General features: G+C 36.4%; 1 protein-coding gene across 3 annotated transcripts; it reads left to right on the top strand.

The window, feature by feature from the left end:
* Positions 1-51,153: 51,153 nt before the first annotated feature.
* NETO1 (neuropilin and tolloid like 1) lies at positions 51,154-112,628 on the top strand (the record flags this gene model as incomplete). Of its 3 annotated transcripts, none has more annotated exons than XM_082282829.1 (10): positions 51,154-51,181; positions 54,781-54,834; positions 56,388-56,525; positions 64,505-64,753; positions 84,447-84,496; positions 84,580-84,729; positions 96,067-96,295; positions 107,209-107,322; positions 109,555-110,113; positions 112,544-112,628. In XM_082282829.1, the coding sequence occupies 10 exons, from the start codon at positions 51,154-51,156 to the stop codon at positions 112,626-112,628; spliced, it is 1,656 nt and encodes a 551-aa protein (XP_082138955.1). The 3 variants fall into 3 exon arrangements, with proteins under 3 accessions (XP_082138955.1, XP_082138956.1, XP_082138957.1); XM_082282830.1 differs by having other exon boundaries at positions 84,447-84,488; positions 84,602-84,729; XM_082282831.1 differs by lacking the exon at positions 112,544-112,628 and adding an exon at positions 111,234-111,294 and having other exon boundaries at positions 84,447-84,488; positions 84,602-84,729.
* Positions 112,629-144,179: the final 31,551 nt, after the last annotated feature.

Here is a 144,179-nt window from a genome sequence, read left to right on the forward strand (position 1 = left end):
TGCCAGGTTATTAAAAATGATGATTAATAATAATATGCATATTCCTTAATTTAGAAGATATAACACTAAAATATACATGCACTGAAAAATTAATCTTTGTATCTACAAGAAAGCAAATTAACAACAAAGCCTAAACTCTAATCACACAGGTGAATTACTGGAAAATTGGAACACCTGATCTTGACTCCTGTGTGTCTTGTAAGATCTCAACACTGCAATTAGACACAAATGCTCATACATTTTCAAAGTAGCTAAACTGACTTAATGTCTGTCTTTCCTTGTCACATAATGAAGACAATAGCACCTTTTTCAGAGTTATTGGCTGCAATTAATTCTTAATTCAAATTAAGTTTTAATATCATTGCCTATATAGAAGGACTTGATAAAATTTTCAGGAAAATTCTTCAACATATGTGTATGGATATACTGGTAATCCCTTTTCTCAATGTATTCATTATATTAAGCACAACCAGCCAATTTAAAGTTCTGGACATAAGGAAAGCCCAGAATAAGAGCCAACATAGCTTTCAGAAGAGCTGTGATAATATTGAGTGGCAATGTGTTAAGATTCAGGCAATGTGTTAAGATACATTCCTTGGTCACCAAGTATGAAAAATCCCACCAAAAAATACTGACACAGGTGTATTGAGAGCTGGCTGCCACCCTTTATCTCCAAATGATGCAAATAAAGTGCATAATGTTTGCTAAAGGCTATTTGGCTAACTACAACTTTTCCCAAAATTTCCTGAAATAAAGTGCATCTTACTTGGCTGATCTACAGCACACCTTCCCTTCTGATTGATCTCCTTGCAAGTTCATGGAAAACTTTAAGTAACTGAACACTGTTTGCAGCTGCATTGATCAATATCTGATCAATTCTCTGCCCTGGTGTTTCTGTAACAGTATCCCATAGAGACTGGCTGTCACAGAAGTCCACAGGGCTCACCCTTCTTGCAGTACTTCAGTGGGATGTCACCCTTGGTAGAGTGGAAGACATAAGGAAAAGAAAATTATGGAGTTATGACCCTTAAATTGTGAAATTGATTCCAAAGAATGAGATGAAAAACATATAGATAAGAGAAGGTGCACCCACCTCTGAAACTGATCCAAAAAAACCCCTTTGATGATCCCTTGGAAGAAACTTCCAAGTTCCCTAAGGAGGCATGAGTAACACTTCTCACTACTAATCACTTCTCACTGCTAAACACTTCTCACTGCTAAGAGCCAGAGGACGGATTTGTGGGGCCTCTCAAAATAATCGTCCCCTCACCTGGGCACTTGCATTTGCTTAATTTGAAAAAAAATTAGGTGAAGAATGAGATGACAGCTTTTTTTTGTTTGTTTGGGGCTCTTATTTTTGTTTGTTTTTTGTTTCTTATTCCATTTGGGTTTTGTTTTTGTTTTTGTTTTTTTTTTGGTGGGTTTTTTTGATTGGTTGGTTGGGGTTTTGGTTTTGTTTGCTTGGTTTTTTGGGTTTTTTGGTTTTAATGGTGAAGGAAGAGCTAGGAATTCAGCCTCTGCTCTAATATTATGCAGAATAGTGCTCAATATTGGTTTTTTTGGCTTAATGTTCTAAAGCCCCTAGTCAAAGAGCCATTTTAAAATTTGTATTCCAGCCCAAGAATCTGGCAAACAAAGTGCTGGCAGAGCAGCACTAACTTGTAGGCCCCCATGTCTTTTATTACATATTGTCTCCACTCTGCTGGAATCTTTTAGAGGCAATCCATTAACTGTAATGTATTAACATCACACCTTCCTAGTTAGACTTTTATGTGTTAATTCATAATAAGGTTATGGTGTATTGGTTTTCTAATTTTAAAGACAGATTAAATGGTTTGCCCTTAGTTAATTACTTTGGATTCCACTAAGGATTGACAACTTTGTTTTAATACAGGTATTTTCTTGAAAACAAGACTTGTTTTGTATTTTTGTGGTATGGATCTGATCTGATGAAGACAGACCAATCATTATAAACCCAGGATCATTGAACAGTCCTTAATATACACCACAAGAACAACACCTAGCTATAGATGACTCGAGCACGTGTTAAATGTCCATTCCTAATTCTTGAATTTTATAGTTTAAATACTAATAGTGACAACTATCTTCATTGCTATATAGGCATCCTCTGCCATAAAAATAGTTAGTCTTGCAAAATAAGTTTTAGTACTAAACTTTTTCTCAATTTCTCTCCCTTTACCACCACTCACTCTCTTGTAGAGGGAATGCAGCTGATGGCCATTTTGGGCAGAGAAGCTCTTTCAAATAGGAAGTTTTGCACATGATTAAAAATTCACAAATACAACTGTCTCTTGAAATCGTGCAAAGTTGAAATACAGCTAAAAAAGTAAAAAGAAACCTATTTTTAAATGAATGTCTTACTCCTAATATAAATAATATAACTTTGAAATACCATGCAACAACTCTCTGAAAAACTTCCTCTTTTGTTACCCATAGAGAACATAAGTAACTGCTAAATTTAACATATCTGACAGATAAAGCACAGGTTTTAAACAAAAACCCTGTATTGGAGTTCATAGACAAAAGGCCAGAGTGGAGATTGGGAATACAGGAAGTTCTTCAAGATTTCAGCTGACACTTTATATTAAGCCAGATCAAGAGTAAGAGCAAGAATCCTTGATAAAGAATATCATAGTTTTGCAATTGTAAGCAGCCTTATTTGGGATTATATATTCATTGCCTTAGATGTATCTAATAAAAAACAAGGTGCTTCCTTAAACAGGACAATCAACTTGTAAAGTGTTTGTGGACCTAAGTAGGACAACTTGGGGGACAGGGGGAGGGGGAGGACAAGAAACAAAAAGCCCTCACAGAACCACCACAACAAAAAAGAGCAACAGTGAGACAAAGAGCTGTGCAGACACAAAGCCAGAGAACAAGGAGCAAGAGGATGTGCTCCAGGCTCTAGAGCAGAGATTCTCATGCAGCCCCTGGAGAATACCATGGTCAAGCAGATTGTCTACCTGCAGCCCATGGAGAAGCCCATCTCACAGTAGGTGCATATTCCCTGAAAGAAACTGCAGCCCGTAAAGAAGACATGCCGGAGCTGGATTATCCTAAAGGACAGCAGCACGTGGAAAACATCCAGCATGGGGTAGGGGAAAAGTCTAGAGGAGGAAGAAGCATCATAGAGAAGCTGTTATGGACCAACCACAGCTCTCATTCCCCACCCTGTGCTGCTCAGAGGGAAAAGGTAGAGGAGTAGAGAAGCTGGAAGTGAAGGAGAGAAGTGGAACCTGGGTAGAAAGATGGAGAGGTGAAGGAGGTTTAGGTTTGTTTTGCTTTTTTTTTTTCCAATTTTTAGCTCTGATATTTTTTAAGCACACACAACTATGTGCAAAGGTAATTTTCAAACCCATTTGATAAGCATCACTGTTAAAGGAAGCAGAGTGGCAGCAAACTGTTTTGCTGTTCTTCATTACAAAATTCAGTGTGCTGACACCATTCTATTGTCGTATAGGAGGCTAATGTGTTTTTCATTCTGCATTCTCCAGATCAATGATTAGGTTAGAAAGAGTGGGATGCTGTGGCTCTGCTCATCATGTGAAGTTTGTCCCACAGAACAACCTATATTCAGCTCATTTCTTTTAAGTTAGAAGATATGATGTTGAATGGCCAAAGATAGACAACAGATCACTGAAAATCATGCTCAGTATCACCAGTTAGGGATCAAAATTTGCTAGAACCAAACATTAAACAATATTTTCAGTGTAGGCAGGTCCTGTTGTTAATTTATATGCATGCATCTCAAACACAAAACCAGGACCAGCTTGCAAGGTTATAATGAAATCCTTTGGTAAACTCACGTCATCTTCTTCCCTAACTTCCAGTTATAAAGCCATGCTCTAGGAAAAAAAATAAAACAGGGCAGCATTGCAACTGAGAGACAAGTGTCAGAAAAGGATCACAGTCCAAATATGGGGGAATGGACTTTCCATTGAAAATTGTGTCTTCTGACTTCAGGAACCAAGGCCATATGGGGCTGATACAACTTCAGAACTTGCTCTATTTGTATTGTTTTTATGTTTTCCTACAAAAGCGAGTAATGTTGCTCATCTTTTCAGCCTATCTTGCTTCTAAGTAGTCAAGAAACTTAAAATTTCCTTGGTTTGAGAATGTGATTCTGAGATCAGGATATGATTCTGAGATCATTTGTGTGGCTTGTTAAACTATTGTAAAGGGAGATTTCCATCTTGAATACATTTAGTAACAAAGCTTCTCTTAAATGCACTTGGACTACTGCTGTTGATTTTAATGCATGTATCAGCAGGTCACATTTGGCTTATGGTCAAGGTTATTCTTTACTGTAACTTTTATTCTTGTACAGTCCTTTTTAAGGGCAGGGAACAGAAAGCTGACTTTAATCCAAAGTAAATATATACTTTTGATATTCATCTGTTCTTACTCAGCCCACCTAGTTATAATGTTTTGAAAATGCTCACAGTACAATTTACTGCTTTCTTGTCATTAAGCTTAGAATCATTCATTTTTTAGCTTCTGTATAACTGAGAAACAGCCATTTTAGAGAATTTATTTGGTACTTCTCTCAGATTTCTGTGACAATGATTCTGCATAATTTCTAAACTCTGCCTCTTCCCCCAGTTGAAGAACAAGTCCCTTTTTGGAAAGCATAGTGGTCAGAGACTACCTGATTGCACATAACTATAGAAGCAGTAAATTTCTCCTCAAATAGGCACAGTGAAATTCAGACAAATGTATTAAAAGTGTTGAGTCAAAAGCAAATAATGAAAATAAAGTGAAACCTAAAAAAAAATGCAAATATGCTCAGAATGTATTTTGCACTGCTACACTCTAAGACATGCACTAAGATGACATAAATGACAGGAGTTGTACAGCCATACCAAAAGTATTAGAAAGATTTGGTTTATTTTTATAAGGCGTACTAAAACCTTAATTAAATAAGGGCAATCTGACATTCTAAATATCCCTTCCAAAATATCCTTTATTTTTAATTTGCTTTTGCAGAAAATCACACCCCTCCTCCACAAACTCAAAGCAAACCTAAAAGTGTAATTTTTCATTTTCTGTTATTACTCTCTGCATTGCATGAGTTACTCATCCAATAAATTCAATTTAAAAATAAAATATTGATGTTTAAGGAAGTGTCATGAAAAAGACTTATGTGTTTTGAATTTTGAAAATAAACAACTCCTGGTACTTTTGTTAAAACACAATCTGCAACTCTTAAAAAATGTGAAGTGAAAGATTACAGAAAAAAAAAATTCTGTCAGGAATGGGGGAGAAAATGTTTGTTTGCTTTTGTATTCAATCACTGCAACTAATTTCAGCCATCTGTCTAGTTGCTGTCTTAGAATTTGTGACCACTTAATATCAACATAATTATCATCCCCTGAAATCTGACATTTCTTCATGATACTGTAGCTGTATCATACACTTTTTTAAGCTTTTTAATCTAAAGAAAGACTTACCGTTCCTGTTTATAAGCCATGTATCTAGAGTTTTGGCCATTCTCAACATGTTACAACAACATATACTAAAAATACTAAAAATGTAAACTTTAAATGATGTAATAGAAGTAGATGAACAGATTAATGACTAGTAAAGTTTGGAAGTCTTTTTAGCTATTAATTCTTTCAAAGCCAATAATATACTCTAGAGAACATGTGTTAAGGAATATGTGCACCCCGCAGAATCAAAGAAATGCGAGGCAAAACACTTGGCAAGCAAGCTCCTGCCTGCAACCGCAGGCAGTGCAAGGCTGGACCTGGCCTCCAGAGAGTCAGTAACCCTTATGACATCCTCAGTACACCTAATTTCTACAGGAGTGTGGGCACCACTTGGAAATAACACACATGCCTTGCTAATTGGGCATTCCTCTACCACTAAATTTGGGCTTTTTGTGCTACCTGGAGTTATTGATCTGGGTTATGAAGGTGAAACACAAATTATGGTATGGACTCCAATGCCACTCTGCTTTATACCTGCAGGTCAACAAATAGCACGACTTACTCCTTTTTCTAACAAAACCCCTAGTGGTCAGGGTAAATGTGGCACAAGTGGCTTTGGCAGCACAGGTCAGACACAAATTTCCTGGACAAGCTCCCTTACAATGGTTCAGCCAACTCAGGTATGCAGTATAGATGGCAAAAAATTTAAAAGGCTTGATACTGGAGCTGATGTCGCTGTCATTAAAAGCAGTGAGTGGCCTAGTGATTGGCCCATGATCAGCCCCACATCGACCCTAACTGGGGTGGGAGGAATGCAGCACCCTAGACAAAGTGCTCAGCTTCGCCTTGTCCTTGGCCCTGAAGGGCAAACTGCCTGGATTGTTCCATTTATTGCTGCTATACCATGTACATTATGGGGAAGAGATGTTCTGGGACAATTTGGAATCACCATACAAATAGACTCAGCTTCACTGAAAAACCTTTTTCATAGGGGCCATTGATCAGCCATTCCAAAATCAAATATTGGACATATGTAAACTCACATGGCAGACGGAAGACCCTGTATTGGTCGACCAATGGCCCCTACAAAAGGAACAGCTACGGAACTTATAACACCTTGTAGAAGAGCAATTGTTTTCAGGCCATATTTGTGCATCTTCTAGCCCTTGGAACACCCCTATATTCTGTATACCTCAGAAAAATGGCAACTTGAAATACATTCATGTATCTGTTGACAGCTAGTCTCATTTCCTAATGGCAACTGCCCACACTGGAGAGAAGTCCTGTGATACTATCCAAAGCTTACCTGCTTTACCACTCTGGGCCTTCCCAACACTATTAAAATGGACAATGGACCTGCCTACACCTCGGAAGGAGTTCATAACTTCTTGCAGCAGTGGGGTGTTTCACACAATACAGACATTCCTCACTCTCCCATAGGGCAGGCTATTGTCGAGCGTGCCCACAGAACATTAAAGACCATGCTTGAAAAAGAAAAGGAGGGGGAGTTGGGGTGCCCTCACAACAGATCAGCTAAAGCCCTGTATGTCCTCAAATTTTTAAATCAAGATGAGATTGGATAAACTGCATGTGAGAGACAGTACTCCTTTGACACGAAGGCTCGTCGAAGACCTCCAGTAATGGTGAAGGACTTACTAACTGGGCAATGGAAAGGACCCCTGGACTTACTAACTTGTGAAAAGGGTTATGCGCCTGCATCTCCACAGGCCACCATGTGGAGTGGGTTCCATCACAGTGTGTGCAACCTTTTGTTGCACCATCCTGATTCCATGTGTGTATAGTTGTTATGTTATAGGCATATGTTACAGTTTTTGAGAAGTTGTTACAGTTATTACTACTGTTACTGTTATTAATGTCTTAGGAGTTGTTTAGGTTTTTCTTAGTAGGTTTTCGCTGCTTAAACAAAAGAAGGGGGAGATGTGGAATATGGGGTTGTATTTGTTAAAGGGGTTGAGGCTTACGCTCACCAGAAGGCCCTGTGGGAAAGGCCCAGCTGCGGGCGGGATGGATGGAAGTTGGGTGAGGGGTGAGAGGCAGTTGCGGGTGAGGAGAGAGGCGGTTGAGTGACAGTTGCCAGTGAGACTGTGATTGGCTGGAGCAGTGCATGGACAGCATATGAGCAGCAAGCTGATTGGGTGATGGGACGCGTGGACAGCGGCACTGCAGCTGTGCCAGCCAATGGGTGCCCTCCTGCTGTTAAATTCAGTTTGGTTTCAGTTGTGTTCGGTTGAGATTAAGGGAATAAAGAGGGAATGATTTCTGACAATAAACGGATCTCCTTTGGACATACAAGGGAGTCTGTCGGCTTTGTTCCCCACTGCTACACATTACAGATACTGTCTGGTTGGAATTTTAAAATATTTGTGTTATTTTAAAGTATCATTCTCCAATGGGAAGGGGCATAAGACGAAGATAAAAGTGGTTTTATTTGCAGTATGAATTAAAAGGAGTTAACTGTAAATCTGGTCAGTTGACTGTGCTTATTTCATTGCTTATTTAAATATAACTTTTTTCAACAAGGATTGCATGAGATTTCATCCCATGTACCCATAAGATATGCTATCAAGCATGATACGGGACTGTCCCTTTTTCACTTGGGTGCTAGTGCTCAGAAGAACATAGCTTCTGGTTAGGACATTTTTTCCTAAATATAAGTGCAAAGGGATGACTAAACTTCACTATTCTTTCATCCAGAAAAAGATTATTTTCTTGATGAGGGAAAAAAAAAAATGAACAATTTAAAGGTGGTTCAGTTTGGCAAAGAAAATAGAAGCTATCTGCTGTCTCTGTGAAATGAGAGAGTGCCAGCTCAAGTTGTTCATTAAAACAGAGGAAAAATGGGAGGGAAAGTAGATCTTGGTTTCATTCAGCTGTTAAGCGGATATCCCTAGCAAGCAACGCCTATTAAATGGCCAAGCTTGACAAGCCTGCTTGAGAGAAATCCTTTCCACAGTTTCTCTGCGAAGCCAGCTACATTTGTGGTTCTCTGTCTTTCATTCAAGTTTTTTCAAACAATTTTCTGTCAGTGTCAGTGAATTACACCTTTCAGCAGTGTTGTGAGACACTGGAAGTTCTGTATCTTTGTTTTATGGCTTGAGGTATAAAAGTTTAAAGCCTTAATCCATAAAAAACTTTCACTGTCTGATGTAACAGTTAAATGGAATTTGGAAGCACAAATCCAAAACACAGGTCCTCAACTCTTCCTTCATCTACAGTCTAATGCTGGTGATGCCAAAACCGTATTAATGTATCAAATTAATTTCCTGGGGAGAAGGAAGATATTATACCTAAATTAATAAGCATTAAGATGCTTTAATACTTAACTGAAATAAAAACACTAAGCAACTGGAGCAGGGATGGGACGACGGGTTTCTTTCTTCTCAGATAAGTACATAGTGAAACATACATAATGAAACAGGGTAGTTTTCTTTTTCTCAAATTTTTTTGTCCAGTGAACTTGCAGTTCTCCTTTGCAAAGTTACATCTTCAAAAATAGAAATAAACAGAGATTCCTACTACCATGTGATCAAATCTTTCTCCAGGAAAATACAAGAGAAAAGAACCCGATTCCAACATCTGTAGTGGAGTGTTCTGAGTTATGCACTTACATCTCTTCCTAAAACATAATTTAAAGACGGAATATGAAGACAGGGGATGCTACAAAAGGGAAAAAAAAAGGGAAAAAAAAAGGAGTATCAGATGGAAAGAGGACAGGACAGGGGAAGGAAAGACTGGGCTGAGGTGTCCATAATGCCATATGCTAATAAATTGAGAACTTTATTGCAATTAAATGGTTATACTGCTGCTTATTCTTCAAATGTATTGGTTACATCTGTAAAGTATGGCTTTGCACAGCATTGCAAATTCCACCATAACATGTGTAAAAATATTAAGACTAAGAAAATCCCACTGATGTCTAGACCAATGTTTTTTGGATGCATTTTTCATCTTTATAAAATACTACCAAATAATACCACTAAAATTCTACTATAAATAATACTATGAAGTAATAATATAATGCTATGGGGTATTATAGTAGGTAAAAATGACCATTAATTCTTCATCAAAATTCTGGAAAAGAAATTCTTTATTTCACAAATGAAAATAAAATTCTACTTTTCTTATTGGCTATTCTCTGGCCATCTTCCAAGAATTTACACTTTTTCCCATGAAACTGATGACTCAGTATGTTTTCAATGCTTCTGATTCTGTTAATAACATCTAGGCTGGAATTTACAAAGGAATCACAAGTCATGAATTAAGAATAATGCACAACTTAGCTCCTTCTGCTTCTACTGAACAAATGAATACTCTTTCTCAGAATAGCTTCGAAAAAATGAAGTGTTCACGTGTTGTAAGAGAAGAAATAAATATATGAAGTACAATTCCTTTTATATGTAGTTAAACATATTTAAACAAATTTTCCATTTCCTTTTGCAAAATCAGCATGACTTCTAACATTAATAAGAAATTTAGTGTATTTTCTGTGGCATTTGCAATTTTTTTTTCCTCATTCTATTCCAGGTTGTATTCATTTTAATGATTTGGTTGCTGATTTTTCTCTATACTATAAACTTATTTTTAAGGTTGGTTTTATTTTGTCCAGTGAAAGTAAAGATTCCTATACTGTATTTGTAGAGAATTATTTGCAGTCTAAAGGAATTACTCCCACAGTAGCTCATAGTTCTTGGGTGAATAATACCTTGTGCTCTTTGGTTTGCATGTTCGCTATCACCTTGCACGTCAAGTTTTTAAGAAGAGGATATAGCACTAATTTTAACAACATGAGATTTAAACTGCTAATTATTGGTATAAATAAAATATTTTATATAATATTAACTGTGGAAATAATAAAGCAAATTCAGTATTGATGTGTTCAGTTCAAGACTAACCTTCATGTATAGTCTTGCACTAGCTCTGCACCTTCTTTCCTTTACTTATTATTTGCATGTTCTTTTCTCCTTTGTTGTCATCATATTTGTTTCCTTGCTTCTCTCTCTTGCTTTGGGTCCCTCTTGCCACTTCTCGTTTTTTCACAGGTATTATCCTTTCCAGCTGTCAATAAATTCTTCGAATAAATTTTGTCTTTCAGAGAACTTGCTGTTTCATATCACTAAAAAAAAGGGTAGATATAAATAGAAACAAATGTTTCAGTTCATGTAGTTTTATTGCTTCTAAGAAACATTGAACAAACTGGCTTTTGTAATCTTAAACTGTACTGAACTAAATACTTTCCAAACTTTCCAGTGCTTTGGATACAACCTTCGGTCTGAATTGAGTTTCACTTTTGCTGTAAGAAGAGTTGGTTTTGAGTACAGATTCCATTGTACATCTTGGTCAGGATCACCGATGTATCCCTCAGATTGCACAGCAAGTTCTAGTTATGCTAGATCAATCACACATTTGCTTTGTATCATGCAGTGAAATAATTCAGTGTGTTTGGGATGTATTCAATTCACTCTTTATGTGCAGCAGTGTTCTGTGTTTGTGCTGTGCTCATTTCCCAGAACTGTATTTGAGCTGTAGCCCAGGCAAAGAGAAATTCACTAGATCACTGCTAAAAGAGGCAGGCCTGTGCTGATTTTTGCACATATAATACTTCTTTCTCTCTTCCCCCTTACCACCACTCACCAATATGCAAGATTTACAGTAATTTTGAAAAAGGTAGTAGAATTATTAGTTTAGGCTTTGTCTGAAAATTACAGCCATCACTTCGTCACTTCATCACTGGCCTCTTCCTCCCTGGAGTGGACTGGTGCAAGACTGATTTAGCCTAAAATAAACTTGAACAATTCTGCTATAGTAAATATTCAAACCAAAGCTATTCTTTCAACAGCTTCTTAAAACTTGATTTTATTCTGTGTTTTTCCTGTGATTCCTTTTGGCAGAAGAAAAAAAGGAAAAAAAAGAAAGAAAGTAAAAAATATGTCAGTCTGCAATTATTTATGTGCTCTGAGCTGATCTTCCCTCTGAGAAGTTTTGGATATGGGGAGGAAATTCTGTCCTCTACAATACAATTCTGTGCTTAGACTCCAGACAGCCAGTACTGATAATAAATCATTTTGGGGTTGTGCCTTCTCAGTGGTTAAGCAAACATGCCCAATTGACATTTTGACTAAAAATGCCATAAATATTAGGCCCTTGGAAAGTGGGAATACAGGGACCCCAAATAACTTCTCTGTGATCTCATAGCAATTATAAAAAAACCAATGGTAGAGTAGAAACAGATATTTTGGCTTACAGATCTCTGGCACTATTGCATCTCAGCCTAGAGGAGAGATCCTCTTATCTAAGATTCCATGTAGTCAAGTCTGAAAACAAATTCTGAGTCTTGCAGTGGCCAATGGAAGTCAGGTTAACATGACATTTAATTTGAATTTGAAGGCAACACGTATAATTACAGCAACACCTAAGTTCATGGTTGATAATCGCAGTAATAAAAAAGCTGCATAATACATTGAATGTTCAGTTGGTATAAAAACCTTCAAAACCCAGCAGTTTATGGCAGACCACTCAAAGAAAAATTTTGCTGAAGATTATTTTCATTCTGAAATTTAGCTTTTAGTCCCTGGCCATGTAACCTAGGTATTTTTCGGAAAACTGCACCTTTTCTGGAAAAATACAAAATAATTCCTAGAACTTATAATGGCTTTTAACTGGCAATTTAACAAGAATGCTTTTTCTAAGTAATTAATTCATAGATGAGACTACAGTCTAATCAGCTAGGTGATGAGTTCAAGACCCTGACTGACTTGTACAAATTTAGATCAGGCCTTTTCCCTCCAATATAGAAATAATTCTATTACCTGCTACTTGCAAAAGCACAGGGATGTATTTTCTGAGAATGTAAGAAGTACACTGCAGGTTCTATCAAAGCCCCATGTAAGCATCACCTCTGTCAATACCCCAGAAAAAAAATACAAATTGGTGCAAGTATGTAGTGATAGTCTCTACATAAATTCACAATAACCACTGAGCTGAATCCCAGGTGCTCCTTGGTGACAGAAGCAGAGTATTCCATGGTGTACATAAAAGGCCATGGATCCTCTTCTGTGAAACTGCCAAACCCCTTTAGTACTGCAAAAGTTTTGTGGCAAGGAGTTCCACAAGTCCTCTCTGCATGGTGTATGGGCATGTTTTCTTTAGTTCCTTTTGTACTTGCTAGTTTATTTGATGCCCTTTTGCTCTTGGACTGGAAAATATGGTGGAAAATATTTTCTTTCTCCTTCTCTTTATCAATTTTTTTTCTTTTTAAATCTGAGGAGCAGCCAGTTGGAGCACGAAATTAAGCAAGACATTAAAACTTAGGCTCTTCAGACTTCAGTAATGCTTTTAGTTTCTTGCATCTTATATCAGACTAGGATCAATTTGTTTGGAGTTACATAATTTTCAGTCTCATGTAATGTAAGAATTTAATACAGTTTAGGTAAATTTTCAAGCCCAAATTAAGAACTGAAAATATTGCTTTAAAATGGAAGTTTTAAAATGGGCTGCAATGTTTCTAGCACACAGTAAAAATATTGAGAAGGCAGTTTGCTTTTACTCTATAAATACATTTAACAAGTTTTCTAATGCTCCACTAGAAGTTTGGCATTTGAGTCAAATGGACATGATTAGAAAACATTTAGACAAAAAAGTGAAAGTGATGAAAGACCAACATGAGTTGATTTGAATGAAGGTACTTTAAGCCACCCTTAACTACCTAACCTTTTAACCAGTGCTTTTCTAATTATGATTTGGGGAAAATATATTTAGGCAGATGGTGTCATTACCTGAAGATGTAAATCTTCATAAAAGTACTAATGAAGCCTGACATTTTCCTACAAGGTTAGGGCAATGTTATATTGCTGTTTGTCCACTTCTGCAAAGCAAAATGCATTTAAGAAGAATTTTCTGAACACTAGAAACCACTTAATTGAGATTACCCAGAGAATGACTCATCATTGTGATTATCAATCTCTTCGGGTCTGCAGTCATGTAGCAACAGCAGCAACTTTTTTCTAGACCAATGGAGCTTTAAAAACTGTAGCTACAATTTGGTTGCTTTTTGCTTTCTGTCAGTCCTTGACATGATTTGCAGCTTTGCAAGAGTTTACTCAGAGCACTTGTGAGCATCATGTTTTGGAAGTATTTAGGAAATAGCACATCAAGAGGCTTATTTTGCAGGAACTCTAAAGAAGATAATGAAAAAGCTTGCTCTGTGTTTGGTAGGAAAGATGACATTTTGACCAGTGCATAAGGGACATTTGCTGCACAGGGTTGATATCATATCTTGACTTCTACTGGCAATTAAGCTAATTTTGTAGTAAGAAGTCTCATTGAAGGCCAGATGGTGACATTATTATGTTTCTAGATAATGATAGGTAACGGTAGGTAAGGTGGGAGGACAAGATCTCTTTCCCTCACTTTAACATCCCATGCCTTGTTTTGATTCCAGTCAGAAAACACTGAGCATCACCTGACTGCAACTTTGATTTTATCTTTACTTGTGAACTATGCTGTACAGGTTAACTTAAGTTTACATTCTACTTTTTACTGTATTTTCTGCATCATTTTCTGGACCTTTAATGCAACTTTTATTGAACCAATATATTCCAAAGCTGCCACTCCATGTAACTTTCTATGCCCTTTCTTTCTCTTATGGTAGATTTCTTTATATTAGCCAGTAAAATGCAATATTTTGATAGAGCAACACTGGCTGTAGAATTTTTTTTTTTGGGTTTACATATTTTAAATTGTTGGCAATCTATATGCAATAAAAGAGACCAGTAAAAAAGGACTACAGAAGAAGATACATCAAGAACAGATTGAAATATGTTTTATACATTTACAGTTATTTAAGTTGTCAGTTGTTAACAGTGTTTTGCAAGGTGCAGTAATCTTGTCTTGGAAGAAATTTATTTATTTATATCACTAAGGTTTCAAAATATCCTTATATACCTAGAAACTAAAAATATTTAAACTGTAATCTGAGCTACTGATATGAATCTGTCACAGTGGATGCAAATTATGATTCTATGAATTGTAACGGTGAGCCAGTTTCTGTCTTATTCAAGCTTCTGTCTCATTAGCCTCAGGCTAATATTAAAACCAAGATCTAAGTCCATTTGAACTACGTAAAAAATACTACTTTTCTCCCTTTATTGCCTCTCCTTTCTTTTGAATGTATCCTGTTTTTATACTTTCTAAAATTTTACATAATTTATTGCTATTTTTTCCTTTATGGAAATTATTAGTCTTATCATCACTTTATGTTTTGGAATTTTTTGTTTATCAGCCTGCAAAACATCTTTCATTGAATAGCTGTCCAGCTTTTTTGGTGGGAGTTTTCCTATCTTCTAGCAGATCTAATATCTACCATGAAAAATGGGTCTGACCACAGAATTTGTACATGTCATGGTATGGTCGCCAATTTATGACCACGGCTCATTTCTCTTTAGATGTAATCCATCTTCCCATTTGTAACTGACTTCACATGTTTCTCTATTTTCATCTGTTTGACATTATTTGCTGTTATAAATGCCCATTTCTTCTGTTATCAGCGTATAATCAGGTTCATTTTCTCTGGTGGCACTTGCTGAAAAATATTTTGGTATTCTCACTCCATAATCATTTATATTCAAGTTGTTCAAACAGTCAAAGTAATCTTCTCAGTAGTACTGTGGCAAGAAATGTGTCACCATTTTGCAATGCCTGTGTGCTGTCTGCCCTGTCTTGAAACTTTTCTTCTTGGTTCCTGTTCTGGAGTCTGTGCTGATCCGTTTACCCATTGCTTTTCCGATCCCATATTGCTCCTCCCCGTGTTCCCCTGCCCTTAGCCCTGGCCACTCCCTCGGGCTCTCCCTATTGGTTCCTGTACCCCAACTCCACCCATGTACCACCCCTGAGCCCCTGACAAAATCCCCGTGTAGCCGGATCAGGAGGTCTCTGTGCCTCTGGGGATCGCTGGTAAAGATCCTCTTAAACCCTTATGGAGAGACCTTTCTCACCTTCTTCACCATCACTGTGTTGTAGAGTTGATAGCTTGCCAGAGCAAGAGTGCTGAGCCATCCAAGAAGGACTGCGGGAGGACAGAATGTCTGCCCTGCCCTAAGCAGCTCTGCTGAGCTCTCAGGGAAAGCTGTAGCTTGCTAAACTAAACTTAGCACTACAACAGGAGTCCATCTTTTAAGCGCTGAGATTCTCATTGAGAGCTGTACTACAAAAGTAGATCAATAAATAGGACAGTACGTTTTCCCCCCAAGAAAATCTTGAACAGCTTGATCCACTTTTTCCTTTGCTGCCAGCCAGGATGGCACAGGACATGATTCTGTCTGCATCATTACTCCTGTCTTCACCATCTGAGTATAGAATCATAGAATGTTTTGGGTTTGAAAGGACCTTAAATATCATTTAGTTCCAAATCCCCTACCATGAGTAAGGATACTTTTTACTAGACCAGGTTGCTCAGAGATCCATCCAGCCTGACATTGTATAGTTCCAGGAATGGGGCATCCAGAACTTCTCTAAGCATCCTGTTTCAGTGTCTCACCACCTGCACAGTAAAAAATTTCTTCTTAAAATTTAATCTCAATCTATACTCTTTCACCATGTTTGAAGCCATTCCCCCTTGTCCTGTCACTACATGCTTTTGTAAACAGTCTCTCTATCTTTCTTGTCTGTTCCTGTCAGGTACTGGAAGCTCTCAATTAGGTGATCCTGAAGCCTTCTCTTCTCCAGTATGAACAATCCTAACTATTTCACCCCTTCCTTTTAGTAGAGGTGTTTCATTCCTCTAATTGGTGGCCCTTCTCTGGACTCACTATAACAGGCTTTCCTGTTTTTCCTGTGCTGGGTGCCCCAGAGCAGGATGCAGCACTCCAGGTGGAGTGTCACTAGAGTGGAGTAGAGGAGCAGAATCACTTCTCTTCATCTCCTGGCCACGCTTCTTTTGATAGGAAACATAAAATCTGAAAGGAACTTGGATCTCACTACCACTAATTTTCTGGTCTTCATTTATCCTTAACATATATATATCTAATTTCGGAAAAGGAGCCAAACATCTGTGAAAGTTTTCAGCATTAATGTTTTAAGTATATCTCCCTAGATCTCACTATAAAGTTTTTCTTCTTAGAAACACGTACTAGTTTGAAAACAAATCAGTGGGAGGCACCAAGTCAGAATAACAATCTAATGGGGAAATTAAAGAAAAGGAAAAAAATAAAAGTAACACTGGTTCAAACTGACAGAGTCAAGATACAACCTGAGTCCCTGTTAGGCAGGGTGGTGGTACCAGTCTGGTAGAATGGTGGCTGCAGTCCTCTGAAGTAGTGATCCTGTAAAAAAGGGTCTGCTCTTCCTCAGAAGGTCCAGTGGTGGCTGTCCTCTGGAAATCCAGTGGAAGAGTTCTCCTTGGTGTTCAGAATCTCAGCTGATATCCAGGATAGGATGCTTGGTTCCTCCCGCTGGGTGGAGCATCTCACAATGGGGTAATGAGTCATGAGGCCAGGTGTTGATTGGGCTCATTAACAGATGATAGTCCAGAGGGAGTTATCTCTGAGTCATGCGGCAGGACAATGATGGGCCATTAACAGCAAGATGGTCTGGGGGGAGGAGGCAAGGAAACGCTGCCCCACCTGATTTCAACGGCTCATGAGGATGGTAATGGAATACACTGCAACCCAGGACAAAACAGAAAGGATTTGCTGATAAACTTGTTCTTAGAGAGGTTTTTTTCAGCCTATTTATCTTGTGGGTACTGTTGACATTATGTAATAATAAGCTTTAGAATTTATTTTTGGGTTCTTATCACTACTGCATTTTGAGCTGCAGCATTTAAGCAGTGTTATAACAGACAAGTAGAATTTTCCTATACTTGAAGTTTGAAGTATGTCCCTGACATTTTTGTGGCAATTCAACAGTGTTCTGATTTTTTCAGTAGTGGGCATAGAGGGGGGGAAATGAAAGGGGTTTTTTTATTTTTTTGTTGTTGAAACACAATTTTAGAACACTTGGGTGATTGGTCTTGTGTGCTACTGGGTTTCATAGGAAACTTTGTTATTCATGACATATGTTCCATATAATGATATAACAATTTTGAATAACTTAAACTTTTAGGATTCTGGTTCCCAGACTCACATTGGAAAAATTAAGCTTTTCAATAGCTTTATATCATAGAATGTCAAGTGTACAACTCTCTTTCAGCACCTCTTGCTGTATGTACAACCCTCTTCCTGTATGGCCATTGAATACAGCAAATTGTGTGCATGACATCGTATGATTTTCTCATATGGGGGTTGTTGATGTCTCTGTGGTATCCTTTCCCACATGTAAGTGATAATGTTGGATAATGATGGTTTGGTGTGCTCTTATGACTGTTCTCTCAGCAAGGTAATGTGTTCCTTTTTCAGCACAGGCCACAGACACTCCGACATGTAATATAACAAGGCATAAAAACAAGGTTTCATCTCAAATTATCTTTATTTTTCTCTAATAATTTATTGAGATAGAAGGCTTTTAAAATTGCCTTAATTTTAATAATGAATAATGGATGGTGTAATTACACAGAAATAGCATTTAATTATGTTTTTTTTCTTTGCACAATATGATGTATTAGCTACAGCTATTGAAGCCCATTAAACTGCAATAGACAATAGCATTCACAGTGTTCTTGGTCATGCCAGAAACCTTTTTTACCATTCTATACTGTTTGACATTACTTTGTTATGTTTGAGTGACTGCAATAAAATATGAACTCTGTTGTAGCTAAAATTACAAATTAAAAACTAATTAATATTTGAAATAAATCTTTCTTCACAGCGCTAGCATTGTTCCTGAATGATAGCACATTAGACTCTTTCAGTATAACTTTCTAGTTTATTGAACTACAAGGAATAATTATTTATTAATGGAAAAGCATACATAATGTTAAACAAATTTAGCTAATTCTGCTCAAGCGCACAAACCACCCATTATCCCAAATTAACACAATCCTTGAAAAGTGTATAAGATTGAAAACAGTTAAAGAAAACTGAAAATATGATTCTGTAAATGAAGGACTCACCATTCACAGTGACAGGTAACAGATTTGGAAAATGAAAAGGATGTTTTGAAGAGGGAACAACAGTATGGATGAGGAATTTGTTGGATGGTCAAATCCAGAGGGTAGCGGTCAATATCTCAATGGCCAGATGAAGATCAGTGCTGAGGGATATCCCTCATGGGTTGGTATTGGAACCAATAGTGTTGAATGTCTTCATCAATGTCCTAAACAGAGGGATAGAGTGCACCCTCAGCAAGTTTGCAGATGACACCAGGTGAGTGGTGGTGTTGACACACCTGAGAAATGCAATACCATCCTGAGGATAAATTCAAGAATTAATCCCATGTGAACCTCATGAGGTTCAATGACGCCAAGTGTAAGTGCTGCACCTGGGTCAGTGCAACCCCTGGTATCAATACGGGCTGGAGGATGAAGGCACTGAGGGCAACCCTGCTGAGAAAGATTTGGGGATGCTGGTAGATGAGAGGCTGGACATGAGCTGGCAATGTGCACTTGCAGCCCAGAAGGGCTGCATCAAAAGAAGCGTGACAGCAGGTCAAGGAAAGTCATTCTGCCCCTCTACTCTGCTCTCATGGAGCTCCACTTGGAGTATTGTGCACAGGTCTGTGGCCCTCAATGTATTGGACAGAGTCCAGAGAAGGGCCATAAAAATAATGAGAGTCATGGAACAGATCTCCTGTGAGGAAAGGCTGAGAGAGTTGAGGTTGTTCAGCCTGGAGAGGAAAAGGCTTCAGGGAGACCTGATTGAGGTGTTGAAATACATAGAGGGGTCCTTATAAGAATGATGGGGAGAAACTTTTTAGCAACACCTGTTGCAACAGGAAAAGGGATCATGTTTTCAAACTGAAGGAGGGTAGATTAGATTAGATTAGATTAGATTTTAAAAAGTTTTTTACAATGAGGGTGGTGAAACACTGGAACAATTTGCCCAGAGATGGTAGATAACTAATTTCTGAGAATATTCAAGGTCAGGCTGGAGGCAGCCCTGAGGCACCCTGATCTAGTTGAAGATGCTGCTGGTCATGGTAGGGAGGACTGGACTAGCTGACCTTTAAAGATCCCTTCCAACCCAAGTTATTCTATGATTCTGTTTCTATGGTTTAAAGTAAAAGAATGAGTAGAGAAACTTCTTATATTGGTAAATAAGAATTCATTCACTCATATCAGTGAAAGAGCTGAAGGACTGATAAAAAAATCCCAACATTCCAGTGAACTGAGGACCTGAAATATCAAAAATGGCAAAACTTTACAAAGTCAATGCTAATAAAGTGCTGTGAGTAATACTCTTCGCTGTCTGCCTGAGAGAATCTGATTTGATTTCTGCATTTGTTTTTCTTCCTTATCAGGCCACCAGGATTCCAGCCAACATCCCCTCTTGCTAAAACAAGCCTATGTCTTTGGATGTTGTCCAGACTTTGCTGAAAGCATAGTGACTGCTTTATTTTTCCATATGGTTGTCGCCCCTTCAGTATTTAACCTATACTTGGTAAAACACATTTGAGTACCTGAGTGTAAGAAGAGCTGCTTAGGAATCAAACTATTCCCTTTAGGCTACTTGTGGGAGAAGATGCTAGAAAGAGAGGTATAATTCCAGGGTATGAATACTCAATCAAATTCACTCCAGGAAATCACAACCTGACTTTAATGCGAGCAGGAAAAGTCAAGTCTCCTTAATGAACCTTAAGATACCAATTGTGAGGTTGCTGTCAGAATACTGTGTACCCTGCAGTTGAGCTAGTTTGCCAAGCTTTATTGTGAGTTCAAATTAGGTAATTAACCACTACAGTGCAAGTAAGATCTTACTTTCCTTAGTCCCTCATCTCACTCTGCTTCTTTGAGACCCCGATGTTGTAATCCCAGCCCAGAGAAACATTCTTTGTACTTAACTCCATCCTGTGCAGTGGAGGTCAGATGAAGAACAATTATTTATGTGAGTAGAGTACAGAAAGGTTTAAATATCTCATTTGAGAAGCAGCTGCTCAAACTGGGCTGAAAAAGCATAGAAATATTTAAATGTGATTATTTAAATATGTGAAACATCCTCACACAGAGGTAGATGAGCTGGTTTAGAGAAAATCTTTGCAAGTTCTTGGAGCCTTACCGAGTAGCTTAACCTCCTTAAAGATGAGCCATCTTCTTGAAGTGAAATAAAGCAGTGACTACAAATATGCAGGAGTCTGAAGTATTTCAGCTATACTATTGCAGCCTTCATTTACATGTACCAAACTCTTTCAATATGCTGCAATAAGAATTACTAAACTGAACTCTAACTTGATTAGAATAGCAGTCAAGTTTTAATCTAATTTCTATTTGAAATGTGTAATTATCTTGGAATCTAATCTTGAGATTAGGTAATGGCAGACTGAAGTCTTTCATTTGCCACTTGATTTTTTGTCTGTGCATACCACAGCAGTGCTGGGGGTAGAAAAGACTGTTTAGTAGGAAATGGCATTTTTGCTGATATGAAGCAGTAGTTTAGACCTGTTGCCTCTAGCAATGCATGAAAATGTCTGCAGAACCACTGTTCTCCAATGTTGTGCTGAGGATACGTAGGTTGAAGAAGGATAAGAATTGCCTCAATTTCCACAAATTCTGAATTAAGTGATTTTTTTTTTTTTAACTTCAATATGTTTTCCTTGAGAAATAATGGTTTAAATGACTATGATAGTTGTACTTGCTGGTTAATTTTAAGAAAAGAAACCACCACACTCTAAAAAGCCCAGGAGAATCTCTCATCTGATTATCTTTTCATTTAAGAGCAACAAACCAAAGTCACTTGTACAAATTTTTGGCAGTGATATCGGGTAAGATCATTAGGAGCTTTAAAATCCCAATGAATTCTTGAGGATTGGAAAGCTGCCAATGTGACTTTCCGAACTCACAAGCCTAATGCAGGTTATGTAAGACAAGCAACAAACAGAAGACTAGATAATTCCAACTATTTGACACAATTTACTCATACACTATTTGACTGTACTGTATAAGTCAGTTAGTGTCTGGGATGCATTTGGTATGCTGCAGGTGCTTCAGTGCTAAACCACAACCTTCAAGTAATGACAGATATGATGCAATCTGGGATGCAGCAGCTATTTATGAGTAATAATACTGCATAGGAAAAGCAATTGTTTTTCTGGGCCCATCAGGCTGGCTTTGATTAGAGAAACACAGCAGAAATATTCAATTAAACAGTTCTTTCAGAAAAATGGCCTGTGCATCTTATTCTTTGAGTATTTCCAGTGTGTAACTGGACTTGTATAATTTCCTGTCACACTTCCCTGTCATTCAACTCCTGTTGAGTTTTAGCTTTTGTCTTGCTTTCTTTAAATATTTTTCATTTGCAGACTTTTTAACAAGCTGAATTAATGTGTCATCCCAATCATTGCTGAGTGAATAACACAGCCACACCACAAGGACCACAGCAGAAGGTAAGGAGACTGAACTAGTAGCTGTTGCAGGGATCTACATCAGTTTAGTTAAATTAGTCTTGTCTATATAGTGTGTAGGTGTCTTTCAATTTTGTGTATTTTTATAAGCAGCGAATGAGATGGCTTGTTATATTTAAGATGTAGCAATGGCGACATAAAAGTATCCTCTCATCAAACTTTCACTACATGCCTGGATTGCATTTCCTGTAAGATGGGAAGTTCTTTTCTAAGGCTCTGAGGCATGACTGACCTTAGGAGTCCAGACTCCTAGTCCAGACACTGCAGTTGCTTTCAGGCACAATAAACAGTCCTTTGTCAGACCCTGCTTGCCAGGTCACTTGGGAAAATATTTGAAAGCAGAAGTCCAGGGCAATCATACTTCAGCAATTTCTCTTAGTGGGACTTGTGAGTCTATGAGGAACCTGTCATCTTTTCAGATGTTTTTTACATATTTAACTCACATCTTAAGTGTCTTGGTTATAGGAAGATTTCGGGTCCGAGAGGAAAAAAAAGACTAAGATCTTTCTCTCTTATATTTATCACATTTCTTGTTAAATGTTAACTTGAGCTAACAAAAAGAAGCTGACATTTGGGCTGTGTGATCCATCATAGTAGTTTGTCCCTCCTTTGAAAATGTCCTTATTAGGGGAAATGGAAAAGAACATGGATATTCTTCCTTCACCTTGGGGTGACATACCTCCAGGTTAGAACTCCATTTATTGGCAGGCTGGCACTGATCTTGCCTGCTTAACTTTGAAACCAAAGACATAAGTTTGTAGGAGTGCATGCTTTCAACAAGTTTTACAAATAATTGACTGATTTCCTTCCCACCTGGAATGAGTAACTAATGTGTGCTAGAATTAGAGGAATGAGCAGAAGTGTGAGTGCATCACTGCATATTTGCAAGGGGAGCTTCATTTCTTGAACTACTTAATTCTTTTGTCAGTCTCTCAGATTTGTTTTGTCCTTAGTATTTACCTTCTCACAGCTGTTCTACTCATAACTGTGATAATATTGCAATAATCTCTGTGGAGAAGTCTGATTTTTCCAAGATAGAAGAAAGCAGCTGTCAAAGTGGAAAGAGCTCCCATTTCTGGCATTCAAAAAAAAAAAAAAAAAAAATTCTCTGCCAGTTAGAATGGGTATTCCTTCCTGAGACAGAATTTTCAATAATATGTGCACATAACTTGTTTATTTCCCAAATAATATCTTTATCAAAATCATATGAATTGTGGAAACATTTAGATATGTTTTGTTCAGCTGTGCTAGCTTTGTTGAGTGTGACAGGGTGGAGGATGTTAATTTTAGTAGAGATCAGCTGATGTACATTGTTATTCCTGGAGAAATTTGGTCATGTGCCCAAGTCCTTTCAAAGTATGAAGCATGATAAGTGATGGTAGAAAACCTCTTATTCTTTGTGATTTTGTGACAGTATATCTATTCTTTTGCTTCACTGTAGCATGAGTCTTCCTAATATTTTTCTGATTCCTTCACTTTTCTGTCTTCTCAGTCAGAAATAAAATTAAACATTAACAAAGTATTTATGTGTAGCCTATAAGTCCCCCCCATAATCAACTTATAAGGACCACAGTCTTGTTCAAAGCACTGTAAAATATATATATAGCATTGCACATATGGGATGGGTAGAACGAACTGAAGTTTCTCACTTTTGCTTCTCTTTTAATTTAAAAATGCCAACTAGAACTCAGGTTTTTGGGCACCAATTGTTCATACCCTTTTCTAGCCAATATGGTATAAAATTTAATAGCATTTCTTTTCATTTTTCAGGTACCAAAAGGCTCAGTTACTTGTAGCAGGGCAAAGTAGTAACTTAGAGTGAATCCTTTAGACAGGAGTATATCCTAAATGGACGTCAAACTTGGAGATTCGATGTCTTACTGTGAAAATGTGCCAACACCTTTCTCTGAAAACTTTGTTTAGTACAAAGTCCAAAATTCCTTTGTTTAACATAAAATTAAAAAAAGAAAGAAAGGAAAAAACAAAACACAACAAAAAAGAAAGCCGTCCTTCCTTAAACCTTTTAGACACAGCTCTCTGTCATGAGATTCATTTACTGCTAAAATTGGAATAACTTTGTGCCTGAACAGGTACCCAGGATGCTCTTTCTCTCAAATGGTCTCTGTAGAGTCCTTAACTGTAGATCAATGTTTCTGAATTTTTGTAAAGGCTTTAAAGGGAGTACTGAAAGGAGTTTCTCTGTTCCTAGATATAGTAATGTGCTGTTATATTTTGAGGGATTTTGCAAAACAGTTTCCTTACTGTTTACCTGAAGGACCTGTTGGGCATAACTTGATATACCTCATTCTTTCCAGGCTGTTCATACTATTAGACACAGATAAAATCCTCAAAGTCTTTGTAAACATGAAAAGAACTTCCAGTGCTAGAAAAAGTGCTGGAGAGAGCAAGGTGGGCAGATACAGGTCACCTAAAAATGAAGGGATTCCTAATAATGACTGAAAAATGTTACGTAATCAGAGTAAGTGTTCTTTTTATTTAATGCCATATATGATGTGCTTTCTTGCACTCCTATTGTGTATGAGATTTTTGTTTAAAGTGTCATCCTAATTTTTTTTCATGTCTGATAATTTCAAGCAAGCCTGAACAAAGTGAATGGGACAAAACACTTATTTTAGATTTTTCCAGAATTCCAAAAATCCTTTTGCTCCTAATTCCTAGTTCGTTCACAGTCCTATCAAACTGACTGTCAATAGATTTATTTTCTCTTCCCAGTCCCAAGGAATAAACTCTCATTCTTTTAATTTTCTTTGATGTCCTATGAACACTAGTATTCCAAAATATTATTCTAGTAACACCTTGCACCTGTTGTTATTGATTCAACAAACTGATTTTTTTACCCAGTTTATGTGGGAAATCCATAGATTGTACACTGCTAACTTTTGAAACCACACATATACCTTCAGGTTTACATTAACAACAGAAATCACTGACGAAGTTGTACAGAACTGAAAATGAAAACCTATGTTGATGCAGATTTTAAAGAATATTCTGTTTGTTGAATATGCAAAAGTTAATTTGAAGATTCATGCTCACTGATAGCACTGTGTAAACTTTGTCTGTGTACTTCCTGATTATTTGTACTAAATTTTAGAAATAAACATGTATGAAATCATGGTTACAACATCCTGTCTCTAATTTACAGTAGTTGGGATTTTGGGGAAGCATAGGTTTTGGGTTTTGGTGGGGGTTTTGTGGTTTTTGGGTTGTGTTGGGTTCATTTTATGGGTTTGGGATTGGTTTTTCTGGTTTTATTTTGTTGTGTTTTTTAATTTTTTTAATGTCTAAAATCTATCTGAACACAGATAAAGGCAGCTTCATATTTACAATGTGCCAGACTAGAAGTCTATAATCAGATCTTCCCAAATTTCAGTCTCTTGCACCCTTACAGCTCTGGGTGTGGACGTAACTACTTGTGCTGGTTTCTACAGTATTGGAATTTGTGAACTAGTAGAAATATTTAACTTGTTTTTCACTTGACTTTTCATCCCATTTCCTCTCTTTTCCCTCTACCTCTCACAGGGGAAATAGAAAGAAGGAAGTGTAAAAAACTAAAATCTTATATGCATTTTTGATAGGCTTTTGCACAGTTTAAACTTTTAGATGAGGAATGATCAGGATCCAGACCAGAAACCTACATCAAATGGGATTATAATGATGTGTAATATAATGTATAATGAAATATTACATTAAAAGCAAGAAGAAATATGGTAAAACTATTTATAATGTTATGAGCATGCAGTCTGCTTTGTGCTATGATACTCGCTACCAATCTCCAGTGAGTTTTTTAGGAAAAAAGGTGTTTTGCTCCTCGCAAGATTCGGGATTAACCGAGCAATACCATAATAAAGGAACAATACCCCGTGCTTGTTGCTAAGGGAGCAAGAGAAAAGCTTATGTGTCATGGTGTATTGTCACAGCTGAAATCTTCATAAAGTATTGTATTTGATCATTAAGAGAAATTATCTCTGAGATAAGCTCAGAGAAGTACAAAGTATTTGACTTGTGCTTTGAAGGCAAGCAGAAATAAGTCAGTTGGTGTTTGTTCATGCAGGAAGCTCAGTGCTGACACTTTTGTTCTGTATGACAAATACAGCTGCAGATATATGACCTTGATTTCCATAGTTCAACTCAAGAGCTTTTGAGCAAATTAAACTGCAATTAAAGGAGAACAAAATAAAGAAGTGTGGATCACCGCTCTCTGTCAAGTTATAGTGATTGATTTAAATAACCACTAACACTGCTTCATTTCCACTGATTCAGTAAGATTTCTGGATATGCAACACACAGGTATGCTCACACACAAGAAGGTGGCTTAGCTACTTGTCAAATTGTTTAAGCCAGTGGTTATCAAGGGATTTGATCAAACATAAAGAAGAAATCTCATTAGTTACATCAGAAAAACAGATACACACAGGGATGACTAAAATGGAAACGGTTTTGTCAGAGATTTTAGGGAGGAAAAAAACATCGCAATTAGATTTATTTACTGTTTAAATGTGTCACTAAAAGTCTGGACAGTTAAATCCAATACAGCAATGGGTTCCTAAATTTCTTTTTTCGTTAGGATCAGACAATAAACTTATCAAGATTTTTCTTCTTAAAGACCTTTAGAGAGACAAAAGGTGTAGTCTGTAAATAAGAGGTTCCAGTTATTCTTCTGCACCCTTGTATTGCCTGAGGCTATTGTCCTTCTGTCATCAACTGGTTTAATAACCCATTGACCATTTTATTATAGCCTTTGTCCAGAAAAACACTTTCCTGGCTGCTAGCATGCTAGCATGTTTCCAGAATGACACAGAAATATATCAGAAACAAGTAATAAAGGCCTCACCATGTTTGAGATATTTACTTGCAAAAGTGGTATCTGCCAGGAATACCCAACCTATTAAGAGTGAGACATTCAGTCATTTCAATACAGAAATCAAGTCCATTTTTAGTCAAATCAATTTTAAATCAAACTGTTTTTTCTTTTCAGTTTTGAGTTTCACTTAGATCTTGGCAGTCCCTCTCTAAATGAAACCAACTTTCACCATGAATTGGTGGTTAACTGGTGAAATAAATCAAGAAGAAAAAATAAAAAAATAAAGTCAAATCAGTTCTTCATCTGGTTCAGTGTCACACAAAGCTAGACATGAGTTGCTAGGCTGAAGAAAAGACATCTCTTAAAGAGATGGTGATATCTCATTCTTTCTAATGTTTTAATGAAGTTTTGCACTAGTTCTTCTTGCTTTTCTCTGGCGAGTTTTCCTCTTTGGTTTTTTTGTTGCACTCCCAACAATCACTTCAAACTGCAGACTCTTCAAAACCATCCACTTACTACATTAGGACACTATTTTTCTCAACATTTTCAGTGTCAAATGTATGCCTGCCCTGTCTACCCATTACCAAAGACCAGACTATTTTCTCATGGATTAAAAAGTTCAAAGCTATAGCACTGCTAACAATATCTGATCAAGAAACAAGAGAAAGTCACAAGTAGAAGGAGAGAAAAGATGCACTGTGAAGAATGAAACTCAGTGGGTTTCAGCGTAGTTCAAAACCTCAGAAGTGGAAATCAGATCCAGAAGTAGCTTAAATCTCATCCTTAAGTTAAATCGTCTAAAGTTGGCATTTTCATATTAAAAGCTGTAGGATAATTAAAATTACATTTTGAAAATTGGGGGCAAATTAAATTTTGACCCACTAGTCACACATTATCTGAGTGAAATATCAGGGCACCTTGCCTCAATCCTTGCATGTCCCTACTTGACAAACCTAAAACATGACATGTCAGTAACTTACTGTGGCTATTGGTTGGCTATTGGTCAGTAACTTACTTGGCTAACCATGCAGGATGTCCTAGATCACTATCTTTATCAAGAGAAACAATTCCAGGATCTCTTAATATCCTTTCTACACTTATATAGTCTATGTAAAATTATTTTTGATTTTTTTTGATCGTTCATGTAGCTGTGCAATCATAAATATTGTATTTCAAATTATGGAATATATATACTTAATTTAAGCTGTTTTTTAAAATTTCACTACATGCAAGTGAATCCGATATAATAAGAGCTAGACTAACTGCACTAAAGACCTTTGCAAAAGCAGTTTTAAAATAAAAACCCTCTTGCCCTTCTCAGTGAGTGACTCTACTGCTTTGTAGGGCAGCAGTCAAAGATGGGTTGGCAATGAAAACTTCCCACGTGTGAAGGAAACTTCAAGTACTGTTATGCAGATCATCATTTAGGAGCTACTCATATCTGAACAGATGGTGAAATCTATTCAAATGAGTATGTAAACATATTTTCAAAGATCACAGCACCCTAAATAAGAGTGCTAGAATTTATTTATCTTGAACAGTTTTTGATGTCTTAAAATAAGACAGAGATAAGATTACTGAGACAAAGATTTGTCAGTGATAAATGCCATTTTAGATGTCAAAATACAAAATTTAGATCTTTAAAATCTTTTCATAGCTACAGATGTTCCAGAATTACTGAAGTACCAACTTTTAATGCCAAAAAGATCTTTACAAGACAGTATTTCTGAAATTCGTCATATTTCTATCTGACAAAATTTGATGATGGTTTGATGCTATCACATTTTATCTCATTAAGGACTGTGCAGGTTCAAACTAATGATCATAGAGAGAGCTGAAAACCTTATGGCTTTGATGAAATCTCCTATATGTGTTAACAAGAGGTTGCATTTAGGATATTAATTTATACAGAGTGAATGACAACTCATTTTCATGGAGTTTGAGTGGCCATTAAGCATTTTAAAGAATGGCATCATTGCTCAGATTTAGCTATCTATATAATGAAAAGAATGCAAATCTTGTTATTTTCACTGAGATCTATTGTTACTCTTGAATAGCAAAGCAAGGATACTTCTTGCAGATAACTGTCTTGTTAGTTGCTCTTGCTGAATTATAACTTTTTGTTTTAACTAGTATACCAAGATGTTTGAATCAGAAATGATGCCATTTATGGTGCAAATGCATTATTTAAAGCCTCAAAGCCACTAAGTATTTTGTCTAACAAATAAGGAGTCCATTCAGTCTCTTCACTGACTGAATTACCAGAGTGCCCCCAAGAAGAAACCAAGGACCAGCTTTTATATGTATTTTGCAAAAACCATTTTGAATCATGCACAATCCTTTTGTGTGACACTAACACTTGGAACAGACAACTTAGTCATTGTGAAAATCTTTTGAAGTATAAATGACTAACAGCTCTTTTCATCTTCTCCATGATTTCAGTTTTACCTGAAATGTGTAGTTAACAGGAGCAAAGAGTATCCTTAAGGCCATCTTGTCATATTCTTTTCAGCTCTCACTGAACCAAGATTTCCCATTTCAATTCAGAACATCTTTTTCTATTCCATGTGCTTTTTTTCCCTTCTACTCTGCAGTTGCAAGTACAAAAATTTAAAAAGAAGTTGGCCTAGTGTTTGCATATGGAGAGACAATGCTAGACAGAGAAAATCACTTCCAGTTAATTCAGTTAAGTAATTTTTCCTCTTGGCACTGGTCTGCGTCTACCTGTGTCTAAAAGCAGTTTCCTTATGCAAAAGGAAATCAGACTTTCTGATGTGAATGGCAGACTTTATTTATGTGTGTATTTATGAATACACACACAGAGACATTTATATAAACAGATAGTAAACAGAAATCTTAGATTGAAGGAATAATTACAAATTTATCATGGACTATAAAAGACTGTTATTTGTATGGCAAGTTAAACAATTTACCTTTAAAATATGTTGTATAATAGTTGATTGGAAATAAAGGTAAGTAGAAAAAATATTTTTTTCCTATTATTCCAGTGTAATCAAGGTTTTTATCAAGCTATGCATTTTTACAGTTTCATTTGTCATAATAAATGTCTACTGCAGTCCTTTCTGTAGACAGAGGAGCTACCAGTGATCTTCTGTGTAACATAATAGTGATTGTCTGAGGTTAAGAAATCTCCTATTCAAATTATCAAGGATATATTGCAAAGGCTGAATAATTTTAGTGTTCTCGAAAAGTGCTAACAGCAAGCTGAGGGAATAAACCAAGAAGAACCCAAGAATTAATTGGTAGTATTTAAATAATATTAAAAAAGATAATGGCCATATTTGAAAGCATATTTTTCTACTCATTTCTTTCTAAGTTTCCCCAGCTTTCTTTTGCATCTGATAGGAAAAAAAAAAAAAAAGGCAAACCTCTCATATCTCATCTACCTGCTGTAGCTCTAGCAAGGTGTTATTGCAGCTCATCTGGTAACAGAAAAATATGAAAAAGCAAAAAGTATATATTAAAAAAAGAGCACTTTACTGCCTGATATTGTGGAGAATTTACACTGTGTATCATGTGACTATTCTACTAAAAAATCTTTCATTGTCATGTGTGACAGTTTGACAAGAAAATTATCAAAGTATTATTATGAAAAGAATAAATATAAAGAAATATTCTTTTTTAAAATAAAAGCCAGAGAAATTTAAATTTCAGTTTTATTTGCCTGTAATAATCAAGGTAGAGAAAGGCCACTGTAAGTTTACGCTCCTTGTCAAAGGCCTGAAGAGAAATAAGATCTACAACAACTAAAACACTGTCTTCTACAATATCTCTCTGTTAGATTTACATTTTATTGGTTTGATAAACCCCTTTCCTGAAATCAGATTGTGAAAAGATGTGGTGAGATCTTTGCAGCCAAAGGCTACCACTTTGCACTGAAATAAGCCTAATAATCTAGACCACAGAAGATGCAGATTCCTTGAGACAAATTCCTCACTTACTGTCGGTAAGAACTGAACCACAACATTAGTCATGGAAAGAGGAATATTTTTAGATGGCAAAACTACCATACAGTAGCTCATGTACAGCAGATGTTAAAGGAGTTCTGTTGTGTTTCAGCTCACCTTGTACAATATAATGAAATAATTTTTGCAATTACTGCAATGCAGTTGAAAATAGGATACTGAATTCTTACTGACTGAAAATCTGCTACAACAAAATGCATTGAAATTGCAGTGAAACTAAGCAATAAATCCAATGTATATTTGGGTAATTGAACTTTAAATGTTCATGGCAGATGATTTGTCTGGATATTAGAAACCTGTGTCACATATCTCTGGGACAATTTTTCTCATTCCTCTCTGCAATCAAGAAATTCCTGTCTGCCTACAATTTAAGGAATTGACTTGTCTGGCTTGTCTATTTAAGCATGGTCTCTGAAAAACCTTAATGTAAGGTTTATTCTTTCTGTAATATTTGATGGTTTATGAGTCATTTTTCAGGTGGCCAATCTGCATGCAATTGTTGGGAAGATACTAGTTCTGCTTTTCTAAAACCATACAGGAAAAATTTGGACATTCTAACTGGGAGACAGTAAGGTCATGAATATATTTGGAATTCTGAAGATGAGGTTGGTATGTCTAAAATATGTAAGATGTAAAAATTAGGAAAATGAGGTGAAGAAAGGCTTTATTGTAGTGCATTTTTTGTGTATTTTTTGTTCATGTAAGCACTTCATTCATTTACATCTCTTTACCTGTGATGTCAAGACCTGTTGGTAAGTTCAGAAATCCGTATTGTCACTGAAAAACTACTGGACATTGTCCTGGTCATAATCCCCATTCATTCTTCTAGTCTGTAATGGAACAGAGAAAGTAAGACAGCTCAGTAACTTCTATTAGTGCCTTAACACTAACACCTGCACAACCTTGTATCTTTCTGAAACTAGAAAAACTGCCATAAAATGTTAAACAACCTCTATGGATGTGTTCTTTTAGTAGGAGAATATCTACCTCTACCTTGAATTAATACTGATTTTCCCTTGAGAGTTCAGTTATCCAGCTGGTAAACACACAATGCTCTCCTTAGTTATTCCTCAGCTTAAATGTATAGAGATTCTTCCAAAGGGTATGTGATTCTTCAGAGGTTTGTGAAAACAGAGGAGCTGTTTTGGAGGATCAGAGAGAAGATAACTCTTAATGTATCCACCTGTTATTTCTCAAAGTGTTTCAAAATAGAACTGCATGCATGGGTAATAATTCTTATATGAGTGAAAATGGTGCACAGAGTACTGCAAGGTGGGTGTGCTGATATTGCCTGGTAGCTGGAGCTCCTGCAGGAAATTTTTGAGTTCAGATTTGCTCTGCTGTCATTTGCACATGTAAGATACTCTCCTAGTCTTAAGAACATATGATCATAAATGTTTTAGAAAATATTTGGGAATATGAGTAGAAGTAGATTATGTAGCTGTTTCTTGGATCCTAAAAAATTTCATTTATGTACTTTTACAATTCAGTGTACTGATTATATAAAATTGAAATTAATGTAAGTATAACGCCCTTCTGACAGTATCTATGGACTATTAAACCATATGAAAAAGAACTCTTGCTTTAATGCATTTGAAAGAAAAAAAGGTCTGGCTGTAAGTTTTAGAGGTCTTCTGAAAGCGTTTTGATAAAAATAGATCAGAGTGGAGAGTGAGACAAAAATGTGCTCAGAAAGAAGTAAGTGTGACCTCATCTTATGTCAGAACATTTTTGTTGTATTGCATTGTTTCCCTGTGTTGGTGAAAACATTATCACAGGCTGATTGCTCAAGGTCATGACCTGCAGATATAAGATATTTTGAGTGAGATATTTTCAGTGTAGACAAAAAACTGTTTTGAATCTCATCGTCCAAGTGAATATCCTAAACTTTACACTTAAAAGCACACACTTAAAGCGAACAGAGGTTTCTATTTTATTTTGAAACAAAAAATGAAAATAAATTGTAATAAGGATCAGATTATTATCTTCTGCTGTTCTATTTACAGATCTTGTAGCTTAAGGCAAGGATCTATATCAGCTTTACAGAGGATTACAGCAGTCACTTGGTAGTTCATAAGACACTGGAAACTCAAATGGTTGCTTATTTTTGACTTACAACAAGAAAAGGGCCAAGGACCTGCTGTTAATATCACTTTATCATTCATGTGACTGTTACTAGGCTGCCTTTATCAACACTCTAAGTGCCATTTACCCATGAACTGGTACTTGAACAGCTTGTATAGTGAATCTCTCAAAAATAAATCACTATCAAAGCTTTCCTATCCCCAGACATGTGACTATACCATTAGGAATATCTGTTTTCCTGCATGACCTTTTTCGATATATTCAGAACTGCCTTATTATTCTTGACACCACCAGCATTTGACACCATGTGAAAAACTCCAAAATGAATGTATGCAGGTGTAAATGCTAAATGAAATCTTGTCTGACTTTTCATTACCTTCAGAAGGAGCTATATTCTCTTTTTGCTATGACTGTCCTCTGGAAATAGTAGAATATCTGCTCAAGGGTATTTTTCAGAAAGGCATTTTCTGCACAGAGTATTTTTACATTATGGAATACCCTGCTGATTTTGAAACACTAATGTTATGTTAATTTATCTGACAATGTAAGACCCTCTTGTGACCACATGAACACTAGTCAAAACCCTAAATATATCTGATCATCTCATTTTTTCAAGCTACTAAAGATTGCAGAGATAAATTGTCACACATTGCTTTCCCCAAGGACAGTCAAAGGTAGGTGTCAAAGCAGAGAAGACTAATTAGTCACCTTCCACTACTTCAGGGTCTGAAGAACAGGTTTTTGTAGCTTGGATAAAGTGATCATCTACACTTTCTTAGGCAGATTGTCCCTCTCCATTTTCCCCACCCTGTACCATTTTTAAGGGAACCTATAAGTAAAAGACTGTGATACTGAAACCCTATTTTTGCAAAGTGCTTTGGGCATCATCAAATCTTTGTGTAATGCATTATTTTCTTCATGGAGTCAATTGGTCTTGGCTGTGTTTTGTTTAAGTGTGTAGTCTGCTATTTAAGTCTGTTTATCCTCACATCTACAGACATGTATTTTTTATCTTTTTAATGCATCAAGATTCTGCAACTTTAAAGCTTGAAGCCATCTTATACTTCTATGTGTTTAATGTGCATGTTTGGTAAATGATTGCCCATCCTCATTCAAACTTTCGTCTTATGATGTCTTTGAAATAGCTTAATGCTGCATTAATGCAGAAGATAAGTTCTTCATAGTTTCCAGTGCAGTGAGTTGGTTGCTCATTAATAGCTGTTTGGAATTTCACCCAGTGTAAGCCAGTCAAATTATTTTCTATAAACTATCTTGTCACATTTTGCACCAAACATTATTTATCTAGGCACAACTATTGCTCAAGTAAAACATTCACCATTTAATAAATTTTTTTAAATCTCACTGTACTCATGTAATTGATAACACACAACTACAATGCAGAGGCATAAATTCTTTTTTAAGTAGGTTTATTTTACCTGTTAAAGTCAGACAAATCTTCAAGCTCGGCCATTCAATTCAGATTGTCCACGTCCATACTAGACTTTGAGATGGGCATATGGGATGGGTATGTTAGATTTTCAAGAGAGAAGGGGCTTCCTTTTGTGCTGTAAGAGAATGAAAGAAAAGTTGTGACAGATGCTCCAGAAGGACTTCTGCTTACTCTGGAATATGGCCAAACCTTATTAAGTTCTTAAAAATGTTGGGTTCATCATGGAGCAAACACTCCCTTTCATCTTTGACATCTATAGAGCGCATAATAGAATATATTTATGAGCTGATGTCCTCATCATGCTTTTATTTTCATTTCCATTATGTTCCCTCTTCATTTAGTCAGTCATAAAAAATTAGAACATTTGCTCCCATCTGAACTGCAGTTTCCAAACCTAAAGTTGTTTAAAAGATGAATCTGGTAAGCCTGTAATTAAACACGGGGGAAAATATGAACATCAGTTATGGGTCCATGTTAAATCAAGAAAATAAAGGAAATTCTGACTGTGATTAAGGATGAGAGACTGACTTTGAAACCAAGAATTTAAAGAGTTGTGGGTTTTTTTCCCTATTGTACAGCTAAGAGTATTGGATTGTATGTTGTAGTTATAGCAAGATTTTGGGAATATCATTCATTCAATGCACTCAAAACACATGAAAATGCAGAATACATTGAAGACTAAGAAACAGCAAAACTTATGGATGATTTGCATTTCTTTCCTTTCATACATTAAATCATACCAAGCAAGTGAATGATTTCATTCTTCCTCTATTAAATATTGCAGTTTAATGTGGCATTATGAAAAAAAAAGAGACAAAAAATAAGCAAGCTCTATTTTACTTAGGATTATGAAACAGAGAAAGATTTGACTCAAGGCACAGCTTTTATTATATCTAAGCTGCTAACTTTTCTGTGAAGTTCTGTGAAATTAGTGTTGATCTGTTGGGTTTTGTGGGTTTTGTTTGGTTGGCTAAGGTTTCTTTTCTCTTCACAGCAGTATGTAGCACACCTGAGTTGTTGAATTAAAAGTTCCATCTCTGTATCGATGAAATTTAAACTGAGATTTTGCCTCTGGGAATGTAAGTGAATCAGATTAAATAACAGAGTGTATATGTCAAGCACTAGAGCTGTGTATCCCACTACAGGATTTTACTCAAATTGTAGAATAAGCACAGGCTGTGGGATGTTACTGGTGTACTGATTGTATGGAAGCCAGGATTTCCAGACTCTGCAGATACTCAGTGTTAAAACAGGGACTCCAGAAATCCCAGGAAGGGTGTTTGGCCAAGAGAAAAACTTGCTGATAACCCTGAAGTGGGAAGAACCTGAAAACTCCTGACTCCTCAGCTTATTTAAGCACATTCAAAGAAGACTAGAAGCCCTTGGGACTTAAGAAGACTGAGAGCTCTTGAGACTCCCAAGCATCTCAGGGAGCCATGAATATTGCAAGAGCTCTGTGATCACCAAGGTAGGAGAATGCTTGTCAAGACTCCCTTGAAGCTTAAGAATCTGAGTATCTTCAAGTCCTTTTGACCTGCTTGAGGGAGCACAGGGGAAAAAAGAATCTTTCAGGTCTTTCATATGGGTTAGTTTAACTAACAGACAGAGAAACAGTCAACTTTGAAAGAACCAGGATCACCCAATGGAAGTCCAGTACATACCAGTACTTGGTCAGTGACACATGATATGACCAGGTCCGGGTAAAAATTTCCTTCTTTTTAGGCTTATTGTAGAGATTGCACGCAAAGAGTATTTAGACATACCCTTTTTTTTTTTTTTTTTTAAACAGAACAGGAAAAGCATGCTAATAAGAAAATATTAAACAATTATGCATTATCAAACCAAGATCTTCTTCAATAACTTGTCCCTCACAATCATCAAGAGCACATTCTTAAAGTAAAAAAAAGGAGTCATACTCTAGATTTCCCAATTCACCCACTTCACATCACTAATAATTCTGTGGGCCTTCCATCTCAGGTCAGCAATCTCTCTCTAAACCTACAGAAGGTACTCCATTTCTCTCAACACACTTCCTGTATTTTGATCTGTATTTTTTTTTAATATTACTTTTTTGAAATGGGATGAACAGGACTGCACACAGCATGCAAGAACATGCATTCTAACAGAGCTCCTATTTGTTCTTTTTTTCTATTCCTGAGCATGGCTAACATTCATTTTACCTTTTTGACTGCTGAAAATTCTGTATGATATTTTCAAAGAGCTACCTGCAAAAATCTCAGGAGCTCTTTCACGTCATAATAAACCAGAATCTTTTATTGTGAGTATGTCACTGGGTGACATTTTAAAAATTAATTACCTTGTATTATTTCATTTGAGTTAATTTATCTTCCTTTTTTTTGGGGTGTTTAATTCAAATATTATAAGGACCTTTTGTAATATTTCACATTCAGCTTTGCCCCTTCTGCCTGATTTTATATTATTAGAGAGATATATTACATCATTGCTGCTATAATTTTCAGATTTATTTGTGAACATATTTGACAACAGAGACAAACCAAAAATGTCGCTCTGAGAAGTCCCTGTAGTTGTGAAAACTGACCATTAATTCCCATGTTTTCCTTCTTACCATGGTTGAATCTTCCCTTGTATTTCTGACGTCTCCGTTTATTAAGGAATTTTTGTTCAGAATATACTGAGAAGCCAAGAATACTTTATTAACCAAATTGCTTTTTATTTTCTAACAAATTTATTGCTGTCTTGGAGGACTCTTGTGGATGTGTCAGACACAGCTTTTCTCTACGAATGCAGTGTTGATTCTTTGTAGCACCAGTATTTATCCTCAGGTCACCTCTTGTTTCTACCATTTTGTCGACTGTGGATAGTAGTGCTGATCTATAGTTATCCAGATCATTATCCAGCTTTCTTTCACAAGCTGGAATTGCTACAGTCCCAATTTATTCTCCTAACACCAACTCCAGTTTAAGCAGTACTTTGAACTCACCCATAAAGAATAGCTCCAGAGAGGGAAAATCCTCACCTCCTTTGTAACGAAAACCAATAAATAGAATTAATCTTCTTTTTCTGATAAAACGTTAGTGTTCTCATATATTCTATTTATTTTCTGTATCTGCCTTATATATCTGATTTTTCAGGTTTTCATTAAACAATGAAGCAATGAAAGCTAAATGAACATATTCCCTTTTCCTCTACATCATGTATTTCTGATTTTGAAAGTAGTATGAAATCCAATATTAATCATATTACATTTTTCGTCTTGTAATTCAGAATGTGAATGTGACTTGTGGTGGATTATTTCGGGAAATGCAGTATTTCATTAAATGAAATGAGTGATACGATGATTTCATCCAGACCTACTGTGGAAATTAAACTACTGTTCAGTAGGACTTTTAAAACTGAAATAATTTATTTTGCAAGGGTAAAGACAACTTAGTGATGAATTTAGGTTCACTTTTTAAAGTGCATTTCAGAGAGCAGTTAAGGGCAGTATACATTTTGTAACAGATATAATGCAAAAAAAATCAGCACTCTGTAACTCAGAGTATTCTTGAATTAACTTTAAAATCATCTCAGAAATGGTATCACCTGTAATATCCCATCCCACAAACAGTGTAAGTAGTGTAACTTAGCTAAAACTAAAATGCCTTTCATAGACCGCTGAGAAATCACTTAAAGTATCCTACATAGAAGCTTGCAGAGGCAGTAGTTTGGCAAACTGTTCCTTTGCAGGTAATTTAGAGGGAAGAACTCTGAGTGTTAAACCTGCAGTTTATGATTTGGGATATCTCTGGTTTTGTACTTGCCTTTTGTGATCTCAGAGCCAAATAGTAGACTGATCATAATGTTAAAGTGCAAAATCTAGTTCCCTTAATGGAGGAGTAAGCTTCAACTGAGAAGCATCACTGCACCCAGAGCAATGTAAGCCCAAAGTCTCATGATGCTTAAACACACTCAGCTGGCCCATGTCATTTTGTCAGTATATGGTGGATTTGCATCCAGAAAGATTCAGGTGGAGTAGTAGCAACAAAAGGGTTACTGAAGCATGGAAAGAAATAGCCCATTGAGACTTTGTTATCTCCTTTACTAGAGAACTAAGGACTGTCTACATAAACATGTATCAGGAATGACAAATATATAGCTCATCTTGCCTTGTGCCAGAGAACTCAGTGACCTCTTAAAGGCCCTTTCATCTTTATCTTGCTACGATTCTATGAAGATTTGAAAATAAATACAATAAAAGCTTTGAGATGCAGTAAAGGAGCCATATAATGTTTTGAATAGATGACACCAATGATGTCTTCCTGGGAGTTTTGCCAGGTAAGTGATTTTAAACAACAGCTTTTCTGAACACTTATAGTACTGAATCCCTCAGTGTATTTTCATTGAATTTATTCTTAAATCCATGTAAAAAAATTAGGCACCTGAACAAAAGGGAGACAAATTTTGATCTTTAGGAATTGAGCAGTATGCTATAAATGTTAATAAATGTAAATACATCTCTAAAGAACATTTCTGTAATACAGATCTTTTCCTATTTGACCTCTTTCACTTTGGACTGCTTTGGAGATCATCTGATTAGTAGTATGTACATACAAATCCCAGAGAGTTTTATGAATCTCTCAAGCCTCTTAATACTGCCAGGGGAAAAATGATAGTTTTCTGTGGTGAAAGCCTCATTTTGGTATAAATTTTAAAGACAAAACCAAATGATAGTATTAATTGCTGCAATGTCATTTAGTTACGACAATATATGTGAAATTGAAAATTACCTTAAAAAGTACTTGAAAACATAAAATAATATACACTTAAAAGTTAAGTATGCTCTGTGTGACATTATTTTATATCCTAATAAATGTCTCTCATTTGTATAAAAATAATATAGACCTTAATTGATTTATCACAATATATTTTCTTCTAAAAAGAATTTTTTCCCACAAGAGCAAAGCAATAGCACCATCTAGAAGAAGACTACTTTCAGTTATATGTTAGTTCTTTCATATCTTTTTTCCTCCTTCCTTTGTACTGTCTGGAAGATAGCCCTTCTGTGTCTCTGTCTTCTAATTTGGTAAAATTGGTATAGACTTTTAATACTGTAATTATTTGCATGAAGTATCAAAAATTTAAATTAAATTAATATTCTTCTATATAAAGTAAGGTCTCTAAAAGCTTTTCAGGGAAAAAAATTCAGAAAGAAAAGGATTAATTAGCAGAGTTTTATTTCTTTATATTAGACTGAGAAATTATTCAACCATTCTTGAAATTTTACAAAGTATAAAGACAGAATCAGATACTTGGCAGAAAAAAAAGCTTACACAAATGGATAAAGCTTAGAAAAGTATGAGAATCCAAGAATGGACCCTAAAATCAAAAATGCTAAAAGACTTGAAATAAGCCTTGATTCTTGATACGTTTTCCAGGATTTTTTCTCATATTGATAATAGTGGACCAATATTAATATGCTATATGACAATAGTGCAGCTGAAAAAATTTTGTCTCATATAATACCACGATAATGCAGATAAAATTTTGTGCCACAAAAAAGGTGCTGACATAAAATTTTGTCTGTAGGCAAAGAACAGTTGCTCAAGTGTCCAGTGCATCAAAAGTTTCTTAAATTTAATCTGATGCTCTTGTAGGGGTGACAAATAATCTGCAATAATTTTTTTCTTTTTTTTCCTTCCTTTCTTAGCTAGATGATTAAACTTGTTGTCTGTGTCTTCCTCTGCAAAATTTGAATTGATCTTTTAGTTTCCCTGGGTCCTGGCCATAAAGTAGAAACTGAATTAGAAATTATAGGGAAAGTCAAGTATTTTAGAGAAGGAAGGACAAATGTAGTCTGTGTTCTTCTAATTCTTCTTGCACAAACTGGAATTTTCTCCACATGGGAAATGTTGTGGTGACAGGTATTTCATTACTGCAGTTCAACTATGAGGTGAGATAACCATCTAAGGCATAAGTAATAAGACAGATCTGTGTTGTGCAAAGAAGCTCTGTACATAGATACCAGAGCCAGCCCCAGGCAGTGCTGATACCATCATCTCACACAGCTTCCTGTTCGAGAGAATAAACCTTGATCTCATGGGTGCCTTGTAGCTCAAGCTTCTTCAGGCCATGGTGCTGACCCAGATGGAGATTTCTATTTGGCAGTGGGGGAATCAGTGCTAGTTTGGGACCAGCCATGCTGTGTGTGCTCTGTGGCACACTGCAGACAGACCTGCAGACTTTATCTGCTCCATGAGGAGAGAGGCCCACCAAGTATCTGAGATTATAAAGTTGTAGTAAAACCAAACTGCCTAAAATTCTTGTTTCACAGAATCACAGAATGATGAGGGTTGGAAGGGACCTCTGAAGGTCATCTAGTCCAACCCCACTGCTGGAGCAGGTTCACCTGCAGCACTTTGCACAGGATCACATCCAGGTAGGATTTGAATATCTCCACAGACAGAGACCTCATCACCTCTCTGGGCAGTCTGTTCCAGTGCTCTGAACAGTGCTTCTTCACATGTAAAGCGCCTTCTTTGTGTATAATTTAAAGTCTGGACAAGATGGAAGTTGTAAATTTGCAAAGCATAGAAAACACTTCACAGCTTCAAAAGAGAACCTCACATCTTCTGTGGACCTATAGGTGGCAATTGTCACAACTGCGCAGCTGAGGTCTGGCATCCTATGCAGTGCAGTTATGGTGCACTAGTTGATATTCCTACTCAGCACAGACTGGAAGAGAATCAATAAGAAAAATGGCAAAACATAGCCAACAAATATGGCATACAATCTTTTCTCCTTTTTTGAGTCAGCTTATAAAGAGCAGGAACAAGAGATATGCCTTTAACATATTTCAACTTGCATTTAAAATGTATTAAGTGTAAGTGATTTAGACTTTTTTTATTTCGTGTTCTAAGTACAAAGAATCAGGACATTAGTATTTAGTGTTCTTTTAATTAAAATAGCAGTTTACTCTAAGCCCTAGAATTAATTACTTTTTGAACTGCTTCTCTGCTCTGCTAATAATGTTTGACAGTTTTAAAATAGAATAGCTAAACTTGAGGCTATTCAGTTTAGTAGGCTGATGCAGAATGCACTGGGAAAGATGAACTGTAATTTAAAAAACTGTCATGTGCAAGAGCATACTATTCATTTAATGATGAAGACCTCTGTCAAAATTTGCATACACACACAGTGAATGAAAGGCCATTCAGAAGATTGAAACTGAAAGTAGTTTTAACATTATTGACTTAATGATACTAAATTTTGTCCTAGCTATGACTTTAAAAAGAGCCGATTATTTTTTCATGAGATCAGACCTTGGAAAGAAATAGTTTACCTTTCACAGGAAATGTGTGATAAAAATGTTGTGTTCAACATATTTTTCCTAACTATGAAGAAGTGTTACAGGGCTTAAATGACAGGACATGCATTTTAAACTAGAAACAGAGAAGTTTTCACCTTGTAACCACTTATTCATGTATAATAGTCAAAGAAGGATTCTATATTTGTAGTTACCTTCTTGGAAAAATTGACACTTTAGTTCATACTAACATATTGCCCCAAAGCATAATGCAATCATTTTGCCTTATTTAGAATATTTTAATGCCAGTTTCCTGAAAGCAAAATCCCATGTATACAGATTCCTAGGTCTGTCAGTATTTGTAATGAATCAATTCTACCTGAGAAAAGTCTTCATTATTATCCATTAATATCCAAGTATCTCCACTTGGACTATGACTACATGCCTTATATATGTACACTTTCCATTTCATGCCAACCTTCCCCTTTGTCCCCATCTCAAGATTAAGAAAAGGACAATACAATGAAAGTCTAAACTATGTGTTAATCTAGAAGTTAGTCTTTTAAAATAAGACTTGGTTTGGACTGATAAATGTGTATCCCACATCTTCAGTGAAATATTGTAGATTTACACCTGCTGATCAAGCCAGGCTTCTCCTTCTAATTCAGCATTCCCAAATAACTCTTCCCCTTCTGCTGTCATCTCAGTCTAGTTTGCAGGCCATCAGTTATTTACTTGTAGCTTTGCTGTGTGCACTACATGTGCAACTCATGTGCTAGATATTGCAAAGATGCTGACTTGGAAGTTAGAAAATTGCATGCAGCTTTCAAATTCTTTTTCCATGAGAGATTACAAATAAATGCCTTTTTTGAACCAGGTCTACAGTAATTTCATGGTGTCTTACAATAACTAATTTAACTCCAAAATGTATGACCTGCCACCACCTCTCTTACTCTCTCACAAGGATGAAATGTTTCGCAAGACAGCACAATTCATGCACTTCTTTCCATGGCACGATGTTATAAATATCACACTTAAATAATAAATATGACTCACCCTGCCTCCCTAGTGTAAAAAAGAGTATTTGTCTTAAATGGTAAATTGAGCCCTATTAACAATTCCCTGGAAAAATGCATTTAATTACAGTATTCCACTGGAACACTAATGAAATAAGAATTAGTTGAACTTTCCAATTAATTCTTCTAAGATTCCACACACACTATTATGTAAGAGAGGTGCTGCTTCGTCTTACTGAGATAATTTCTTTTGTCAGTACTGAAGAGAATATTTCAGGAAAGCATGCAAGTATCTATATAACTGAGTTGTACTTTCCCTTAGGTACTCTTCTTCATTCTTACAATGAAGAACAGGTTTATACAGTCCCTACATATGTCACATTATTTTTAAATACAGTTTTCACGTATGACCCCATTGAATATTTGGATTTATTTACCCTAAATACAGTTATAGAAAAAAGAGTGCAGTGAAAGCTGCAATGGAATGGCTCAAAGGTAAGTGCAGATGAATCATCTAATAGTAAACTAATAATTTTTAAATAATTTTTTATTCTTTAGTAATCATAGAAGTTTTATAAGGAGCCAGTTATCTATTTTAAAGCTAATTTTAGCTTCTGCCATTTCAGATTTTAAATTATGCAGATTCCTATGGTTTATCTTCCACTGTTGTCTTCAAATTCTTAACCTGTGATTGATGATTCAGAATATAATCTTGGAAGGATTTACCATGAGTTTCATGTGCTCGTACAGTTGTTTCATTGAAAACCGATTATTTATCATTTTTTCTTTTTCTTTGGTTTTCAGTTTTGGGGCTTTATTTGACATTAATTAGTTTAGCTAGAGAGTAGTAATCACAAAATTCTTACTGGATGACTTGGAAAGGAGAAAAGTTTTTTGAATATTCATTTTCAACAGCTTTCTTCCAGACTTTGCCAATAATAGGTATGGAATTTCTTGAGCTCTTTCAGATAGCAATGTGTCCTTGTTTAATTCATAAACTGACTCATCAACATGTGAATGACAAAAACCAAAACAATTAACCAAACAAAACCAAACCCACCTCCCCCACCCCTCCCACCCCTCAATATTCTGAATTGCCCTTATTCTTGAAATGGTAGAATTAAAGGTTCTTGAAAGCCTTAATTTAAGTGACAAGTATATCTCTGCCTTAAACATGGAATCTGAGCTAGTACTTTTGTAAATGCCTTTTACTCCAGATAGCATAGCTGGCAGAACTTCAGAGTTCTTCAAGCTTTTTTGGTAGCAAACCCCTATCAGTAAGAAATTTTTAAGCATGCACCCCAATATATGTTTATCTATTTATTTATAAAATACATACATGGACTACTGCTTTGTGTTTATAAAACACATACAAAAATAGAAATTAAGAAGGATAAGGATGGACTAAAAACCTTTTTTAAAAAAATAGTTTTGTTTTGTATTTGTTGTTTATTAATGGTGTAAAAAATATTTTTTTCCTGCACTCCAGTGGGTTGTACTGTACACCCTACAAGTCCACAATCTCCCCCCATTTTGGAGACCACTTTTCTAAATAAAGAAAGAAACCTGAGTATAGTAGGCAACCATGCCAACTCCTGTATCACCCAAAAAAATTACTTTTTAAATTCATTTCATTTCAGAGTGACACTAATCAAACAGGATAAAAAAAAAAAGAAAAGAAAAGAAGAAATAAAAGCATCCTGCAGAAGAGAAGTCTGTTATCCATTGAAATTGTGTGGTATCATGTAAACCCAAATTGCACTTATTAAATACAAGACTATTTATGAAAAACTTCAGGTAAAAAGTATCAGAGTTTTCTTCATTCCTTGTTTAAACTGATTTCTTCTCATATATAAGGATTATCTCCCAGACTGGTTTGCAGAAGGGAAATACACTTCAATTTTCAAGAAATTTTGTGAGAAGAGATGTTCTAAGTGTGTTGTGTTCTGGAAAACATTTGTTGGAAGAATGCAGACCCAAAGTCCTTCTGTCCTTACAAGAGACGGTCTGCAAATGACCAGAAAATGATAAAATGATAAAATGATAAGACAAATGATAAAAGAAGAGAAAAGATGTTATTTTAAGAGAATAAAAGGTTCCATTATCCTGATATCACACAGGAAGGTAGATGTTGTGCCTCTCTGTAGGTGTTTCATCACAAAAGAATGGAGTGTATTTCAGTTTTTCTTCTTTCAGCTTCTAGCACTGTTGAAAGAAATACTGAATAAGTCCATATTAATAAGCAATTCAGGGCAAAAGAGCCTATCTGAAAGGTGAAATGGTTGGTACTGAATTCTCCATGCCTGCTCTGTACCTGTTTTAAGGGATATTTGTTTAGCACTGATTTGCATGTCCTTTAGAAGTTGGAAAAAAGACTCTGATCTAGGAACACACCTCTCAGCTTAGTTTCATCTGTAAGTAAAACAGCTCACCCGCTCAAAGTCTGCTCCAATTTGCAATCCAAAATGCTGTAAGTGAGGGCAATTGGGAGATTCATTTTAGAACTACACTCCTAATCTGAACTAAACCATGAATGTAGATGTGCTGATCAGCTTGGTGATTCATTTCAGTGTTTCCAAATGTCGCACTGTGTATAACTGTTATACTGAGCCTGTAGTTTGGATTTGCTAAATTCTAGCAAAAAAATTGCTCACAAAAAGATTGTGACAAAAAGTACATCTGTGATTACATATGACAGCACAGCATCCAAAATGATTTTAGAGAAAGCACTGAGTAGAGAAATATCAGTCTCGTATTTCTTCCTTCCCGCCCTCAGAAGCATAGATTGCTTTCCATAAATAAGGAAGCCAGTGCCTTCTCCATTTCATAACAGCGTTTTTTTTCTTTCAGTTCAAGGAGTCTTTTGTTAGGAGTGTGGGAGAAACTCATGGCTATTTTGAATCCTTTCAAAGAGGAATTAATTCACTTAGTTTTTATGGGGTGTAGTTAGAACAGTTGTGAATGGCAGAGTTGGGATAAGACAAGACTACCCAAAGCAGCCAAGAAAGGATGACAAATGCTGGACAGGTTTTGTTTTCACAAGAAAGAATTTAATTGAGAAAGGTACGGAGGCAATTTACCTACGGTTCCTCCATGTTGGGGAATTTTTAACTGAGAATAATTTACCATTTTAACTGAGAACGAATAATCTCCTCTGGTTCAAGGAGAAAATAATCGAGATATATTGTCTCATTTTCTTACATGCTACACCTGAAAGCAAGCCAAGTCAGTCCTGAATATTAAGGAGTTTCTTCTTCTCACCAAAACTGTTCCCCTACTTTAGGCTCCATTTTCCCCACTGTTTACAGAATCAAAGCATCACAGAATGTTTGACGTGGGAAAGGACTTCTGGAGATTGTCTTGTCCAACCCCTTGCCTAGACAGGGCCACTTACAGCCAGTTGCCCATGACTTCTGCTTTTGACACAAACATGTAGGCTAACCACAGAAGGGAGGAAAGCAAAGCAGAATTTTTATTTTCTTTTCTTGTCATTGAAAAACCAGCATAACACAATTCAGAGGCAAAAGCTTTTTTTCTGTCTGTTGAAGCAAATTGTCCAATGCTTCACACAGATCTCAATAGGAGCTTGTACACTACTGTTTCAGACAAAATTGTTGGATATTTTCATGCATATCTGTCTTTTTCATCTTGTCATATCATTTTGAAAATGTTTCACAGTGCTTGAACTGGTCTATAAATGGGTGATCTCCTTTCTGCCATACCAACCATCCTCAGGCTGAGCAGTGTCTTAGGTTTTCCTAAAGACGTTAGACCACAGGAACGAAGTGCTTCATGTCCTGTTGAATAAAATATTATGGGTTCAAACAAATTACTCTAAAAATCAATAGGAAAATTCAGCTGTGAATGTGAAAGAGACAGGCTGACAGAATGCTCTATATGAAGAGATTGCCATGTAATGGATGGTTTAAAACTACAAAGAACAGCATTGTGTGTATTGAATCTAAGAACATAATCATGTTGGATTTTCTTGCTTATTTTTAAAAACAGGATTCAGCTGACAACAAATATAGAACTAATAAAAGTACATTTCTAATCTAAAAGTGTAGCTGTCATTCCATGTAATAAAATAAGTCAATGTCCTTACTCTAAGAAAAATACAAAACCTAAAAACCCCCTTAAACTCATTTAAAAACCGATAGGACTCTTAACAAGTAAATCCGAAGGCTTCATAACACTACTAAGATGTCATTTGACATAATTGTTTATGGTTATGAGGCTTTTCAATTTTTTTTAAACATTTCATGTTTTATTAAATGCGAATCCCTTCCCTCCTTTTTTAGCTTACTGCCTAGTAGATATGTAAGTTTCTGGCAACTATCTAATTAAGGATTCAAAAAGTACACACTAAATTTATAAAAATTTATCTATACAATTGTCCTGGGTTGCAGTATATTCTATTACCATCCTCATGAGCTGTTGAAATCAGGTGGGGCAGTGTTTCCTTGCCTCCTCCCCCCAGACTATCTTGCTGTTAATGGCCCATCATTGTCCTGCCGCATGACTCAGAGATAACTCCCTCCGGACTATCATCTGTTAATGAGCCCAATCAACACTTGGCCTCATGACTCATTACCCCATTGTGAGATGCTCCACCCAGGGGGAGGAACCAAGCATCCCATCCTGGCTATCAGCTGAGATTCTGAACACCAGAGACAACCTTTCCACTGGATTTCCAGAGGACAGGAGCTACATATCCACCACTGGACCTTCTGAGGAAGAGCAGACCCTTTTTTCTACAGGATCACCGCTTCAGGAGGACTGCAGCCACCACCCTGATTAACAGGGTGTCGGGGTGTGTCCTGAGTCTGTCAGTTTAACTCAGTGTTTTCTGCCTTTATTTTTTTCCTCCTTTTATTTCCCCATTAAATTGTTATTCTGACTTGGTGTCTCCCACTAGTTTGTTTTCAAACTATAACAATTCCAATGTAATGGAAGATGTGCCCACCTAAGGCTATGAACTACTATTTTACTAGAAAGAGCATTTACCAAACCTCACAAGAGATTTTGCAACAAAATGAAACATAAAGCCGAAAAATACGGCGGTGAAGACTTCAGTAGTTGCATGAAGTTCAAAATTTCAAACTCTCTACAGAAGCAACATCTGTTGAGGCAGAAAGCAATTTTGACCAGTCTCTAGATTGCAAACCCTGTGTACTGCTTATAGACACTTTTGGATAAGCTTTTAGCATTCAACAATGTAGATCCTGAGATATCTCCTTAAGGTCTCATTGCTAATGAGAACATGCAGTGGCCATTGTGGTCATGCCTCATTTATTTTGTAGACGTCTCCCTCCATAATGATGGTTACTGCTTACATTTTGGCATAAACACACTTGGTATGTACCACATGCTGTTTCTCAATACTATTGCAACGGTGTCCCTACAATTATGAGTGACAGTAAAGAGATCTAGGAATTTTAAAACTGAAAACAGCTTATTTCAGAAAAGGAAAAATGTGAAGCTGTTAAATGATGTGACACAGCACATTGCCCAGAACAGCAAAATCAGCTGTTTTGTGCCTACTTGTTCTATAACCTTTTTTTCTTTTTTTTTTTAAGTAACTATAACTTGAAACTTAGCCATATGGATGTCTGCATCATCCTGCAGAAGAAACATCTGACTTCTATAAACATTCGTATGACTGTTTTCAACACTACCCTTTTTCTGTTACTCTACTGTTGCTTGACTAAGGTAGACTGCACATCTGTATAGAAGTTTATTCTATGGATAAATCAGGTGACTTTCAATTACTGAACAAATAAAGTTCTGTAACTTGCTGTGGAAGAGAATAAGGAAGGTCAGAGAAAGTGCTGAGAGGGTTAGAAAGCAGAGTAGGACAGTTTATTAAGATTAACAGCTGCAGACTTGATGTTGCTAATGGCAAGACAGATTACACAAAACAGGTGAATCCTTTCACGAAGTCTTATGTCTCTTATATTCCTTATTACAAGGAGCTTACTCATAGCCCTGTAGCAAAACCCTGTGCCCTTCTCACCCAGCAGGATTTTTAAATGCTCAGTCAGGCTGGCTGGTTGAATGGACGAATCCTGCTAGCCAAGATCACCTCAGAGTTACCCTAATGTGCACGCTGTTATTGCTGACTGCCTGCATTTGTAAGCATTGATGGCAGATAGAGTCTTCATTTCAGAGTACGGGGTAGACAATCCACAGGCTGAAGAAAAACCCTGAGGCTTTTTATTAAAACATGGCTATTTACTGGGAAAAATAAATAAATAATTACATAAATAAATATCCAGGCTTCCTCATAATTTGCCTTCCAGAATAGCTGCTGTGCTGCTCAGTGCTGTCCCAAAGGCGGTAAGGGTACCCGCCTCATTAAAAGGTGCCTTAAAGACAACAGGCCTCCCGCCTACGCTAGCACTGTCCCCAGCCCGCCGGCAGACCCCGGGCTGGGGGACAGACCCGATCCGGCCCCAGCGGGCAGCCGAGCTCCGCGAGTGCGCACCGCCGCTCCGCGCCCGGCCGCGGGGCCACCGGCATACAGCCATCGGGGCCGTCCGACCTGCGCTCATCCCCGCCCCTGCTTTTCCGCACCCGCGAAAAGGAGGATTCCGGGCTGTATTTCATTTTTAATTGACTTACAGCCTCCTCCCCAACACCCCCGCACCGCCCCCCCTCCTCTCCCCGCCCTGGCTGCGCTTCCAGACACACTTTTCTTGTTGCAAACGGCGCGAGCATCAGGTGCGGGCAAGGAGGAGCGGCGCCGACCCCGCCTCCGAGATGCTGCTGCGGCATGGGGAGCCCGGGGCAGCGGCTGCGGGTACCCGGGTCCCCTGGCTCTGTCCCCATCCCCTCGGGGGTCGGCGGCTTTCCCGCACCGGCTGTTCCCCAGCCTGGCCGCCGCCAACAGCTGTGAAGAGGGGCCGGGGGATCCCATCCTGCTCGCTTGCACTTCTGTGGCACAAATCTTCCCTTATCCTCGTTTCTGCCCGCCGCCCCAGCGGTGCGCTTCGCTCTCTGTCCTTTCTTGCCGCCCTCCCCTCGCCGGGGCCAGGAGTGCCAGGGCCGCGGCGCTGCGGGAGTCAGGTGCCCGCTGCCGCGGCTCTGCAGGGCCGGCTCCCGGGACCGAGGGGGGACACAGTCCTTTCTGTTCATCCACTCCTCCTTTTCTCTTGTTTTCTACTGAGACCATTTCAGGTTCTCTCAATATTCTTATTATGAATATGTTTTCTCTACTGTATTCCCCCCCCCCCCCCCCCCCCCCATCTTCCCCCCCTGACCACTAGCCCACCTCAGTCTCGCCAAAGGGATGGGTGTTTGCGGTGGGATGTAGCTGGGGAGGAAGATAAATCCTAGTCGCGGGGGGAGGGCGGGAGAGAAAGGGAGAGATTTTGCAGTCGTCTCTGGGCTGATTGGAAGAGGTAATCATTTTATCTGCGGCCGGAGGATTAGCAGATAAAGTTTTATTGCTCCCTTTTGTGCGTGTGTGTGTGTCTTTGTGCGTGCGTGGGTGTGGGTGTGTAGAGGAAGAAGTCGCCTCTCAAGAGGGAAAATCTTTTCAATTTCCCTTTGGCAGGTGCAGGTCAAGGAGGAACTCATGAGCATTTTGTCTGATCCATGAACTGATTGGGAGAGGGGAAGCGATCCCTGTCCTCTTATCCTTCCTTTCCCAGTTTTGAAATCATTCCTTCCCCACCACCGCCGTCCTCCCGTCCTTCCCCTCCTCTTCCCCTTCCCCTTCACTGAATGAATGGAAGAGTCTCCACGGTTTTCTTCTGCTTCTCGCCCTGGACTGGAGAAGTGAGGGGGCATCTATCTATCCTCATCCATCTCTTTTTCGCTCCATCCATTCCCGAGGGGATTTCAGACTGTGCAATGTGTTTTCAGCCTCTTGCCGCTGCTACCACTTGATACTATGCTACGCGCAGGGAGAGGGTTTTGCAAAAATGGATTTCTTGTATTTTAAAGGATTTCTTCTCTAATAAGGTTCTCATTGCACACAAGTATGACTAAATCCCCTATTTGGTAAATCTTTCTCTACCCCACCCCTCCTCTTTGGGTTCCCTCCCGCCCGCCCCCACCCCTTCAGAGGAGCAAGCACAGGGAGCTGATGACGGACCCATTAATCCCTTCTTCAATGCATCAAAAGAAGCCGAAGGGCTGGAAGTCGCTGGGCTCGGAGTCCTGCAGAAAATGCTTCGATCTGCTTTTGGTTCTGTATGAAACTGGTGACTAGGGGCTCGGCTCGCTCCGCCGCCGCCGCCCGCCGGCACCTGGATGCGCGGGCCGCCGCCGCCGCCGCCGCCGCCTTGCCCGCCGCCGCCGCGATGCACCGCTCGCGGCGGTGCTGGTGATCGCTCGGGTGTGATGGGATTCAGCCGGCGGTGATCATTTGAAGGCGGTGAGGGAGAGCGAAGGAGAGGAAGGGCTGCTCCGCTCTGCTGTGTGTGGGCTTCGGGATTTTTTTTTTCTTTTTTTTTCTTCTCCTTCTTCTTCTTTTTTTCCTACTTCCATCCTCTCCCCGCCACTGGAAGTCCTCCCGTATCTAAATGGAATTAGTGGAGACCGAAGCCCCTTGTGTAAGGAACAGACATGACCCATGGGCGCAGCTTCTTTCACAGTGAGTATCTATTTCCCCCTTCCCACCCCCGACCGAGCTCTGCTGCCGCGCACGGGCTCCTGCCCTCCACTGCCTCCACACCTGGCGTAACGGGACGCCCAGACTCCCGCGGCGTGGGGGCGAGCTCCCTCCACGCACACACCGCATCCTCTCCCCCACCACGCTGCGGTGCACCGGAGGGGAGCCGGCGTCTGCCAGCGCCGTGGGGCGGGCGGCGGGACACGCTCCCGGGGGCTGGAGGCTTTCACCTGGGCGCGACGCGTCTGGTGGCTTTTGGCGTGCCGGGAGAGGGGGGAGTGGAGCTGCCCCCCGCCGGCCGTGGCTTGAACCGGCCGCCGAGGGCGAGGGGGCGCGGGGCAGCGCCGGGAGCCGCGGCGTCGGGGGGGCGGCCACACCGGGCACGGATCCCGGAGAGCTGCGGGGCGGGGGCGGCGCCTTCGGCTGAAATCCACCAGGATTAGCAAGCAGGCACCGAAATGTATCACCTCCTCTTCCAAGACCCCAGGGGCCTCAAGCTGCGCGGTGGGTCCCCCTCTCCCCCCTCTGTTTTGCAGAGGGTCCTCTGTTCTGAAGGGGCTTGACTGGACACAGTTCCTCCCAGCACTTCTCTGTGTGCCCACACCTGTACAATAGCGCTATGGCCAGGTATTGCTTGTCCAACAACTCTTTGCCAGGCTAAGCCACGTCCGTGCCAAATCACAGCCTCCTAAAAGCCTGGCCAAGAGATAAATCACTTAATGTACAGCTTGTAATGAAAAAAATGCACAGATCCAAAAAAGATGGAAAGATGCACAATCAGAGTGGCACTAGAAAGCACGATTATAATAACACCCACGATTAGGAGGGAAAGGGGGAGGAGGAAGACAGTGAGAATGCAACAAGAAATTTTGTGGAAACTTCTTTAAAATAATTCCCAAACCGAGATAATCGCAATATTGTCACTATGCTGCCGACGCTTCCCAAGTGACAGTTTTCAGTGAGTGAAGATTCCATGGTTGGTCTCCCTGGGGTCTTTCCACTGTCCCCCCCCTCGCCCCCCCCCCGCTCTCCGAAAAGCACTGTTCTTTTTCTGTGGCTTGAGAAAGAAGAAGGTGAGGGATCATAGAACAAAATGGTCCGCCTTGTCTGCTTAAAAAAATTGTATTGTGTTGGCTTCTCCCAAGAAGACCACAATTTTAGTTACTTTCTGGCAACATGCATATTTTGGTGCTGCTGTTAATAACACTAAAGCAAGAGGCTTTCTCCTTTTTTTTTTTTTTAATGGGAGAAATGTTTCATTTTATCTATCCAAATGTTAGATGTTATATATCCAGGATAAAACAAAAACCCCAAAACACTTAGTTTCTTAGTCTCTGCTTGTCTATTAGACTTTATTATCAAGATTATTTTGACTGCTTATTAATAATAAATACGGATATAATGACATGTTATTATAGCTCTATGCTTTGGATAAACAGCTCTGTGGTTTGGAAACCTCTTTTCTAGCAGTTACAGCTGGAACTGAAAAGACCTGTGGTTTTGTTTATCGTATTGGTAATAATATATCTGTGACTTGGACCAACTCTCCTTACTTCTCTAAACTCCACTTTTGTCCATATAGAAAATAAGGGGAAATCTGATAGATAAAGATGCTTGAAATGAACCTATAAGAATCAGATTTGAATTGTTATTAATTGCCTAAAAGAAACACTTCTCACATGGAGTTTGTTCGTCTGTCATGCGTCCTATTCTAGCTTCCACAAATTTGTGGGCAGAAGGAACACAGGCAGCTGATTCCATATTCTAATACCAATCTACTTTACACTATTCAGAAATTAGGTATTGTCTGTTGAAGTTTTCAGGCATAGATGCACTATGATCACTGCATGAAACACAGCTAAAGTAAATGAGCAACTTGGTAAAGGGGTGATTCCTGCCTTGCTGTTGGATTTTGGCACAGTCAACAGGCAGAATCCCAGTTAGCATGTATTTCCAGAATTCATCCCTGAGGAAAGTAAGGGCGTGAATGGCTGGGTAGCTTTCAGATCTGAGCAGAAGATGTAGTGTTCTCACTGAATGCCCATGAAACAGAAGAGTTTTAACTATCAGTGCTGCCAACATCCGTCTCTAGGGGCTTGAGCCTGACCAAGAAATAGTGAATATGCTGCCAAGCCTTCATTTTCCCAGAATTTCAATCTTACCCTGCTTAATAGGGCAGCCATCATCCATGCCTCAAACCCTCTGTCATGTGGGAAAGGTCAAAGACATAGAAATAGAGATATCAATGCCATCAGAATACTGGAAATATGGAGACTGGATTCCTTTGGTGTGAAAATTACACAAAAATTGCCATAAAAAAAGGTGGAAATGGTGAAAGCACCATCATGGAAATGTTCATAGTTACTAGCCCATGGTGGCTTTTGATGTCTCTTGGGGATAATAAGAAGAAATTATGCCATTCAATTACTTTGATTAAAGACCACTGGTCCATCAGTTGCTCATCACAGTCATCAATAACAACAACAACAAAAAGAACAAACAAACAAACACAAAAAAACCCAAAACCTGACTGATCCAAAAGGCTCTGAATAAGCATGCAATTTCATTTCCACCTTAAGTTCACTGCAGCCTGGGTACTGTGTTTGGGCTTAATGCCAAACTAGCTGGGGCAAAGCCCCAAGCACTCCAAGAACTGATGTATCTGTTCTCTTCTGCTCTTGCTATTCCACTTTCTCTGATAGCCAAAGAAGATATGAATGATGACAAGAAAATCAGTGTGTGATTTCTTCATCAGGTAGCTAGGTAGTCACTTTGATCTTCCAAATTAGTCTCATTATGACTCTGCTAAGGGTTTGCCTCTTAGCCTTTTCTAGTTAAACTGTTATATTTGGAAACTCCCAGAAACCCAGTAATTATCTCCAGGTCAAAGTCCATTTCAGAAAGGTTGCATTTGTTTCCAACAGGTGTAGTTGTCCTACCATGGTTAGAGACAGTAGATACCTATCTGTAAAATGGGCTGCAGATTCACTGCAGCAAAAGCAACACCCTCTCGACAAGTCAAACAAACTAGATTAATGAGATTGTTAAGCACACACAATAATTTACTTCACTAGAGATTTGCAAATGCTTTGATGGATGTGAAGAACCCAACCCCTTACTTCTTTCCTACTCCCAGTCCTCATTTTCAGATTTTATTATGCTGGAGAGAGAGACATTGGTGCATACAGTGGCACTGAAATTTAGTCTCCCTCTGTTAAAATCAGTCACTTTTCTACTACTGACACAAACTACTATTATATAAATAAGTATTGATAAATTTTTTTTTCTCTAATATTAAAGAAAAGGAAAAAATATGAGGAGAACATCAGTGCCTGTGGATTTTGTTTTAAACCCAAAAGATCTTATCTTTATTTGTTTATTTGGAAAGATAAGTACTTATAAGAACAGGCCACAAAGAAACTTGTTTATATAATATGTGCAATTAAAAGAAGCAAGTAAACATGAAACTTTTTCTTTACATTAATTCTATTTAATTTGTATTCTTGTGAGATATATGTGTACAACTGATTTGATTGCAGGAACTATCACTCTGTGATATTTAATGCATATTTCTCTTTCAGTTGTAGCAAGTCTAATCATCCTACATTTTTCTGGGGCAACCAAAAAAGGAACAGGTATGTAAACTTAGACATTTTTGTAAGACAATATATTTGAGACCAAAATATGGATTTGAGTTTTTAGTTTAGTTTTTGAAATTTTTAGTAGCTCATTTATTTCCAGTGTCTGCCCTTTGTCCATTTTTTTGGAGTATTCACATGCCTGTACACATTCAAAAAATCCAGAGGTACTCACCAGGCTCAGTCTGACTCTAACTAAAGACTGTAAAATACTCCCACTTTCAAATTGGGAAGTCCAGTTTGGACACTCAGCTACCTACACTTAAAATCTTTTTTCTTGTTGAAGTATTATTAAAAACCTGAAATTGGGTATCATGGGTGCATCTGTGCAGGGGGAGTATAGAAAGAGATTCTTGAAAGCCTTGGATTGCTCAGTGTGAGGGAGAGCCAAGCAGAGAATGCTGCTAAGCCCAGCGTCTGTCTGAACCGGTGTCTGAATGCACAGTCCCTGCAGGCCAGAATTAATTTCAGGAAGTTAGAGTCCATGTCATACTCTGCCTGGATACAAACCAGGGTGAAGAAGAATTGCCTGCAGATTATAAATCAGATCTCAGATGGTTAATATCATCCTTGAAAGGTGCCTGTTTTTCTCCATTGATTGTAAGAGGGAGCCTCAAACACCTTTACTCTACACACCAGGGAATTAAGTTATGTGGGACAGTCATTTGATATTAGATACCTCATTCAGAGTAACACTGGTCTAGAATCTACTATCCTTCCTTTTAATAGCAGCTTAGATATATTTCATTCTCGAAGGTCTATCTCATTTACCCTACTTGTTAAAGAATGATGCTCAGGAAGGGATCCCTCATTTTCTTCAGCTCGAACTGGCCCAAACCTTTGTCTCCAGTCTCTCTGCCAGAGTACAGGAAGAAATGCAAGAGATGCAGGGCTAGGAAGAAAGCAAACAAGAAGGTCTGACTCTGCTCTGGGATGATTCACTTAGGAGAAGGGAAGTTCTGGGCTGTGAGTCCTGGCCTCAGAGCTATTTATTAATTTTACAGCAAACAGCAAGATAAAAATAATCTATGAACCAGATTCCAGGAATTCCCCTGTCTACCTCTGTCCGGTGAATAGAGTAAATATGCTGCAGATTTAAAACAGCTTCTATATATGATCATAATTCTCTGGGTTATTTCCTTGATTTTGTGACCAATATATTCCTGTATTACGGCATGAAGCTTGCTGACAGAGCACATGCTTGAGCTTTTTGAGATGTATGAGTGGGAAATTCATGTCTTCCAATTTTCAAGCACGTGCTTTCCCTAGAAAGTTATTATTTTAAAAGCGTACAAATTTGTTTTCCCCTAGACATCCAAGCCTCTCCTCTGCTTTGAAAAAGTGTTTTGAGTAAGAATTATATGTTTTTACCCCAAAGAACAGCCTTCTTTTCCTCTAATCAATAATCATACTCAGTCTTAACAGAGAAAAGTTTGAGGCCACTGACAGAAAGGGGCTGTTGTATTTATCCTGTAAAAGAGTTCTAAGTGTCATGTGGACATAATAATTTGTGAGCTAATTATATAATGCTTAATGTCATCATTTTACAGAAAAGCAAACTTCTTCCGAAGGACAGAGACCAGTGCAGTGTGGATCTTGGACAAAATATGCAGAAGGAGGGATCTTCACTTCTCCAAATTACCCCAACAAGTATCCTCCGGACAGAGAGTGCGTCTACATTATAGAAGGTGACCAAAAGAAGAATCTTTATATTTTACCATCAACTGAATTAAAAAGAATGTTTTATTTTACTATATGGGAAGAATAGGTAAAGTCATGGTAATAAATCTTTTCAAGACACAAGATTTAGAGAACCGCTTGATTTCTATCTTGATATAACTTATAAATTAGTTGAGGTGGTAAGTATGTGTGACTCAGTAATAAGCAGAGCAATTTATTTCAGGATATTTAGAGAATTAATAGAACCTAAAATGCTGTAACGTGACAGAAGAAAGGATATTTTAAAATGAGTAGTAGAAGTGAACACAGGAAACAAAAATGCTTTTGACTTTCATGCAAACATTTTAAACTTCCCATAACTGAATCAGAGATGACAAGCTTAGCTAGGCAAGGTACAGTAAAAGAAGTTGTACAAAAAATACCCATATAGTGAGTGTAAAGATTATTTTCCATCCAGTTGTTCATAAGAAACGAAAATGAAAAAAGCCCAACGTACAAAATAAAACTAGAAAAGAATAAACATTAGCATGAAGCACTAAGACTTAGTTTTTAAAGAGTAGACAATTGCAGGCATGGAAGTGATGTAGGAAAGGCTAAAGGTGTATTACAAACAAATTGTGTGGTTTCTTTTCATTAGTCTTAGTACAATGGATATTGGAGGGATTGTTGTAATAATGAATCTGTGGAAAGAAATAGAGATTAGATCCTGTCAGAGCTCAGAAAAGATGAATCAGGTACTGTATAGTAAGACCCTGGAACCAATAAGATTCTTTCATGAGTTGTGAATACATGTTGAATAAAACAGTGATGCTCTTCTCTCCATGCTTCATTTAGAGAATTATTAATTAATTAATGATGGAGCCAGGAATTATAGAAATAGTTATTTTATCAAAGACGCAGGTAGTACCAAGATGTATTTCCAAAAATATATAGCTGATTTAAATTGAATTAGCTGCCCTAGACCCACACACACTATGAACTTTTAGAGAGGCAAAAATCAGAGCAAAATGACTGAATTCCACGTAGGTGCTAGATAACTCGACTGAAGTCAGAAAAGGTGCTTATAAACAATGTAGGCCAAACAAGCTCTTAAGAGAAAATTTATGCTAGTCTGTCTTTGTATATAAGTCTGAAATTTAAGCAGATGTATGGTAAATATTTAAATTCCTTCATAGTTTAATAATTGGTTTAAAATAATATTTTTTTTAAAAAAAGATAAATGTATAGGTTCAAAATACACAACCTAGCATTTTTTTTTTCTGGTTACACTTATGTTGTTAGATCCAGGTGTTTTTGCATATATTGATCAAATTACCTAACACTCCTGTGAGACTGGGAAGAAGCAAGCTTGTTTTATCTCCAAAGATCTGAAACATGGGATGTTTTATCATTAAAGAGAAAGGGTGTAGAAAAAACCCCACCATCTTTGTAAATTTAGTCCCATATCTCAGGTCATGAGATGTTCCTCCTCACAGTAAGAGCGTGCCTGAAAGTCCAGTGTTGCAAAGACTTTTGTCTTTATTATAGTACTTAGGTACTTACAAAAACATAGTTAATATACTAAAATAATGTGATTTAAAATACCTAAAAATGTAAGTGCCTAAGAAAAATTTAAGAAGGAAATATTTAGTCAACCAGCTTATATGACGAAGGCAAAATTCCACATTGACAAGTTTAGAGCAATGTATAGAAAAAAGAGTAAACTCAACAGGCATCTGGTTATAATTTATTGGAAAATTAAATCTTGTAAAAACCAGTTGAACACAATATTGTTTATGGCACTGATATTTTCTTCTTCCCATTCTGCCTAATCAACAGTTTGGATTGCAGCTGGACATTTTAAAACCCACAATGGAAGTAGTTCTATCAGCACATAATTTGATGACAGCCATGGACAACGCACAACATTCTCAGATCTGATCTCCCCATGTCTATTTCTGTCTCCTAAAAAAATCAGGAATAGTCATGTCTGTCTGGAAAATGTCATAAAAAAAAGCAGAGATATAGTAAGATGTCTGAACAATAATATTTTAAAATGTGGCAGATTTAAAAAAGAAGTCAAAAGAAGTACTGAAGGTTAACAAAAACTTTTTTGTAGTGAGAATAAATTATTTGTCCATATTTATTCTTTTTGCAACATATAAAAATGGCAGAAAATGATAAAGAAGGCTAAAAAGTAGAAACTTTTCCCCAAATCTTTTATATTCTGTGGAACTCATTGTCATAAGAGACTGAGGTTAAAGGATTACAAAAAAGCCATATTAATCATTTTACTGATAGCAGTCTTTGAGATCAGATAACAATCTGTGGAAATTGTGAATAATCCTGACTAATGGAGGACATAAGTATTTTAGAGTAAGACAGAAACATCTCCATATGCATTTTATTTCTATATTTATTATTGAAATTTCAATATGCTTCAATAGCTTCTGAATCCAGTTGGATGCCAAGTACCAAAGTAGAGGGACAGTTTAGGTGATCTATAACATCATCCCCCCATTGCCATCTCCCTGTTGTATGTCTCAGGGAGTTCAGCATACCAGGACTGTATATGCCATACTGAAAGCTCTATGGTGTGAGTGTAAATACATATATGAATCACTAGGTTCTTTCTTGGCTGCTTGAATTCATTCTGTCATTTATTTGTTATCAAAAAGTCTTAGGGAAAATTCAAACGTAATTCCTAGTGACTTTAGTGGTCTTCACTAAGGACTCCAGCTTGTAGTATGTTGTAAACAATTGAATTTCATCTCATTTTTTCTCTTCACATTGTAGCTCAACTGATATGTATGCAAGCCTTTCATCATGTTGAAATTACTTTGGTGAAGTAAAGGAGCTGGCAAAAGTTGCAATGGTCATAGACTCTGAATTTCTAAAAGAGAAGAGGATTTCTGAATGCAGAGGCTTCTATCCTAGCAGTCAAAGATATAAGCAAATCAAACAGCTGGAAATTTCTTAGATTATTTTTCTTTTTCTCTCTTTTTTTTTTTAAATTCTGTTTTAGTAGTTATGATAATGAACTCTTGGGAAAACTAGGAATTTTAAAGTCTGGGTTGAATGCCTTTCTAAAAATCTAGAAATGATGGACTCTGTACAAAAATTGTTATGCTATGGTGGAGTGTCAGAAGTGAGGCTTGGAGGAGGAGTGTACAACTCCGCAAGGAACTTCTGATGAATCCCATTTGCCATCCCAAAATGCAATGAGAATTTGTTATTTTTGTTTGTTTTGGTTTGTTTTTTTTTCCTTTCAGTCTTATTTGGCATATAGAAAACATAGAGATTAGCTGAGTGTTTGGCCAAATTTCACCCTTATTTTGCATATTCATGATTCTAACCTGACAAAATTCACAGCTGCCCAGAACAATCACAGCAGTGACAGCATTAGCGTTTGCCAGACTGCAGAACATTTGGCGTATGTGCTACAAAGGGAAATTTGCACAGGAAATTTTGTAGGAGCAAAAGCTTTTATTCATATTAAAATATTTGGGGAGCAGGATAGTCATACTTTACACACTATAACTTGAGAATTGGTTTGGCAATCCTGTAAGTAAAATACCTGTAAAATTTTAGCCATTCTTCAGCTTTTAATAATTAAGTTCAGCTTATTTATAAACATAGAATTGCTTTACGGAGATATGAAATAAATCTTCCACTTTACATGTTTGAGCATGTAGAGTTAGCACTCTTGAAGGTCTCATGTTCTCATAAAAGACTATTAAGCTCTTTCATTCTAGATATTTCACAGGTGTTAGAAAACTGTCATGTTACCACTGAATGAAAATCCTCTGCTCTAGGTCCTTTTGTATTTCACAGTGATTTGTGTGTTCAAAAAAGTTTTCATAAAAACAATGAAAGAATCCTCTTTTGAAATGAAGATAAATGTGGTTTTCTTACCAATAATAGCAGGACAACCAGAAGGAATGACGATTATTGAAACTATTAGTAGGGTAGCAGCTCATAGAGATGGGAGTAGGTGTTGAGTTCAGTTTCTCATTTCCATGCAGTGTGGCAAATTGAAACAGATTTTTTCACTTAACTTCAGCTGTCACTTAGACAGACTTAGAAGCTGATCAGAATTAAAACCTTAATTGTGTAGTCTTACTGCAACTGTTTTACTGCAAGCTGGAACCCAATGACTTTTTTTTTCATTGGATGTAAAATCTCAAGACAGCACTTGTTTAAGATAATTAGATGAAAAGTATGACAAGACATGCAAATATTAAGTTGGTCTTTCCACAGTATTAAACATTTTTGAAGAAAGCTAATTAAAGTTAAATATGGAAGTTTTGAGATTTGAAATCAAATCATTTTATGAGACAATATATTATTCAATATATTTCATTTGGAGTTGACAACAACTTTTCCTGACATCGTAACCACAAAAGAAGTCCTGAAGATGTGAATGGGCTTTACCTGTGAATAAGGATACTAGAAATGAACACTCCATCCCTCCTTTTCTGATTAGATGCCCAGATGCCAATCTAGTCTGGAAGATTTATATATTCTGGATTTTTTTTTTTTTGTTTTATTTTTCTGTAGGTACACATGCATTATTATTAGTGACTATTCTGGACTTGGTCCCAGCTTATTTCTGTAAGTTTTACTGTGACCTCATTTACAGATGCTTTGTTGCAAAAGCTGTGGCACAAGATGTATATTTAAACAATAGCTGCTTGTTCTATCTTGTATTTAGCAAAGAAAACCCTTATTAAAGCCAGAGTATAAGTGTGAAATTATACCATTTTTGCTAAAAGGAACTTAAAGTTGAAAATGTGAATTATGTGTTTTCATCCCTTATGGTCATTTCTAGGAAGCGTTGATTAATTTTGTGTCTTATGTAGATTATTGCAAGCAAAACACTTAACCATTAACTAAATATGAAAGACAAGATGAAGAACAGAGGTGCATTTAAAAGCACTTGATGAAAAGGTTGTGGATGTGTGTTGCACCCAGGAGTTACGCACAGTTACAGAAACATGAAGTTTTCCTACTGGCACGGCCAAAATGATGCCAGAATGTGACTTTACATTTAAGGAGTGTGAATGGGCAGTGGTCCAGCCCTCAAATTCAGTCTCCAGCCTTGTTTTATCTCCAGTGGAGAAGTGGTGCTAATGAATGTTCAATGCTCCATTCTTAGAGTGAAGTAGACTCTATGGGACTTTTGGGGAAAAGTGGAAACTCTTGAGCCGTCCTGGAGCTGATGCGATTCTCTCTGATCCTTTAGCAAGATCTGAGCTTCACTAGGAAAAGCCTCATCTTGACTTTGTTGAAAAATAAATAAAAGCAGAATGGTTTAAACTGTAGCAATATTCTGATCATAAAACTGGTTGGCAATGTGAGATTCAGAGACCTACGTGGAGTTTGTGGAAATTGTGCTTTTTCTCAGGTTGTGCATTCACCTAGTCAATAGATGTCATGTGTAACTGTAGGCCTAATTCTAATTTGCCCACAATCTTTCCTTTTGTATTATACCAAGGCTAGAGCTGGCTCTAGGGCTCCTTTTCAACACCAAAAATCATGTCAAATGACTGAACTAAGCTCTGAGGGCCCTGTGGCCATTTCTAACATGTTACATGACTCTTGAAAACAAACACCTGTTAAGGGCTGAACTATGGGTCAGCACTTGTAATGCTTTTCTTGGTATGGAATAAGGCAGCAGAAAAGAAAGTTTGTAAAGGACAAATATGTTATGATAATGGCACAAGCCATTTTTGAAGTACTTTGTGGCTGTGGGAAGCACAAAAGCCATACACTGTGTTATGCTGCTGTATGACACTAACAGTTGTAGGAGAATTGATCTTCATATCTAGTTTGTGACATTAAAACATTACAATTAACTCTAGGCAGGTTAATAGCATAACATTGGAGTCGTGCATGTCTAAGACTTTCAAGCCATGATGAACATTCTTAAGATTACCTGAAGTGTTGTCAGGATAGAATTTCTGACATCTGACTGTGGTCCTTAGGTGAATGATGAACAGTTCTCAACAAATCTCCTTAAATGGAATAGGAGCATGCAGAATATAATCCCAGACTGAAAGTTGTTGATTGCTCTCTTCTGTCCTAGTATTGCTTAGTTGAGTTTAAATCAATTATTTTTATAAAAGTGTAAAGTCAAGGATAGAAACATCTCAATAAAATTAATCAATGACATCTTCAGGTATTTAATCTTTCACTATAATCTAAAAATATTTACTTTGGTCTTCAAAACTCACCAAACTCAACATCACTATGACCTCCCTTAGAATCTTTATTATCTGACCCTACTTTTGTAAATTTTTTTGTACTTTCAAGGAGGTTAATTTTCCACAGTCTGTGAATTTGGTGCAATTATAGGTGAAACATAAACCGTTGCTTTTGCTATTGAATTTGTATCACAAATTTCCTGTAAATTGGTATCAATAATGACAAGTCAATAATAAGTACTTCCCTGAATGTGCACTTCTTCAGATTGAGAACAGTAAAAAAGGTTTCTTTCTCATGTTAAATTAAATGTTTTAATAAATATCAATCATCCAATTATATTAGCATTGTAAGTAAAGCTGCTAAAATAATCTTTCTTATCAGATAACATGTTTTATTAACTTGCCTCTTAAATGATCCTCATAAAATGAGGCTGTATTTATTTACATGAAATAGTTGTAAAAGGGATCTATGTGGTCTTATGTAAAGGTTTCAAAATTTACCTAATATCTTCTTACTCAGTTAATTTTAAATAGTATCTCTTCTTTATGCGATTAATGAGTTCATGCCAAAAACTTCATTTTAAAACATTTCAAAATCCAAACAAGGTTTAAGTTCTGGTCGCACTGACAGTTTTCTTATTACTCTGGAGGAAAGAAATGTAGAGATACTGACTCCTGGAGTGGCTGCAGTTTCCATGCTAAGCTTATGCACTCAGCATGGAGTTTGATCTTGCATATTTTCATGAGAAAAGAACGGTAACTCTGGCAAAGCTCATAGCAATACAAACCTCTTTTGATATGTGTAAAGTGTCGGACATGATCCCATGAGAGGCACAGCGGGCAATGACACAACAAATTCTTGTCTTAGTAGAGGGCTTTGTCAGCAAAAGGCTCTAACGCACTGTGCTCTAGATGTGGAAGGCACACAGTTTTTGCTATGGACAGCATTAAGTGTAGAAAACAGTGAACCTCTAGGAGGCTGCCTCTGATAAAATACATAGATCAAACCATGTTATTTTTCCTCCTTTTAATAAAATACTATATTTCTACCAGTTACTTTTTTGCTTTATACAGGAGATGCCAGGGAATATTTGTTTTAGAGATCATTTCATCTCTAGACTTTGTACCTATCACTAAAGATGGACTTTTTTAATGTCTGGTTAAGTGACCACTATGAAGTTCCTTCAAGGTTTTCAGTATATCATTTGCTCTTCAATTATCATGCTTATCTAGTTCCTTAAGTGCGAATTAACTGCATTTGTTCTTATGTTTCCAATGAGATGATAAATAATTCTGCGTATAAGCAATTACACTCCAGTTTGTCAGTGCAATACATATAGGAGCATAATCTGTCCACTTGTGCTACACAAACTGTAGCACAGTTCTGATCAGCTTTTTCTTCATCATCTTTGACAGTACTAGGTATAAAAATGTATTCTGCTTAACACCCCTCCCCCAAATAAAAGAGAAAAAATATTTTTCTAAATATGTAAGTTTCTTAGAAAGATTATATGTCTGAAGAAATTGTTCCTGACTATATCTTTCTTTTCATCATAAATATCTCTCTTAGCTTTACTAAGCACTGCTGTTAAGAGTACTTTTTTTAAAAGGAAAACAGTAGACAAGTAACCTGACTCTGTGAAATCTATAAAAAATACAGATATACTAATTTTCAAACAAGTTTTTAAACAAAATGTTAAGATGCATGCAAAATTGGTATCTTTGATTTTCTTCAGTTTTGCTTTAGTTTTGAAGGGTCTTGGGTTAGAAAAATATTAAGATAATTTTCTTTTTGTCTCTAGCTGCTCCTAGACAATGCATTGAACTACACTTCGATGAAAAATATTCCATAGAGCCTTCTTGGGAGTGTAAATTTGACCATATTGAAGTACGAGATGGACCTTTTGGCTTTTCCCCAATCATTGGACGTTTCTGTGGACAGCAAAATCCACCCATGATAAAATCCAGTGGCAGATTCCTGTGGATTAAATTTTTTGCTGATGGTGAACTGGAATCTATTGGGTTTTCTGCTCGGTATAATTTTACACCTGGTAAGTACAAACCATCAAACCTTTTAATAGAAAAAGCTTATCATGATAACTTTTCTAACGATGTATTATCTTGCTGTTGAATAATATCTTTAGCTGGGACTTTGTTTATTATCAAGGAAGGTATTAATAGGAAATTGATAGAGGTCATATGTATTTTTGCATAGCAAGTAAGGCTTATTCAAGGGAAAAATTTTCAGATTCTGAAGTTTTTAAAAGTATTTTTTTCAAGTGAATGCTATTACAGAAAACCATTCAAAACGTTTCATGGGAAGTTATGTGTTTTATGCTTGACTGTTACACTGTACAGCTTTTCTTTCAAAAAGATCATTGATAAAGTATTCTAATAAAAAAATGTAATTATCTCAGAAAATTCCATCATTGCTTTTCCACTTCACCAAACATTTCCCCAGCTGAGGAGTAGAATAGTTCTTCTTTCTCAATAAAGCAAACTATTACAAATATTACCAGAGGACATGAGAGGTTCCAACAGTAACATGTATTAAATATTTTTCTAAAAAGGCTGTAAATCTTAATTGCAATTGTACCAGTATTCCTAGCCACTGTTTAAATTTAATTTATTAAAGTAAAACAAAATTCATAGTCATACTTTTGATTAATTCCCTTGCTCCCCCACTTATTAACAAAAGATTGCTGATTTTAAATGTCTTCTTGGGCTGCAGCTACACTATACTGCACTGCACTGCACTGCTGGATGTGACGTGGTTCTATGACTTATGTTTTGAGTGATGAGTCATACTTCAATATAGCTCACTCTAAAGCACTGTAATTATTATGTATTTTTGTCAATTATGTCACTATTGTTTCAGCTGAATTGTTGTATTAGGTTGAACAATATTCTCTACAATATCACCCAAAATTAGCAGACCCAAAATTCTTCCTTAATCATGCCAGTACCCTCATAGAAGATGGCAGGTCTACATGCTCTATGTTGTTCTTCTTTTTGGTTTTCTTTCATTAATGGAAGGAAAATAGCTATAAAATTAATCAGCATAGTTAAATTTTCTTTCAAGTCAAGGATACTGTTTTGCAGTGGGTAAACGTATTTAGAAGGTTCAAGATGGCAACAGAAGACAGAATTTCTGTAGCAAATAATCTGATAGCCAGGTATATATATCTATTGTAAATTCCAAGACAACGGACAAAATTTTGTTGTAATCATGCATGTCCACTCTGAAAACGGAGTTAAATTTTTATTTCTCATTTACCATGGGTCTGTGGGCTTTTGCCATTTCCTCACCCTGTGCCATAAGAGCTTTGCTTTAGATTTCTTGACCTTTTTTTTGACAAAGGGTTGTACATTATGGTTGAAAAGATACCCATAGCACAATCTTCAGCTTACTCTGTCTAAAAAAACTCTCAAGTAAAAGACAATTTAATGGATCATGTTTTATCCTCATTCCTTTTCTACTGATGTAAGGAGAATTTCTACACAAGGATCAGTGCTGGTAAACTGATACAGCAGCATAAATTATTCTAGACTTCAGATGGAATAGCTGTATCTTTTTTCTTCCTTGTTTCTTTCTTTTTTCCCCTCCTTCCATTTCAATAGAAAACTCTGCAAGTAGTAGGGAGTTTCTAGTAATATTGGCCAAAATGAGACTATGATTAATCTGAGAAGTGCTAAACAGCACTGCTGCCTCCTTGAAGAACTTCACATTCCACATTATTATTTGGACAGTCTTTTATAATGCAGACCTTATTAAGGCATGACATTTTGAGATCTATTGTCCATATGTGTGCCCTGGGAGGGGTCACTGTCAATTTATAAAACAGAATGATGGCTTTTGAGATTGTATAAAAGAGTAGCACAGAGAGGACTGCACTCCAGAGTGTAACAGAGTAGCTGGAGAGGACTCCAATACAGAAATCATCACCTAAACCACCTAGATTCAGCTTAGGTAGTGACAATTTATAAAATTAAATTATGAACAAAGGAGAGATCAGAAGAAAACTTTCAGCTAGCCTCTCTTTAAAGAACATGACAAAAATGATCCAAAGCAAAGACTCCTTCGGAAACTATTGCTGTCCGGAGCAGCTAAATGCTATGGGGAGATGCAGTTTTTGTTGCCACTCATCTCACTTGTCAAAAGGAGGACACTCTTCCTAACTTCAACCTGCAGAGGAGGCTTTCTTCATCCCAGTGACAAGTGCAACACAGCTATTTCTCGACTATCAGCAATCTTTGAGGGTCCCCACCTACCCCTGGTGTGTCTCTCATCTGCCTCTTTTGTATTTGAGATCTTAATGGAGGATAAAGAAATGTGATGTTAAATGTGTGGGTGCATGCCAAGATTTGAGGGAAAAAAAAAAAAGAAGCAAATTTGACTAAATTGAAGCTTCAACCATTTATTGTTATTTGAATGGTACCTGGAGAAACAGGGAAAGAAGTTATTTACTATGTCTCCAGGGTGTATAAAAACAGCTAACTGGATGAAGTTGAAAAAAAGATCAATTAGGTTATCATGAAAAATGCTGCAATGAAGATCTATTAGTCTGTGCAAATGGAAATAGTCCTGCACCTAAGGCAGTTTAAAACTAGTTTGGACTAAGTCCTATAAAAAGAAATTACATGGAAAAATCCTAAGGGATAGACTAATAATTTTCAATTACTAGAACTTTTCTGTTCAATAATTTCTTTGACTCCTTGGTATTGAAATTGTTGGGAGTTCATCCACCAATGCAAAAGTCCAGTAGGGTCTGGGGTTTCAGAAACAAATATAACTCTTTTGCCATAAATTCTTTTCCATTTAAATAAACCTTTGTCTGAGATCTTTTCAGCTCTCTAAAAGGGGAGATCTTGCAGAAGAAAACACTTAACAACAAAATCAGAGCTACACACCTAACCAACACAAACACACCCAGAAACTGGTAAAACTACTAAAAGTTTTGCGAAAAAAGTTCCTTATTAAGAGCATAATTTAGGCTTTAATTTTTGTAATTTATAAATTGTAGTGTTATGCGACATTTGGATGAATGAAGTTGTACGTATGGTATAATAGACTATTTTCAATGTCAAAACTCTGACTTAAGGGACAAAGTATTAATCTTTTGCAATATTACAGCTAATATCAGTAATAACCAAATTCAATTTCATGTAAATTTTCAACCATTTTTTATACATGAGAGTTTATAAGCAAATGAAAACTTCTTTACCTTTTTTATATTATTTAAATTTTATTTTTTATTTTTAAGTTCTGATTAACTGTGTTCATTTCAAAACTGAACTATCTGAAGCTATGAAACCTTCATAAATGTATACAAATATTTTTATTGGGTTGTTTCTTTTTAAGGAAATCTGATGTATGAGAGCAATACATATCAGGCTACAATATTTTCAGTTTGATCTGGTTCATTTTGAATACAGTTGTGATTGTCTAGGGAAAGGCCCATGAGATAAGTCAAAGGATAATTCATTCTTGCTCTTGTTTTGTCGTTCTCTGGGACATTGAAAGGCCTACACTTGAAATTTCATTTCACAGTTCTGGGTCCTTTGACTCAATCTGTTACACTCATTTTTCCTAAAAAGTTTTGTCTCAAGACTTTCTTCCAAAGTGGTGTTAAATCACTGTTTTGTATAGAAAAATTCAAGTACTACTTCAAATTATTGACAACTCTTCTTTAAAAAGGTTCCGTTTTTTAGTACAGACAAGGATTCAGGCAGAGAGAGGTTATGTTTGAGCTTTCTTGCTCAGCTAGAATAATCAGATTTCTGTTTATCCTGGTCCCTGATTTTGCAGGACAGTGGCTTAAGATAGCACATCATTACTTTCAGTTCCTTCACTTAGTAGAAGCCATCTGTGTTTTTATTTAGCCTCATTAATATAAACGTCAGTCAGTAATGTTTTCTATTCAGCTGCCTGAATAGAAAGAGAAAAAAAGATCTATAATCCTGTGTCCCAAAAGGTGGAATATGAAACACTTTCTAACCAGAGTAACAGTACTTTTACATTCCTGTTGCAGTGAATGTCAGAGTAATGGAATAATTATGTCGTCTATCTTGAGGGAAAAAAATAAAAAACAACCCAAATTCTTCCTCATTGGGGAATTTTCATATTTTCGAACTCATGAAAAATTTGATGTGAATTTATTAAATTCAATCACAGTTCTAAAAATCTTAGAAATCTAAAAATATTATCAAATCATTTTGTCATCTAATGTCCATGCTCCCCCTTGAGTGTATTTAAGCAAGGGATATTTCCCGGGCATCTGGGACAGCTGAACATCCATGTGAGTTAGCTCACTTACTTTTATTTATTTGTTTACTCTTCTGAATCTGGTCTGATTATTTCTAATTACCCACTTGAAATCCAGTTAAGTTTTCTGAGAACCAACAAACAATTCCAGAATCATTCAACCTTGAGCGAGACAATGTTTTTCCTTTGGGATCAGAGTTGGTTTGAAAGTATGAGAAATTACTCATTATAACTCTTCATTTAAAGTTTTGAAACAGAACCATGTAATGTCAAATAAAAACCCCGAAAGAGTGAATCTGTTTTATTTATTGAGATATCTAGGCCCCAGCACTTCAAATTGTTATAAGCAACTTTTTTCAGTCATGAACTTTTAGTATGTTCATACAAGTGCACTTCATAAAAGTCAGGCACTTCATTGCTGTTTACAAGGCATTATGACATCTGGTCTCATGTATGATGATGCATTATATTGAAAATCATGATCACAGGTTTATATCGAATTTCAAGTGAAAAATTGTTCTTTATGTGGAGCAAATGAGTATCTAAAAGGTCTCATGGGGTTCTCAGATCCCATATTACATCTTGCCATCACATAGCTATATGCTTCTTTTGACAATAACCAAAAGGCAAATACTGAACTTCCTAGTTTAGAAATCCCTGAATGCTGGGAGTACCATATTACCAACAGAAGGAAGCTGAACACTTAAGTTCCTACTCTGTTGAACTTTGATGTAAAAACAAGAGCGAGAGAAATATAAGGTACAGTTTTAAGTATTTTAGCATTGGGGTAAAGAAAAATGACAACTTAACTAGGGATGCTTACTGCTTCCCCTGCCATCAGTACTACCCCTGTTCTCTACAAAAATGCTTTCCCTGTTTTCATTCCATAAGAAGCTGGACACAGACTTCTAGAGTGGGTTTGCTAGGACATTCTACAGCAGTACAGGTACAAATAATTCTATTCCACCTCCACAGGAAACACCTTTCTTCATTTGTAGGTGATCTCACCAATAATGGTGATAATGATGTTGCAATGATAAATATTATTTTCAGAGGAATCTCATTTCTCTGGTAAAATGTCTGTTTTTGGAGCACCTGTGAGGGATCTTTAGGAAGCTTAGAAGTACATTCAAAGTAGTCCTAGAAAACCAACATTTTTAGATTAAACTGCATTTTTACAATGCCACTGTCATTCTATAAATAGTTTATATTATTACTTGTTACAGAACAATTAAATCTAAATCTTAGAAGCAGCAGAGGATTTTCCTTAAATATGGTCTTTTTCTTATCCTCTTTTCCCTAAGGATAAACTTTTGGCTTTGTGTAAATACTATGCTGAGTTAGCTTAACCTTAGGTCTGATATAAAGTGATTACCCTTTGCTTTAAACACTTATAAAATGAGGAAATAACCAGTGGGCCCTGGACATTTGTTTTGCCTATTAAGTCTTGATTTCTCTGTAATGTTTATGGAGCACTTGGAAATGGCAAATCAGGGAGGATATTATGGAATTTATACTGAACAGAAAGCCTGGGTAGTCATCTTCCACAAGTGTTTATAAATAACTTATTTACAATGAGAATTTTCACTACCCACATGCAGAACAGCACCTCCGAAACCTGTTGTTAAGTGTTACTTGGTAGCTCTCATTCAGACATTATAGCACTTCTTCCAGGGAAAAATTGGAAACTTCTTGTGTCATATGTAATAAATAAGGAGTTTTTGAATACTCTTCAAAGGTTTTCCAGGTAATCTGATTTTCTCATCTGGCAGATTTTCTAATACCTTATAGTGGGATGCACTCCTAGGTGGTTGCGTTGTGGTCTCATCCTGACAACACTGTTGTTGGCTGTAATAGTTTCTCTTAGTGACCTTGGAATTGTGGATATCTGGAGAGATTCTGCTGACATTGAAGCAATTCTTTTTTTTTTTTTTTTATTTATACTTAAGCTGTTCAATTTTCATCTTTATGCATTCTATCTACAGGTTTATAAGGTGTTACTGGTATAGCAAATAAATCTTCGCAATTGCCCCAGTGCTTTTGTTTAATCAGTCTGACTGTGGCCCATCTGTTAGGCAGAAAAACTATTTTTTAGTGTAGCCACTCAGTTGCGACAGGTTTGATTCTTTAGCTGTCAGTATTTATTAGGTAAAACCCATGTTTATATCATTTCTTTTCAGTCATCTTTTTGCACAGGTTCAAGTAACTGTGATTGTAGATTTTTTCTGTTATTGTCTATTTTATTTAATGAAGCATTTCTCAATTCTAGCAGCAATAAATAATGACCTTTATTGAGATATTTACCTTTCCTTAACAGATTTTTTACTCTTTGGATAGTGGTTCTAGCTAATTCTCCTTAAAGAAATATACACAAACTCTTGTTAGAAATCACTCAGTTCCCTTTGGCTAATAAACAGGGTTCTTGCCCAATAATTAGTAGCTTTGTACACTTAAGTCCTTGGAAAACTGAGTCACGTTTCTGTTTCTAGAACTGAATATTTTTGCAGTAGGCAATATTTAGTAAATGATGAAACATGTCCAATAAGAAGTAAATCTTCTCTCACCCTTTGTTGCGTACACTCATCTATTGCCTAGTGTTTGTTCATTTTCTAAGGACAGTACTCATATTTTTGTGAAGAGGACAATCCAGAGAATCTCTTCTGCTTACCAGTACTGAGATTGAATGTTAATGAATATTATTTGTATATTTGTAGTTCTAGTAGGTGTTTTTTGTCATCTTAATATATCTTTTGCTATATTGATGGCTAAGACCTATCTTGATTTGTTTACTGTCTTGTTGAGTAATGCAGACTATGTAATACTTTAATTTCAGATATCACACTTGAGCTTCTTTCATGGGCAGGTCTAAAAACAAAATCATGCTTCATTCAACTTTGACACAAATTTTGTTTTAAATATTTTGTAAATAAATTTAGCCTGCCCATTAGAGCATCTATGCCTTTGATACATCGTCTCTTTTTCTTCTATTATGGGCTAAGATAACAAAGAGCCTGCTGCAATCTCTAATATTGTACTGCTGTCATGGGTTAGAGAAATACTATCATGTAAAGTCCTTTTCATGTGAGAAACAGATTATACAATGATATCTGTGAGAAGTAGGTGTCATCTCTATGGCTAAATCTGGCCAGTATATCTATTGCTAGACACAAAATTTGTGAAAAATCAAGACTGTGAATCAAGCTTATTAACACACCTACTTAGTCCTATTTGCTTTTTCCTTTCTTTTCTCTCTCTCTGTAGAATTATAGCCTATGTCAAGCTACTGACAACTTCCTTTTACCATATATACTTTTACCTTATACATACACTCAACATCCTCTCAATAGCATTGACTGATGTAATCTATACAACAAGGTGTGTTGTTCTAAAATGATCATGACAAATTGAGGCAGTGAGAAGTTAAAATTTTGAACTCCTATTTTAAAAGAATTCAATTTTCAATAAAATTGAGTTCATGCAAGAGTCACTTGCTTATTGTGGGTGTTGTTTAATATTTGTGAATATTTGAGTAGATTAAACGTGGGGGTTTTTCCTTATAATATTAACTCACATTAGATAGAGATATTCCTAATCTTTTGTTTAGGAAAATCAACAAGTCATTTTTTGTTCAATTTATGTTCAATGTGTACATATTTTCAATTTGCACAGGGTTTTATTTTATTGTGACAAATCCAAATGCTTAGGTGTCCCTATTTTTTTCTCTGCAAAGCCGTTCCTTTCATAAAGGCCTTCAGGCCAAATAATAACAGCTACTATAATTTAACACTGTAATCCATCAAAAATCTCTGAAATTACTTTCTGATATGCCCAAGGATAATTCCAAAGAACAGTTGCTTAAGCTTACTATACTCAAATGCTGCACTGACAAGCCACTAAATCTAGTCTCAATTTAGCAAAGAATTTCAGGAAGCCTACATCTAAGCATGTGCCTAAATCCAGGCAATCTCTAGGCTTGGGTACTTACTTAAAAGTAAGTACATTTAAAAACTGTCCTCTACTTTTCTATCTATTGAACTAAGTAAAAATGAAATATTTTTAGTTTTGGAGAGTGAAACTACCATTTCTTCAACTCTTAATGAACTGAAACTGGTTTTCTACCTTCATGCAAGGGATGTGGTAGATCTATATCAATTCAGCATTTGTCTATTTGCTCAGTATCGAACTAATATAGCTTTAAATAGGTTCAACTTACTCTATCCCTGTTTTTCCTTTTTTTTACAAAATATTTTGTTTCAATAAGTTGAGTTTTTGTTGAAGTTAGTACACCATAATTAACTATTTTTCTGTCTTCCTGTGCTGTTCTTCCTCTAGATATCCTTGTTCCTAAAAAAACTATCTTGGAATTGTCTGAAATGAAATTATTTTCTTCAATCTGCTTAAAGCATAGTTAATTCAGATAAACTTTTTTGGTTCAACTCAGTTGGTCAGTCAGATTTACAAGCTGTAAAATGAAGTGATACAAATTCTGCAATCATTTGCAGTGAGTACTGGTTCCACTCCTTGGATTTAAAATTTGAAACATAAAATAAAGTTTCCATTACATTTTTACTACACTTCCACTACTTGAACTTTTGTTCATGCATCCATTGTCAAAGAACCTTTTTCAAATAAAAATGGAGCAGTACTTATGGATAATTTTTTGAAAGAGACAATTATCATATAATAATAATAATAATATTCTTGCTTTGAAAACTCTTCTTGATTATTTAAAATTCATATTGTTTACATGATTGCAGCATAGTCTGCAATTCACTGGGTGGAGAATGCCTGACATTGCAGTTTCCTCAAATAGGTTTGTAGAGAAGGTTCTAACTTCAATGAGAAAAAATGTTTTGGTCTGGAATACACGTTGTAAAATGTACTTCCAATTAATTTTTGCTTTTTAGTTTATAGGGTAATGAGATGTACCAAACAATTGAGAATGCCACTGAAAGGAATAAATTCACTGCAAAATTGTGAAAATAAGTAAACAAATGCTTTTGATCAACACTTCAAAAATACTGCTACAGAGGTCATTACAATAAAGATGAAAAAATTTTATTTGAATACCTGGTTGTCAAAAGTCTATCTAATATCCAGCTGTTTCTGTTAAGAAAGTTTGTTTGACTCATGAGTAAGATGATAAAAAGTAATTGCAAAATATTTTTTGAGAATTCAGGATTAGATAAACTGGTTTCTGTGACACATCCATTGTTAAAATTTTGTACTAGCATGACAGAAGCAGGCAGTGTGAAATGTGTTATTCTAGTCACATATCAGTCCCCTAGATGACACTGAGAAGCCAGAAGATGTTGTGTAACAGGACTTACATACATCATTTGCCAGATGTTATCTGATAGTTGAAGCTCAAGAGACAATGTTATCAAATCTGCTGGTTGCAGTATGTGGGTTAACAAAAGATTGTATTACACTCCTCTTGTTTTCTTTTGATTTTTTTTCCTTTCTTTTATTTTCTTTTCCTGTAGCTCATTTTTCAAGTCTACGTGAAAATTAATATTAAAAGAGAATGCAGAAAATACTTCCTAAAAATATTTTATTCCTAAATGCTGATTTCATTATGGGGTTTAGGCAGTTGGTTATTAACTGCTGCCAACTATGCATGTCATACTGATATTCTACAAAATAATTTTATAGTGTTTTTTTTTAATAAAATACATACTGGCCTAAGATTTTAAAAATCAAATTTGGGAGTTTGAATGTCTGTCATTTTATGTGCATCCTCCACAAGAATTTGTAGCAATAATACAGTTCTTTGTACTCTAGAGTATTGCATATCAGTGATATTTCAATATAAATATAGATCAATGATTTACTAAGTACTTTTTAAGGAAAGGTTTAATTTATAGTTGACTTTATTTTCATTGTTATCTCTAGAACTTTAAATGACTCTTTTAAATCAAGCTAGGAAAAATCCTGCTGTTTGGCAGTCAAAAACTTGATCTGGTCAAATGAAATTTAATTATTGTCTACTTGTTGGGTAAGCAGCTGACCCCTACTTAACAATCCTGAGAGCTGTGACTGGCCATCATGTTTGACCTGCTGCTGCTGCAAGTCAAAACTCTCCTGGGTCCTCATTTCTTCTAAATATTACCATATCAATGGTAGAACTAGACAATCTCTAATCAGTACCCATTTTGCTGTTCCTTTCCCTGTCTCTTGAGCCAGTTACACAGCAATATTGGATATTGTATAAAGTAGACAGAAGGACTTATGAACACTGCCTTTCTAAAGTGTGATTCAGTGAACCACAATGTCTTATTTGTGAATGTGATGCAAAAGATCAGTGTTTATTCTCTGTATTTGGCTGAACCAGTCTCTCAGTGTAGGACTCAATCAATTGCTAAATTCAACTCTGATTCTGGGCCTAAACTTGCTTCTTTTAGAATCAATATTAAAATTATGAGTAAATCCAGTGAGAATAATATCACTGCTTCAGACTGGTAGATTTTGAACAGAGGGGGAAAAAAGGTAAATCTCTTAAATTCCATGTAAACTATAATTTTTAAACCGAAAACGTTATGATAGTAGAATTAAAATTTTACTAACCTATACTTAATATAATCACTGGGTAAGGATAGCTGAATGTGGAGTTTTTGGGATAAGGAAAAGTCAGAGGCAACAGAGTTTTATAGACATGAATGTAACTCTACTCAGATTCTAGGTTCCAAATCTCCACTTACCCACAGACTCATTTGTTTGTCATGTTCATGACCAACCAGTTTGAGGGCATTTTGTGAACACAGAGCATGTGGCATAAATGCTACTCAGAGAGGACTGAGAATTCATTAGAAGAATGTTGTTTAAAGAAAAATTAAAAAGATTGAAGACAATATCCCCTGTTTTAGAACTTATTTTCATGTTGATTTTTTCATGTGAGCATGCAGCAAAACATATGTTAGCGTTGTTTATGAGGAACAATGTTCGTTCATTAATTTAAGTGGAAATGGTTGGGGCAAGAGCTGGTGTGAATTATGTTTGGTTTACATAGTAAAGCATACAGTAGGACTTTTCTCATCAAAATAATAGAAGTCCTAGCTGACCTCATGTCTTGTTTCTAACAGTTTATGTCTACTCTAGGTCAGTATTAGGAATCAATTGAGGTTTGAACTTTCTCTGGCACTTTTAATTGCATGAAATTGGAGAAAAATTGTCAATTTGAACAAAAGGGAATGTCACTCTCATGAAGTTATAACCAATAGGAAGCAAATTAATTGTAAGGCAAAAAACCTGTCTGTAAAGCCTAGATTAACCAAAAATTATCTAAATGTTTTCCTCCCATAATCTCAGGAGAAGTTGAATGTCATAATACTAGAAAAAGGGGAATGATTATTGCTTATTTCCAGTACATTCTTTCTGTCCTTTAATATCTTTAATATCTGTCCTTTAATATCATTTAAATATCTGAATGCTACCTTGTATAATAAAATGTAAAATTCCTAAGGTTGTGGGTAATTTAAGTAGGGAATTCACAGTTTAACACAGACTTCTTTCTGAAACCCTTCCTCAGAGAGGGCTGCTGCCCTATGCAGTTGAAAAGATGAAGATGCAGAAGTGTTAGAATATCTCCAAAGATGCTCCCCAATATACTCTGCAGCTAAAGTTCTTGAAAACCCATCTTATCATTCTGTACATTTGGGGAAAATGCTGAGGTCAACAGCTCAGTGTTCCTTGAAAGGACAGTTTCTAGCCAGAAAACCTAAGTGTAGCAGAAGAAGAAGGAAAGATCTGGTGTCAGTGAAATTTATACTGCTATGAATTCTATAATGACAGGATAGAAGACTTACTTTTCCCACAGTTGTTTTTGGGACTTGGTGTTAATATGTCTTCCTCAGCAATTCACTGAGCTGTGTGGATTTATAATTCCTCTTCTTGTTCTCTGAAAGTGTCTGTGGTGGGCATATATAATTACAATTGGAGGTGACAATTGGGTTTAAAAAATGAATTTCACTTTTCCTTTGATATATGCTAGGGTTTTTTTTCTAGTTTTTCCTTAAGAAAAATGTTCCAGTGGGGATGAAAACCTAGATTTTTTCCCTTTGATCCTAAAGATTTCTACCCTGGATACAGAATACATTCAAAAAACGTCCTGTGACATTGACTTTTTGAATCATACAATGACTTTGTTACAGGAGAGTACTAGAACATAATTCATCCAATAACTTTCAAAAATCTAGCAATTGCACAGTAAACTAATGAATGGGATTTTTCTGTCTGTGGCTATTTCACTTGTTTCTACTCTAAGAATCATGTTTTCTGGGGCATTTTGTCTGTTTCATCTCCTTCTGATATATGGCCATTGATGATTAAGCATGCAGTTGTTTTTACAAACACAATTCAGTTCCCTCTGGTGCTCTCTGACACAATTCTTCACTTTAGCAAAAGACTACCTGCTGTTTTGCTAGGCTGTAAGAGAAAAATATTTGAAGACAGTGGAAAAATTCTCTTGCTAAAGTGGAAAGTGAGATAGTCACACGTGGAAATTAGAGGAGATATTTGAGTTTCTCATGTGAGATGCAGTTATCTTCAAAAAGATGCCATCACTGGCATGGCCAGCTACTATTCTCCAGTAGGAGAATATTAGTAGCTATAAACACTGTGTTGTATTTCTTTTTTAATTGAAAATGTGTCACAATGTGTGGTAAACTACAGGTTATACAGTACTATTTGAAGCAGCACAAGTAGTACAATTTTTGACTATAACAGCTCTAAAAGATGTAGCTATTCAAAAGAACACTACAGTGAATGTATTCATTCTGTTGAATGTTCTGAGGTAAAACTAGGAGAAAACATTTCTCCTATGATAAAACAACAAAGGCTATTTTAAGTCAGAAAACTGTTCTCATAAGATCCTTCTGTCCTGAGAAATCCACCCTATGGACTGATCCAGCATGAATATCGTGAAAAGGATGTGCAGATTCTGTACTCAGTGGTAGCAAGAAATAACCATGTGTAAATAGGTTCAATCTGCAGAAGTAATGCCTGGTACTCAGTTGTGGCTAAACCCTCAGGCTCATTTTTTCCCCTAGTCTTCTGACATGAACTTAAACTGTTATTTCCTTGGACTGGGCTAGGAGTCATCTATAAAAAAACAATGAGAAAAATCCTGAGTCTTTAGTAGTATTCCACTGAAGTTGCATGACTAGGAATACTTAGAATTCAACATTGTTCAGGAAGAGCACTGTAGTGTTGCACATCTCTCTTCCTAGTCCAGTTCAGAGACCATTAGTCAATTACAGGAAGCCTCCAGGATATTATCTTGGGGAGACACAGACAGGGTGCTGCCCTTGACTGATAGTCAGTCCTGGCAGTCAAGTCAGCTGCACTGTCACAGCAAGGCTGCATTACTCAGATAAAGTGGACTCCTGAGCTCATTCAGTCTTGTTTCAATATTTTTGGGCAACCAGCACACAAAGGTAAATGCAGCCCTTGAAATATTCATCATAGGATCATTTTTTCCCTGAATTTCCACAAACAGTGGCCTGCATAAAGGGAATATAATGCCTAATTGGAGCACTCAGCTGCTAGTGTAAATATTTGACATAATAAAAATGATCTGCCAAATAATCCCACACATATCAAGGCTCCAGGGCTTCCCCTCTCCATTGATCACCCTGAGTATGACATCATTGCCCATTCTTGCTCTCCTTTGTTACTAGGTCAGTTCGAAGAGGAACTTCTCACTTCTGGGATTTAGGAGCACATATCAAATAGCTCAAACACCGTTTGAGGATGAGACCCAGAATCTCATGAGACCTTTTGCTTTCTGACATGGTTCCCAACCATACAAAATTTACATGGGAGAAAGACCCTAGTCTAAATGGTTTACCGAATAGACAACAGAGGCAAGCAGGCTAAAATCTCAAAGCCTGTCACTGTGTGCATGAAAAGAGAAATTTAACTGCAACTTCTATTATCATGTGCTCTGTTGCAGTGGAATTCATTCAGGTGCTTCTTGTCTGCCCATTTTGACTAATCTTAGCAAGAAGTTATGCAAAGACATAGATTTTGTTTTTCCCTTTTTCTTTTTCTGTTGATACAGCATTTTTATTTCCAAAGAGATGTCAAAGAAACAAAGAAACATACTTTAGGCATACAAATGTCTGACTATTGCTAACATTTGCAGTATATCTCATTTTACTGAGGCCACCATAGCAGTACAGTTTGCAAATCACTATATATATTAATTACACTATAAAGATATTTTGTAAGTATGAGCTGAGAGTAGTAAAGTGACAAAAGAAAAAAATGAAAAAAAAAAGAAGATATGGTAGAAATCAAACTTTTGGGTAATAGTTGATGTTATTTCAACAATATTTGTCTTCATATGACTTTTTGCTGATTTAATGGCAGGTAGATCTTCAAGGTGAAATAGCAGGAGTCATGTTCACTGCTACATTTTCACTTATCAGCTTTGAGTTCTTTCATGACTTTGCTAAGGAGTGAAAAATTTGAGAAGCATTATTTTAGTTTATAAATATGTAGCCTCCGAAAGACCAGCAATACTCACAGTATTGCCCTTAAAAGAAAACGTAGAAAACAAAGAGCAAATACAGCACATAATAGTGCCCACTATAATTATTATAGAACCTTTCCACCGTGTCTAGCAAACTACAGGCTTTCTTTGAAGACCTTTTGATATCATTGGTACAAATACAGACATATATAGAAGTTTCAAGAAGACTACAAATATGTAAGAGCCATCTGGAAAAAATCATTTTAGGCTAATAAAAAATAATTTGTGGATTTTTGCACAGCTATTTAACTTCATGTTGTTTTTCTTCTTACTTGTTTTTCTTTACTCACTCCAGCAGAATAGCAAAGTTCCGTTTGAACACCACACGAACAGCGCTTACTTATAGAAATGTTTTTCTAGTTTAGGATTATTTTAGTGATTATTTGAGCAGATTTTTATGCTTTTAAATCTTCTGACCATCTTCTTCTAATACTTTTACTCTGTCATCAAATACTATGAGGCAATGACATAAAATATCTCAGAATAATCGTCCTTTTCTGTACTGAATTCTGCAGCCTCTGCTTTTATAGAGAACTATACTTCATGCCTCAAGGGCAGGAACAGTTTAGGCTCCCAGAAATCATTGTAAAAGAACCTGACTTAGTGAACTTGAAGATAAATAACTGGTGGCTTTCTGAATAGTGCAATTCTCTCCACTATTCTATGAGTATTTACATGCAAAATCAGGTCTCTAATAAGTTCTCTTAGAGAGAAGCATGTACATGTGTTAAAATTTCTTAATATTGATGGATAGAAGTTGAATATCTATTTCTAGTCAAAGGCAGAGAAATAGAAAGATATATCTACAGTTTTCTGATCAGTGAGTAAAAGTGGAGAGTTCACTGCTTCTGATTAGGAAATATGGCTTCAACCTACTGTGACTACTTTCTGTATGTATCTATTAAAAAGGAGGTTTTTGTATTCACAAACAGCAAAAACACCCTTACATTTTAAACATCAAACCTTTGTAGTGTATGGTTTGTTCAAATAGTTCAAATAATTCCTTCACATCTCATTTATAGAAGAAAAGAGAAAAATACTTCAAAAGTTATTCTGCACAAGAATTTTGAATTACATATTTTCCTCCCCTTGACTTTTAACTGTAAAGCAATTGCTCATGTTATTTACTGTATATATTGCACTTCAGATATTAAAAAAAATCCATAATTAAGTATACTGTAGTCCAGCTATGATCACTAACACACAGACTCAATCTTCCATTTTTTAAAAGAGATATTAAAATGTTAACTTGTATCTTTTGACTTCCAAGAGTGAGATATCTATTATTTTTTATCAGTGAAAGCAGCAGGTTTGAAGTTGCAGGGTAAAAAAGTGCCCAAATGAATTTTATATGAAAAGCTAAGGAAATTTGAATAAAATGCAAGAGGTTTACTTACAAATTTTGCATTTGTAAGAGAGAAAATACTCAAATTTTTCTGCATTACAACATTACTTATAAAAGCCTTATGCAATCTGTCTTTGAACACAAGTTGAACGGTCTTTATAACTGGATTTTTTAATTCAAAAAGTGATCTTTTAAAATTGATTTGCAATAATACTTACCAGCAGAACATCTTGTTGCTAGTAATTAGTTTGAACTTTATTCATTTTCCCTGTGTCTTACAGAAATTATTCAAGTAATTTAAATTTAAAGAATTTCACTTTCTGTGCAAGTGACAAGGAATGAGGCATTGCATGCATACGTGCATGCACTGGTGGCTAAACATGTTTCTGTGTGGATATACTGCAGCTGGGCAATCACATAAGATGCTGCAGTGTACTTGTAAACAAGGTCATTTACATACTTTTTGAAGACTTAATCCAGTTGACGTACAATGCCTTTTAACTTTACAATTTTCGTTATTTCATAAGATTTTTGAGCAATCAAGTGCCCTAACTCCTTACAATTGTCCTGTTTTTGCATGTCATGTTTCCCAGCTGCTTAGAAGAGCCAGACTTCTTGCACAGGAACAGTGAAATGAAAAATAAAGTAATGTAGTATGGTTCAATGGAAAATATAGATTCCAGAGTCAGCATCCAAAATCTTTAGAGTCTCCCATGAGGACCTAGTGGAGCTTTTTGAAAACAGGCCTAAGTATTTCAGATTTCTCCAGGCTGGATGTATATGTTCCTGAGACTCAGAGCAAATTCCACAAACAAGTCTGCATTGTGATAGAGATTTGTCTAACCTCTGCTGCTACCTCAGATAATAGGTCTAGTCTTTTGACTGGTTATTTCGCTATTATCCGATTCTGTTCTTTAATTATTACAAAATCAGAGAATCAGAAAATGGCTGATCTCAGAAGGCACCTCTGGAGGTCATCTTGTCCAACCCCCTTTTCAAGCAGGGTCACCTAGAGCCTCTTGCCTAGGATCATGTCTAGACAGATATTGAATATCTCCAAGGACAGTGACTCCACAATCTCTCTGCTACCTTGCTAGTCCTGAGTCACCTCATACTGGAGATGTGTTTCCTGATATTCAGATGGAACCTCCTGTGATTCAAGGTGTGCTCACTGCCTCTTGTTCTGTCACTGGATGCCACTGTAAAGAGCCTGGCACCATCCTCTTTGCACCCTTCCATTAGGTTTTTGTAAACCTTGGTGGGATCACCTCTGACCCTTCCATTCTCCAGGCTGAACAGTCCCAACTCTATCAACCTTTCCTCATATGCCCCTTAAAAAAATTAATGACACTTTTTTGGACTGTGTCTAGCAGCTCCATCTTGCTTCCTATTTTGCCTCCCATTTTCTCTCTCCTTATGGGTGATCCATCTTATTTTTCACAGAAAATTTTCCAGTCTTGAGTGTTTTCCTTACGGGAACATGATTTTCATCTGTCTATTGGAAGATCTAGACAGTCAATGTTTATATAGCATTAATGGTCTGACCCAGCCAGACTGAGAATAACAATTTGATTGGATTACATACAGAAGAGCTGCTAAAACCATATTTTCTAGGTAAACATGCTTAAACATGGTTGAATTTTAAGCATCTGTGATAATATCTTATTTACAGATTTTGTTTTTATTATAGTAGCATTGGTATTATAGCAATATTTAATGAAGGGTTATCACCTCATGTGTAGTAGATTTTATTTCCCTTTCACTCTTGAAATGTTTAAATCTTGCAAAAGTTTATTTTTTAAAACTGAGCAGATCTACAATATTTCTAGAATGTTAATGGATTGTGCATTTCTGTGTGCATTGTTACCAGCAATGCTGTATTGTTAAATGAGAAGATACTTTCAGAGTTGTTTCTCAGGTCAAATTGTATGGTCTAGATTGTATTTCAGCCTGGATATTTGCTACTAGCACTGCTTTATATGAAAACCCTTTCATATGGTGGAAATCCTGGCAGGACCCTTTTCACCTTCTTTCCTCCTCGGTACTTTACTAATGTGGTGGAGTGTTTTCAGTAAATCTGAGTGATCCTTGCAAACTCAGTAAAAGGAAGGAATGCAATGGTTACATGAGATACAGTTGGGATGTTAGTTTGAACCATAAGTAAAAGTAGATTTCCTTTAAGTATCTCACTTTCAGAGCTAGATATCAGTATCTAAGTAATTAGCTGAAATATTTGATTACATTTAGTGTTGTTGGTAATCATGTCCATCTACTGATCTATAAAAATGCTTGACAATTAATACTAATTGCCTGCTCAGCTATATTTGCAGTCCTGTAAATTCATGAATATTTACTCATGATTTATGTTGTGCAACTGTAAAAGAAATTTGGGAAGAACAGCAGCCTGGGTAGAGAAGGGCAATTTAAAAAGTGATTTTACAGCTCCAGTTTTTGAAGTCAACACCTTTTGACTTTTTAGGTTAAAATGGCTGATCTTGCTTATTCAGCACTAGACTATTTTGTTATATTATCTGGTTATGATTCTTACTGTTCTTAATTTGCTAAGGCTAGAGGGAAACAGCAGATTTGGTGGGTTAGTTGCGAGTTTAATGTTTTTTTCATTTGATACATCTCATTCTTCCAAAGTTTCTCTTCTTTTTTTTTATTTTTAGTTCCTTCTTACAATGACCCAATTCTGAAACAAGATTATCAGTTCCATAAGTGAGAAAAAAGTGCACAACATTCATTTTAGGTAGAAAAGCAGTGCAAGTGATAAAAATTTCCCAGACAAGACCAGTCTATTCTAAGAAATCATTTCTTGAAATGTTTTAGTCTTTCATATTTCTGGTTTTGGACAGTATCTTCAAACTGAGCCACATTTTGTGAAATGATCATTTGTCTATTGCATAGCTGTCTGTTGAAGCATAGGTCTAAGACCCAATTCACTTCATCTCTGTATGACACCTGACTATAAAAACATGATACAAACCCTCTCAAATAGTAAATACAGTCATGTTTATCTGATGGAAAATAGCACATGTATTAGACATTACCTTGTTAGGACAATAACTTCTAATGGTAATTCTTATGGAATAATTTTTCCAGTAAGACCAAATGGATGTTTCTGACAAAGAAAGTGTCACCTCTTGGGCAGTAGGGATGGCAGAGTATTCATAAACACAGAATTAAATTCAGATTTCTCTAGTTAAGTTGAGTGTTATTCTGCAAAATGCAAAATAGGCAAAAAGATTCTGAATGGATCTGTAAATATATCCTCTTTCATTAGACTGATGTATTAAAATGTCGTGTGGTTAGCTGTGTGTGATGTTCTCGCTAATGTACGCAGAAATATTTTTGTACCCTTCTGAAAGGGACAGACAGAGAGAAGCAGGATTTCGTAACAGAAAAAAATAACTTGGTATGATGATATCAGTAATTTCTGCATTAATAATTATTGTGTTGCCATAGTTTTGAAACATTTCTTATTTCCAAGAAATCTATGTATAATTATATACCTAAAGTGCATTATAAAATTTGAGCATATTGACATAACATCCTAGACATTGAACAAAACTAATTTTGTCTTTCTCTATTTTTAAGATCCAGATTTTAAGGACCTTGGGGTTTTGAAGCCATTGCCAGGTTGGTATGTTGTTTTTGGGTTTTTTTCTAACTTGGAGGCCTTTATATTCTGCTGTAGAAAACATTTTTGTTTGCTGTTCAGGTTTCATTTTTTCTGGTGTTTTGTTATTCAGTTTGTGAGTTTGAGATGGGAGGACCTGAAGGAATTGTGGAATCTGTACAAATTGTTAAAGAAGGAAAAGCTTCTGAAACTGAAGCAGTAGACTGTAAATGGTACATCCGAGCACCACCCCGATCCAAGGTCAGTCCTTCATCCACTTGCTGATTTGCCATTTAATTTAAGAAATTGACTTTTCTAATATATTGTGCATTTCTTAGTACAGTCAGATCTCGTTTAATAACTTTACAGCTTGAACTGTAAACTATTTTCTTCCTTCTGCTGTGGAAGGGTAATTTGTTATCTCAGCCAAAATAACCACCTTTGTCCATAAATGATGATTTGGGCAGTGCTATTGTGCTTTTTGTGCCATAAGTAATTTTCTTAAATTCATCTTTAATTTTGCTCATATTTTTAAAGAATCAGTGTGTTTTCTTAAGTGGGAAGTAATCTTATAATTTTAATTTTCAATATATTTCAAATACCTAACATAGAGACTACTAAGGGAACACTGCTGGCTCCCTAAGGTCATCATTGTTTCTCGTCTGGGAACTGTGAAAATGGACCCAAGGTAAATTCATGTTCCTCTGTATGAAGCCTTTAGTTCCTTTGGTTTAGAGACACAGACAAAAAGAGTGTTCTCATTTCTTTTCCTCCACAGTCAGCAAGCCAGGGCTTTGTAAGAAACATGAGAGGGCTGCAGTGAATTTAAAAATACTTTTGTTGGATTCCCCTTGATTTTCTCTCTTATCTGTAGCTTATCAGTTATGATATGCACTAATTGTTGCTGGCTACACTACGACTTCATCCCTCTTTGCAATAGGAACAGATTTATGCCTCCCACCTACTTTCATTCCCTGTGTAAAAGACACCCCACAGTACACTTTTTCTAGCTGTCTTTTATTGGACAAGAAAGGTTTTAGGAAGTAGAATATGTATATACACTACTCTCTGCCATCTTTAAACAGATGAGGGTTTTTTTGTATAATCTCAGTGAGGAGACTGTACTGAATATGTAATTGTTTCATCATCAGTATAACACATGGAGGAATGCTGAAGGGTTCTCTTCAGGGAAGGTTTCCAGAAGAGAAAAAGTCATTAGTATCAGCATTTTTCTATTGGGGAAGTTTAGGAAAAGAGTTGGCTCATAAAGACTACAGATAATTTATTTCCAGAATATACTTTAATCTTATAACTTCTTTTTTACTTTTGGATAAAATTAATATTGATAGAGGTTTTCAATTAAGTAGATGAACTTCCCTAAGTAGTGATATGAGATGATTGGGCTGATGAATGATTATCCATGTGTTATATGCAATTTATATTCATTCGGGGCAAATCCCAGTATTGATACCATCTTTGGGAAGAACAGATGGAGACCAGCCCTGCTGAGAAGGTCTTGGGGTTGCTGGTGGATGAGAGGCTGGACATGCCCCAGAAATGTACACTCCCAGCTGAGAAAGCCAATTGTATCCTGAGCTGCATCCAGAGCAGCTGGACAGCAGGGTGAGGGACGGGATTCTGCTCCTCTGCTCCACTTTGCTGAGACCCCACCTGCAGTGCTGCATCCAGCTTTGGGGTCCTCAGCAGAGAAAAGACATGAGCTTGTTGGAGCAGGTCCAGAGGAGGGCCACAAAGATAGTGAAAGGAATGGAAAACCTCTCCAGTCAGGAAAGGCTAAGAGAGGAAAGGTTGTTCAGTCCAGAGAAGAGAAGGCTGTGGGGAGACCTTATAGCAGCCTTCCAGTACTTAAGGGGAGCTCTAAAGGGACAAATCTCTTATCAATAGAGGTAAGACAAGGTGTTTTAAACTAGAAAAGGGTAGATTTAGACTAGATATGAGGAAGACATTTTTACAATAAGGGTTGTGAAAAGCTGGATCATGTTGCTCAGAGAGGTGGTCGATGGCCATCCTTGGAAACATTCAAGGCCAGGTTGGACAGGGCTCTGAGCAACTGGATTTAGTTGGAGACGTCCTTGCTCATGGCAGGGGAGTTGGATCAGATGACCTTTATAGGTCCCTTCTAACTTGAACTATTTTAGGATGTATTTAGGTATTAGTAGAAAGAAAACAGACAAACACAGAATTGTACTTATTAGAATCAATACAATTAAATTTTGTACTTATTAGAATCAATACAATTAAATAAGCCAATAACATTTCTCTATAGTCTTAACTCACGTTTATGATTGGTTGATCAGATAATGTAATTGTGATGATCTTACTTGATCTAATTCTAAAGTTCTATATGATTCAAAGCCCTGCTAAAAATCCCACTTTTACCTACCTGTAATATTTATCCATACTTCAGTTATGATGTAAAACTCCAAATTGGATATTTATGTAACTGTAAATACAGTGTGTATCAGAAGAATGCCACACTACCACATTAGCAGAGGGCTAAAAATTAAAGTTCATTAATTCTTCATAAACTTCCATATGTGCATTTAGTTCTGTTGCATTCCAAGAAGTGGATGCTAGCTGAAGGGCATCTGGAAGGGAGAGTAACAAGAAAGTTTTAGGAAAATGAAGTAATACTGAATGTTATTTATTGTTATCTAGAAGATTTTGTGAAGGAATGCAATTTAATAAAAGGCTTTTACAAGGAAGAAGGAATGCTCTGATGCCCATGTCTGCAGGATAACTCAGGCTCCCACACTCTGAAAGAAGGTTTCAGGTTAGATATGAAGGAAATAAAATTCAAACATCAGGGAGGGGATTATGAATGTTTGGTTGAGAAAGTTGGTTCAGCTGGCATTGTCAGCAGTCTGAAAGTGCAGGTTAGGTAACAAGCTGTGAAAAATGAGAGAAACATTAATAATCCTACCTTTAGGCAGAGGGCTGGGCTGGGTCATCTCTTGATGGATCCTGCTGTTCCCATCTTACAGAATTATCTGGGTGGAGATTGAGCAATATAAAAGCATATAAATCAGTGTTTCCTAGCATGGAGTTGAAAGGTTTCACAGCAAGCTAGGAAAAAGAAAAGATTTTTCAGGCCTAGATCCATCTTTGAGGGGTAAGTCTAATTTAGCATTTGAACATAGTGTGTTTTTCCAACAGATATATTTATATACACACAGACAAGTATATATATGTATAGATGCACACACATACAGTTATGGTTTCATCATACTGGGACAAGCTGAAAAATATACAGTTATTAAGGAAGGAGGAACAAGTGGATAAATTTTTAAGAAACTTGTATGAAGTGAGATTTATTATAAGACTTTATGGGTCTGATTCAACTGAACTGGAACCAATTGTCCATGTTTTACAAACAGCTTCCTTTGTCCTTATCTAACCTTGAATTAATGACATATTCAATACACTTATTTAGTGACATCATTTTAATTTATGTCAGCTCGCACTTATGAAAACAAGCTCTCCTGCTAAAAACAGTGAGAACTCCACAGACATCTTTAAATCCACATGTTCCTGTACTCTGGGCTGCACAGTTTGTTACTGGGAATTATGCCTAAAAGGCGAGAGTTTCTCAGAGAGAGTTTGTGTTGGACTTTTCATCTTTAGTTTCTTAATTAAACTGTGCCAGAAGGTGGTTTGCTTGCAATTTCATTTGGCGTAAGCTCATCCAATCTAAACTGTCTGCAGAAACAAGATGCAAGTCCTTCCCTTGGTTTCCAATTCCAGATTCAAGCCAAGTCTGAGCTCAATATATGAGCAATGAGATCAGCCTGAGCTTCAAACTGACAGTCTGGGTCTAATGCTTCTATCCTCAGTGAGCTGGAATGGGAAGGAGAGCAGAAAATTTGTTGCACACACTTAAAATAGAGCTATCACTGATTACCTTGTATCACACACACACACACACACACACACACACACACGCTGAAAACTGAATCTGAAAATGCATGCAGAACTCAAACTTTCTCTAAGTGCAGAAGGCAGTCTGAACACAACTTCAATCTATATGCAGACCTGGAGTCTTATATGTGAAAGCAACTAGTTGAAAAGTCCATGTTTCTTGTAATCATTCAAAGTCAGTTCCTGCTGAGTAAGGTAGCTGTGAATTTTGAATAGAGTAGTACTGGGGGTTCTGCATTTTGTGTAGAATGTGACCACAATTAGTATTCAGAGCAAGAAAGGAAAATTAAAAAGAGTGCTAAGAGTACTCAGAGCAGTAAAGTTCTGGAGGAACTTCCTCATCTGAAAATTCTTCAGTGTAGAACAAAGCCCAATGAAGGAAATGTATAAGCTTATTGCACAGGGATTTGAAAAATTTCAGTGATATTTTTGGCTACAAGCAGTGGATAAGCAAAGATTTTGTATTTAGGAATAGAAAATAAGAAAATTAATAGAATTATAGTTTTCTTACTTTCTGTTAAAGGTGAAGTATTGGAGGATAATATCAACAGCAAATGTTTTTCTGTGTTGGGTGGGTTAGGAGAGGCCCCCCCAGGAAGACAGAACCATGTTTGTGCTCAAGTAGCTCTCCCCTTGGTGGGTAACTTTCCCAGCAAGGTACCTTTGTGTCATGGTTGTTCTTCGAGAGGCTCTACAGAAAAAATAAGACAGCAGAATCTGATGGTAAGAGTAATAAAACATTTACAAATATGATATTCTTATACTGGGAAAAAAACAGTAAGCAGTGCTATTAAAAACACTATTATCAGAATCTCTGAGCACCTCAGAAAACAGCATCAAAGCAGGAATTAATTTGAATGTAGTCCAGTGGAAATAATGTATTCTGGAGGAATAAGCAATAGGTACATTTAGACTGAACAAATGGCAGGAGTAGCCTCTTTATTTGCACCATGAGAAATAAAATGAAATTATAAGGTTGTTAGGCAAAGTGATGCCTAATTCTCTTTCCCCACCTGAACATGATATTGGACAAAGGTTATAGGATGTAAGACTTAACACAAAAGATTGAGAAACCCGAAGTGTCAATAAATGAGTATTTAGTTTTGACACATCATGGCAGCATCCTTAACCCAGAGCCACCAGTGAGTGGTGGTGTCTGTTCCAAGCAGAGCCAGTGAGGAGCAGTGAGAGGGGGAACACAGCACATGGGAAGGGGCCAGGATGAGGGAGGTCACAGCACCAGGACATGACTGATGAGACTTGGACAGGCCTGGCCGTGGTGGCTGGGGTGTAGTGGTGGCTGGACTCGTCTGGGCAGTGGGGCCAGCCCAAGCACAAGCCAGCCAGCCAGCAGCTTGGTGAGGGACAAGGCTGGGGTGGTGAGGAATGAGGCTGGGAGCGGGGCAGTGTCACCCAGTGTGACCAAGACACTTGTACGTTTACAAAGGGTTAGTACTGCTACCTGGCATGCTCCTGAGCAAACGGAGAGATGACTCTTTTGGTTCCAGGTGCCTGCCTTCGTATCGAGTGTAGTCTGGAGAGAGACTGGGTGGTTGCGCATGCATTTCCTAGAGTGTTGGGAGGAAACATGAGGTGAAGCAAATTGCAGAGCTGTGAGTGAGTCTGTTTAAACTGATCTGACTAAACCAAAACATTTTCTGCTCTCCTGTGTGAAGTGGAAATCTGTGCTCTTAGATGAGACCTGCAAGAAAAGCAGTTTAAGCTGTTGGCACTGGCAGACTACCATATATTAATTTTTGGAGGCTTTATAATCAGGTGTAGAAGAGAAACTTTAAGTAGTGCACTAAAATTTAATGAGTGGTGATTCTTGAAATGTTAGAGAAAAAGAAAATTTAAAGGCTGAATAACCTAACAGCCAGAGACAGTTTTGCAAGCTTCAGATGACCTCCATCTCTGAAGAAGCTCTGTAGCTTACTAACATAAAGATAATGCAAATAATATTATGAATTTAAGAAAGCCCAACATACATATGTGTGGAACAAGGTGAATAAATTATGTTTAAACAAGTAGAAAATACTGTTTACCTATGTTAAGCTATTAAAATCCCTTGTGTGAAACAGTTTTCTGAGATGAAGGTGCAAGACAAGTACATGGTTGGAATTGTGTCTATAGAATCTCTGCTACGAAGGCATGTCAATGTACATACCAGAGTGACATTGTAAAAATCTTCACTTTTAAGTTACCATGAATCTATTCCCTTCAGGTATCGAAGTATAACTAACCTCAGCATCCTCAAACCAAATGGATATTAGGAAATGTAATTTAAAAAAGCTACAGAAGAAAATAATAAAATGTCTGCCAAAGAGAACAGCAGAATCAGGATTTGATCTCCAGCTTTCAGTGTTAAAAAGCAGAACAGCACCAAGGAGATGTAAATGTTGCTCCCTTGTGAGCATTTTTGCACTCTACTAAAGAAAAATTAGGATGACTTGACAGAGTAAGTGTCCTATTGGATAGTCACAGAAGAAGAAACAAATAGGACAAAAGAAAGAAATCCAAAGAGAATCCAATTTTATAGACAAATACTTGTCTATAAAAATGGTTCTGATATGTGAGCCTTGGCTGTGAATCACAGGGTCTTAGAAGTACAATATAAAGTTGTCATCTTTGACAGACAGTATTCTCCAAGCTTCAGAAGAGAAGAAAATATGAGGTATGGAGCTCTCTGCACAACATGGTCCCAGACTAGTAACAGAAGGACCAAAAATGCAGAAAAATCCCCCCAAATAACAAACAAAAACCAAACAGAACATGTGTTGTTAACACTTCTGCATTGAAGTAATTTTGATTAAAAAAAAAATTTTAGCATCCAAGCAAGAGATCAGGCCATTTCAGAAGACAAATTCAAGCATCATTAGTAATATGCTTTTTAGTCTGGTGTACTCCGTGTCCAGTTGCCTTGAGGGAGATTAATTAGTGTTGCACAATCTGCTTTAAAAAACTGGGTTTCCCAGGCCTAAATACTTGAGGTATCATCTTGAAAGTACTTTGTTAATCACATAGAGCTGAAAAAGATGCAGCATAAAGCAGGCACTGTAACTGATCACTGAGCAATGGGACAATTTAACCCAGTCCTGTGCTTACAAGTGAATTGATTGAACCCAGAAGCTGAATGTGCAAAATCTGGACATTATGCTTGGATGAAGAGGAGGCTTTTCTCTTATGTCTAAATTACTTTTGGCAGCTGAATGATGGCTTTTTGTTTGGTTTGGTTTAAGGGGACTGAGTGTTTGTGCACATATATTAAGTCTGATATGCTGGGATATGGTTTGAAGCTTTTCCTGACTGGCCTGATCAATCATGTTGTCATCCCTAACCTTCAGTGATTGATTAAAAAGCAGAACTCATCAAAAGTGATTCACTATGAGGAGATTATAATCTGACCATTTTACTGAGATGATATATTATTTGCAGTTTATAATAATTTGGGGTTTTTTTCCCAATATGTTCCATCAGAGATTTCTGTTGTTTTTAAATTTAAATTAAAAGAAATAGTAAAACTTACCCAACATCTTCCTTTTTGATTATTATTTATGGTGGCAATACAAACCCTAAAGGTGACAAGAGAATTATTTTAAATATAATATGACCTAGTGTAAATTACATATGCCACAGTTGCAGCGAGGCTTTATCAGTTTTGTTGCTAATGACATTGGCATTAGCAGTGATATCTCAAAACTCAGTAAATCTAATACTTGAGCAGCCCCCTCTTCTAAGTAATGTGGAGCCGATGATTTGATGAAAGTGGTCTTATTAAAACTTTGCAACAAAAATGTGAAAGAAGAAGACATGGTAGTTATGCTTCTTTTTTCAAATAAGATGTTTTCTTCAGCAAGAATGCCTGGATTATGCTAATATAATGTGTCAGTATCTATGGAAGTGTTCATTCCAAAAGCTCCTATTCGCATCAATGAAAAAATGCTTAATGAAGGCAGATGGTGGTGTTTGAATCCGTGACCTCTTCTTCCCTCTTCAGGAGAACAAAGTTTCTTATCCACTGCTGGTAGAAGTAATGGCTAAGATTTCTGTAAATGAAATAACCAGTAATATTGATAATTTTTCTTTCACTTTCTGATGAATTTGTTTTAGTGACATCCACATACCAGTGAAAGTAATGAGAATGTTGCCACTGATTTCAAAAAGCTATGTATAGGGAACATTTTGCATTAGATAAGAGTTTTTCATATAATCAGTTTTATTCTTTCCCTGGAGAACTCAATTTATTAGTCATTTTCTTCTGCCAGTGTGGGTCTTACAGCCAGTGACAGGAACAATGGCAAATACATAGCAATAAAACCATAAAAGTTGGCAGAGGCGTGCAAATGCAATTAAATTATTCCAGCTCTTTAAAATGAAATCTGATCCAGTATCAGGTTGTCAGTTTGTGTAATCAGTTTCCAGTTTTTAAAAGTGCACTGCAGTCTTAAGCCAAAGGTCTGATTCAAATAAGTAGATTGAAAGATACCCACTGATTTCAGGGTGTGTTGTATCAAGTCCTCAATATTTTATATAAAGTTCTGGGAGTAGTCATCTCCAAAGGCAATTTTGAGAATGAAGTTCCAACTCATCTCAGAATATCAGGAACTTATTTTCTCTTAATTTATGAAACTTCATGCCTTTGGAGAAGGTGGCATCTTTCTTCTAAAGGACAGACACAGATTTTTAAGTCAAATATTTCTTTCCCGTGGCTCCACAACCTACCAGATGTACATATGGTATGGTGTTGGCTAAATTTCTCACACAGAGGAATGAACTGGTATGACTGACAGCAGAATTCAGGCTTGGGAAGAACGGCTTCTTCACTGAAAGACTCAGAACAAAATGCTGAGTTATTATTCTCTTGATTCCTTTTCAGTATTTATGACTGCTACTCTAAGAAATATTTTACTATTTTATAAGGCTAGTGTGCCTCCAGAAACTAGAGAATGTCAAATGATAAGCCCATAGAAATAAGATTTTGTCTGTACTGCTATATGAACAGTGTGTTGAAACAGATCAGGAATAATTGATGAATGCTGGAAATTGCTGGGAGAGCTGGTATTTTGTAACCGCAGTGAGGATTAGCACACATTTTTTGTAAGAATGAGAACTCTTAAAAATTGCATCTCCATACTGAAATGGGATACCCTTTACAAGAAGTACATGTGCATATATATATGTATATGCACATACACTTATACATATATAAAAAGCAGCAGGATAGGAATAGAGAACACATGAACAAGTGTGAGAGGTCTGTCATTCAGTAGGTATAGTTTTACTGTAGTTCTGCCATCAGATTAATGTAATCTTTTTCTGGAGTAAATATGAGCTTTCTTGAAGAGGGGAATAGATAAAAATGTGATGTGATACATTGCACTGTATCTTTGTAGTCTATCATGTATGTATGTATGCCTATGGCATATAAATATAAATGGTGAATATATGATAGGCATATACAGAGAGTAAAAGTAATGATTCATGACAATAGCCTGTTGCAAGCCTTCTATTTTCTGTGAGCCATCTGTGTGACATGCTTCTCTTCCTGGGAAACAGTCACATGTATGCAGTACTGCATATAATCAGCCACAGGAGAATTTCATTGCATTACCTGTGACAAAGCTGTCAAGCACTGAGGCACCTGTCTGAAACAGACTGCTCCTGTTAACTGAGAAAAGAAAATCAAGGAGCACATTTAATTCCCTAAGTTATGCAGAGAAGGACTACGGACTGTCTCAGCTGCTTCCCAGGAGAGGCTGGGTGCCAGGGTTGCACAGTGGTAGTTACATCCTTGCTTGAGCAGGACGATCTGATGTCAAGGACACAGAAGCAGCTCTCTGGTGTGTCCCAACTATGGGCAGTTGCTGGGTGTTTGTATCATGGCTCTGCCTCTTCCCATCCCTCCCTCCCTCATGTGGAATCTTTCTCTGTCAGCACAATAGTGTGTATCATTTCGCTGTTTTACTTAACAACCAGTAAATGAAGTGAGAAACACTATAAAAACTATACCTTGATGTATTTCCATTTGAATATGTCTTTGTGTATTTCTGTTAGCTGTTCCATTTTGTAGAGACCAATACAAGCAGATTCCTTCATTTATAGTACGTAAACCCCAGGATACATGGTGAAAGTAAAATACACTTAACTGCAATTTAATTGAAATAGATTCCTCTGAACTCTTCTGAAGGATGGAAATGATGAAATATGAGTAAGGGTTACCGTAAGAATAACATTAGAAAAAAGATGTGCCTTTAGTATACATAATTTAATCTGCCGGTAAAAATTTTTCACAAATTTTCCTTTCAGGACACTTATGCAAAGCATAAAAAGGAATGAAAATATACCATAATACACTACCTGAAAAGGCCCATTAAAAAAACTGAGCCATTATTAAACAGTAGCAGACTGCTTAAGAGCACATAATTCTCAAACCATAAGAGCTTTAATGTATTAATGAGGTGGAATTATGAGTCTTGTTGCTACTAGGATATGCACTTCTTGTGTACTTTTTGCAAATGCAGAGAAGCTTATTAAGCATTTGTTCTGTGCATATAAAAAAAATACCTGAAGTCAATAAAATTGTTTGGAAATAAGTATATTTGATGTCTAATACAGTGGGGTTTATTTTTTAGTTATTTTTTTAAGTGAAGATGCATACAGCTCTATGCTGGGTATGTTTACTGCCTTTTTATACAATTTCTGCCCTAATTCACCTTTCTGTATCATTGTCCTGAAATCTCATGGGTACCGTTGGCAGTTTGATTCTGTATCATGTTTCAGTTGGAAATACTACTTGCCTTCTCTGTGAATGGAATATTTGATGTTGCTTGTATAATCAATTGCTTTTAAAATTGGTGGTTTTCCCTATTAAAGTCCATATACATTTGAATATCAATAATAGCCTTTTATCCTCATCCCTACTTCTTTCTAGGTAGACTTAAAGAGTTCTTTTCAAAGGGCAATATATCTATTACTTTATGCGACAATTTAGCTTGTATGCAAGAGACATAAGTTTCTAGGAGTTCCCACAAGATATGCTTGATTTCAAGCCTGTTACGTTATGAAAATGTATACCATAATGCTTGGTTTAGAAGAGCTGAGATGGTGGCCAGATCCTTGAGGAAACATAAAAAGATTAATGATTGCATTCTGCCTGGCTCTCAGATTCTCACTTCCTGAATCAGTGTAGCAGAGACATATAAAGATGACACATTGATCCTGGGGAGGGAGCAACAATGATTTGCCTTATTATTTCACATGTCAGTCATGTAATACACCAATATTGTACCAAATAGTGAAAGAAGAAATTTCTAGCTTATCTGTCCTTCAGCTTGAAGAACCATTGTACATACTTCTGAAAAAAGGTATATATTTGGAAATTAGGACCTTACTGTGAATAAGAACAAAGAAGTATCTCGATCTTCTGAGAGTTTCTACTTGGAAGCAAAACAAAATACCAGGAAGTACAAACAGTGCTCAGTTTGCATATTAATGGCCTTCCAAGGAACTTCCCCATGGACCACCAGCTCCAGAAAAATTATTATGATGGGGATATTGTGTATTTTTTTCTCCTGCAATGTAGAGCAAAGTTGCTTAATATTTTTTCAGTCATTCTCAAATGTCTGTACATGTTGCCTTTGTTGTTTGATTGATTCATAGATCTATTTGCGATTCTTGGACTACGAGATGCAGAATTCCAACGAATGCAAAAGGAATTTTGTAGCAGTCTATGACGGAAGCAGCTCTGTGGAGGATTTGAAGGCAAAGTTTTGCAGCACTGTTGCCAATGATGTAATGCTGAGGACAGGTCTGGGTGTAATCCGTATGTGGGCAGATGAAGGCAGTCGCAACAGCCGATTCCAGATGCTCTTCACATCTTTCCAAGAACGTAAGACCCTAATCAATGCATCTGCCTTTCAGTTTGTTAAATGATACAACTCCCAAAATCTGTTAATATTTTCTACATGCAGAGCAGTCACTGAATTATGTTGCCAAACAAGCTATGTAAATATTCAGAACAATTCTTCCAAGAATTTGTAGTGAGCAATAATTTGTAATGCAGTAGACAGACCACAGAATTCAAAACTAGGAAAACAGGTACAAGTGGTCATGACCTGTTCAGTCATATAACTGTGACTTTTGTCTGATCCCCAAGCTACCATGTAAGTTTTTCCTTACACAACATGGAAAATTGTACAGCTCTGAAGGTTTTTATCAAGTCTGATAATTTTCTATGAATTTGATTTTTTAGATTTCATTATGATATGCATTTGAAAAATACATTATGATTATTTTATCACAGGTAGTGGGTGTGTGCGTATATCAATGAACGTGTATGTCAGATATTGTTAAGCAAAGAGTTTAGGGGTTTTTTGTAGCAACAAAAGCTTTCTAAAAGCCTTTTATATTTTGGTTAATATTCTCTTTATGTGCCTTACTTGCATTTATATTTTTATATGAATTCTGGGCTCAAATAAAAAGCAAAACAGCCTTTGAAAGAGACAAAATGTAGTTCTAGACAGTTTAAGAAAGCAATCAAACCAATCACAAAAATCCCTCAACAAAACCCAGTAATTCCATTCACTGAAAATAATTGACCCAGATAATCCTGTGAAAGACCTGTGAAAGATATCAATTTGTTTTCTTTGATGGGAATAACACATATTTAGCTTTTCCAGAAAGGTGTATGTGCATTTATTTTCACATGCTGGCTCATGTTAATTTTTAATGTATTTTTGGTTTGTGCATCGTGTGTCTCACAGAAAGATTTCTTTGTGACTGTCAGTGGTTGGAATGAAGGCTCAACCTACCAAATACATTCTTCATCTGTATTCTGTGTGTGTACCCTGCAATGAGGCAACGAGTTGCTATTGAGAACAGCCTCCATAATTCCTTAATTATGGCTCTGATTAAAAATTTCTGACAGTTTACATGCCTGAAACTGCATGCGCCACAGTACTCTCACATTTGCAGCCTTAGGGTGGATTAAATTTTCTTGCCTGCAGATCAGGCTGGGGTCTAAAAGACACTGAGAACCCTTGGCTGAGATGATGCTGCACTTTCTCATTCCTGCAACTGGAGATGCCTTGAATATTCAAGATCTGATTCATTTCTTTCACAAGGCATCTTGATCTGTTACCTTAGAAACAACTGCATAGACACTGGAGGTTCACAGCATATAAAGAACTGGAGATTAATGCACTATGATGACTAACTTGAAATGAAGGTTTGAGACTAACTTGAAATGAAGGTTTGAATAGGTGTATGTTTGCAAAGCTCTCATATTTTAAAGGATTATAAGGAAAAATGTGGGAATTTTGGGGATTTTTTTTCTCTTATAGTGTTCCTAATATATTTACCTGACATGCTACATCTTATGAGCTACTCCTTTCTTGTAAGCAGATGATAGTTTATACTGAATAGTATTCTGACTGGGAAATTCAAAATACTAACATGATGTGCTTTCTGTAAATTTACTCTGAAGAGTCATTGCTCACTAAAAGCTGAAAATTTATTAAAGGCTAAACAGTACTTTGAAATATGTTTACATAGCCTGCTCATAAATAGTAGATGAAACTGCATCTGTGATTTTAGTGCTGGGAATTGACTTTAAAGATTTAAAGGTAATGCAGGTGGTACTTTCTGTGTCAGTTGTCCATAAGTGCTGTCCTATGCCACATACTGCTGCGGGCTGTCAGGAGTCGGCTAGAGCAGATGTCAGGGAGATAGCTCATGGCATGTAAACTGCAACGTCTTCCAGCAGCGTGTGGGAATAATTAGATCATCTGCATGGAAGAGAAGGAATGTCAGACCTCATTCAGGGATATCTGCATCAGGGAACAGACACCTGTGTGTCTATTTGGGGACAAAGAAAAAGGAAAAAATTCTGTTTTGTTCATAGAGCTGAGAAGGGAACAAAATAGAAGATGACATTTACATTGCAGTAATGTGCATGGGAAAGAGTGACAAAGTAGAATTCCTGTATTTACTGTTCCTGTGGGAATGACCAGGAGGTGTTGTGATCTGTTGCTCCCCGAGTTCCTCTCCTTAGTGTGGAGTTAGGCTGTTGAGACTGTGAATTTTCCCTTATACAAGGTGCTGTGTACTGGAAGTGGTATTTGTGGAAAAAAGCTACTAAGCCTGAGCATTGTTTTCTTTCAGTGTAAGTTTGTTCAGTGTTAATTCTTGTTACAGAGCCATTTTCTGAGTACTTGACATTTGTGTAGAACAGAGAAATATTGAAGAGATATCTTATATGTTTATTTTCATATGGTTTGATAACTGTGCTCCAAATCCATTTAAAATATGTAGGCATTTTTTTTGTTGGCATCTAAAAAGTGGTCTTATGAGTTTCCAAACCTCTCACACTGATGTTTTCAGAGCAGCAGTGCTATAAATGTGTCCTAAGGAAAGGCATACAATGCATGAGGTTGTTAAACTTCCTGCACCAGAAAATCAGGAATGATTCTCATCACTGTCAAAATAGTAGCTGAGCTCTAAGTAACACTTAATAACTGATTAATTTTTAATGGGTGATAATTTATAGTGATGATCTGATATTTCATTATCATCACTATTAGCTATTCCAACTGTTATTGTGGGGTTTGTCTCCTTATGTCCTTACCTTATTAATCTTTAAGATATCTTCTAAGCATAATCATATTTTTGTGCATGGGAGTCACTGTCTGCACTGGATTTTAAATATCCAATAAATTAATATAAGAATCAGTAAAAGGTAAACAAAAAAGCTGGTATAATCAAAAGGTGTCTGTTCATCTGGTAAGAAGACTTGAAAAATGAGTCTTTGTTTTTTCACCCACTGACTAACTGTTCATTTTATTTTCCATGATTGAAGAGTGATCTCCAGCCTGATTAATGACAGACATGCTACACCTACAGCTTCTTCAAAGAGCTGCTCCTCAGCAGACACACCTACACTTTAGCCTAAAAGCAGATTTGTAGAACCAGGGCATATGGGATAAGAGAAAAACCCTCTGTATTCACAGCAGACAAGATGTTCACTTTCTCACCTCTGACTGCTCTTTGGTAGCACAGCTTCCTTCTGCGTCCATAACCCTGCACCAGAAACCCCAGACCAGAAAAACTTCTTTCCTTCTCTTATTTGTTGTCCCTTTGAACTCTAAGTCTGTTTTTAGAGCCCTGTCACATGCGACTTTCCTAATGGAGCACAAGTTCTATCATTCTTATTTTGTTTTTATTACCAAAACCCATATTTGGATAGAAATCTAAGGCTGTGTTTAGAATAGTATTGTGCAGTTTGATCAAGTGTCAGCACTCAAGTCCTTGTTTACAGGCTTGAAGGCAATCACCCAGCATGGGCAGTTCTTTAAAGGGGAAAAGGAGCTGCAGGTATGCAGTGCTAGGGACAGTGTTTTTTGAGGTAAAGCTAATGGAAGTACTGAAAAAGGAACAACAAGGTGTTAAGCGCAACATGTAAAGAGGCAGTTTCCCCTTGCAAGGACTTAAGAATGTAAGCAGATTGCAGATTTGCTGGTTTTGCTCTCTGCTTCCACACTAATATTTTAAAAAGAAACCATTGGGATTGCTTCCTTACTGGTGAGCACTCATCTGCCACTTTCTTCTTTGTGCTATTTGCAGCTATCTTAGTGAAAAACCCTCACTGGCTAAGCATCCCAGTGACTCCCTGACCCTGAACAAAATAATTGTTTGGGGTGCCCAGAGTGTATAAACTGAACACAGGCTGGAGCTCTGGGCACATGCTCCTGAGCTGCCATTCCCTCTTGAGTTTTTATATCAAAAAAACCCCAAACCACAAAATGTGAAACCACATATAGGTGTTTTTTAAAGACCAGATTATTAATTTGTATATGGTATTAACTATCCATAAAAGTTACATTTATCTTGCACAGAGCTGTCTGAAGGTGACTGAGAAAACAGTGTTAAGAACATCTCATTTTCAAGTTTCTAATAGCTGTATTTTAATAAGCTTTTTTTTTTTCATTAGTGGGAAATGAAAAGATAATCATTTTAATTTAGGTAATATACTTGTAGTGTACAGTACTAAAACAGTCTTAATAATTTTATAATTTTAATAAAGCAAATGAAATTGTCTCTCAATAAATGATATTTTCCTTGAAAAGACTGATAAAAAACTTCTTCCTCTGTTTCAATGGTGATTCAAGGAACATCTGAAGAATTTAATTTTTCCTTCTCTTGTGGAGGAAAGAAAGTCCTATTTTTCATTAAAGAACAATGGGAAAATCCAAATGATCTGTGCTTAAAGAATTTGTGTGCAGAGCATGATGCAATGAGCTATTTTAAGTAGAGGAGGAGTAGGTGTGAAATGTCTAACGACTTCAGTGTAAAATGTTTCTCACATCTAACCATTGTTAAGATTTCAGAATTTTCCCATTCACCCTTAGGAGGAAACAAGACCTTTCAAAGATGTAATGACAAGAAAGGAAGGGGGGAAAGGAGGGAGAGAGATAAGCCTAAAAATAACAAGCAGGGTAGGGCATTTGTCTAAGATTATCCAATCCTGGCCTGAAATCCCTGCCTTGAAACAGGCTCAAAGGGTAAATCCACACGGTTCAATGAAGTACAGCTTAGACAACTGGGCTGGCTTGCTCAGAGCTAGTTCACACCCTGGAAGCAAAGGAGATGCACTAACTGTGGATGGTGCTGAGAAATAGTGAGAAATACACTGAGGAAAGCACTGCACTGAAGTGGAACAGCTAGGCTGCACACCAGTTCCATTACAAATCTGCTTTTAGCTCCATCTTGTAAAAATATTTTGACCTGCCCATGATTGCAATTTATATCTAGAGTATCCTGCAATGCCCAACAAAATGATACTTAATGCACAGAGATAATGTATTTTGTTACTTATGTAGTAACGTCACAATAGTATAATAATGATTAAACATGGAATATTTAATTTCTAGACTGCTTTACAAATATTGTTATTTGGTAGTATAAGCTGGAATACCTTACTTGTGAATAATTATTTTATTGTCTGACGGAAATCAGTATAACTTTTTTAAAATATAAATTATGACTGCTTTTATTTCATGTTGCTTTGTAAAGTTGGTATATGGAAGAACTATTAATACACATTATATGTCTCTGTCTTAGGGCTATTCAGGATTAAAATATTAATTTTTTGTTAATAAATTAAAAAGTGTAGATTGTGGGCATGTGCATTTCTAAAACCTTTCTATAGTAAGAAAATACAGAAACTCCATTGGTTCATTTTTTAAGAATTTTGAAAGCAGTAATCTCAAATATCAGAGAGAAGCTTTTTTGAATACTGCGGTGGAAACCTTGTGGAAATATGAATAATATAACAATCTCCTAACTTGTGCTAGAAACAGAACATATTTACATGCCCAATAACAGAAATAAGGTTGTTATTATTATAGTTGGGGTTTTTTAAACATAGGTTTCCTAAACCTGAGAAAAAAGTCTGGGATATCACGTCTACTCTTGTGAATGCTTGTGTATCTTCTAGGATAAGGGCACCATCTTGTGTTCAGTGTAAATAGCTGTTGCAAAGCAGGAGATTTTACATTATAATGAATTCAAGAACTATAAAATTTGTTTGTCTATTAAGATACAAGGTATTCTTACACATAGCACTCACATTCATAAAAAAAATCATCATTAAAAATAATGTAGAATGAAAATGTTTGAAATTTTTAATATTGAACAAATGATTTTACAAAAACTATTCTTTTATATAAAAATAATTATTGGTTCAAATTCAAACTAGAAAAAGAACCTTTACTAATATTTTTCTTTAATTAGTGATTTAATTTAGAGTATATTATTTTCATGCTGTAAAAATCAAAGAACTTATTAGAGACTTAACTTTATTAAAATATATCCGGTTTAATTATATGTGTAGTTCTAATTTGCTCAGTTGTGTTATAATCATTATGAATTGTTCATCATGCTGAATATGTTGTCTCACTTATTTCTAGGCCAGTACCTTGGTAGAGCTTGACTTAAGGCAGCTTTGGGACATAGGAGAAATAACACAATTGTGTGTTCCCAGCTGTTACTTTCAATCTAATTATGAAGTCAGGGTTTTTTTCAGAGAGCATGGAATGGACTCCAGGATATGGGCTAGTCCAATCCTTTTGTTCTAAGCAGGATCAGATACAGCAGGTGGCTCAGGGCTGTGCCCAGTTGGGTTTTGAATATCTTCAGTGATGGAGATGACACAACCTCTCTTGGTAAACCAGCTCTTGCACAGTGTTTGACCAACCTCAAACTAAAAGTTAGTTCTTGCATTTAAAGGGAATTTCCTGTATTTCCTTTAGTGTTCATTGCTTCCTGTCTTGTCACTGGACATTGCTGAGCAGAGTCTGGCTCTGTCTTCTTTTCTCCCTCCTGGTGGATATTTGGATGCATTGACAAGAGCCTGCTCGAACCTTCTCTGCTCCAGGCTGAGCAGTCCCAGCTTTCTCAGCCTCTCCACACACCTCCGATGTCTCAAGCCTTTAAAAGGCCTTCATGGCCTCATGCTGGGCTCACTGCAGTCCATCTGTCCCTTTTGTGCCGAGGAGCCCAGAACCTGACACAACACTGCAGATGCGGTCTCACCAGTGCTAAATAGAGGGGAAGGATCATATCTCAGCCTGCTGACAAATCTGTTTTTAATGCAGCCCAGGATAGTGGGGGCTTTTTTTGCCACAAGGCTCAAGATGATTCGAGGTGACCTTATTGCATACCAGAACTTCTTCTGCAAACTTGCTTTCCAGTCGGTCAGTCCCCAGCATGTACTGGTGCGTGAAATTATTCCTCCCAAGGCACAGGACTTTACATTTCCTTTTGTTGATCTGGTTGAAGTTCCTGTTTGCCCATCCCACTGAGGCCTCAATCAGCATGATTTTTCAGAGATAATCAAGAGTGGCTTCACAATGATGTCAGTCACCTACTGGGGACAGTCACCAGGGGTTCATGTCTGTTCAGTCGATTACATATTCCCTAATCTGGTCCTCTTCCACTTAGAGAAGTCATATTACTGCTGGGATCATGCTGCCCTACTGCCTCCTCTTATACCTATCCCTTCTGTGTTTGAGTTTAGTCAGGAGCTCATTGTCCATCCATGCAGGATAATGGCTACCTTCACTTGATTTTCGGCCTGTCCAGATAGACAACTGCTGAGCTTGGAGGAGGTGATCTTACAGAATCAACCAACTCTCCTTGAACCTGTATCTTTCCAGGACCACCTCCCATGGCATTTGTCCACCCAGATCCCTCAACAATGAACTTTTGCTTTTCTGAGGTCCAGAATTATGATCGTGCTTTTTGGTTTATTCCTTCTTGGCAGCATCCTGAACGCCATCATCTCATGCTCCTGACATTCATTTTCCCAACTGATTCTTATTTATAAAAGCATAAAGCACAGCAGAGCTGTGCTCATCAGCTCCTTCATTACCTGTGCCAGGAAGTTATCAATGCACACTGGAAACTTCCTGGATTGCTAGTGCCCTGCTGTGTTGCCCTCTACAGACCACATGATTAAAACCCCTATAAGGACCAGGGCCTGTGATCATGAGGCTTCTTCCAGCTGCCTGAAGAAGATTTCATTGACTTCTTGCTCCTGATCAACTAGTGCAGACACAAAGTACAACATTGGTAGCTTTCCACTGGGTTTTCCACCAATCATGACCAAAAGCCCACTTGGCTCCTCAGCTGGGTGAGCTCTCTGCATTCCTGCTGCTCTCTCAAATAAAGGCCGTTTATGTAGTGGTGGGGAAGACCATGGAGTCATAGAGTACAGCTTCTAGTGTGTGGAGAGAGTTGGGCTGCTTTATCTAGTTGAAGTTAATGATAGCAGTAGCTTCCTTTTGTGAAAACATCCACAATCTTGCTGTCACATACTGCTTGATTCCACTGCCATCCTGGGATCTGTAACAGCTTTAGGAAAGCATCAGGACCAGATCCCTCTTGTTGTAGAAGAATCTGATTTACTACCAGTTCATTTATCTTTTTGTTATTAGTAGAATATCCTTGATGTAGCATCCCAAGACCCCTTTGCTGTGCCTTTTTTTGGGCAAGAAAGAAAATTTTTCCAATGTACAACAGGACTGACACATTTACAACTTCCTTTGATGCTTTCATTCTTTCCAACAAAATACCTTAATTAGAGTGGGGGAAATACATTGACTTCTTGTCCAGCCTAATCCCTCCAGGATTATGGGACCACAGAGAGGACTTGGCTATTTTAAATTTATAAACATGAAGAAGAGGGAGCTGTTTGTCATTAGTTTTCTGAATCTTACATTTGGGTTTCTCTCATGCTAAATTTGCTGTAGTGGCTTTGAAATTGCTTTGCTACATTATTCATCTTGTTTTGACATTTATTCACCTACCATTTTTTTCCTCCACTGTACAATAGCACAATTTAGGAAAACTTAAATTTTCATTCTTTTTCCTTCCTTTCTCTTGCCTTTTGTTTCCAGATGTCCCTGTCACCTTTTTGCATAATTATTCCTTCTTCTTAAATTTGAAAAAAAAGGTCTTTTTTATTGCTCTTAATTTTTCTCTCATTTCTGAAAGTTTTCCTAATATTTTCACTTGATAGAAAATCTCAGTATTTCTTTCAGTGCAGAATGAAATAACCAATTGACATTGTTTTTTTCCTGTAGAATTCTCTCCTTCTTCCTCTTCCTTTCACTTCCTTGCTACCTACCTTTAGTTCTTCTTTTCTACTTACCACCACTATATATCTGAATTCAGACAGCACTCTGTCCTTCCCACTTCACTTCTAAGATCCTTCATGCCACTCTGAATGCTTTTTGGTGTTTTGGTCTTTTTTCTTTTTTTAGTTTTTCTTTGTGGCTTTAATAGTATAATCTATCCTAATCCTGCAATTATTTTTTTGTTTTCTTTTGTTTTTAATATTTCCTCCTTGTTCCCATATCACTACTTGTACTTTATCCATTTGATATTTGGGTCTTTTTTTTGGTACACTTTGTATTTTGAATGGGTGGCTCTTTAAATCTTCTTAGGTTTCTCACTTTTTTTTTTTTTTGCATAGAGTAGGCAGTGAGACTGTTTCTGCATGTAGGAAACATCCCCAAAGATCCTCACCTTGCCTGGAAACAGGGATGGCACCTAGAGTGTGAAAGGATGATTATGCATCTGATGTGTTACTTACGTGATGTGTCACATCATGATGTGGCACAGTATCCTCCAGGCTCAGCCTTCACTGTCCCCAAAAGACAGCAACGGATAGATAAGGACTGTCCCTAAGCCTCCTCCCTTTCTAATATGTACATGTGCTCTTCTGATCTGTCCAGCATAAAGTAGAATCCTTTCTGTAACAAACTTAAAATGTGGTCAGGCTCACTGCACCTTAGGAGATGGCATACCAGATTTAAAACCCAAAATTGAACAGTGGACAGGCTGGTTGATGTCCTCTGCATTGACTAAGAGATACAGTGTATGTACAGTGTTATAGCTGAGTGAGTGGTTGCATATTTGGGGGTGTGCATGTTGATTTTGACGGCATTTACTATTTGCTTAACACACCGTAACTGCTCCAAATAAGCCGGTTATGGATATCTTAACATAAACACTTATTGGAAAATGGATTTCTTGACATGATATATGGGGTCATTAAGTTCTGCAATATAAATCCTTTGTACTGTCCTTTTTTTGCAAACCACTAAACCATTCTCTCTGCTATGCATTCATGTTGTCAGAGGAACTGCTTCTAAAATTGCAGGGGAGAACAATTTTCATGAAGCATCAAACTTGAAGTATCAGTAATATGAGCATCATAACTGCTTTCTGATTTGTTAAGGGTCTAAGTTTATTTTTCTACCTTTCCCTTAAAAATAATTATAATAAGGCTTTTTGGTTGCTTGAACTAAAAAAATACATAAGGAGTTAATTTTAGCCAATTTAACACTGACAAAGTTTGTAGCTCTTCTAAATTACAGGTTTTCTGGTTTGAAGAGATATGAGGAGTAATTTATCTCTACTCTCTTTTACACTTTTGGAGTAGTATCATTACAGCCTCAACACCTAATGATCTGCCAACACGTCCGTAAACACCACAGTTTAGCAGCATGTACAGTACCTTCCAAAGGCTTTCAGGTGGTTTCTTCACAGTATAATATATGGCCATCAGTAAAGCCATTTTCCTGCAGCTTTAATCTGCATGATTCTTCTAGGCCATGGGTTTCAGGGACACTGAAGACTGTTGTGCTTTTTTATCTTCATATTTGTGATCAAAGGGGTGCTTCTTAACAGTAGCCTTTCTTATGACTAAAAGGTTTTTAAAATAATTTTACTTTGTGTATAAATGTTCAGGCACCGTTGATATGGGCCCTAAAGTATGTATCTTCTTTGAGTCACACAAGTTTTCTTATAAAATTGGGGTTTCAGCAACAAACTTTATAAGATGTTATTTCCCATACATTAGATCTGTCTGGGATACAGTTAACTCTTTTTGTATCAGCCCATAAGGTGATATGTTTTGGATCTGTGGTTAAACTGTTGATAACACCATTGATGACTCCCCACCAATGTTTGGAAGCCAACCCACTACAGCCATGAGAGTCATGCTAGGGGAAGGTTCAGTCATTTCAGACAAAACTGAGAACCTCTTGCCACAGAGTAATAAACAGTCTGTGACTTGAGCGCTCTCCATGCTGCATGTCAAATGTTTAATATGGTCAAGGAGTATGTGCTGTATAGCTTTTTCATATTACAGAATACATGTCCACTCCTGGATGTGTTTGTTGAGGAGAGCTGAATGATTTGCTAATTAATATAATTTATCATTTCTCTCATTTTTAGCCCCCTGTGAAGCCAACACATTCTTTTGCCACAGTAATATGTGTATAAATAATACACTGGTCTGCAATGGACTCCAGAACTGTGTGTATCCCTGGGATGAAAACCACTGCAAAGGTAACATGTAGAACTGAAAAAGTCATCATTTACACTGCGTGAGATACAGCATATGATCCTCAGTTTCTTGCTAAGTATGTGCCAGATGGGTGAAAGCTCAGGAAGAGCATACATCAAGCAATAGAGAAAATGAAGGAACATAAAAAATGTCAGTGGATTTTACTTCCAGTGTTTTCATTTTTTTGTCCGGTGTTGTATTGGTTATGTCCGGCCAGCTGGTTATGCTCTTCTGGAAGGCTTTCTGGTCACTTGGTCTCTGTTTTCCATACAATCTAAAGTATAATTAAAGGTAATATTTTGGTTCCTTTGCCACAGTTACCTTTGTGGAGGAGTAACATATGAGTAGCAGGTGTCTTTTAGCTGCATGTTATGCCCATAATAGCCCAGGTGGTCTTATAAAAGAAGGTAAAGTGAAATTAACACTGTAAGTAAGCAACCAAATCTACCTATAATCAAGTGAAATTGCAGTGCAAGGAACAAGCACAGGAAATTAGATGTAATATTTATTTCATAGGCAAGGAGTGATGTTCTTACTCATGTGCTGACAAGGGTTTCTAAATATTCCTGTGGTTATGTTAAAAAAAACCCCACACCAACCCCAAAACAGCATCTGTGTTGTCTTTAGGGAAAAGAGCTTAACTAAAGTACACTGCAGGCTAGGGAGACAGTTCGCTTCTGTCTTGTATCCCCCTGTCTCCCCCCTACTGCAGATTTGCTCCTGGAAACATGGGATATGCCAAATTTAGGAACCAATCAAGAAAAAATTCAGAATGAGGTGGATTAGCAGTCAGCCCAAGTCTACTGAAGCCTGTAAAATCCTGACAAGCAGTGCAATAGGGTAAAACACAAATGAAAATATATACTCCAAAAGAACACAGCTAAACTGTGGCATAGCATAATATTCTTCAAAGAAACTAAACATACAATTGGGAAATGATTATTCATTCTCTAGTTCTTCACAATAGAGGAAAACAGAAAACATTCAGCACTCTAATTTCCAGAACAATTTTCATCTTTCCTTCATCAAGTGTCTTTTATCAGGTCTTGTGCATTTATCCTCTATTTTTTTTCTGACTACAAAAAGGAGGTTTGCTGATTCCAGCAAAAACATTGTTTGCTGCAGTGTTGCTTTTTCTAACTCTGCTTTTTCTCCAGAGTCTGGAGTCAGTCAGTTAGAGAAACATTGAGTGAATCTACAAGCACAGACAATGAAGCACAGACTGAAGAGTTAAGTCCTGGTATCTAGGAGATTATGAAGAGACGAACGTTACTGTTTCAGTGCCAATAACTTTCATTTCAAGCCAGGAAAAATTACACTAAACTGGGTGTTGAAACTTAACCACAATTGTCTTGCTATGCCTGAGAGAGACTAATGCACATACTTTCAACTTGAATTTCTACAAGGCTCAGTCACCATCTTGAGTCTGCAGACTTGTGAAAGCAAATCACAGAGAAAGATACACAAGAGGAGGGAGAAATTTGTTTTATTTCATTATTTTATCACATTTTTCTGCTTCATTCACAATGCAGAATTTGCTGACTAACTTATTAGAGGCTCTTGAGTAAAGGGTAGTAGGTATGATCACCTTTTGGATTTTTTATGGCTGTTTACAAAAGTTTTGGTAATTAATAGGAAAAAAACCAGAAATAACTCGCACCAATTTGTTTTTTTCCTTCTGAAATCTAAATTTGAATAACTTTTCTATTTTCTCCTGATTTAGCTTTTTCATTGAATGCTGTCAAAATTCCTACTCAGCTCACAAATATTAGAACTCAAATCCTGTAAAATCTTGTTCTTTCATAGGACGTAATGTCCCAGTTGCATATATTTACTGGAAGAGAGAGAAAATAATGAAGAGAACATCTGTAACAGTCTTGGGGGCTTTAGCAGGCAAATGGAGTTCAGAGGTGCCACTGAAGCCATCTGCTTGTTATGGTGGTTGCTTTTTATAAAAAAATTTAAATAATTTTTTCATTTAATTAAGCTTGCAATATACCCTGAATAAATAAGTTTCCAAGTGAATAGGTACACAAAGGATTTGTGTGTTGCTTATTTGGCTTAACAAATACCTGATTTCTCCCTCTTTTTTGTTGGTGAGATTGATTAAGTGAACTCAGACATAGACTAGTCTCAGCCTTGCAGTATTCTGTGAACCCATCATAGTGGTTTTTATTCTTGAACTGCAATTAATGCTGTTTCTTTGGTTTTTTTTTTTATTTCCTGTCACACAGAAAAAAGAAAAGCAAACCTATTGGACCAACTTACCAATACCAGTGGGACTATAATTGGGGTGACTTCTTGCATTGTGATCATCCTCATTGTTATCTCTATTATAGTACAGATCAAGCAGCCTCGTAAAAAATTTGTCCCAAGGAAAACAGACTTTGATCAAACAGTGTTCCAGGAGGTGTTTGAGCCTCCTCATTATGAGTTATGCACCCTTAGAGGGACAGGGACTACAGCTGACCTTGCCGACGTTGCAGATGACTTTGAAAATTATCATAAACTGCGGAGATCCTCTTCAAAATGCATTCATGACCATCACTGTGGATCACAAGTGTCTAGTATTAAGGGCAGCCGTAGTAACCTCAGCACAAGAGATGCTTCTGTCTTGACAGAAATACAACCCCAGCCTGTAAAACCACTTGTTCAGCCCATGAACAGGAGAAATATCCTTGTCATGAAGCATAGCTACACACAAGATGCTGCAGATGCGTGCGAGATAGACGAAATTGAAGAGGTGCCAACCACAAGTCACAGGCTGTCCAGACATGATAAAGCTGTTCAGCGGTCAGTATCAATAGATTTTTGATGAAGACTATTGTGTAAGGACTTGACTGCCCAAACATATTCACTCTTTGTTCAGTAAAGACATATTTTCTTTCTTCTTTATTTATTGTTTAAATTTCTGTTTCCTGATAGCACATGTCATTACATTATCTCTCTCTCTCTCTTTCTCATCTCTGGTCCTCTTTCCTGAAGGGTCCTGTATGTCCATTTTATCTTTCTACTTTATTTCTTTCTTTTTCTTTTACTGTTTTACACACACCCACGTACATACACAGGTCAACAGAGAACAGGTACAATTTTAAAAACCAAAGAAGATTATGTGAATTTTGTTTTTGGAACAGCCACATACATGTGGTTTCCTTGTCACTGAGGTGGCCTTGAATATCTTCTGCTGTTGGTCTAACCATCTCTAAATAAATACATCAATAAATAAAAGATACATGTATCCATTTTGATGCATGACACAAGGATGAGGAACACATTCCTTTTCTCATGGAACACTACCTTTTATATAATGAATGACAACATTTCCAAAACTTTAATATGTCTGTTCCATTATTGATTAGAGTATTTTGATTTGATATATTAACACAGATAGATAGATTAGAACATGAGACAACATAGTGAACTCATATATTTACATATGAGAATGAAGTTAAAGGGAATCTTTCTAATCAATAAAAAAAGCAAAGTCATCCATAATATTTTTAATGAAAGAGCTATTTATTCTGTACATTGCACTTTAAATGACTGTAAATATAAATTATTAAAAGCTTACAAGTAAAAGAAAAATAAAACCAGAAATATTTATGAAAAATTTATTTGAAAAAGAACACATAATCCTTTTTAATATATTTGTGTTTTCTCTTGCATGCATTATTTATGCATTTCTTTTGACTGTTTACATGCCCTCCATATTTTCTTTGCACATTAAGGCATTTCTTTCTCTTAAAAAAAAAGTTATTTGGTTATTTTAATGCAATTGCATGTCTATGTAAATTACTTCATGAATATCGATCCGATTATCAAAGTGTACTGTTTATTAAGTATCTATATGCATATATTTCTTTTTTTTTATGCAAACACTATTATTTTGAATGAAATAGCCATAACATTCCAGGTTCTGCCTCATTGGGTCTCTAAGCAAACATGAGTCTGAATACAACACAACTAGGGTCTAAGAGAAAAACCTGAGGTAAGTAAACATACCTATACAGCAATTGAACCATCTGTTGCTTTCCATTTTTCTGTGTTACACTGCTAAAATGTGTATTAGGTCTCAAATTTTATGTCATCTTGTAGGTAGTTAGGTTTGAATGCTAAAAAACCTGAAAGGCAGATGACCACTTTAGCATTGCAAACTAAGCAAAATCTGTTAATTCCTTATCCTTGACCGACTTAGAGTCAGCCCCTAGACAAAAACAATCTTCAATCCAAACGCATTATAAAGTCATGTGCTTTCCATGGCTCTTGTATTTAATTAATTTATTTATTAATTATTATTTATGGAAATAAAAGTTAGAGTCCCAGCATGTCAAATATAATGTAAAACTTGGCAATTTAACTCAAGTCAGTAAGATGGGGAACTGTCTGTTTTCGGTTCATTTTTGTCATCCAATCTTGTGAAATGTTGGGGGAAGAGTGTGTGTTAGTACTGATAAATTTAAAGATTCTGTAGCACTAAGGTTAATGTTTTCAAATGAAACTTACTTTTTGGAGTCTTTTCCTAAGCTTTTAATTTTGCATAATTTTTATCAACACTTAAAAAACATAATCTCAGATGTTTATAATGGAGTTATAGATAGCTGCTAGTCTGTCAGTTTATATATGTGTACATATAAGCATAGATATGTGTATATACATTTTTATGTGTATATATGTATAAAGCAATTTTACAGCTAAATAATCCATTAATGGTTTTATTGCCTGTAGATAGTTTAAGTAAATATTTTTCTGCATTTTTTTTCCTCAGAGAGAGTGTATTTTAACTTTGTTTTGCTTTCAGACAACTATTTATGCCATCATGCAAACTCTGAATGGAAAAATCCATATGAATTTTCTCAGCTGACTGAAAGAGAGAGTGGACAATTTTCCAATTTAATTTAATTGCCTTTATGCAAACCTAAGAAGTATAGACATATCTTACTTCCTTAGCAAGATATTCCCATTGCAGAAAAATTAGATTTCTTTTGTAATTTGGTTTCTGGCCACCAAGTGCTCCTTAGTTACTAAATATATTTGGAGATTTGCTGAAAACTTGAGGAAGAAATTAGTTCCTGAGACTGTCCTTTTATTTTTTTGGGTTTTTTAAGTCACAGTTTTCTTTAAGTTGATCTGTTTTATGTCTGTTACTTACTTGTATGTTGTGTGATATGTGGAAGAAGATTTACATTGAACTTTTGTTATATGTACGTTGTTTTCATTATATAGACTGCTTGAGAATAGTGCGCTCCTGGGTGATTTTGAACATGCTACAATGAAATATGAAACTATCGTCCTTGGAAACACCAGCTAGAGGTTTTATGGACTCTCTGACCAGCTATTCTCTTATCATGAAAAAATTCAGCAGTGTTGAGTAAAATTACTAGAAGGCAATAAGACTTTGGTTATTATGCTTATCAGTCATTTCTCTTTTTCTTTTTCTCTCTTCTTTTTGTTGCAAGTAAAATTCCCAATTTCAGGAACAATTTATTGAAATCAGGTATTTAGCCATTCATAATCACTTCAATAGAAATGTTTGTTGGATAAGCATCTAGCAATATGACTGAATTTGACACTGAGAAATTAATCTGCATGTATGTTACTGAATATTTGAGTTGGCAAAAATCCCTTTATTAGATACATTGTAAAAAGCATGCATTCACAGTTATTACTGTTACTGTTCCATTTCTGTGTCATATGCTTGCTACTTGTAACTTTTTATATAAAAATACATAAAACAATGTATAATAATTTCGTACCTTGAGTTTAATGCAATGTTTTCTTTTACCTAATTTATCAATCCTGTGTAATTCAGGAGATTAAGCTCAAAATGTAACTTCTAGGAACCTGAAACACAGATATAGCAGAGAATCAACTGTCTCTCATCTCTCACTTACCAAACAGAATACATTAATTTTTTAAGGTTTAAATGAGTTCATGATAGGTTGATCACCTAATTTCAGTTAAAAGGTTTGTGATAGCCTATGTGTTCAGTTCTGTACTCTTAAGTAATTAATTTCCATGGAGATTATTAGGAAGTTTGCTTCAGCATGGTAGAGTAGCAGATTTTTATCAGTTACACAAATCTTATGGTTGGGTTCCAATTTTAGAAATACAGACATAAACCACTTCCTTAGGCAAGATAAAGTTATATATGTAATTCAAGCTATAAGTATTAGTAACGAACACCAAAATCAAACCTGAGAGGTTACGTTATTAAGGAATTTTTATAGGTTGAAGAGCCACTATTATGTAAAGTTGAAAGCCCCCTCATTTAAGAACTCAATAACTGTGCATAAAATCATAGTTTCATTATCTATTTAAAGTGCATCTTCCAAATTCTCTTCCAAAACAAATCCCAGCTCCTTCTGAAACATCTTGTGTCATTCATGGTTGTTAAGGTTTTTTGCATAAAAATGTTGCTATTGGAAAAAGTGTAAAGAATCCCATCTATCTTCCCAAACTATAAGTAGATGGGAAACAAGAAAACCTAAAAGAATGACATAAAAAATAAAGTGATCTATATGATCTATTTAAATATATAATACATAATTTGCATAATTAAAATACAGAAAATCTGATTTCTACAACTGTGACTTAGTAGTGACATGAGAAGAAGGGTTTCAGGTACTTGACTACTTTTATATTTACAATGTATTTGACAGCATTTTTTTTAGCTTGAATAGTTTGTTTGTTATCACATATTAGCTGCAAAAACAGTCCTCTGTCCTGTGCAGTCATTGAGAGTCATTGAGTCATCCCTCAGTTACATGGGTTTGCAGCATGCACTAATAGCTCATTTCCAGATCAGTATCTCTTCACAAGTTCATACGATTTATCACTGTTTCTTTTCCCTTAACCTTTCCAAGTCCTAGCTCATCACTCTTTTTTTAAATGTATTATGTTAAGATATTTACCAAATCCGTGCTTAACATGGATGCATCCTAGCATCCATTATAAAATAAAGGAAGAATGAAAGACTTGCTAAAAGAAATGCATATACATGCAGACACTTATATGTATATTTATAAATATTTACTATTGGAGATAGTGTATAAATAAATATGTAAGGACAAATCTAAATATTAATTTAGCTTTGAATTAATTATATTGGTCTCACAGAAAAATGCTGAACTTTTTTTTTTTAGAGTTGCCATATATTTATATTTAAGTGCCTAAATCCCACTGTAACACAGAGTTTGTCTAGTCCCTCCTAGACAAATACACAATAAAATGAATTTTAATATTTTTCCAATGAAGTGCTAACTGAAAGAATTTAACTGGAGAAGACACAGATATTAATAATTACATTGCATACACATCTTTGCTTTCTTTTAAAAACATCTAATTGGGCCACAGAAAAAGGAGGGAAAAACATAAAAAGTTGTGTAAACAGAACAAGTCAAGCCATTCAGAGTGAGAATGGTAATGATTGATCCGGGACACTCCTTTAGAAATATATTGTCTAATAGCTAGGTATGCCCTTAAACAAAAACCATTGTAAGTACAAAATATGTGTATACTGGGGGAACAGGGTAAAATTATATCTATTAAAAATATAAACAAAAATTAATTCAAACCCAGATAAAATACTAGCATTGAAATATTTCATTTCAAGTAATTAAATTATTTGTATAGTCAGCATAAATAGTAGCCTAGTCCACTATACTGCAAACAGTAAAGATAATATTTGCTTCATATCACACAATAGTAGGATATCTTAATGTGATCTATGAAACTCAAAATATTAAAGTAAAAGGGGTTGTTGCTGGAAGTAAACAGTTTTCCTTTCCTATCAATATTGTTCATCATTATGAAGCTACTTGTTTACAACCAGAGAGAAGTTCAAACAAGCTTTCCATTTTATGGAAAGGAAGTTTGGGTTGTTAAATTAACACAGATATATGTGTTAATATTATATAACACAATTTTAGCTTGGATAGCACAATATTAATGTGGATTAGCTGAGCTCCTAGTCCTAGCTTCATGCTTTTTACCTCATGTTTTCCTTAAGCTGAAACTAAGAGTGATAGTTACTAGATCATTTTGGTTTGACTGGTGAAAGGAGTGTGACCTACAGCCATGTTGACAGTATGCTTATTTCTCACATATTTTTTAAAAATGAGGTTTTGTTATCATAGTGCATTGAAATATTGTTTATAGTTGTGTGGTTTGCTTTTTTCTCCCCTCCATGTTATGTATATACTTTTCTTTTTGCCTGATAGTTGAACAACCACACCCAACCATTTTCCTCTGCTCCAGGAAATATGGCTTTTCAATTTGTCAAGGACTCTGCAGCATCATTTAAAAATATCAGGAAGTCCATATTGTAAACCATCCTCATTTAAACTTTTCTATCTTCACAATTTTAAAAACAGCTTAAAAAAAAAAAAAAAAAGAAAAGGCTCTGATAAATGTTAGCACCTTATCCTTCAATTTTTCTCAATTTTTATGCTGGAGATATTCTCTTGAACCTATCAACAATATAACCAAGAAAGGGAATAATAGAAAGTAGGAAAGTAGGAAGATTTCTTGCTAAAGAGCAATAGTTAGCACCCACACCCACCCAACCCCCCAAAACAAAGTCAGACAAAGAAAAGAAACACCTAAAAGTATTATAATTAGAAGAAGGATATAAAGGAATTTTGCTCATACCTATTCCCAAATTTGCAAATTAATTTAGGACAGATAAATTCTTTAACTACCAAATAAAAACATATTTTTCATGTCCAGCTCCAAAAGACAGAAGTAATACCTTATCGAACACTGTCCTACAAACAAGAAATTGGCCTTTTTTGTGTGTCTTCTACTTTATGTATAAATTTCCCTGATCCCTAAAAGATATTTCAGCTGAGGGAGCACAGCTGAAATACTAAGGCATATACAAAGGACAAAAGCTGCACCTTTCAAAGCTCTTTTGAACACAGAAGTCTGTATCTGATCTGAAAATATCTTATCTCCTCACTTCTGACTCAGCATTTGATGTGAAGTCTTATACTCACAACTCCACTGCTATTCATCATTACCTTAGGATCATCTCCCTTTACTCTTTGATGATCTTTACATCTTTATCCCTTGCTGCCTTTCATTTCTGTCCACAGTGAGTTTAGTTCGAGTTTAGTTCTGTTCCCATCTCACCTCAAAATTCACTGAAAATGCTGAAATCCTACCAGCTCCCTCTGCCTTTGTGTTACCCTTGCATCCATCAAGTTCTTTCCCATCCATCACTTTAGCACCATCTTAATCATACCTTGCCTATAAACAGCAAAATGAAAACATGGGATCTCAGCATATCCCAATCACCCTCAATTTATACAGCACAACAAAAGCTATGAAGGTGCACTGGGATGGACAGGAGGATGGGCTCATTAGGCATACTGGATCTGCATTTTAATGACTGTACATCAGTGTTGTCTGGGCTGTCTACCTCCATGCGTTGGCATGACTGCTCCTGTGATAGCCATACCTCAGTGTTCATCCACTGTTTTTCTTCTCCCAGTTTGCACCATTGTCAAACCATTTCCAGCACTTCTATGCTTTCTTCTGTGCTGTATTTATATTAGTATGTATCTCCACACAACACAAATTCTTGTCCTAGCCTCCTTCACATATCTATTAAAACAGTCCACAGCCTGGCAAGCACCTGCCAGTGGTGTGGCAGAGCTATCATCTGCAAGGTAAGAACATCAGCTACCAGAAGAAGCAGAAGTTGCTGCTTCCATCCATTTTCTTTCCCAGGAAAAGGAATTGTGCTGATCCACAATCTCCCAACAAGGTCACTATGGGAAAAAAGGGAAGCTGCTATCCCCTTCAAGCAATGAATTGTAACTGGGAGAAGAGAGACAATTTAAGAAGCCCATGATGAAAAATGGAATGAGCAAGACTGCTTAGATTTCTTTACCAAAGTAACAGGCCTGACCAGCACTGTGCAGCATCATTTCATCTCTTCATTCTCAGATAAAGGAAAACAGCAATTCAAGCCTTCTTTATCCCAAGGAGAAGGATGCCACAACTGTGAGTACCAATTCTATTCAGAGCTCTTCAAGGATTTAACAGCTTCTTGCATAAATGTAGGCAGACAAGGACTTACTGGGCCTATGAGGGTAGTCTTTTGCTTCTACATGCAGCGTCAGCAACATCTAGCTATTTAGATCTTTTAAGTTTTCCATTATTCAGTGAGTCCTCCTGAGCTCCAGAAAGGTACATAATAAACACACTTAGCTACTTAAAAATTAGTGGCTTTACAGGAAAGCAACTATTGGTATTTAGTTTAGTTGGATGTGAAAAGTACCCATGGCGCTTGAAGCAACTATTAAGAAAAAAATAGGTGCTTTTTTTGCACAGATGCTAGATTGATGTATCTGGTTCAGTGAACCATTCACCTGGATCAACTAAATGAAAACACCTTCCATCTGAAATTTTACTTCTAAAACTGCACTGCCTGATTCATGCTTTAGTCACATCCTCCTTCTAGATCCTGCTTTTTTCTGAGTTCAGTGAAAGTTTTAGTTAGGAAAAATCAGTTTGTTGAAAGTGAATGACTTTCACTGTCTTTAGTGAAGCCAAAAATATGATTTATACTGGGGAAGGAGAGCTTCATTCTCATTTCTTAGTGCTAGAGGAGTTTTCAGCGCAAGTAATCTGCTCTTTCCCTTTGTTTTAAAAATCAGTGATTCAAAGAAAAATTAATGCTCTATACTTAGGTGATACATGTAAGTTTGAGAAGGGAAGTAAAACAATGAAAGAGAACACTAGAAATCTAAATTAAGCATATTTTCCCAATGATCAAAGCAACAATAATATTTTCAGAAGTTACAAGGCTAACAGTTGAACCCTTATTTATTATACAAGCCCAATCCTACCTTTCAGTTTTGTAATAAATTTCATATTATCGTAAGATAAAATTCAGCTGAGGAATAGGAGTGATTTTATATTTGTATACCAATTTAAAATTTAACACTTAAAAATCTTTAAGGTGCTGATATCCTTTATTTTAAAGACAACTGGTTTTGCTGGTCAGAAAGAATTACTGTCTTTCTTTTTTTCAGAGCCAAGTTTCTGCATTTTGAGTTTTCCTTGCCAAATGGAAGATGTTTTTAATTCCTTTCCAACTTTTTCACTCCCACATTCTACTGACTGATTTTGGTGCAGAAAACACCCATGGGGTGATTTTGTTTGATATTCTGAGCATATCTGGCACCTCTTTAGCAATGAAACAGTACAGTAAAGCTCTGCCTGCAGGAAGAATTTCTTCAACTGTTATCTGAGTTGCATGGCAAAGATCCAGTCCCAGAGACTTGTGCTGTCATTTGAGAATAACTTTAGTGACACAAAGTATCTTGTTAGCTTTCAGTGTCTTGGTAGAAAGTCTACACTAATCCAGGCAAATATTATTTAACTATTAATTATTTAAATTTTACATTTTTAGAATGTCAACCTGGCACCTCCACTTGTTAATATTGCCATCTCTTTGGTGATTGAAAAAGAGAGTAATGTTAACATGGAAAACCTAGAGTTCATAGCAGAAGGTGGCAAAGATTATGTGGCATTTTTATTAAATATGCTACAGTTTTCAGGTCTGTGATTGTTTTCCTTAAATTCAGCTAGAATTCTTAGTTTTACTTCTCCCTTTTGTGATGCAAACTTTGTAGTCTTTATATGTCTATCAGATTAGCATCTCTTTTGCAGCTCAGTAGCTTGTGGGGGCTCAAAAAGAAGAAAAAATATTTCCTGTTCTGGGATATAATATACAGCTTTATAAAAAAGTCTATCAATTATCATTAGAGTTTAGCTGGATCACAATGTGCTGCTAGAAAATTATTAGATTTGATATGTATTAAAATAAAAATAGGAAATTTCTCTAGAAGTTCTGCATGATTTTCATTCCCTAAGATTTTATTATTCAACTGCATTTGATCAAAAGATAGAAACCTCAACAGGCATAAACGTTTATGAAAATCTCAATAGGGACATAAACCTTATATAGCAGGAAGTTTTAAACACACATCTGTTTGGAATATATGGAGAAAAGAGAGGGAACATTTAGAAACTTTTTAAATGCTTTTAGAAAATGAGTGCTGCTTCTATCTCAGAATTAATCAAACAGATTTTCCACAGGCTCCTTTCTGTAAAATCTGTGCGTTGGGATGAACAATCCATTTAAATGAGAGGTATAAAATGAAATATTTAAGAAGGAACAGAAGTAGATCATAGTAGTGAAAGTGTTTGGAAGTATGGTGTGTGATTCTGAACCTAGTAAATACACCTTGAAATACTACAAAATTTAAGTCCCTTTGGTTTCCTTACTATAAGGCGTATGATTTAAAGCTGTGACATACCAGGGGCATAATAGTCAATTAAGTAAATAGGAAGTTTCTTTCTTAGAGTTCCTGAATCAGAATCTTGTCATCCAGCCTCTGAGGCTCAGCACCTTCTGCTGCTGATGGCACTAAATGAGCTGATAATTCAGAATGCTCTTTGTGACAGACCGCTTGTCATTTTTGTTAGGACTCCAAAACCCGCCTCCAGCTATGATGGTAATAACAGAAGTTAGTGGGTGATGAAAAATTTGGTTCAGTTAATACTTAACTACATATCTATTTTGCCTTTTATCTGTCTTTACATTTTACCAATTAAAGTAGAAATTAGAGGGCAGCTAATTTAATTTAAAATATGTTCTATCACTCTATCTGGATTTTCTTTAGCATTCTTGAAACCTGTTTGCTGATAAACACCTATCAAGTATTTCTTATTTAACACTATGGCTCAAATGACTTTTAGCTTGAGCATGAAGTTCTGAAGATTTAAATTTTGTTATCTCACCTCACTCCTTGACATTTATTAACATTTCAAAGCTCTCTCAGGATCTGCTATCCAGTTTGGAGATGACTTTTTTCAGTGCTGAATACCAGCCGTGTCAGAAGTAAGAAGAAAAACTTTGCATCTGAAGATTAATAATCCACTTTCTCAATGCAAAGAACAATCAGAGTACTAGAGCCACACTTCTACTGCTAGGGGAAAGAGAACTCTAAAATTTCAACTTGCCAGGTTCTATTTTTGCTATGTGAAAAGAGTCCTTGTCTTCAGTTTCAAAGTGCATTCAGGAAAAAGTGGAAATCAAAGGAGGATGATAAAGAAAAAAAAATCATGCAAAACCCCAACAGTGGTAAGTAAATAAATAATTGTACACTTGTGCCTAAAATTAATGTACAGCATACCATGGGGTGGAGCCTCTACTGCTCCTTTTGGATAACTTGCAAATCCTCTAAGGAGTTTATGGCGATTGTTTTTAGACCTGGATCAGGTATTGTTTGCTAACATGTTAGTTAAGTTGTGCTCATCTACTTCTAAGATTTATGGACTCTCTGCATTCCTAAATGCTTTTTAAAGACATTGGCCAGACAGTTCCAACAATTTCCACTACTTCACTTATTTTATAGATTATGTATAGATCATGTGTAGATCACAGGAACTCCAATATGGAACTCCTGTTGAGACTAGCAAAAGATTGCATAGCTATGGCATCTCGTCAGTATTGTAATCATAGAGCATTGTTGGAAAAATGGGGGAAAATACAGTGATGTATTGTAATGTGACATTCAAGGACACCATCCACAGAACCCTAGAATAGGACCTTTTAGTGAAAATGCAGTATGGAGTCACTTCTAAGGATCTTTCCTTTGTCCTTTTTCATATGCTGATTTCTAAAATAATAGCAAATATTGTGAAGGAGAAAGAGAGAACAAAAGCATAAACCAGATTTTTTCTTTTGTCATAATAATAATGCTTATCTCTATGTCTACTGCTTGGGTAATGTATTGTTTGGGAAGAATTCTGTGCTGGTACAGGCTTTCAATCATAACATGTAAGGCTGATGCTTATGCAAGCCTTCTGCAAGATTATTGACGTTTCATAAAATTCATAAATCCAATAAACATGATATGAGAATATTACAGCATTTTGCCTTTGCTGTTTTCAACAGGAAATGCATTCTAGATTAAAAAAATCTGCAGAAAGCTCAAGTTTGAACAAAAGTCATGAATCTCTCCCCACTCCAAACCATGCATATTGTGGAGTTAAATGCAGACTAATTTGTTAAAATGTGGTGCATATGCTGACATATGCAATCAATTTTCTAATGTGGCATGCTTTCCATCACTTAGTATGCATATCTCCCAGGTACATGGACACTCTATTATGAAGAGAGGAGCTTATTTGTCCCCAGACAGCAATAAGCAGTCATCAGCTTGCTGAAAACTGCAAATGTGCCCAAGCTAATGCTGCAAGTATTTGGACTGATATTACACAAAGAAGTTGGACAGAGAAATACAAAGGAAGGCTTTCATCCATTTCCAGAATATTTTATGCTTGGCATTGCAAAACATATTTCAATTTATATGATGATGAACATATATTAAAAAGACTTATCCATTCACTTTCTGAAGGCAGTGTTTTATTCAGGGGAAAAAAAGATGCAGCTAAAATGTCACAATGCTTAGGAAACATCTACTCAACCAGATCATGACTAAGGAAACTCCACACTAACTTTATTTGTATTTTGTTCATGGTTTCTGTTTCTTTCACTCCCTCTTAATTAATGTTAAAAGCTGTTAGTCAAAGGTATGTAATGTCTCAAAGCTGAATCTCGATTCAAGATCTTGTATGGGTTGAACCATTTCTGGCTTAAGCACAACAGAAACCAGAGGAAAGATGGGTACTTGTCATTTCCCCAGCCTGCACCACTTCACGGAGAGTAGGGAAGGAAACAGCCTCAGCTGAAAAACTTCAAGAGTTTTTTTAGACTTCTTAACCCATCAGAAACCAAAGTACTGTACATAAAGTCCCACTTCTGTAAAAGTGCTGCTTTGCTGCCATCAAAAAGAACATGAGAGGCAGGTTACGGCTGTCTGACATTCTTCTAATTTATTAAGAGGTGATTGCTCATCTGCATTAGTTTTCATGAAACTCTTTCTGAAACTGATCTGGGAGGTTTCAAACTTAGCCTTCCACATGAAAGAAAATGGCCTGTAATGTCGAATTTCCTGCGTGTTCACTCGTCGGAAGAAATAAGTGCAAGAGATGGGACTATGCGATTACACGAATTTATTGTTTAAAACAACAAAACGCATCAGTCGAGGCGTGAGATTTTACAACACCTCCGAAAAATGGTGAGTCACAAGACTTAGTTACATGGTAATTTATAAGTTTCTAATCCAATAGGCACTTAAAATGACACTTTGTTTTAGATATATGACCTATCACCTGTGGCACTTCTCACTGCAATGCAGCTGTGTCTTGACCAATAACTTCTCATGTCACGTACACAGAGATGTCTCTCTTATACCATCTACATTCTTAATTTCAACTATATAAAATCACACTATTATATTTAAAACCCTCTACCAGAACACCCAGTGTACATTTTTACTTATAGAAACACAGGCTTGTAATCCTTTTGCTTAAGATCTATAAATCTCTTTCTATTAAGCCAGACCTAGTCTCTTCCAGGGTTGTAAATCAAAACCCCATTTAATTGCAGGAGTTTCTACTCCTCTGTCTCCCACACTCTGACCAGTGGGTCAAGGAAAGGGAATCCTCCTTACTCCTCTTCTTTCACTTTCCCTATTGATCTAATGAACATCTCTCTTTAAAAAGAAAGGGAATAATTCTCACAAGAGTAATTTAATGCAAGAACGGTTAGAGTGTTGCACTTGCAGGCAATTAGTTTAGAATTATTTCCATTGAGTTGAATTCACAGCTTCAGGTAACAGCATCTGAGAGACCATCCAGTTGAAGGCAGGCTCTGATAGTGCTTTCTGTCTTTCCATGTTTCAGTTCTGCTATTCCAGTAGAATTTGGAAGCTCCTGCTTCTGTGGGCTGGAAGAAAATCCCTACAGAAGAAGAGATGCTTCACAACATATGCCTTAGATAGCAGATTCCCTTCCTCTCAGCTCTGCCACTCTCACAGATGACTAAGGTCACACAGGTGGCAGTAATCAGTAGCAGCTCTGGAGAAAAAAGACCCTCAGGTGGTGTTGGAAAAGGGAAATGGAGGTCTTGTCTTAGTGTATTATTGCTGCTCCTTCACCAGTAACAACTGATAAGTCATCTTGCAACCAGTGAAAAGGAGAGAAGTTTTCTTTTGTCAACCCCTCCTTATGTGAACTTACACCTTATCTGAATTTACAGTAAGTGCTGACTTACTGGCAGAGGGGATTATAAGGACAAGGATCTTTTTCTATCAAATAATATTTCATTTTCACTTATTTTTCAGGGAAAAGTTCATTATTTATTGTGTTCAAATAGAGCTACCTTGTCACCAAGGTTTTTAGACACCTCAGATTTTAGTACAGGACAGGTTTTAAACACTTCTGTAGGGTAGTCAGTTTCTATTGGAAAGCTTAATGTCCAGTATTGTTATTTCAATGAATTTATAGTCAAAACTACTCTCCTCATGAATACTTATTTGTTTTGATCCAGGTCAAAACAAACTCAATTACCTGCCTCTGTGATGGATTTCAATAAATCTTTCTTATTTCTTTTTGCTAAAATGGGAAGATGAAGGGAAGAAGGTAACATTGTATCTGAAGTCAGTTTCTAATTCAATTAGAGCTTCATCTTGGCCCCATTGAACTCACTGGGCTTTTTGCCACTAACTAATAACGTTAGAGTCAGGCTCATAAGATACAGTTTCTTATTTCTTCCAGATAACCAATTAAAATATTAAATATCTCGGGGTGAATGCTTCCTTCTCATCCACATGTTCTTTGATATTGTGTTATTGCTTTTTCTTCTCTCCTTCAGTAAGTTTTAATTAAGAGTTCCTTTGTGTGTAGGTGAAGGGGGGATGTTTTATTTTAAAACTTTTCAGGATATGCTTTAGTTTTGATGGTTTCTAAAGAGAAAAAAAACAGGAACTTTTTTTTTCTAGTGGAGGCCTAATCTACCAAATATGCTTGCCTGAGTATGAGTTGGGAAATGAGATGATGAATAAGGGGTATGAGAGCAAACATACACTCTCTCTCCTCTTTTAATTTAAAAAACAAAAAAAGGAAAAGAATGTATTTGATTATTAAAAATCCTAGCTCATCAGACTCTCCAGAGAAAATAAATCTCCTTTATATTTCACAAAATGTCCATTGTGAAAACAAGATTAATATTACTGATAGCTGGATTAATTTCTGAAGTCTCATTAAGTTTATATCCATTCATTCTTTTTAAATCTGTCAGATCAGTTCTTACAACAGGGACAACTGAAAATAAGGCCTTTAGATCCAGGTTGTAGCATTAGTTGCTATGTCTGACAATACAGGTGAAAGGAATGTGATATCAGGGACTACAGATTCAGATAAAAGCTTGAAGCAGGAGATGTGGGCAAAGAGGCACCTCTAAAATGTTCTTGAATTTTGGTATATACTTATACAAAGAAGGAAGCTATTTGCGTGGTGGAGAGAAGAAGGGAAAGAGAAAGGGAATGAGGAGGCTGAAGGAGGGACCTCATTGCTCTCTACAGCTTCTTGAAAGGAGGTTGTAGTGAGGTGGGAGTCAGTCACTTCTGTCATATTTCAGTCTAAAGGATGTGAGGAAATGGCCTTAAGTTGTGCCAGGGAAGGTTCAAATTAGACGTTAGAAAAAAGTTTATCACTGAGAATGGTGGTTAGGTGTTGAAATAAGTTGCCCAGGGAGATTGTGGAGTCACCCTCTCTGGAAGCCTTCAAGAAGAGCCCAGGTTTCTCACTTGGGGATATGGTTTAGGGGTGATTATGGTGGTGTGAGGCTGATAGCTGGACTAGGTGATCTTGAAAGTCACTTACAATATTTATGATTCTGTGTGACTCTGGCTTGATTTTCCTTCAGATTTGTTCTGGTGACCATATACTTGGGTGACAGTGTAGGTACCAGTAGTATTGCCTGGCTAATACTTGAAAAAAGGTGTATTATCCTCCATTCAGGCAAATATTTGAAAATCGTAACTTCGGTCTAAGCAAGGATTTTGCACTACAGTTATTGACTTGGGCCTTATGTGCAAGGCCAAAAATATTCCAGTTATCTCTCTTCTGTGCAAGTACACACTGCACATTGGTATATGCAAGATGGTAACTGAAGGCCTTTCTAGAGCATCTGAAATTAAGGAAAATTTAAATTTTTACTTGGCTTTCATAACAGTAGGGGACTAGAAGGGGAGAAAGTGAAATCCTATCCAATCTACTGATGTAGAGAAGATAAAACATTATTTCTAATGGTGTGTTATGTCACTAAGTCTACTTTTTTATTTTAAAAACCTAAATTACAGGGTGTAGGGTGTTGGACGCATGACAGCAATTCCCACTCCTTGTAAGAATTAAACTGCTGGCTGCTTACAAGGTTTTCTAATGGCAAAACTGTCTTCCAAATACATTATGGCCTTGTTTATTGATTTATCTAGGTCTCTAAGGAATATTACAGACTGATCTGAAATGTCTGTCTCATGTATATTGAAAGACTTAAAACTGCTGAAAACAACTATCTGATGTCTGAATAACTTTGTCTTATTGTTGACTTTAAAACTAGCTTAAAGAATATGTTGGATGTTATCATGTCATTAACTTTTCCCTCTGAGGAGGGTGCTTGAGTGTTTTCCTGCACATTTTAAGTTCCTTGCTCTAGATGTTGTAAGGACAAGGAAGAATCTTTTTCAATACATTGTGCTGTGAAGTCCTCTCCAGTAAAGCATTTCATCTTGACTAATATTTTTTTTCTTTTGCCTGAAAATCAATGTACAGTCTTTTCTATGCACTGTACATCCTGGACAGCTTCCAGGGTTTGAAATCTGGCCAGTGTCACTGTAAGACTCTAGGGGCAGGAATGTAATATTTGTTTAGTTAAGTCAAATGGGAACCATAGATCAAGATATTATTTATAATCCAATGGCACAGGCTAATTTTAGTAGCCAAGCTATATATGTGTCAAGCAAGCTGTTGCTAAACCTTGCTTAAAGAGCTTTGATATCTATTGATCTTGCTGATTGTAACCATGCCTTTCATCTGAAAGTGATAAATGGATAAATTGAAAACCATGTGAAAGCAAATTAATGCCTTTTATTTAAACAAATAGATGGGAAACTATTTTGTCTATACTAGCTGCAGACAACAGCATTTAAACTGCATGAATTTTCTCCTTTTTTCACCTGATCCAGGTGGTGGATGTTTTCATTTTCTCTTTCAGCCTATGATTTGAATGAAGCAGTGCTGAGTAAAATGAATTTCAGTAAGAATGAAGGGATGGAAAAAAGATACTGAGTTAAACTGAAAGCAGTCCTTGGAGTTGTTCAACAGAGTAGCAATTGGGATAGCTTTTGTCTTACTAAATACTATATTCTAAGGTAAAGTAGTATATCTGGCCAGAATTTTTAGGTGGATGTAGCGGGTTGAGTTCGAAACCGGGCAGAAACACCAATTAAATGTAGTGGTTTTGGTTCAAAATATTCATTACTTAATTTTCCTTCTGTGAGATAAGAATTAGGAGAAAAGCAAAGCAGGCACAAACCTTAAACAGTTGCAGTACAATGAAAGAGTTTTATTACTAATAGAATTAAAAGTAAAGAGACAATAACAAAACAAAATTAAAGCAAATCCCCCCCCCCCCCCCCAGCACTTCTCTCCTTTTACCCAGCTCACACAAGGGATAACAGAACATGGGATGTTAGTCAGTGTTCCAGTTCTTGAAAAGTCTCTCTCTTATGCTTAAGGGAAAAAAGGGTTTTTCCTTCAGTTGCACGTGGTTCCCAAACTGCCACCAACAGCAGATCCGCCCGGAAACAATCAATCTGCTGTGTGTAGAACATCTCTCCCATGAAAAATCTCACAGTTCCTTCACACTGCAAAACATGGGCCATCACATGGGGTTATTCATCATTTTAAGGATAAGTTCTTTTGGCCTGCACACAAAGGCTTTTTCTTCACCACAAGTCTCTAGCAGCCTCTTACTACTTCTATATAGCCTGGCATAGGCATTCTTCACAATCTTCACAGGCACACGAAGATACTCCATCCCCCCATGTTCTTCAAATGGATTAAAGAGACAAACAGTTTGTGGTATTACACTTTCTTACCACGGCATGCAAGAAGGTTTCTTTTAAGCTGCCCGCCAGAATCGTGGCACCGCCCTCTTCTCCCGTCGCCATTTCCAGCTCCGTCCCACGTGACTCACTTCTCTTTCTCTCTGACTGACGCCGCCATGCTGAAGGGTGTTCTTGTTCGGGCTTTACGGTGGGGAAAGCCTCGCTCCCTTTGTGCTGCTGGCTACGTGGTGTCTTCTTCAGTTCAGCACGAAGTGTGCTGGCTGCAGACAGGAGGCTCTGCCGGCTCCCGTTGACTCCGCCGGCTCCGCATGGAGAGGAGAGGGACCCGCCGGTCCCCAGAAGCCGCGCTGGATGGGTTTAGCTGTGAGCAGTCCATGGCTGGGTTTAGCTGTGAGCAGTCCATGGCTGGTTTTAGCTGCCTGTGGCTCTGGGACAGTCCCCCCCAGCCACCCAGGGTCCGTGCCACAGCGTTGGGAAAGGGGGAAAGGGGCAGTGGCCCCGGCCCGGCCCGGTGGGGCCGGGAGGCTCGGAGCCCCCCCCCCCACCTTCCAGCAGGCGAGCTCCGAACAAAAGGGGAAGTCCCGCCTGTCTGTGCGGTTTAAATATGTAAATTGTGAGAAGCGTAATTGGTCTTAAAGACTGTCCATCAACTCAGGGTCAACCCAATACAGTGGAGGAGAAAAAGAAATACATGTTAGACTCAAATCAGGTGTTCCTTGATGTTGATCATGACTATGTGAGTTTCAGATGTCATTAAAGTTATCCTGTAGTGCAAGCAAATTTTCCTTTGACAGAGACTGGCAAGATTTGAAAAATTACATGTTTATTTTGCAGCAAAGTAATCAGGTGCTTTTGTCTTTTTTTTTTTTTTTTAATTCATCGAGGCAAAGAAAGAGGTACAAACTATATCATTTTGTTATAATATTAAGATAATTTGGAGAGAAATACATGAGCCCATGGTGATTCATATCATGGATCCAAACATGAGGTTTATCTGTATATTGGGAGAGTCCTTGGATGAGCAAGTTTTTATTTATACATATGCAAAATAAACCTATTCCTGCCATATTTTGATGAGGAGATTTAAGATCTGCTTCCTTTATCTCTAAAATTAATGAGTATAAGTATTGTCAGCAGGCTTTTAAGTTGTTTAAAACTAAATGTGCGTGGTCAAACAGTATTGCAGAAATGTCTCTGGTAAAAAAGAAGTAAAACTCAAAGTGTGAAACTTTAATGTGTTTCACTGGCTTTGTGGGAGGATGGTGGCAGGTTTGCAAGCATTTATATGTGCTGACCTTCCAATAGTAAATACTATTGAAATTACAGCAAACTTCCATTGATTTTTTTAAGTCTTTGAATATAACTTTAGAAATATCTTTATCATAAGTTACATGGCAATTTGGATGATATTTTTTAGTAGAACTATTAGTAATTGGGTTAGAAAAAATGCTTCAAATTTTGAGCCATTCTTGTCAATATGAATAATCAGGGTAAAATAATGAATAATGCTAATGGAAATTTAATGAAATATGAGTAGTGAATAGCACTAGAGATCTTTTGGAATGGCTGATCTATCCAGTACTTTATCAGAAACACAATTTTTAAACAGTAATATAACAAACTATGTTTGTTTCAGATTTTTATTTTATATAAGACTGATCTTAATACAGATATATTTTATATCTGATTTAATAACACTATACTTATTCTATCCATTTACTGTCTGTCTGTCAAAGTTTGTGCTAGCATAACAATCCCAATTCACATCTGCAATTTCAGAGAACTTAAAGGTATTATTCCTGTTTGTAATATTTTTCTGCCACTTTTCATTATTTATGAACTGGTGGTGCTTTCTGGTGCAAACTGAGAAAACACTTTGAGAAATATCATCTGTTTCCTTATCTGTTAATTTAAAAAGAAGTACAGCAAAAACCTTATATATTTAACTATGCTATAATTTTTTAATTTGTCCTTCGTAGTCAGGTTCTAGACTGATCTCTCCAAAAGCATCAACATGCATCTGTTCATTGGTCAAACCAGAGTCTACACTGTATTTCTGAAGTGTGTCCTGAACAACATAAATTTCTTTGGCTCCACTTGTTCTTGCTGTTTTCTCATTAGGATGCCTAAGGATTTTCACTGAATTGGTGGGATTGACTATAACCAGGAACTGAAAATGCCTCCATTTAAAGTTTTCTTGTCGCTGAAAAAGACCTTGACTTCACCTTTCAAATTCCAAATGGAATGGCAAGCTAAAGTGAACTTGTTCAGCTGAAATTGCCGAGATCTTAAGTACTCCAGGCTACTGGAAAGACATCCTATCATTAATCCTGCATTAATGAGGAGAATGGACTTAGGGCATGATCCAGAGCCCATTGTAGTCAATGGGAGACTTTTTCCATTGACTTCATCGGGGTTTGGATCAGGCCTTTACTTCCTAAAATGAATAAACTCCCAGCAAAATCTGCGATAAGCAAGTGGCATCCTTTTCTGAGATCTTAGAAGATACCGAAGACGATAATACTCACACTTCACCCATGAATATGGCTGTGTATGTGACTCACTTCTCATGGGGAGCACCGAGTTTATCTTAACAGCAAAGAAAGCCCTTTAAAGTCTAAGCATTACTGGTCAGATTCAGAATATTTGATCTAGAAAGTAGGGATTTATGTCCATGAAATAAATTGTTAAATTGTGAGAAACAAAGCTGATACATTTCTGAGTATTTCTTAGTTTCCAAGGGAAAGGGGATTATTTAAGCTTAAAACTCCCAGAACTCTAGTATGTGAATTCCTGACATTCAGAAGTAAAAAGGAATGATGTCAATAGGGACTTTACTTTCTGTCACAAAAACTGTACTATGATAGTACTAACACATAATCATCAATTTGTCTATGAGGAGTGATGATTTTCAAGTTTCTATAAAAGAAATGTCAATATGGTACAAAATTGAAGGCAACTAAAGGATTTATTTAAAAAATAGGAAATAGAAGGGAGTTGCAAAGTTCCTGTTTAGTTGTTGTTGTTGCTGTTTTTACAAAAAAAATAAATCTTCCCCTAACTCTTGAACCCTTGTACTTTCCAAATAAATAGTTCTAATTAGGTCATGTAAATGTCTGAAATCCTGAATGCCTGACAATACAGGCTAAGCAATGGCTTCAGGGCTTTTGGCTTCAGTCTTAATTAGTTACATGACTTCTGACTTGGCCATCTGCAGGACTGTCTCTATGTCTGAGATGCTCAAAATTGCCTTTACAGATAGCACTTTTGTAGCAGAAATCTTGTCATGCTACTGCAGTTGTTTAACATTGATCTGATGAATTGTCCCAAAATTACCTCTATCTCTATAATCATTATGAAAGAAACAAATAGATCAACTCAAAAATACATGTATATATTTGAGCATATAATTTGTTTTTGCCTCTATCCTCACTTGATACAAACTGAGAACCTTAAAACATTGTGATCAGGACCAACAAAAATCTGGAGGTTCAATAGTGACATGGTTGATACAGCCTTTGGACTTCCAGAAATCCTTATTGTAGCAGTGGAGAGGGCTTAGACATTGCCAGTTGTAATTTTCACAGCTCCAAGGCAACTGATTTGCAAAGGGAAGAAGAAAGATCTTGAAAGATTTCTGCCAGATGTTCAGGGACATCCTAAATTCAGACACCCTTGATACATTCTTCTCCTTTTCCTCCTTCTATGTGAAGGTGTTCATATTTTCCATTTCTTGCCAACAGCCTGAAGTGATTGCTGTCTTGCACTTGTAGAAAATTCTGTCAGAAACTGACATTTTTTAAGAGTAATTTGTTCCTCCTTTCCTTGGCATAATGAGATGCATAGAAAGAAAATTTTTGGTTTATGTGGCACCTCTGAAAGAGTTATCTGCAATGTTTAGTTAGCATATTTTTTTTGTCAAAACTATTAAACAAGTAGTATGGGACAGATTGTTGGTGCTTCTGAGGTAATGACAACCTTTACAGTAATTCCATTAAAACAGCGTCTCCTGGTTGACTGAAAGAGAACTTATATGGAAACAGACCTGCTTGAAAAATGTGTTTGGGAGATATAATTATACAGTGAAACTCCTCAAGAACTCTTATATTTAATACAAATGTCTTTTCCCATTTGAAATTAAATGCATTAATCTTGTTGGTTTACACAAATTTTAGGGGAAATTTATGATCAAAGCATGTATTGTAATTGGGATCATTATTTCACCCTATAATTTGTTTTCTTATAAAAAGTTCTGTGTATTACTAGGTGACTCTTGTCATGGTTTATGTCACCCTTGATTGATGTGATCCTATTTGACCCCATTTTTGCAGTTTAAAATGTTGTATAGGTGAAAATTTCTCTTTGACTACTGAAAAGGGTTACCACTATATTTTCCAAAGTTATATTCTCTAAGTCAGATTGATATGACAGTAGATTATAATTAAATTAAACTGTAAATCCCTATATGTAAATCATAGATATGGTCTTGAGGGTGACTTTGGGCTACTGGTTTTTGAAATTTGCTCTTTTATTGTATAGTTTCTTAATAAATGTTAAAGTTGTCCTTTTATTTTATATAGTCTCTTCACTTTGTTTTATTATTTTCTTATTGCTAGTTCTTAGACTTCAGCAATAACACTAATTAAAACTGTTAATATATTTCCTTCTGTAATTAATCTATTTTCCTAACTTGTAAGAGAATGTTTATAATATGCCTCTTTATATTCTTGAAAAAAATCTATAATAACACTGCCAAAATATTTTGGAATTGTCTTCCTTTAAACTCAGTAAATTATTTCTGTCATTTATGTTATTAGATTTTAATTCAGTAAAAATAAGCTAGCAGACTGTGAAGGGCACAAACTCTAAACCTTTCAACAGATTTGGCAGGAAAAGTCATGCAAGAAAAGTATGAATGGGGATTTGGAGGATCAGTTGTGTGAGTGAGTAATGTTATGAAATAAGGACTTTATAGATGATGAGTTACATCTTCAGCTTGAAAAAGAATCTGCATGTTTTTTACAGAGTGTGGCAATTCAAAGTGACCAAATTACAGGGCTGTCACTAGACTTCCTTTTCAGCTGTCTACCTAAGACAAATCCCCTTTTTTCCTTTACTTCTGGTTTGGTTTGGTTTGGTTTTTTTTTAAAGAATACAGAAACATGAAATGCAAGAATTCATTCAAGTATGCCACTGTAGTATGGCAAATTGCATATTGTCCTGGTTCAGACAGTGATCTGCAGGAAATTTATGTATTATCTCTAGAAATTTGTACTGTCTACACACCACCTAAGAGCTGTACTCGAATCTTTGAAGTGATATTCGTTCTGTAGCTATCTATGAAATGATCACTGTTTCAAATATATTAGGAATATCTTATTGCTAGTTTCTCTTTTCAAAATAATGTGTATGCATTAGCTGAGAACAGAGGTGAAACATTTGAACATTAGAAAACCATGCTGATGAACAAGCTGGCATAGAAAATGAACTGAAAACTGGAGGGAACTGAATATCTATATAAGTTTGTCTCATTGATTAAGGTTTATCTACTACAGCAAGTCAAAAGCACAAAGGAAAATAATTCCTCTCATGTACAAAAAGAGAACAAATGGATGCTGATATGGAAATTAGTTACTTAAGTAGCTATTACATACAGGGATATTGAACGAAGCATTGGCGTTTGCAAGTGGTTTTGATTTTTTTATACTGTGTGTAATGATTAAAGTAAAGGTATAAAACAATCCATTAATGTGTTGTGACATCTTTTATAAACACTAGAGAGAGATAATTCTGATTTTGTAGAAGCAATGCATGTTAGAAGAAAAAGCATATCAAGACCTCTTAACCTGACAATTTATACCCAGAAACAGAAAAAACATTTTGATTCACAGTTGAGAGTCTCAAATTGATTTATGTCCTTGGAAATCAGTTTCATTGCTCAGAGCTGATATATTCCAAACTATTAGTATATAGAAAATACTGTGTCTTGAGAACTTGAAAGAAAGTTTCAATTGCCATACTCACCTACACAAAGAAATAATACTGCTCCTCAACTGAGCTGTGGTAATGTGCTACACACAGACACAGACATACAGACACTCAAACACCCTCTTCACACACAGTCAAAACCTTTCCTATTCACTGTTTTGATGGCTCAGTTTCAGTACTTCTGCCATATTTTATTTTTGAGAAAAGTTTTTGAAAGAAGATATTCCATGAATTATAAGAACAGCAAATAGAGATATGACTTTGGCACATGTAAGAATAAAGTTTAGGAACAGCTTCTGTTTCTATAGTTTATAATCTGAGAAGCACAGCTGTGTCTGAGAAACACAGGCTCTAAGATGGTCTGCAGATGTTGATTGTTCAGCCTTGAAACCTGCATTATTCAGATCAGAACTACTGTGGATCAACCACCACCTCTTTACTTTGATAGACACACAGACCTGGATGTTTCAACAGTTTCATTGTGTGTAAAACAGTTTCAACAAGTTAATTGTGCAATTTTTTGTGGCTACAGTGGGCATCCCCTGTTTTTTCTCTAGCTATTAAAATTCTCAAAATGAAATATCTTAATTTTGCTTTCTTCCATATCCTTAATAACTGGTTATAACTAATAAACTCTGGAGCTGAAGTTCAGTATTGTTTTCAAGTCGAGCAAACTACCAAGTGAAGTTGACAATTGTAAATGTCATGCGAATATGGTGTTGAAGAAGGCAAATACTGCAATTACCAATTTAAATTTAAAATTATCTTTTGTCAGTATTCAACGGTCACTTAATCTCTCAGATCAAGACTGAAGATGTGATGTTATTGATTTGTTTTTAATAGAGATTAACTTGCCCATACTTTCTCTAGAGTATATTGGGTTGGAAACAAAGATGATGAAGGTTAGTTTAGGTTTTGACGGATAGACTAGAATATTTTCATTTTCATCTCTGAAGCACAAAAATTCTAAACCCCACACTTCTAAGGGCCAGAAAAGAGAAAGGATTTACCTTAATTAGTTTATTTTGAATCCACTTCAACACACCACACACTGAAAATACAGAGCATAATTTTTTAAGGAGATCTGACAGATGAGTTATCAAACATCTTTTGCTTTGTCTTTCACAACCTTAACAGGTAAAAAGGAGGCAAAGTTTTCAACACAGCTCCTTCATCTTTTCAGGTACTCATCTCTTTGTATGTGTTCTCTTTAAAATTCCTTTGTGAAGTTTATGGCACTCTCTCTTCCAGACTTCTCATTTATTTATTTTCCAGGACTGCCTCAGAGGAAAAACATCAAGATGGATCTGATTTTGCATATTAATTGTCAGAGCACTAACATATAGCATAGGTGTTTCTGTTGTTATAGGAGATAAATTGCATCCTTTTGGCCTGTGGAAATATTGAAAGTATTGTAAGCTTTCATGGTACCAGATGGTTTCTAATTACTAACACCATTGCCTGGAAGATTGTTTTTAGTCACTGACAAACTCATATTATATTTGCATTTAAATGGCTCTCAAATGTACCCAATAGTTTCTCAATACACTGTCAGTAGGGACACAACTCCAATTCTGTACAGTACCTCCACTGAAGCAGCTGCTGGCCAGATGCCTGTACATAAATTGAAAACATTGTGTCTCTAGTGATGTCTGGTTACCTTTTACTTCTTTCTTCAGAACAGGGCTTTGCTACCTCCACCAATAAACAAACCTCTATCTTTAACATGACAACCTCTTACATTTCTTTCATTATAATTTTCCCTGGGCTAAGAGAGTCTTCCCTAATGAAGTGAATTACTTCCAAGTACTACAGGCGCTGTGCCTAAAAATCTACTTAAAACAAAGAAAAAAAAAATCCTTTATTTCAGTAGAGCTTTTATCACAGTACTGCCAAAGCAGAGTCATTATTGCATTTCATCTAAAGTTGACTGAACTATGGTTCAAAAATAAATTCTAATCAGTGCAGGTTGACTTCATAGAATAGATTGCACAAAACTGCACTTTATAGGTGTTTATGTCACTGTGTTGTGTTGTTGTGAAACCTGCTCAGGCAAAAATTTGTTTGGAGAATATGTGTAACATTAAAAAAAAAAAAAAAGATATTTTAAACATTAGATAACAGCTGTGTTCTCCTCAATCGTGTACACTGCTGATCACTGACACAAGGAAAATTTTCTTTGAATATTGTTTCAAGGTTTATGGTCTGAAGTTGACTATTCTAAGTTTAGACATAATTTTTTTCTGATTTCTATAATTTAATGAATGTGATAGTGTTTTTACATGACTATGATATTCATGCAACAACAATCCTTAAAACTTTTCCAAATATAGAAGTTTTATCTGTTTACAAATTTACTGTAAGGGGTTTTTTTAAGTATTTAATTTTATCATGAGAATTTATAAAGATGAGAAAAATTTTAAGTCTTTATTGTTCCATTATCCAAGATAATGACATGTCCTATTAATTTCTGAAAACTCTTTCTTTTAATTTCTGTTTCAGTCACTGATCATGTATCTGTCTATTCTTGTTATAACTGGCTTACATATTGTTGTTGTTAAATAAGTATATTGTCAGCAAACTGTGGTGTCATATTATCATCATCTCAAATGCAATGGCAAGACAAGTGCTATGAACAGTTTTCATGAACTGCAGAGGAGGTGAGCATGTTCTGATGTTAAAGGAATTTTAAGATGGGCAACTAGTTATTTGCACATATTTTATTGTTATTCCATACACTTTTTTTTTAGTTTAGGCTTTTAGCCCACAGAATGGGGAGCTTTTCTGAGACACACTCTCAGTCTTGTTGAAGTCAATGCTAAAAGGCTCACAAAGCTCAGATTTCATCCCAGGTATTTACATTCACTGCAGATGGAATGGTAAAAGGTACTGACAGCTCTTCTATATTGCTCTGTTTGTTTTGAGGGTAGGGGTTTGAAATTAGCCAAATATGAATGCAGACAGCTGGGACAGGACTGTTGTTATGAGTGTATGAGAATGAATCATATTCTGGATCAGGAAAACCAGCTACCAGAATTCCCACCACCCGTACCTTTAAAAGAAATTCATACTTTGCAGTGGCACATTATTGTTGTATGGTTGGTGGCAGCAGTCCTACAGCTGTCAGTTCACATGACAAAGGATGGAGGCCCAATAACAGCTGACAGTGATGGGATTTTTTTCTCTAGCTTCAGTATGATTCTGGAATGAAACACTGGTCCTGTGTATGGTTTATCTATATCTGGTTTTGCTCGGCATCTGTTGCAGCCAGCAGGAAGGCATAAGCTTCTCTAGAGAGTGATTCACTCCATCCAAAGGGAGGGGTAAAGATGTGGAGGGTGATTCACCTAAACCATCCACCTAAACTATTTCCTTCCATCCACTTGGAGAGGAATGAAAAACCTGACTAATATGGACAAGTCAAATAACCAGATCTCTAATAAATCACTTAAACAGGATCTTCAAAATATCATGTTAAAAAGATCTTGACATGTAAATATAACAGACAAAAATAAGTTTAAATTTAGTTTTAAGGCAAACAGTCAAATTTTGCTCAAATTTTCCAGATGAACAGGAGAGAATGATGAAAATAGTTTTCCTTGTTAAGTCTTGGCTCCTATGTAAGGTGCTTCCTACAGTGCAGGCTCTTTTCTCTTCCCATAACATTTTAAAAACCATCTGTATAAACAGGAGCTGTCAAGGGCAAAACTCCACTGGTGTCTACCAGACAAGCTGGGCAGGCATATGCTCTATAATGCTGGGGGGATATAAATGCAAGCATTATCCCTCCTGCTGTCTGTGCATCCAACACACCTCAGAATCTACATAAAATCATGGTTTACTCAACATGTCAGTATGACTTTCTTGGTTCTAATAAAAAAAAAAAAAATTCTTATCCATACTGTGATGGTTGCATTTAGGGGAATGCACTTCTGTAGCAATGCTGTAGTAAAAAATATTTGTAACCGATCCTGACTAAAGGCTACGTCTAGTTTCCAGTGCTGTTACAAAGACCCTGCCCAGAGAAAGGAGAGGACATTCTTGTAGGAAAGTATGTTATGATGAGTAAATAGAGAAAAGAAAAGCTACTGTAGACATCAGATCCAGGTCCTCCATCAGGAAAATATCTCTGTCCAGCAATTTAAATCCAACATACACCTTTCATCGGCAGGCACCCTTAGGTGCGGGGCTTGGAGGCATTCAGGTGAGTGGAGCAGCTCTTCTCTTTGGAACTCACAAAAGAACTCACAAAAGAGCAAAGAAGAGCATTCACTGGGGTTGCTCTGCTGAAAGAGAACAAAAATTAACCAATCCTTTCCACACATTAGGCTCGTGTCCTGGTGAGGGACATTTTCATTTGCATTCTGTCCAATGTCAAGTGTGAAGAAGTGTGGGGAAGGTGATGGACCTAAAGTATTTCCTTCCCTCCACTTGGAGGGGAATGCGAAACATGATAAATATACACAAATCAAATAATTGGATCTCTAATAAATATTCTAAATGGGCTGTTCTGAGAGTTTTTAAAGGAATATTTACCTCTGTACTTTTTGACCTTATAAAATCTGTTGATTTCCTCTAGACTGTTACTTCTGGTCACATCAGACCAATTTACATGAATTCAACAGTTGTGTCCTAGGTTACAGTGTAAGATGTAACCAATAGTATGTATTCTATTATCATCTTCACAAGCTGCTAAAGAAGGTGGGACAGTGTTTGTTATCTCCTATTATGACTCATCCCTGATAACTCCCTCCGTGGAGCTATCTCTGTTTAACGGGCCATCAAGAACCCACCACGTGACTCATAAAATTACATCAACCCATTGTGAGATGCTCTGCCCAGGGGGAGGAACCAAGCATTCCCAACTGGATATAATCCGGTGTTTGGAACAGCACAAGCAGCCCTTACCTGCTGGATTCTTAGAGGACAAGAGCTGCCACTGGACCCTCAGGTGAAGACCAGACCCCTCTACAGGATCACCACTTCAACAGAACCACTTCATCTGGTCTGCTACCACCACCCTGACTAACAGGGTGTCAGGTTGTATCCTGACTCTGTCAGTGTTCTTGCACTATTGCATTTATTTTAATTTTCCTATTAAATTATAATTCTGACTTGTGATCTCCCACTGGTTTGTTTTCAAACTAGCACAAATTGTCACACAACACTCCACTTAGGCATGAACACTTCAGATTTTGAGAACTGTAAAACATATCTGGGAAAAAACCCCCAAACTTCTGAAAAGTCTTTACCAAAATGAAGTCCTGACCTACTTAAATCTGAGTAGCACAGACAAAAACAAAAATTTCCCATTTTGGGGGAGTTTGGTTGCTTAGTTGTGTTTTTGTTGTTTCCTGCTTATTTGATTTATTTACTTTCCCAGATGGTTGTTTCATTCCACACTCTCCGAGCCATTATTTTATAAATTTTTAGAGTTTTGACATTTAACTGGTCAGGAACAGCAACACAGAATGCTAACAGAACCTCCACAGAATTTTTAGCTTAATAATGATTATCTTAAGCTTAGAAATAAGAAAAGTAATTTGTATTTAAAGCTGAAAAGAAATAAAAAGTTCATGGAAGAGAATGGTTGTTAGCTTTAAATACAACCTTTATTAATGACAGACAAAATGAGGGCTAAGGCTCATGTCTTCCTCACTACAAACATCTACAAACATCTGCTTTTGATACCTTTATATATATTTCTTTCTCATACAGAAAAAATATTACAGAATATATTTCTAGATTTTTATGAAATGGATGAATACACATCAAATATTTTTGAGGTTTCATATGTTTTTCAAATAACATGACTCTGGCTGTTATTATATATTTGATTTATAGATCCCTAAGACAGTTTGTGGCAATTTTTTGCCTCTGATCCACAGCAGAAAATGCCAGGATTTGCAAATCCTGAGCAACTAACTGGGTAGAGTTTGACTTGAAGATTAAAAGCAGTAATAAGACAATCCTTGGCACTACTTGGAGTTGATATTAAATTAAATCAAGGAAATGCAGTATGCTCAGTACTCCTGAATATGAGTATGGGAGCAGTGTCAAAATTGCTGTGTACAAAATAGCTACAAGAAGTATTTTGTTATTTTAAATCAAACTAGTAAAGCAGTGCTATCAGTGGAATCTATTAATTTCAATGTTATTATGTCAGCCTACCTGAACTTGGTTTTGTCTTTTTTTTTTTTTTTTTTTTTTTTTAATTAATTAGTCAACTCTTTCTAAATTTTGGGAAATTCTGCTAACTAGTGGAACAATATCACATTTTTTCTTTGATGAAGAAAGGACTATGTCTCTATATGAAGTATAAAAGTGTATTACTGGTGTATAAATTAACCAACAAGCAGACCACAGTCTAATCCATTTATTCATTCAAGTACCATTGACTTCTGGACTTGTTTTACATCAGAAACATTTGCTACTGTCTTATATAATTAAAATAATAAATCTTTTTGCTTTATAGCATTGTTCAGTAAATCCAAAGCCTCTTTCAGAGCTGAAGGATTTTATTTGCTTTAAGGAATCACTTCCCAGCAGAATTTAATATGTATATGTGTGCATACATATTTAAGGCAGTTTGTTACAGAATCTCTCTGTTGCCTTTGTCATGACTACTGCTTTAGTGAGATACATGTCTGGGTCCAGCACTGTGGCTGGGAGAGAAGACCAAGGAAACCTTGTGTGAATCTGATAACTGGATTTATGGAAAGCTCTCTCAGTATGATTTTAAAAGCTTATTGAGCAAATGAATATTCACTTGCACTTAGTAAATTGTATCTGAGTAATACTGAAATTTTAAATCCTCCACAGTTATCAGGCAAAGAAATGGATTTAGATCTCAAAAACCATGAGCAAATTTTTTGTCATATAAAGCAACAAGAATCTATATACTTGAATTTGATTCCTGAAAGGAATCTATATACCTGAATTTAAACATGGAGTCTAAGTAATGTTAATAGAATTCTGGGCAGGTTGTTTTCCTTTAAAGTTAGTTATCAATTTTCCTTTTGATTCAGTGTGATCATCTACAGTAATAAAAACCTGAAAGGAGTTAACAGAGTATGGCCACTGTCATTACTGATGACAGGATTTAAGATGTGACATTTGTGCATCAATATATCTCCCTGTTGTTAATTATATGAAGCTATTGTCTCTATGACTGCCTTTCCGTGGATATGGAGCTATAACATGCAATGCTGACCTACGTTATTGAAAACCATTTTATTACTTTTCTCGTTATACCTCCTACCGAGGATATTAAGTTAGTCCTTGCCATCTGAAAATAAACTATTTTATTAGTGGTGGAACTGCCAAGGACATTACAGGGTTGCCTGGAATTCTGTCAAGGAAATGTCTATTTGATCAATACTGTAGAAGTAGAAAGCTCTATGAAAATAAGACAAAGCAGGACAAAGCACACTTGCCACATCAAAAGAGAAAACTGAAGTTTCAAGAACAGTTCTATTGAGATAAAAACATTCATATATGTAAATTTACAGTTTAGATTCAGCATTCAAAATGCAGGGTATATGTAAGGTAGATGAAATTAAATAAATTTGTGTGCACTAGACTTTCACAAACCTCCTAACACCCTACTCCCAGAGGAATAAATTCAAGTGCCACATGTCAATCTACTACTACCACCATTGGCCTAATTTATCAATTTACACCCATACTTTCAAACAAGTTTAAATAAACAACAACAGAAAATACTATAACAGGAAATATTATAAAGGGAATCAAAGGCACCAGATCAGACTACACAGTTTCTGGATTCTGTGAGATGATCTTGCCACTTGTTTCTGACAATTTTGATAGTAATTTTGTGCTCAATTGACCCAAACAGATAGCTTACACCTATTATTGACCAATGTTCAGCATTGTGCAGAGAAGTAATTGGGCCAGAAGTTAGTATAGCTCTATTTAACTAGAGTATAATTCATCATGGCTGAGTAATACACAGGGACATTGAATTAAAACCTGTGGTGATTTATAAATTGCATGTTTTCAATGAAATATGAAAACTCTTTAAAAAAATAATTGTCTTCAATTAAGTGATCTTTTTTATGTTCTATTATTTCAGATTAGTGAAGATAAAAAGAATCTAGTTTGTGTTCTAGATGGATCAACAAAAGTAGCAAAAGTTTCTCACCAAAAGGCCAAATACTAATAGAAAATTTTTAAAGGATTTTGGAGACTTGTTCTCTGTCAAGGAACACTTTTGTCTGTTTTCTTGAACCATGCCAGATGAGAAAGAACATTTCACAGATATTAGAAGCAATGAGATACCATTTAGCAGAAAGGAAACATGGCTATTGTTACTGACAATAGTATTAATAAAATTCCTAAATCATAACCTTGATCATCCAAAGAATCGAAAATGCATATTATATAGAGGGTGTATAATGTTCAGTTCTAAAATGAGGAAGCTGTAAGAGAGATTCACTCCTCTGTAATTCAATGTTGAGCTTGTGAAAGCGGAGCTGTTATGTTGATTGGCTGGGCTGTTAATTGTGTGCCATGTGCCAGTACATAAGCATTTACAGTGCCAAGACCCATGCTATAACTACCCTTATTGTAGTATCATATGTCGAGCAAAAAATGAAGAAGTGCTATTTGGATTTTTCTGGACACCTTCATTAAAATATCTGTCACAGGGTCTCTTCTAAGGAGATAAATGTAGACATAGATGTAGATATAGATAGACAGATAGAGATAGATAAATACACATATGCGTGATGACATTTTCATACCACTTCTCATGTTGCTCTGTACAGATATAATTATTTCCCCCAAGATGGAAGGGGTTAAATGGCATGAAACTGTCACTCTATGTGTGCTTTGGATGGGAAATGCTTCTCCCATCATCATGTGGGCCAGAGAAATGAGCTTGCATTTGCCTGGCATGGGGTTTGTTAAAAATCTTTTGCTGCCTTATCTTTTGAGAACAGCTGGCTGGTAAAAGTTGCATATTGAATTTATTGAGCTCATTCATATTTCAAAACATGTTTATATCTGTCAGTGAGCAGTTTTATAACATCCCTCTTATATTTTACATCAACAGCTTTAACTACAATTCATGTTTTTCATTTGCTATTAAAAGTAACAGATGGTACACTAAGCTGTTTTTTCTACAACATAAAGCATCCACTCAGTTGACATTAAAATGTGTTTCTGCTCTGAAAAGTGGCTTTCATAAAACACACTTTGTGGAAGTCACATTTATAATTTCTTGATGAGTCTTGGATGAAATAAAATCTTCTTTATAACTAATACATTGGATTTTGCAACTACTTGCCGATTAGGGTGGTTTGTAAGAATAAACCTGGTTTTAATGGTACCAGAATCCATAAAGAAAAAAGGATTTGCAGTGAGGATTTATGTACCACTTTTATTCATGTTATGCAGTTGGGCACAGATTCTAGCTCAGTCCCCAGACCTACACTAGCGTTACCAAAAAAAGGCACACCAAAATAAAAATATGCAAACCAGAATATGACTAAATTTCCTCTTAGACCAGCCACCTAAACTCTAGAAGTACTTTTGACAGCTTAATCAAGTCTACTCCAGCCCACAGGTGGAACTGCTGTCACACTGTCTGTCACTCAGAAAGTACTGTGGGCTGCTGGTATTTGCTTAGGAGGTATCTAATACTTAGGCAGATCATGTGTCTTTGACTAATCTGGAAGGTGAAGCTTCCTTGTGCCAAGATAATACAGATTATTATGAAAAACTCTTGTCTCTCATTGTTGCCTATGTCAGGCTTCTATTTTGATTGGGCAGCTTTGATTAATCTCTTATTGCAAAGTAACAGGAGTTTCTGAGAGATGCTATCTTACAGCTCTTTCTGTTTTCCTAACTCTTTTTCTCGAATAGCATGGAGGTATAGTTACTTGTTCTTTTTAAACTTTGAAGATCCCAAATAAAAGCATAAGAGAGAGGGATAAAAAGAGTCCTTTAAGTACAAGTCAGGAAACACAGAAAAAGTGCTGCGCTATTTGGTGTTTTACAAAGGATAACAGAGACACCTAATGGCAAAGAAAAGGAACTTGTTTAACCACAATCACAAACAAAACACTCCTTTCAGGGAAATCCAAGGTAACGTGAGATATGTCCCAAAGGAAATTTTCCTTTTGATATTCTAGTCTGGATGTAATATAGATGAATGCAGAAAGGACAAGAATTTAAGTACTGGAAAATAGATGGTGACAGTTGTTACCTGATCGTTCATTTCATTAAAAGTTCTCACCTCCAAGCAATTAATTCTAATTGTAGAATTCTTTTCTTGTCCTCTATACAAATATCACTGCAATAGTACTTGGTTAATGGTGAGAGAAATATGTTTTTGATTTATTTCAAGAAAATTCAATCAAAATATAGTGCTTTATCACAACTTCAACTTCATTGAATAGGATTGATACAAGCCAAGACAGTCAAAAGATGTAAAGGAACATATTCTGAGGGTTTTCTTAAAAAGAAAAGTAAAATGTTGAAAGGGAATCACCCATTTTCTCGGTCTTCTTTGTAAAGCTGTCATGCAAATGGAAATCAACTGACAACTAAAAATCAGGTTTCACCTGTCCATTAGAAGACAAAGGGTGAAATTCAAGCAAGGACATCAGGTTCACAAATAAAGTGGATATAGATAGTACATGAAACTTGACACAGTTGGAATAGCTGCCTCGCTGAGAAAATGCTTCTCTTCTGGCATCAACAGAAAGCGCACCAAAATCACAGTGATACAACTGAGGTGAAATGTTGAAATGATGTGATTTCTGGGTACAATAAAGAGAATGGGAATAGGC

Source organism: Coloeus monedula (assembly GCF_965178545.1).
Source record: "Coloeus monedula genome assembly, chromosome: 1".
In the NCBI taxonomy this organism is placed as follows: Eukaryota; Metazoa; Chordata; class Aves; order Passeriformes; family Corvidae; genus Coloeus; species Coloeus monedula.